This window comes from Erinaceus europaeus, chromosome 4 (genome assembly GCF_950295315.1).
Source record: "Erinaceus europaeus chromosome 4, mEriEur2.1, whole genome shotgun sequence".
In the NCBI taxonomy this organism is placed as follows: domain Eukaryota; kingdom Metazoa; phylum Chordata; class Mammalia; order Eulipotyphla; family Erinaceidae; genus Erinaceus; species Erinaceus europaeus.
The window spans coordinates 36243359-36384394 of record NC_080165.1 but is presented as its reverse complement, the minus strand read 5'-3'; the positions used below and the strand labels follow the sequence as shown (position 1 = coordinate 36384394).

Genomic DNA, 141036 nt, shown 5'->3' with positions numbered 1-141036 from the left:
CTCCTTTCTTTCTTTGTCTCTTTGTTTTCCTTTCTTTCTTTTTTTCTTTTCTTTTCTTTTTTTTTCTCGTCTTCCCTGTCCAGGTACTGATGGAATTGGCATTCAGAGTCCTCTGGTCATCTACCCTTAACATTTACCACTCTGAGAGTATGGATAAAATCATTATTATTATCATTACTGGATCAACACTCTTTATAGAGTGCAGAAGGTGGATGATTTGGCTCCTGTTATTGCTTCTCCACTGGACATGGACCTTGGCAGTTCGATCCATACCTCCGGCCTGTTTCTATCTTTTCTTAGTGGGATAGGGCTCTGGAGGGGTGAGCTTCCAGGACACACTTGTGAGGTCATTTGCCCATGGGGTTCAGAATGAAATCAGGGTGCCACTTGGTGTCTGAAAGGCGGTAAGATATAAAGGAGGCCAAAAATGTTTAGTAAACAGGAACCAAAGAGTAGAAATGGGATGGAAATATGGATTTTAAGGTGAAAAGAAGCTAGTAAGGGTGGGGGGTGAATAACACAATGCTTATGTAAAGAGACTCCCATACCTAAGGATCCAAGGTCCCATGTTCAGTCCTCTGCACCACCATATGCCAGAGCTAAGCAGTGCTCTGATAAAAAGAAACAAAGATGGGGTAGCCTGGCAGTGACCCAAGAAGTCATCATTAAATTAGCCAGTCTCCCTTTTTATGTTTTTGTAGTTCCTTCTTTACCTGACAAGTTATGCTTTGTGTCAGTTGTTAAACCATTGATCATTATTTGTTGTATTCAAACCAGTATTAGGTTTATGGGGTCTGTCCTCAAGTTAATGAGGAAATACACCTAGGATTTTAGTGGGGTCTAAATTAATGTTGAGTTTTAACTGCATTTACTTCTTTAGTGATTCTAATAAAGGTTTGTCATAGAGGCAATAATAGTTCTTTAGTTGACAAATATTTTTTAAATATTTATTTATTCCATTTTGTTGCCCTTGTTTTATTGTTGTTGTTATTATTGTTCTTTTTAATGTTGTTGTTGAATAGGACAGAGAGAAATGGAGAAAGGAGGGGAAGACAGAAATGGGGAGAGAAGACCTGCAGACCTGCTTCACTGCTTGTGAAGTGACTCCCCTACAGGTGGGGAGCCGGGGGCTCGAACTGAGATCTTTACACCCGGTCCTTGAGCTTTGTGCCACCTGAGCTTAACCCAACTGCACTACTGTCCTACTCCGGATAATTGTTTTTTTGCCAGTATATCTCTCTGCTAATTGTACATACTGTTTCTCTAAAGATTATTAAGGGATGACAATAATGCTCGTGTTGTCAGAGAGATTAAGAGATGTATCTTACTTTATTTTTTAATTAGTTGAGTAGCTAGAATGATTGAGGGAAGTAAAGTAGGGGGTAGAAGAGGAGGGTGCCTAAGTAATAAATGTTTGATTAGAAAATTTATAGTGCCTTCTTTTGGTCTTTCTACTAGATTGTTGAGCTCAATAGTTCTAAATCTAACACAGAGGATTATTAAGCACTTTTACTTTGAGGTATGTAGTTTCCCCTATCTTATGGATAGGTGCATACAGATACCCAGTCTCCTAGTCCCTGGCCTATAGCTAGGATCTATAACTTTGTTAGAGAAAGCTCCATCTGAAGTGGAACTAGGTAGTTCCATGTGTTAGGAAGGTCACACCAGATTATTGGGGTTGGAAGGTTGACATCTCTGGCTTGGCATCTCTGGATACAATCCAAAGCAAAAAGGCACTGGCGGCATTTTATGGCACGGTAGCACTGGCTGCACTGATTTAGCTAAGGTCAGCAGAAGCAACCTGATGCTGTTGACTGGCTACGGAAGAAGGGCAAACGTTAGAAGAAGAAGAAGAAGAAGCAATATAATAGGGTAAGAGATTGAGAGGAGAAGCATCAAGAAATACAAGCAGAGTCCCAGAGGTTCCAGGACTGGGAGAAGTACAGATTTTAAAGAGAATGAGGAAAGTTCCTTGTAGTCTTAGGGTTTGATAAGGCAATAGATAATTGTTATTATAACCAAGTTAGTTGGAAGCTTGTTTTTCTTCAGAGTCCCATGGTTGGGGTTTACCTTATTGTACTTGACCTCACCATGCTTCATGTCATTTAATGATATCTACTTATAACAATATCTTAGATATTGAAAGGACCAATGCTCCTAATTTATCTAGTCTAAGGTTGTAGGTAACTTAATATTAAGACAACAAGAATAACAATAATAAAAGAACTTCTATTTAGAATTGCTTAAACAATTTAAGCCTAAAGTCAGAATTCAGTTTACAAATCTTATACATTAAACAACACTAAGACTAAATAAATAATAAATTCTCAGACTAAAATGTAGTTATGGAACTTGAAATATTTAATATATTTTCCTTGTCATATTGAATTAATAGTGATTTATAAGATTATAAATTAATAGGAATATGGTTTCACACCACTCCCATCATCAAAGGACTGTTTCCCAACCCTGACCCCCATACAATAAATAGATCTGAAAGTCTCTCTTCCCCCAGAGTCCTTTACTTTGGTGCAATACACCTAGTGACTTAATATTGATTTACGTGAGGCGGTACCGTCTGACTCCCAACAATGCACTTTTTAATAACAGCTGGGTCTGGGTGCCAGATGGTTGCGCAGCTTAAGCGCACATGGAGCAAAGCGCAAGGATCCGGTTAGACCTCCCTGATCCCCACCTGCAGGGGGTCGCTTCACAAGTGGTGAATCAGGTCTGCAGGTATCTATCTTTCTCTTCCCCTCTCTGTCTTCCCCTCCTCTCTCCATTTCTCTCTGTCCTATCCATCAACAATGACTTCCATAACAACAATAATAACTACAACAATAAAACAACAAAAGCAACAAAAGGGAATAAATAAATAAACATTAAAAATATTGATTTACAAAATTATTAAATAATAGGGATATAATTCCACACCATTCCCACCATGAGAATTCTGTATTCCCATCCCCTCCACTGGAAACTACAGTAGTTCTCTCAAGGGTACTGATATTGGCTGATTTTATAACTGTCTATCTCTATCTCTCCCCCCCCCATTATTTTTCTATGGTACTATCTGCCTTCAGTTCCTTTCTAAGTCATTCCTACACTTAATACTACTTCCAAATGTCCTTCCTGTTTTCCTTTTCTCTCTCAGATTGCCTGACTTCCTCTGTTGTTTTCCTGATTTGCTTCTCTTTGGTGATAAAATAAAAATAAGATTTCTGGTGGTCCGGGAGGTGGTGCAGTGGATAAAGCATCGGACTCTCAAGCATGAGGTCCTGAGCTCAATCCCTGGCCGCACATGTGCCAGGGTGATGCCTGGTTCTTTCTCTCCTCCTATGTTTCTCATTAATAAATAAAATATTAAAAAAAAATTTCTGGTGACAAACACTTTGGGTCCTGGTAGAATTGGGGTTCAGTGCTCTCTGGTCATCTTTCCTTATTATTTATCCCTTGAAGAATATGGACTAAAGTTCTTTTGAGGGTACAGAATGTGGGAGTTTTGGCTTCTGTAGTTGCTTCTCTGCAGAACATGGACATTGGCAGACCAGTCATATTCTCAAATAAATGATAAATTTGATTAAATGATTAAAGCTTTTTAAAAGTAATATATAAATCATAGGAAGACTACTGAAGATTGAGGGAACAGTGGTCTGGGAGATTGTATAGTGGATAAAGTACTGGACTCTCAAGCATGAGGTCCTGAGTTCAATCCCTGGTAGTACATGGACCTTTTTCTCCTCCTTTCTCATTAATAAATACAATAAAAAAAAAAAAGTTGAGGAAGTAGTGTGGAAGAGATATGGATTTCTTTTTCTTTCTTTCTTTTTTTTTTTTTTAGTGTTGAGTACATTTATTTAAACTTAGGATTTATTTCAAAACTGATGTTCTTTACGAAAGGAAAAGTTAAGAGTTACAAATTACACTTACTTATTAGAAAAATTTCAGGAGACAATACTATTTCGGAGCTTTTTTATTATTAATTTATTTATTCCCTTTTGTTGCCCTTGTTGTTTTATTGTTGTAGTTGTTATTGATGTCATCGTTGTTGGATAGGACAGAGAGAAATGGAGAGAGGAGGGGAAGACAGAGGAGAGAAAGAAACCGCCTGTGAAGCGACAACCCCTGCAGGTGGGGAGCAAGAGGCTGGAACCGGGATCCTTACTCTGGTCCTTGCGCTTTGCACCACCTACACTTAACCCGCTGCGCTACTGCCCGACTCCCTATTTCGCTGCTTTTACCGAGTTTCAATTAAGAAAAATAGACTGAGAGCTCCGAGTGACTTGGATAGTTAAAACATAGTACAAAGAACAAGACAACCTCTTTAGCACCATCATATTCCAAATTTCTGTGTCTGTATTCCTGTCCTAAAGAAAATGTCTACTTCATGTCGAGTTGTCACTTTACTGTCACCTAAAGCCATTCCCTTTAAGATGTAAAAAGGTGCACACAATGCTGTAGTAAAATGACCATGTCTTTCTAGTGTGTTCACAGCTAGACAGACTCCCCTATAGTACACTCTATCTGGGACAGTATACCTGGGCAACTTTAGTTAATCTGAGACATCAAGCGAGAATGCAATTGGAAATTCTCCTACATGTCAGTGATCTTTGAGTAGAGGAGTCCTCCCCATTCCTCCTAATTTGACAGTGATTGCTCCCCACCCTCAGGCCTGTTCATTCTGCCTCTATCTAGAGTGCCGAGAGCTCCCATGACTTCTATACCTCCAATTCTTGCTTTAAATATCATTATTTTCATTTTTTAAATATTTATTTTAATTTTTAAAGTATTTATTTATTTATGTTTAAATATTTATTTATTTATTTATTCCCTTTTGTTGCCCTTGTTGATTTTTATTGTTGTAGTTATTATTGATGTCATCGTTGCTGGATAGGACAGAGAGAAATGGAGAGAGGAGGGGAAGACAGAAAAGGGGAGAGAAAGACACCTGCAGACCTGCTTCACTGCCTGTGAGGCAACGCCCCTGCAGGTGGGGGAGCCGGGGCTCGAACCGGGATCCTTTTTCTGGTCCTTGAGTATTTATTTTAATGAAGAGAGAGAGGAAAGCACTGTTCAGAGCTATGGTAGCAGGGCGGGGTTGAATGAATAGCCTCAGGCATGAAAGTCCTTTGCATAACCAACTATGTTGTATCACCAGCCCTCAGTATGCATTTTAATGAATGTTAATAGACAAAGAAATATAGAAATTAGGAAATTGGGAGAGTTTGGCGGTAGCGCAGGGGGTTAAGCGCACGTTGTGCAAAAGCGCAAGGACCCGCGTAAGAATCCCGGTTTGATTCCCCAGCTCCCCACCTGCAGGGGTATCACTTCACAAGCGGTGAAGCAGGTCTGCAGGTGTCTTTCTCTCCCCTTCTCTGTCTTCCTTTCCCTCCTCTCTCCATTTCTTCTCTGTCCTATCCGACAACAATAATAACTACAACAATAAAACAACAAGGGCAACAAAAGGGAATAAATTTAAAAAAGAAATTAGGAAATCACTTACTAACAAATATATAATTAAAATTTATCTTACCTGTTCAAAGGAGGTAAGACAATTGAACGTGTAAATGTGCTTGTAAGAGTCGTTTCCAAAGATAATAAAACATTTAAAAAAGAAAAAGAAAAACATCCCAATAAAAAAAAAATCAGGAAAAAAAAAAAAGAAAAAGAAAAACAGGTACTTCAAAGGGCAGGGTGGAAAAAAAAGAGTAATTTTCTCCGATAAAACACTTTGTATGGCCTTGAAAAGGCAAAGCTTTTTTCCTGTACCTCAGTTTTCTTGTTGGTATAAAGCTCTCAAAGAGTAAATGTGGTAAAGATGATGGAATAGTACTCAAAATTTTAATTTCACTAGTCTTTAGAGGCTAAAGATTACTACTTTTAAAACAACCTGATGATTCTGTATAGTCAGAGTGAGGAAATTGTTTCCATAATGTTCTTCTTTTCTGCTATGATCAAACATCAGATTTTAAATTTCACCTAAAGTTGGCACAATTTCTGAGTACACTCTAAATCTGGACTTTATTTCTTGTAAACAATGTTAACTCTGGGAGGGTTAACAGACTTTCAAACAATGAAAAGAGAATGACAGAATTTAAAACTGGTAGTAGTTGGCAATCTCCCTCTGTGTATTATTTCCTGGGCAACATGGAGTTAATTTTATGTTTGAGAAATCTTATATTTGAAGTCAAGCATAGAAAAACTCAGAAAACGCTGTGAGCAGGATTTGAACCTGCGCGGGGAGACCCCATTGGATTTCGAGTCCAACGCCTTAACCACTCGGCCATCACAGCCTTAGGTGAACCTAGCTGCTCGTTAGACTAAAGAAAAATAACTTATTTACCATCTGTTGTGAATGAAAGGATGAAAGCATTGATTACTGGGGTTTCTTAAAAAACCGTCAACCTCTAACTTGCATTTAGATATAAAAGTAATAAGAATAATAAAAACAATTTTCACTTATCAGTTACTTCAACGACTAAAACAAGAACCCATGTATTTGACTATAATTTTTCATATGCCCACACTGTAAGGAAAACAATATATTAAATCTGTTTTAGGAAACACTGCTTCGATCCAGGCACCTATTATTCTTAACTTTTCCCGTAAAGGAGAAAACATTCGATTCTCCTTTTGTCTTAAAGTATGCAAATCCCCATTTTCTTCAGGGCTGCATGAGAGGGGGTGGTCCTAGGAACAGGATTAATGTTTTGAGTAATTTCTCATTACCCTCCAAGTCCTTGGGATTTCTTCACATCAGGTTTTTCCCTTTCTCTTCCTACAGTAGTGAAATCATCTTCACTTTCTATATTTAGTTTTTCCCTTTAATGTCTTTTCAAGGTCCTATTTTTCTTTTAGAAAACTGCAGCAATTAAAAACATTTTATCCGCAGACATTCACAGATAAATACTAGCTCCGGAGTTGGGTGAGACAGTGAAACTTTTAAAAATGAAGTCTCGAGTTTAATATCTGGCATCACATGTGCCACAGTCATGCTGTGGTTCTTTCTTTCATTAATAAAGAAATCTAAAAAGCAAAGCAAGTATTGTTTCCGCCCGGTATCGAACCGGGGACCTTTCGCGTGTTAGGCGAACGTGATAACCACTACACTACGGAAACAACAGTGGTAGAAGAGACATGAAAGCTTCATGATATTTTAGGTTTTGACTAATCTTGTTGAAATTAGTATTTTCATTTATTTGCAGAAATATCCCCAAAATTCATTTACTAGAATATTCATAAGTTTATTTAGAAAATAAAATCTGGGAGTCAGGTGATAGCATAGTAGGTTAAGGGCACGTGGTGCGAAGCGCAGGGACCGGCCTAAGGATCCTGGTTCCAGCCCCCTCCCTTCCCCACCTGCAGGGGCTGGCTTCACTGGCTGAGAAGCAGGTCTGCAGGTGTCTATCTTTCTCTCCCCCTCTCTGTCTTCCCCTCCTCTCTCCATTTCTCTCTGTCCTACCTAACAACGACGACATCAATAACAACAACAACAACAATAATAACTACAATAATAAACAATAAGGGCAACAAAAGGGAAAATAAATATATTTATAAAAAAAGAATATAAAAATCTGATGATTCTCTAGAGAAAATGATACCGGATCTGAAATTCAACAGATAAAGAGAACTATGGTTATATAGAGATTATAAATGATACATTCTCATTGGTAATTGAATGGAATGGTAATGGTCTTTTCTTTTTTTGGGGGGGAGGGTGAGCAAGGATTGAAGCTGGGCATGAAATAAGTGGAAATACAGTTGTTGTTTGTTTTGTTTTTTTACCAGAGCATTGATCAGCTCTAGAGCTGGCTTATGGTAGTGCAGGGGATTAAATCTGTGACTCTGGAGTCTCAAGCATGACAGTCCTTTTGCATAATCATTATGCTATCTACCCCCGCTCCCCCTTTAAAATTTTTTTTGTTTATAAAATGGAAATATTGAAAAGACCATAGGTTAAGATTGGTACAACTCCACACAATTCCCACCACCAGAACTCCATATCCAACCCCCTCCCTTGAAAGCTTTCCTATTCTTTATCCCTCTGGGAGTATTTCTTTTTTTTTTTTTTTTTTTTTACCAGAGCACTGCTCAGCTCTGGTTTATGACAGTGTGGGGGGACTGAACCTGGGACTTTGGAGCCTCAGGCATGAGAGTCTGTTTGCATAACCATTATACTATCTACCTTCCACCTCGGAGTGTTTCTTTAATGATGAATAAATTGGAGCACTTCTGCATATGTCTGTGGGCCATGTGTCTCTCTTCTTAGAGATCTGTCTATTCATATCTCTGTCCAATTTTTTGGGGCTGTTCTTTGTCTTTTTGTTCAGCTGTCTGAGTTCCTTACAGATGTTTGATATCAACCACTTATCTGAAGTGTAGTGTGCAATATCTTTTCCCATTTGGTGGGTTTACCATTTATCCATATGAAATTTTATTTTGATATGTGTGTGTGTGTGTATCTGTTTTTCAATTTGATATAGTCCTATTTGTTCATTATCCCTTGCCTGTGGGGTGGAGTCTCCAAATACATCTTTACTGTTAAGGTCCTGAAACATTTCACCAATGTATTATTCTATGTAGTTTATAGATTCAGGTCTAATATCCAGCTCTTTGGTCCATTTTGAGTTAGTTAATTTTGGTGCATGATTTTAGGTAATGGCCTAATTTTCTTTTTCTTTTTTTTAATATTTTACTTATTTATTAATGAGAGGGGTAGGAGAGAGAGAAAGAACCAGACATCACTCTGGTACATGTGCTGCCTGGGATTGAACTCAGAACTTCATGCTTGAGAGACCGTTTTATCCACTGCACCACCTCCGGGACCACTAGTTTTATTTTTCTACATGTGGTTGTCCAATTCCCCCAACACCATCTGTTGAAGAGGCTTTTTTTCCCCTCATTGGGCAGTGTGGCCCTTTTATCCTGTATAATTTGTCTATACATATGTGGGTTTAGTTTTGGGCTCTCTATACTGTTCCATTGGTCCATATGTCCATTTTTGTTCCAATACCACACTGTTTTAACTACTATTACTTTGTAATACAAACTCAAGCCAGGAATTATGACAGCGTCTCCATTTTTCTTCTTTTTTCTTCAGGAGTGCTCCTGATGTTTATGCTTTTTAATAGTTCCACACAAATCTGTGAAAAAGTTGTTTAGTTTTCTTGAAATATGTCGTTGGTACTTTAATCAGGCTTGCATTGATTGCTTTTGGCAGGATTGCCATTTTAATGATATTTATTCTTCTAGTCCTTCCATTTCTTTGTGTCATCTTCTATTTCTTTCAACAATATCTTACAGTTTTCCTTGAAAAGGTCCTTCACCTTCTTTTTAAGTTTTATTCCTAGGTATTTTATCTTTTTGGACTCAGTTGTAAATGGGTTTGCTTCCTTGAATCCCCTTTCCTATAGTCTATCTTCTGTATAAAGAAATGCCACTTGGATGGAACTTGAAGGAATGATGTCAAGTGAGACAAGTCAAAAACAGAAGGATGAATATGGGATGATTTTATTCATAGACAGAAGCTGAAAAACAAGAACAGAAGGGAAAACACAAAGCAGAACTTGACTGGCATTGGTGTATTGCATCAAAGTAAAAAACTCCAGGGTATTGGGGAGGGCTCAGGTCTTGGAACATGATGGCAGAGGAGGACCTATTTGGGGGTTGAATTGTTCTATGGAAAACTGAAAAGTGTATGCATGTACAAACTATTGTATTTTACTGTTGACTGTAAAACCACTAATTCCCCAATAAAGAAATTAAAAAAAAAAAAAAAACAACAGAGAGAAGTGCCACAGATCTATGAATATTGATTTTGTAACCTGCTACTTTACTGAATTTATTGATTATGTCCAGTAGTTTTTTTGGCAGTTTTGGGGATCCTTTAAGTATAACAGCATATCATCTGTAAATAATGATAATTTAACTTCCTCCTTTCCAATTTGAATTCCTTTTTATATCTCTTTCTTGCCCAATTGTAATGATGAGGGCTTCTATTGAATAGAAGTGATGAGAGTGGCTATCCTTGCCTAGTTCTTAATTTTAGGGGGAAAGGTTTCAATGTTTCCCTACTGAGTATGGTGGTAGTTGTGAGTTTGTCTTATATTGCCTTTATTATGTTAAGGACTTTCCCTTCCACTCCCAATTTCTTGAGGGCTTTTGTGATAAATGGGTGTTGGACCTTATCAAATGCTTCTCTGCATCAATTGATAAGATCATGTGATTATTATCTTTTTAATTGTTGACATAGTGGGTTACATTGATTGACTTGCAGATATTGAACTATCAATGTTTCTAAGGGGTGAATCCCACTTGATCTTGATGGATTTATGTTTTTGGATTTGATTAGCCAAGGTTTTGTTGAGGATTTTTGCATCAATGTTTATCAGAAATATAGACCTAGATAGTTTTCTATTTTGGTTGAGTCCTTTCTTAATTTGGGGATCAGAGTGATATTAGCCTCATAAAATGAGTTTGGGAATGTTCCTTCTTCTATTCTGGAAGAGTCTGAGGAGAATTGGTGTCAGTTTTCTTTGAATGTCTTATAAAATTCAATAGTATAGCCATCTGGACCTGGGCTTTTGTTCATGGGAAGGCTTTTGATTAGTTTCAATTTCTTTTCTTTTTCTGATTTTAAATCTTTATTTATTTGATAGAGAAAGCCAGAAATAGAGACAGAAGGGGGAGAGAGACAGAGAAAGAGAGAGACAGAGAGACACTTACAGTACTGCTTCACCACTTTCAAAGCTTTCTTTCTGTAGGTGGGACTGGGGGCTCAAAGCTAGGTCCTTGTGCATTGTAATATGTGCACTTAAGCAGGTGTGCCACCACCTGGACCCAGTTTCAATTTCTTTAGTAGTGATTGGCCTGTTAAATTTCTCTACTTCGCTTGTGGCTAGGTTGGCAGTTGGTAGGGCTCTCAGAATGTGTCCATCTCTTCTAAATTGTGAAATTTATTTCCATGTAGATGCTCATAATTGTCTGTCATGACCCTTTTTATGTTTTTTTTTAAAGATTTTATTTATTTATTCATGAGAAATGACAGGAGAGAGAGAAAGAACCAGACATCACTCTGGTACATGTGCTCCCGGAAACTGAACTCGGGACCTCATGCTTGAAAGTCCAAAGCCTTATCCACTGTGCCGTCTCCTGGACCACTGTCATGACCCTTTTTATCTTTACCACATCTATTGTAATATTTCCTCTCTCATCTGAATGAGTTCTCTTTGTTGCTCTGTTTCTAGTTGGTTAAGTTGGGTCATTAGATAGTTTACTAGTGATTTCTCTGAAATGAAAAATCCATAGGCAAAAGAATGAAAGAGAAAACCCACTATAAGTGCTGTACATGTGTAACATTTCTCAGTTTTCCTACTAGCAGTCTAAGTTCCCCCCCACACACACACTTTGTTCCTCCTCTACCATGTTCCAGGACCTGAATACTTCCCCCATCCCAGACTCTTTTATATAAAGATCAGCTCAAGGTAGGTAACCAAGATCCTTAGATGGAGATGCAGGAAGGATCAACCTTAGAGTTTCAGCAATGAGTTGATAAATAAATATCATACCTGGGGTATACCAAGATGTTAGAATTTTTTCCATGTGCAAAGGTCAGAAAATTGAAAAGTTAATTATATCTTTCTTTTATAAAAAAAAAAGTATTTGTTAACAAGAGAGAGAAAGAGAATTGAAGACTTATTCTGGTACATGTGCTATTCTGGACCTCATGCTTGAGAGTCCAGTGCTTTTATTCACTGTACCACTTCACAGACCACAAGTTAAAAATATCATATGTGTGTGTGTGTGTGTGTGTGTGTGTATTTGGATAGCGACAGATAAATTGAGAGGGAAGGGGTAGATAGTGAAGGGGAGAGACATAGAGATACCTGCAGCCCTGCTTCACCACTCTTGATAATTTCCTCCTGCAGGTGAGAATCAGGGATTTGAACCTGGTCCTTTTGCACTATAGTGTGTGCATGTTTAACTTGGTACATCACTGCCTGGCCCCACAAGTGAATTATCTCTTAAACTTATTTTGCATAACCATCATATCCTATTTCCAGCCTAAAATAAATAATATTTAATTAAGAGATAAATTCCTTTAGAAAAGACATATTGTAATTGTTTAGGATTACTTAAAAGAAAACTTTTAGTGCCTGGAGAGATGGCACTATGGATAAAGCATTGGACTCTCAAGCATTAGGTCCTGAGTTCAATCCCAAGCAGCACATGTACCAAAGTGATGTCTGGTTCTCTCTTTCTCCACATTTCTTTCTCATTAATAAAATAAAAAAAAATCTGGGAGTCTGGCAGTGGCGCAGGTGGGTTAAGCGCACGTGGCACAAAGTGCAAGGACTGGCATAAGAATCCTGGTTCGAAGGGGCCTAAGGAGAGATTAAGTGACTGCTAACAGTTCAACAGTTTATCAGTGGAGACACCACCTTCAGTCTGCTCCACCAACAAGGGGACAGCTGAAGGGAGGAAAGGACTCCCCAGAGACTCACCAAGTGCAACTCTGAGTCTCCATAAAAAAAAAAAAAAAAAAAAAAAGAATCCTGGTTCGAGCCCCTGGCTCCCCATCTGCAGGGGAGTCACTTTACAGGTGGTAAAGTAGGTCTGCAGGTGTCTATCTTTCTCTCCCCCTCTCTGTCTTCCTGTCCTTTCTCCATTTCTCTCTGTCTTATCCAACAACAACGACATCAATAACCACAACAAGGGCAACAAAAGGGAAAATAAATAAAAAATTAAAAAAAAATCTATGTGGACCGGGAGGTGGCACAGTGATAAAGCTTTGGACTCTCAAGCATGAGGTCCTGAGTTCGATCCCCAGCAGCACATGTGCCAGAGTGATGTCTGGTTCTTTTTCTCTCTCTCCTCCTGTCTTTCTATTAATAAATAAATAAAATCTTAAAAAAATATAAATAAAAACATCTTTAAAAAATGCAATAAAAATAACTCTGAGAAGATATGTGTTATTTAAGGTTTACTTACTTATGAGAGAAAAAGAGAACGTTTTCTCCTTCCTTCTTTTTAAATTGTCTTTATTTATTTGATAGAGACAACCAGAAATTGAGGGGAAAGAGGAAACAGAAAATGACAGACACCTGCTTTTCCCACTGCAAGTGGGGAGAGACAGGGGGCTCAAGCCTGGGTCTTCATGCATTGTAACACAGGTGCTCAGTCAGGCGAACCAGCACCCAACTCCTCTTCTTTTCCTTCTTGTGTAGCCTATTTTTCCTGCAGCAGACTTCTATTGATCTTAAAATACAAGAGGCTCTGCTGGGATTTGAACCCAGGATCTCCTGTTTACTAGACAGGCACTTTAACCAACTAAGCCACAGAGCCAGATCTGAAAGCAATGCACATTGTTTGTCACTTGGATAAAATCTCACAATTTTCCAATTGTGATCCTAGTTAGTTCTTTAAATTATTTGAGAAGCAAAAACCTTTTAGTTTCGGTAAAATGTAGAACAAACAAATAAAACCAAAACCAAAAAAACCAGGTGGTGGCGCATCTGATTGCATACACATGCTCAAAGACCTAGGTTCGAGCTCCTGGCTCCCACCTGCAGGGGGAAAGCTTCAGGAATGTTGTAGCAGTTCTCCAAATGTCTTTTTTTTCTCTCCATCTGTTTATTTCCTTTGTATTTCTCCCTGTGTATGTCAAGTAAATAAGTTTTAAAATGTCCTTTTGGAATGATGAATACAGGAACTGCTCATTGTTTCAATCTGGGCACCAATAGTCTACAAATTTAAAATAGGGGAGGGAAATCTTTGCTGTAGCCAAAGGGGAAAAGGTGAATGGGCTTTCTATGATCTGTTTTTTTCTAAAATTTATTTTATTTGATAGGATAGAAAGTAGCGGAGGGGGGTTGGGCGGTAGCCCAGCGGGTTAAGTCAAGTGGTGCGAAGCGCAAGGGCCCACGCAAGGATCCGGGTTAGAGTCCCAGGCTCCCCACCTACAGGGGAGTCGCTTCACAGGCGGTGAAGCAGGTCTGCAGGTGTCTTTCTCTCCCCTTCTCTGTTTTCCCCTCTCTCCATTTCTCTTTGTCCTATCCAACAACGACGACATCAATAGCAACAACAATAACTACAGCAACAATAAAACAAAAGGGAAAAAAATAATGAAAAGAAAAGAAAAGAAAAGAAAAGAAAAGAAAAGAAAAGAAAAGAAAAGAAAAGAAAAGAAAACAAGCAGTCGGACTGTAGCGCAGCGGGTTAAGCGCAGGTGGCGCAAAGCCCAGGTACCTACGTAAGGATCCTGGTTCGAGCCCTGGCTCCCCACCTGTGGAGGCGTTGCTTCACAAGTTGTGAAGCAGGTCTGCAGGTGTCTATCTTTCTCTCCCACTCTCTGTCTTCCTTCCCCTCCTCTCTCCATTTCTCTCAATCCTATCCAACAACAATAATTACAACAATAAAACAACAAGGGCAACAAAAGGGAATAAATAATATTAAAAAAAAAGTAACTGAGGTGCAGATGGTGTCACCAGGGTCTTAAGCAGCTGCACAATACCAATGATAATGGCTAAGAACCACTTTGAGGACAGAAGCCTAGGAATGCATTTCACATAGACAATGGAAAATAATCCCAAAAAATAATAATAAAAGGCTAAAAACAAAGCAAAACCAGATACCACTAATCTTAAAAAGATAAACATGACAGAATAATTAAAGCCTTTCTTTTTTTTTTTTGTCTTTTTGCCTCCAGGGTTGTCGCTGGGACTCGGTGCCTGTACTATGAATCCACTGCTCCTGGAGGACATTTTTCTCATTTTGTTGCCTTTGTTATTGTTATCATTGCTGTTGTTGGATAGGATAGAGAGAGGTCGAGAGAGAAGGGGAAGACAGAGGGGGAGAATGATAGACACCTGTGGAGTTGCTTCAGACCCTTGCTGGTAGAGGCTTGAACCAGCGTGTGCATTTGACCCACTGTGCTACTACCTGGACCCCATTAAAGCTTTTCTAGCTATACAAAAGGAACTTGCACATTTCTCAGAAGAGCTTTCTTTTGAACTTTTGCAGAGATATCTGGCTTTTCAGAAGTGTCATGAAAAAATAATAATAATAATAAAAAAGAAGTGTCATGAAAATGAAACAGCTAATGTTGATGAAGCTACAAGATTAATGGCTCTGTTGTGGTACACCGGTGATAAATCAAATCCTCCCAAAAGACCTACAAATTAAATGTCTAATACAGGGAGAGGGAGAGAGAAACTGAGAGGAGGGGGAGAGTGTGAGGAAGAGAGAAAGTGAGATATCTGTAGCACTGCCTCCTACCTTGTGAAGCTTGGAGAAATGAAAATAACACTAAAATTGCTATTTGGTTCTCACCTAAGTTTAGAATGACATTTTTCAAGTTCTGGTCAGCTCAGTTGGTTAGAGTTTGGTACTAATGACAGCAAGATCTTGGGTTTGGTCCCTGTATGGGTTAAGGTTTTTGTCAAGTCTTTCATGTCCTTAAATTATATTCAACTGTTGGAATTGAGTCTTTAGGCTGGCAATTTCTTTCTCTCTTTCTTCCTTCCTACCTTCCTACCTTCCTTCATTCCTTCCTTCCTTCCTTTCTTTCTTTCAAGTTTATTATTATTATATTATTTAACCAGAGCACTATTCATAAACCCTGGCTTATGGTGGTGCAGTGGATTGAACCAGGGACCTTGGAGCTTCAGGCACAAGAGTGTCTTTGCATAACCATTATGCTATCTACTCTGCTACTTGGAAATTTCTTTCTCCTTTTTTTTTCAAAAAAAAACTTCATGGGAGTCGGGCGGTAGTGCAGTGGGTTAAGTGCACGTGGCGCAAAGTGCAAGGACCGGCCTAAGGATTCCAGTTCAAGCCACCGGCTCCTCACCTGCAGAGGGGAGTCGCTTCACAGGTGGTGAAGCAGGTCTGCAGGTGTCTATCTTTCTCTCTCCCTCTCTGTCTTCCCCTCCTCTCTCCATTTCTCTCTGTCCTATCCAACAATGACAACAATAAAACAATAAGGGGAATAAATATTTTTTTAAAAACTTTACTTACAGACATAAATTTTTAAAATTCATTTATTTATAAAATAGAAACACTGACAAGACCAATGGATAAGAGGGGTACAATTCTAACCACCAGAGCTCTGTATCCTATCCCCTCCCCTAATAGCTTTCCTATTTTTTAACCCCATGGGAGTATGGACCCAGGGTTATTGTGGGATGCAGAAGGTGGAAGGTCTGGCTCCTGTAGTTGTTTCCCCACTGAACATGGGCATTGACAGGTTGATCCATACTTCCAGCCTGTCTCTCTCTTTCCCTAGTGGGGCAGGGCTCTGAGGAGGCAGAGCTCCAGGACACATTGGTGGGTTCATCTGTCCAGGGAAGTCTTTTTGGCATCATGGTAGTATGTGGAATCTGGTGGCTAAAAAACAGTTAACATATAAAGCCATACAAATTGTTGATTAATCATGAACCTAAAGGCTGGAATATTGCAGGTAAAGATTTGGGGTCTCTGTTTTGGAAATAGGCCTATTTTAGGTATATTCCAAATGGCCCATGACTTTATTAGTTTTTGCCTGAACTTGACCTCTGATATGCAGGTAGACCCAAGTCATTGTCTGGGGAGATGATGTCATGTCTGGAAAAAAGGCTAAAAAGCTGGAGAGTAGCTCCCGAATATGGGAAAAGTGTATAAATATTGTTGACTGTAAACCCAATTGATCTGATCTAGGGCCCATATTCAGCATAGGAGTCTATGTAACTTCTATATCTCTGTACATGCTACAGTGCTCCAAACAATGGTCCGAACTTGCATCCTGTGGTTATCTGTAGGAACATTCTGAGCTTCCCCAATTTCAGGACCTATCTTCCATAGGTGGTAGATAGAGTATGTTATCTAACATATGTTATTTGTAGGATGAAACATTCTCTACCATTATTGATCCACATTGAGGGCCAGACATAAAATTTTATATACTAAGCAAATGCTAATTGTTCTTTTTTTCTTATTTCTTTTCTTTTTCTTTATCTTTTTTAAATGTATACCTTACTAGGGAATGAGAGAGACAGGCTGGGGTTATGGATTGACCTGTCAACGCCCACATTCAGCAGGGAAGCAGTTAAGAAGCCAGACCTCCCACCTTCTACACCCCGTAATGGTTGTGGGTTCATACTCCCAGAAGGATAAAGTGTTGTGACTATGTGTAAGCTTGATAGAGTTTAGGGAGAACTACCCCCATCCTTGGATGGAGGTCTGAGAAGATACCCTCTTGGTGAGTCTCTCTCAACCGAGGTGAGAAAAAGGGGGGAAACTCAGACTTATTTCTTTCCGTCTTGACTCTCAGGCCCACAGAAACCCCAATACTTCTCCCCATTAACTGCAGGCTACATGGCCACCTACTTTAAGATTCACTTACTTAAAGTCACTTTACATTCTGATCACAGAAGAACACACCTTATCACACACTCCATCATACACCTCAGACCCCAGACAAGAGAAATTCTATATGGCCTTTTGATATGCATCTTCTCTCAGTCTCACCCTACTGGTTTAGCCCCTATGCTTCTCTCAAATACCTCTGGATAATTAAGTTGCTTGCATCATGGAGAATAACTGTCTTGCATCTCATCAATTCCTGTCACACAAGCCCCTACCATAAGGAAAAGCCAACCTTTAAGAAACCTGTAATTTCTGACATATTTCAATAATAATTCCCTTTGTTTTGTTTTCTATTTAACTCATGTCCACCTCCTAATAAATGAGATCTGAGCATGCTGCAGGTTTCCCCCGGTGTCTTTACTCTAGAAAGAACCAGTCCGTTACCTTTCCCTTGGAGATCACCCCGCCAGAGACCACGAAAATAAAGAATGGGAAAGCTATCAAGGGAGGGGATTGGATACTGAGTTCTTGTGGTGAGAATTGTGTGGAGTTGTGCCCCTCCTGGTCTTGTCAACATTTCCATTTTATAAGTAAAATTTAAAAAAATAAATAAGTAAAGATAATAAAAAACTGAAAAAATGTTTTGTTGATTTAATATTGATGTACAAAATTGCATGTCAACAGGTATATAATTTAACACCATTCCCACCACCAGAATTCAGAATCCCCAATCTCTCCAGGGCAAGCCATGCAGTTCTCATGCAGACATGAGTTAGCAATCTTTACAACTATCTGCCTAGATTTGAACAAAATTGTCCTTTTTTTCTTCCAGGTCTAGTCATCTCTTCTCTTCTCCTCCAAGCCACACTTAACCCTATTACTACACCTAAATGTTCCTCCCTTTTTCTTCCTCTCTCTCTGGATCCTGGTGGAGTTGGGGTTCACAGAGTCCTCTTATCCTCTTCCGCCTACCAGTTCTCCTCCACTGGGAGTATGGATCAGAATTGTTTTGGGGATGCAGAAAGTAGGAGTTCTGGCTTTTGTAATTGCTTCTCTGATGGACATGGGAGTTGGCAGGTTGATCCATACCTCTGCAGGCTGGAAATTTCTAGAACTTGTACTTAACCTGAACTAATTCTCTGTCAAGCAACTTTGAAAAGCCGTATGGTTGCAGATACCTGATAATTACAAAGCAAAACAGAGAGATCCATTTTTCTTTTATATAAGGACATTTTCTTGGGGTAGGATGGGTTTATTTTATTATTTACTTATTTTATTTAGTATTGGGTAGAGACAGAGAAATTGAGAGGGGAAGGAGAGAGAGGGGGAGAGACAGAGAGAAATTGAGATGGGAGGGGGAGATAGAGAGGGAGAGAGGCAGAAAGATACCTGCAGTGCTACTATTTTATTGGTTTATCTGAAAACAAATTATAAAACCACCCTAGCTTCACATTACTCATTTTGTGACATTCTATCTTACTCACTTTTGTCCAAAAAAATAAGATTTGTCCCTGTTTTGAGCTTTAAGTCCCCACATGCAGGGGGAAAACTTTGTTAGTGTTAAGTGGTGGTAAAGCAGTGTTGCAGGTATCTCTCTGTCTACCTCTCCATCACCTTCTTCTGTGGGGCTAGTGTGGGGGGTGCCTCTTCTCGGGAGTGTATTCTCTGGGTTGGAGAGATGCGACTGGAGCCAACCTGGGCTGCTACTCACTCAGCAACGCTAGAGAGATGACCCAGGAACAGAGCTCGTAGTGGCAAGGCGATTTGATTCTTTATTGATCAGAGAGCCAAGGCTTTTAAGAGCTGGACCCAGAAGTGGCAAGTCAGAAACAGACATGGTTAGGAAAGGGGGAGAGAAAGGCAAAAGGGACTGGGAAAGGTAGGAACTTCCTTAGCAACTGTTGTGAGGGTTTTAACTGGTAGGATTAATAATACCCTGCAGGCAGGGAAGGCCTTGAGGGTAGAAAGAAGATAAGGAATGGAATTCTTCTTCTAGCGTTTGCCCTTCTTCCGTAGTCAGTCAACAGCGTCAGGTTGAGCCTGATGTAAAGTTTTGAGACCTCCTTTGAATCTGGAGAGGTGGCAGTCGTTGACTATGTGGGTCATAGTCTGTCTGTAGCCGCAGGGGCAGTTCAGGTCATCTCTGGCTCCCCAGCGATGGAACATAGCGGTGCACTGGCCATGGCCTGTTTGATAGCAATTGAGGAGGGCCCAATCATAATGTGCTAGGTCAAAGCCAGGTTGATGCTTGCAGGGGTCTGTGATGAGGTCCCTGTTCTTTACCTCAGCTGACTGCCAATTCTGCTTCCAAGAGTCTGGAACAGAGAAGATCAGTGTAGGCGCAGGAGACCAGATTGGATGACAAGACGTCAAGCGTTGAACAGGGTGGACTCGAAGAGCAGGACCAACAGCTTGAAAGCTGTCAGGAGCTTGTTGCTGGTTTTGAAAGTGACTGGGATCCATGTGGATTCAGTCGGCTAGGAAGGATCGTCAGTTTCCCCAATGAATGGGTACTCACGGGATGCACCACGGGAAGGTTGATCCAATGCATCCCAAAATGTAGGAATGGAATGGGGGTGGATCTTTCAGGCAAAATACTGATTATGTAGATAATAAGGGAGCAGGCCATAGTATCAGGAATGCAGGGTGCTTTGTGAAGCAGGGAGTCTGATAAGACAAGACAAACCTTGGGGGGTTGTGTCCCTCCTTGCTCAACCTCTCAGTAGAGACAGAGAGACTGACAGGATGGATATTCCCTCAAGTCAAGCCCTGCCAAGCTCAACCACATCCTCACAATTTCCTGACATTCTTCCTTCTCAATTTCTGGCTGTCTCTATTCAATAAATAATAATAATAATGAAAATAAGATTTGAAAATTAAAAGAAGGCATATTGAAACTTTTTCCTTCCATCTTTTTCCATAAGTAAACTCCCATAAGTAAACTCTGTCATTAGATTTTTATTTCTTCTTTCTGTTTTTTTCTCCTTTGTTTATGCATATACACATAGATACTTCTATTTTGTTTTTCTTCTTTTTCATTCAAAGGAAGTATAAGTATTTCTTTATTGCTTTGCATTTTCTTTTTAATGTGTTGAATATTCCAGCTTTCACTTTCAACTTTGTACAAAGTTGAAATCAGAGTTTATTTTGAAATAAATTTATTCTGTCAATCAGGATCTTAATCATTTTACAAAATGTAGAGTTTTCCAGTCCAGGGGAAAAGGAACACCCTTAATTTTCTCTTATAAAGTGAATAAAGCACTTTCTAACTTTTAAAAAATTTATTTTATTTAATTAATTACTTTATTTATTCATTTATTTTTGCCTCCAGGGTTATTGCTGGGACTCAGTGCCAGCATTGCAAATTCACTGCTCCTGAAGGCCATTTTTTTCTCATTTTTAAAAAAATATTTACTTATTCCCTTTTGTTGCCCTTGTTGTTTTATTGTTGTAGCTATTATTGTTGATGTTGTCATTGTTGGATAGGACAGAGAGAAATGGAGAGAAGAGGGGAAGACAGAGAGGGGGAGAGAAAGATACCTGCAGACCTGCTTCACTGATTGTGAAGCTCCCCTGCAGGTGAGGAGCTGGGGGCTGAACCGGGATCCTTATGCTGGTCCTTGCACTTGGTGCCACGTGTGCTTAACCCGCTGTGCTACCGCCTGACTCCCCCATTTTTTTCCATTTTTTATTGCCCTTATTGTTATTGCTGTTGGATGGGACAGAGAGAAATTAAGAGAGAGAGGAAGACAGAGAGGGGGAGAGAAAGACACCTGCAGACCTGCTTCACCACTTGTGAAGTGACCCCCCTCCCTTGCAGGTAGGGATTCTGGGCTCCAACCTAGATCCTTATGCCTGTTCTTGTGCTTCGTGCCATGAGAGCTTAACCCGCTATGCCACTGCCCGGCTCCCATTTATTTATTTTATTATTGGATAGAGACAGAGAGACATTGAAAGTGAAGGGGGAGACAGAGAGGGAGAGAGACAGAGAAATACCTGCAGCACTGCTTCACCACTCGTGAAACTTTCCCCCCTGCAGGTGGGGACCAGGGGCTTGAAGCTGGGTCCTTGCACACTGTAATGTGAGCACTTAATCAGGTGAGCCACTGCCTGGACCCTCAAAGATTTACTTATTATTTATTTATTTATTATTATTACTATCATCATTATTACCAGAGCTTATGGTGGTGCAGGGGATTGAACCTAGGACATCAGAGCCTCAGGCATAAGGGTCTCTTTGCAGAAGCATTATGCTATCTACCTCACCCAGCATTTTCTTTCTTCCTTTTTTTAAAATTTATTTTATTTTTGAGAGAGATGCAGACAGAGACACAGAGAGAAACACCAGCACACTGCTCAGCTCTGGCTTATGGTGGTGTGGGGGGATTGAACCTGGGACTTTGGAGCCTCAGGCATGAGAGTCTGTTTGCATAAATATTATGCTATCTCCCCACCCAGCATTTTCTTTCTTAAGTCACATGAACTTCAAAGAGGTTGCACTCCCCAAACTGCTCAATAGTCAATTAATATTGTCAGTAATTTCAGCAAATATTTATTGGTATTTTACTCTTTAGTACAGCAATCTATTGTGTTTCATAGAAAGATGTGAAAGAAATATTGCTAAGGTGATGGCACACCTGTTTGAGGCACATGCTACAGTGCACAATGATCTGGGTTCAAGCGCCCAGCCCACATCTGTAGGGTGAAAGCTTCACAAGTGGTGGAATAGTGTTGTAGGTATCTTTCTGCCTCTCTCTGTATCTCCCCACTTTCTTCTTGATTTTTCTCTATCTCTATATAAGTAAACAAATAAGCTATTTAAAAAGTACTTTTGCATATATTTGAATTATAAAAAACCAAGAAGGGGCCAGGTGGTGCACACCTGGTTAAGTGCTCACATTATAGTGTGCAAGAACCCAGGTTCAAGTCTCTGGTCCCCACCTGCAGGGGGAAAGCTTCACAAGTGGTGAAGCACGGCTGCATCTCTCTCTCTCTTTCCTTCTCTACCTCCTCTTCTCAAATTTTCTCTGTCTCTATCCAGTAATATATAAATAAAAATATAATTTAAAAAAAGGCAAAGAAGAAAGGTGTCTGCAAATAACTTTGAAATAATTCAGGAAAGAAATCAGTTCTTTATGCAAACAGACTCTCATGCCTGAAGCTCCTAATGTTCCAGGTTCAATCCCTAAGCCAAAGTTGAGCAGTGATGTTTCTCTCTCTCTTTCTCTCTCCATGTCTCTAAAAAATAAAATAAATAAAATATTTAAAAAATCAGTCCATATGAAAATAGAAGGTGAGAGCAAACAAAAGACATTAAAACAAAAATAAAATATTCTTTTTTATGTTTAATTTTTTTTTTTTTTTTACTATCTATCTATTCCCTTTTGTTTTCCTTGTTGTTTTATTGTTGTTGTCGGTGTTGGATAGGACAGAGAGAAATGGAGAGAGGAGGGGAAGACGGGGAGAGAAAGACACCTGCAGACCTGTTTCACAGCCTGTGACGCGACTCCCCTGCAGGTGCGGAGCCGGGGGCTCGAACCGGCATCCTTACGCCCGTCCTTGCACTTTGCGCCACCTGCGCTTAACCCGCTGTGCTACCGCCCGACTCCCAAAAAATAAAATATTCTTATGGTATCTCGTAGAAAAGATCTCTTAACACTAAAAAGGTTGGTCCAGGGTGTCGGGCGGTAGCGCAGCGGGTGAAGCACACAAGGACCGGCATAGGGATCCTGGTTGGAGACCCCGGCTTCCCAACTTCATGGGGGTTGTTGCTTCATGAGCGGTGAGGCAGGTCTTCAGGTGTCTATCTTTCTCTCCCCTCTGTCTTCCCCTCCTCTTTCCATTTCTCTCTGTCCTATCCAACAACGACGACATCAATGACAATAATAATAACCACAACAATGATAAAACAAGAGCAACAGAAGGGGCAAAGATGGCCTCCAGGAGCAGTGGATTGTGGAGCAGGCACCGAGCCCCAGCAATAACCCTGGAGGCAAAATCAATCAATCAATCAATCAATCAATAAAAAAGGGTTGGTTCAGATAGAAATTTTTCTTGCAATTTTTTGGCTTGAATATCTATCTGGCTGACCAGCTATCTCAAAGGCATTTAATTAATATATTCATCATTTCTTTACTAGTTTGAAATAATAGCTTTACTGCAAACTAACTTCTGAGAGAACCAGTAAACTGATGTGGAAAAGAACACAGACATTGGAAACCACCAATCATCTATTCAAATTCTCGCTTTCCCTTTAACTTCTTCCTTCCTTCCTTTTCTTTTCTTTTTTTTTTTCTTTTTGATTTAATAGTATGTTACAAGATTGTAAGACTACACCCACCACCAAAATTCTGTATCATCTGCTGAAGGGAACTTTTTTGTCTGATTGATTGTTTCTACCCCTATGTCATGTATTAGATGGTTGTATATCTTTATACTCATTGCTGGACTTTGAATTCTGCTTCTTCTTTCTTTCTTTCTTTCTTTCTTTCTTTCTTTCAAGAGAGCACTGGTCAGTTCTGGCTTATGGTGGTGCAGGGTATTGAACCTGGGACTTCAGAGCCTCAGGCATGGCAATTTTTTTGCTTAACCATTATGGTATCTACCCCTGCCCTCTGCTCCATTTTTATTTATTTTATTTTTTAATATTTTATTTATTTATTTTCCCTTTTGTTGCCCTTTTTATTGTTGTTTTAATTAATTATTATTATTGTTACTGATGTTGTTGTTGTTAGGACAGGGAGAAATGGAGAGAGGAAGGGAAGACAGAGAGGGCAAGAGAAAGATAGACACCTGCAAACCTGCTTCACAGCCTGTGAAGCAACTCTCCTGCAGGTGGGGAGCCGGGGGCTGCAACTGTGATCCTTATGCAGAACCTTGTGCTTTAAGAGTGCCACCTGTGCTTAACTTGCTGGGCTACTGCTTGACTCCCTCTGCTCCATTTTTATCCTTATTTATTTTTTTAAATTATTTGGTAGAAATTTAGAAGAGAGGGGAGGTAGAGAGGGAGAGAGACAGACACCTGCATCACTGCTTCACCACTTGTGAAACTTGCCCCCTGCAGGTGGGGATCAGGGGCTTGAACCTGGGTCCTTGTGCACTATAATGTGAGCACTTAACCAGGTGGGACAAGACTGGCCTGCTGTAAGTGTTCATTTTTATTACTGTACCCTATGCTGTTTTGATTATAACTGAAGTTGGGGAGTATGATACTTCCATATTTTTCCTTTATTTCTCAGCATTGCTTTGGCATTTTGTGGCTTTTTGTGGTTTCACACAAATTTTTGTTGTTCAATTTGCTTGAAAAATGCACTGGGTTCTTGATGGAGATTGTACTGAAACTGTAGATTGCTTTTGGTGGAATGGCCATTTTAATGATGTTTATTCTTCAAATCCAGGAGCAAGAATTATTCCACTTTTGTGTGTCCTTCTTTATTTCTTTTAACAATGTCCTATAATTATTGCTGTAACGTTCCTTCACCTTTTTTTCTGAGATGTATCCCAAGGTATTTTATCTTTTTGGGTTCAGTTGTAAATGCGACTGAGTCTTTTATTTTTCCTTTCAACTGGTTCCTTGTTTGTATACAGAAATGCCATAGAACTATGAGCTGACTTTATGTCCTGCTACTTTGATGAATTTATTAATTATTTCTAGTGGTTTTTTTGTTGGAGTTTTTGGAGTTCTCTAGATATATTATCATGTCATTGGCAAATAGGAATAGTTTGATTTCTCCTTTCCAATATGTGTACCTTTGATAGCTCTTTTCTGTCTGAATGAAGTGGCAAGGACTTTAAAGGCTATTTGGAATAATAGTGGAGATAGTAGGCTCGAGGATCCCAGTTTGAGCCCCCAGCTCCCTACTTGCAGGGAAGTAGTTTCACAGGCGGTGAAGCAGATCTGCAGGTGTCTGTCTTTCTCTCACCCTCTCTGTCTTCCCCTCCTCTCTCCATTTCTCTCTGTCCTACCTAACAATGACATAAAAAACAAAAACTACAACAACAACAATAAAAAACAACATGGGCAACAAAAGGTAAAATAAATAAATATTAAAAATAAAAAAAATAGTGGAGATAGTGAACATCATTGTCTGGTTCCGAGTTTTAGAGGGAAAGCTTTCAGCTCTTCTCCATTTAGAATGATGCTAGCTGTGGGTTTGTCATAAATGCTCTTTACTATATTGAGGAATTGTCCTCTGTTCCTAATTTCTGGAAGGTCTTTATCATCAATGTGTCTTGTATCTTGTCAAATGCCTTTTCAGTGTCATCTGATATGACTAGATGATTTTTCTTTTTCTTTTTTGTTAATATGATGAAATAAATTGATTGACTGACTTGCAGATATTGAACCATCCCAGTTTCCCATGGATGAATCCCACTTGATATAGTGTTGGATTCAACTTGCCAAGATATTGACCAGGATATTTGCATTAATGTTCATCAGACATAGGTCTATAGTTTTTTTTAAAGTTTTTTTAAAACCTTTATTTATTTATTCCCTTTTGTTGCTCTTGTTGTATTATTGTTGTAGTTATTGTTGTTGTTGTTATTATTGATGTCCTTGTTAGATAGGACAGAGAGAAATGGAGAGAGGAGGGGAAGACTGAGAGGGGGAGAGAAAGATAGACACCTGCAGACCTACACCGCCTGTGAAGCAACTCCCCTGCAGGTGGGGAGCCAGGGGCTTGAATGGTATCCTTACATCAGTCCTTGCGCTTTTGTGCCACCTGAGCTTAACTTTGCGCTACTGCCTGACTCCCAGGTCTATAGTTTTCTTTTCCCATATGATTTCTTGTATCTCCCCATCTTCAGTTGTTATTTCATCTTTCTTGTTCCTGATTGTTTTCATCATAGCTTTCTCTCTTCTTGTATGTGAGTCTAGCCAGTGGTTTATTCTATTTAACCTTTCAAAAAGCCAGCTCTTGGCTTAATTCATCTTTTGGATTATCTTTTGGGATGAGATTTTAATAATTTCTGCTCTGATTTTGACTACTTCCTTCCTCCTGCTGACTTTTGGGTCTCTTTGTTGCTACTTTTCAAGTTGACTCAGTTGTGATGTTAGGTAGCTCAGTTGAAAACTTTTCTCTTAGGATACATTATGCTGTATTCCACAGGGTCTGGTAGTTGATCTCTTAATTTAGTTATTCATTTAGTTATTATCCAAGTAATTTTTAAGTTCTCTTTTGATTTATTTAGTGACCCAGCTGTTTTATTTATTTATTTATTTCCTCCAGGGTTATTGCTGAGGCTTGGTGCCTGCACCACTAATCCACTGCTCCTAGAGGCTATTTTTTTCCCTTTTGTTGCCCTTATTGTTTATCATTGTTGCTGTTGTTATTATTGTTATTGCTGTTATTGTTGTTGTTGGATAGGACAGAGAGTAATGAAGAGAAAAGGGGAAGACAGAGAGGCTGAGAGAAAGATAGACACTTGTAGACCTGCTTCATTGCCTGTGAAGCGATTCCCTGCAGGTGGGGAGCCAGGGGTTCGAACCAGGATCCTTAAGCTGATCCTTGTGCTTTGCGCCACGTGCGCTTAACCTATCCAGAAATCAAGAGGGAAGGGGTTGATAGGGAGAGAGACAGAGAGACAACACTGCTTCACAGTCACTCACAAGGCTTTACCTCTGCAGGTGGGAACTGAGGGCTTGAACCTGGGTCCTTGTGCATTGCATCATGTGCACTCAACCAGGTGTGCCACCACCTGGCCCCGTCATTGGTCTTTCATATCATCTGAAAGATGCAGTTCTTAGGCCTCCTGAATGTACTGATTTATTTAATTTAGTATCAGCTATGGCTTATGGTGGTGCTGGAGATAGAACCTGAGACCTTGGTGCCTACGGCATAAAAATCTTTTTGCATAACCACTATACTATCTTCCTATCCTCCTTGCTGATTTTTTTCTTATTTCTTTGATAGAAAAGAAACACAGAAAAGAAGAAAGACACCACAGTGCTGAAACATTTCCCAGTTTGTTGGGGACCAGGTTTAAACTTAGGCCATAGGTATGGAAAACAGGCATCTTCAGAGGTGAACTCATGTCAGCACAGTTCTCAAAATTTTGGAAAAAACATTATTTAGTTTGATAGCATTTTGACCAAATGCAACTGTAAGTCTCTATTGCTACTGCCCTCAGAGGCTGAAGCAGCAGTGGGAGGCCTTGTGCTGACATTGAGAGGCACAGAACTGGCTGGGAAATTCAGGATAAGATCTACACCCTGGTGGTCTAGTGGTGGGGCTGTATAGTGGAGCCTTTCCACATTGTTCTCCTGATGAAAACATGGTGAATAATTGCCTCAGAATCTACAGTCTATAAACAGGACTTATTTAGAAACTCACAGGGCCCAGCAGTGCTGCTTGACTTTGTTCTGGCTGCCAGCAGAGAAGCTGAATTGAGCCAAGAGCTTTGGATTCTTGGGGTGTGGGAATCTCTTTGTGTAACCACTGTGATATCTCTCCCCACCCTGCTTTATCTCTAGGTCAGGAGTGAGTGATTAAGCTAAAAAAACCTACTTGTAGGTAAAAAGGCCTCAGGCTACCATAGCCTACAGGGAAAAAAGAACAAAAGAGGCTTTAACAGCCACTGTGCTTCAACTGAGGGATTGAGATAGCATTGAAACAACTGTTAATTTCCACAACTGTGAACTCTTTAAGTACCTTACTTAGACACAAATCAATCCAGTCAAGAGTGACCAGTGGACTGAAAAGTACTGAGAGAAGGACCTCATAACGCACTATAATAACAGTTAAACCAAGGAGAAACATTGGAGAAATGAACCAGGACAAAATTCTAGCTAAAAGCCCCCCCAAAGGTTGAAGTACAGAAGAATGAGATCAACATCTAAGTGACAGTTGAGGAATTAGTCACAGGAATGAGGAAAGAGTTTGAAAGAATTGTCATCAGAAATGCAGAAACATGTTCAACAATTTGTTTGGCTTTGTATGTTAACTCTCTTTTCAGCCACCAGGTTCTGGATGCCAGCATGATGCCGACCAGACTTCCCTGGACTGACGACCCCACCAATGTGTCCTGGAGCCCCGCTTCCTCAGAGACCCACTCTACTAGGGAAAGAGAGAGGCAGACTGGGAGTATGGATTGACCAGTCAATGCCCATGTTTCAACGAAGACTACTGTATCCTGCTAGATTGTCATTCAGACTAGATGGAGGCATAAAAACCTTCTCAGACAAGCAACAGTTGAAGGAATCAACTACCACCAAGCCTGCCTTGAAAGAAGTTCTGAAAGGTTTCCTATAAATAGTCAGATCACCATAAACATGCCATATATCAGAACACTCTAAAAATATATAATAATGGCATTAAAATATCTTCAATCTTTGATATCAATAAATGTCAGTGGCCTGAATTCAAAAGGCACAGAGTAGGAAGATGGAATAGAAAACACAACCCAACCATATGTTATCTGCAGGAATCCCACCTAACTCAACAAGACAAACACAGACTCTAAGTGAAAGGATGAAAAACTGTACCAAAGCTTTCTTCAGTGTGTGTAGGGAAAGCTTGAACCTGGTAGTGAGCACAACAAAGCAGCACTTATTCAAGAGAGATATTTCCCTATCACCCTATTTAGATCTCACCATCCCAATTTTTCCTTCAAAGATTCCTAGGCCTACATTAATTCAAGCCTCTACTCTACACAAGCAATAAAGCCTGCAGGGTTAGTCCTCAGGGGACATTACATTAAAATGTGCTGTTCATAGGAGTAAGTTAGGAAATCCCTAGAGGTTAATGATATTAATTCTTCCAACCCATAAGCATGGGATATCTTTCCGTTTCCTGTGTCTTTGCTTATTTCTTTTCACAGTGATTCACAGTTTTGAGGTACAAGTCCTTTGTGTTCTTTGTTAAATTTACACCTAGATGTCTAATTCTTTTTGATGCTATTGTAAATTGGAGGTCAAGGGCTTGAACATGGTAGTGTGTGTGCTCTGCCAAGTGCACCACTGCTATTCTCCTGACCCATCACAATTCCTGACTTCAGTTTATATTACAAAGTAATAGTAGTTAAAACAGTGTGGTATTAGAACAAAAATGGACATATGGACCAATGAAATAGGACAGAGAGCCCAAAACTGGACCCACATATGTACAGACAAATTATATAAGATAAAAGGGCCACAACTGCCCAATGGGGAAAAGAAAGTCTCTTTAACAGATGGTACTGGGGGAATTGGACAACCACATGCAGAAAAATGAAACTAGACCATTACCTAAAACCGTGCACCAAAATTAACTACCTCAAAATGGACCAAAGAGCTGGATATTAGACCTAAATCTATAAAATACATAGAATAATACATTGGTGAAATGTTTCAGAACCTTAATAAGTAAAGATGTATTTGGAGACTCCACCCCACAGGCAAGGGATATAAAATCAAGAATGAACAAATAGGACTATATCAGATTGAAAAGCAGATATATATATATCTCAAAAGAAAATTTCATATGGATAAATGGGAAACCCACCAAATGGGAAAAGATATTGCACACTACACTTCAGATAAGTGGTTGATATCAAACATCTGTAAGGAATTCAGACAGCTGAACAAATAGAGATAGAACAGCCCAATAAAATTGGACAGAGATATGAATAGACAGTTCTCTAAGAGAGACACATGGCCCACAGACATATGCAGAAATGCTCCAATTCAGGGTGGGAGTAGATAGCATAATGGTTATGCAAACAGACTCTCATGCCTGAGGCTCTAAAGTCCCCGGTTCAATCCCCAGCTCCACCATAAGCCAGAGCTGAGAAATGCTCTGGTTAAAAACAAAGCAAATAAACAGACAAAAAGAAATGACCCAAATCATTCATCATTAAAAAGTTGCAGTCTTCTCCCATCTGTGAGAATGGGCTCCATCAATAAAACAAGAGAATCTAAGTGTTGGAGAGGATGTGGAGACAAGGAACTTTATTACACTACTGGTGGGAGTGAAAAATCAGTGCAGCCATCCCTTAAACAAATACAAATGGACACACCTTATGATTCAGCAATTCCACTCCTAGGCATTTACCCAAAAAACATTATAATATGCACCCCCTCATGTTTATAGCAGCTTTATTCACAATAGCAAAAACTTGGAAACAACCAAAATGCCCTTTGAAATTGATCACATAACAATGTTATGAGAGGGGCCAGGTGGTGGTGCACCTGGTTAAGCGAACACATTACAGTGTGTAAGGATGGGGTTCAAGCCCCTCACCCTCACCTGTAGGGGGAAAGCTTCGTGAGTGATGAAGCAGGGCCAGGTGTCTCTCTGTCTCTTTCCTTCCTTATCCCCACCTATCAATTTCTCTCCATCACTATTTAATAATAAATAAAATAAAAAGATTAAAAAAAACTTTAAAAAAGTTATGAGACATATATTCCATAAAGCATTACTCAGCAGTAAAAAAATATATCATTTCCTTTGGGATATAGTGGATGGAACTGGAGAAGATTATGCTTAGTGACATAAGCAAGGAGATAAAGGACAACTACAGAATAGCTTCACTCATATGCAGAGTATAGAGAATTGAACATATGAATGAATAAAAAGTCAACCTATACCTAAGACTGTGGGAGAATTGTAGTGGTTATTTGCCACACTCCACTCAACTCCAGAACAACGGGTCTGACAGGGTCAGCACCCCGGAAAACTCTCTTCAAGGAAGAAGAATTCTGGGAGTGGGTCTTGGCATCCTGAGCAGATCTAAATTGGAAACTCTGATTATTGTTTTCATTATGTACATGGTAATGATGCCGTGTAATTGGGACGAACAGCCCCTGTTCCCAGATTAGATACAGATGAACAGGAAATGTACACAAAGCAATGAGGTGGATGAAGTAGATACAGATGAACAGGAAATGTACACAAAGCAATGAGGTGGATGAAGTTATGGGTCATCAAATACATAAAGTTTTAGGAAAAATTCTTAATACTTACTCACCTCCTCTTATGAAATATGTTAAAACTCTACATAAAATACTATCTGCTAAGCCTATTACTCAGAAATGCATCACCCCATAAAGTACGACATTTCTGTGTAAAACCGCAAGGCCATCTAATCAAGAAATGAGCTTTACTTTCTGTTCCAGATATTGTTTATGTAAGACTGAAAGATATATAAACTCTCACTTGCTGAATAAAAATTGAGTTCAGATTCACCCTCCTAAATGAGTGTGTTGTAATTCTGTTCTCCCTTGCACCTACTCCTGGTCCACCCACTGGTCTCTTCGGGGACTCTGTTCCTTCCTGCTGCTCCTCCGCTCCAGCGGTGTGTCGCAGTTATTTAAAAAAAATTATTTATTATTAGATAGAGACAGAGAGAGATTGAGAGGGGAGAGGGAGAGAGACAGAGGCACCTGCAGTCCTGCTTCACCACCAGGTGCTTGAACCTGGGTCCTTGTACATTGTTGTGTGTGCGCTAAGCCAGGTGCACCACCAACCAACCTCCTATAGTGTTTATGGGGGTGGGTAAGGGGACATAGAACTTTGGTGATGGGAAGGATGAGGAAAAAAAAAAAAAGACAAAATACTATGCTGTAAACCATTAATCTCTCAAGTAAAAAGAACAAGTAAAATAAATGAATAAATAAATAAATAAATAAATAAATGACATAATTGGGATTAGAACTTGCAGCTTCTGAATTTAGTCAGCTCTCCTCACTCCATGGAATATTGCATTATGAAAAGTGGCTGAGAAAGAGTGGAGTGGGTACCTCCAGGGAGCTTGGTAAAATAGAGAGTCTGCATTTCAGCAACACCCCCAAGTGAATGCACAAAAGAAAACAAACAACAAAATTCTTGGAATGGAAGCCAGATTCTTTAAAAGGAAGTAAAGAAGGTCCCACCGAGATTTGAACTCGGATCGCTGGATTCAGAGTCCAGAGTGCTAACCATTACACCATGGGGCCAACAATGTTGTTCTTCCTCCTTGATATTTAAAGACAAGTTTCTGTCTTGCTAAGCACCCTCTTACATGAAATGTAGAAGTGCGTTCTTCTGGTTCTCTAGGAAGTTTAGGGCACTAATTTGTTACAAGCCTGCACTACTGCCAGACTCGGAAAGCAAAATACTTTCAAAAGTCAGGAATTCTCCCAGTGTCCTTCCTCCCCAATCTCCTCCACCCACTTTTTGCAATCCCCCCGCCTTTCCTCCCAAGTGGTTTCAGAATTTAGTACCTCCAGATCTCTGTTTTACATTGATAAAAAATGAGGCTGTTACTCAAGACTGAATACTTACTGGGTGCCAAGCGATTTTTTTTTTTTTACAATCGTTTGTATTAAAACCTCATCTTTTTCATAATCAAGGACCGAAAACATTTTGGTGGCTTCCTGCAGTCCTCTTCCACTACCAGAAAACACAGGGTGGTGGCGGTGGTGGTGGGGATGGGGGTGGTGGTGGTGGTGGTGGTGGGGTGGTGAGGAGGGATGTTCCCAGATGGACACAGAGACCCTTGATTCTGCCTGGCTTATCTATTTTCCTCATATATAGGGGCCTCCCACAATGGAAACTTAGAAAACTTCGGTTTCTGCGATGGGTCTGAGTGATTATTCTAAACGTCTTAACCTTGTATCTCTATCCATTCCTCGTGCAGGCTTGCTTTTAGGTGATTTGCCGAGCTGAGATGTTTAGCAACCTTTTAGGAGAAAGCGCTTGAGCAGTTTCCTTAGCCACGTCGGGGAATCTAGTTCTGCTCAAATTGTTTACCTGTATTCAATGTTTGAGAAGGAGTAACTGGTCTGGTGGAAAATGAATGTCACTGCAGATTGGAGATGCTTTGCGGATTCCACCCTTTAGAGAGTAGAAATGCTGGAGGCGGATTTGGAGGATGATGCGCCCTCTTGTGGACAGAAACGATAAAGCGCAAACCAAGCACCAAACCTTGTAAACTTTTCCTGTAAACACCAGGTATCTCGTGGGACTCGCTTGCTACAAGATTTTTGCAAGGTGGCTCTTAATAGGTGAAGTCTTTACATTTACTCTCTTCTGGAAAGCTGAGCTCGGAGTTTATTTCAATTTAGTAAGGACTATGATGGTCAAGGAGGATTTTTTATTTGCTCAGAGGGTGTAGGAAACTGGAGTGAAGGCCAAAGATATTCTAAACTGTCAAAACCTACCTGAAACAAGAAAAATATTCTTACAAAGGAGATGCTTTCAACTCTGTACAGGATGTCCTGTAGATTCCTTGTCCCTTCACCTAACCAGCCAGAGTTTGTTAATTCAATCACATTTTTCCAACACCAAATGGAAAAGTAGTCCCAAGACTTAGATCTTGAGCAATTTCTGATAAGTTAGTGAAAGTATACTGCACAGTAACTGTGTGATTTGAGCTGCCAATGCTTGGTACCTGGGTCCAGCAGGAAGAAAACATTTGAGTTTTTCCAGGGTCACATCCTATAGGCCTTCTAGAGTCCTGTCTTTAGGTGAGCTGTGCAGAGCAAGAGAGGCTCTTCTAAGAGTAGTAAAGGATAATGCGGCTTTCAGAGGTCTAATAACTACTCCATACACTCTCTCGGAAAAAAGTGAGAATATCCTCAGTCTAAATCCTTTCGTAACAAACATACAGTGCTAAGTTTTTAATTTCTTTCTTTTGTGAAATTTTCTTTAACTACATCAACAAAGATTCTTCATACCTTTCTATTGTTATCATAACACATCGGTCTATTAGTGGGCCAAAAGGGTATTTTTGCCTTTAACAGCAAATAGTAAAACAAACTGTTCATAAAGTATAAAATATCCTGTCTTATTAAATGAAAGATGATGTCCTGAAAACACAATTTATATTAATTTACACAAACATTATAAATCTAGTACCTACTTAGATTTTGTCTACATACTATATTTGCATTGCTTTTAATCTGTTTAAATTTAGGTGTATACATAAGTTCTATCTAATAAAGAAGGGCATCTCATACTTAAGATGGCAATAATGGTTATGTAAAATGTTCTCATGCCTGAAGTTCTAGGTTCAATTCCCAGCACAATATAAGCCAAAATTGAGCAGTGCTCTTGTGTCTCTCTCTTGTTAAAACATTTTTTTTAAATAGACATAACCAACTGTATGATATTTCTTCAATTTAATGGCAGTTGTATAGTTAGTGCTTTTCAGAGGTTAACCCCCGACCCTATAATCAATAGTATTGATATATCAGTATACTTGGCCAAAAATATAGTGAAAGGAAGCTTTTTTTCTTGAAGTGAATATTATTCATCCAAAACACATGGTGGTCCAATCCCCCTCTTCCTCTGATTATTATTATTATTTTTCTTCTAGGGTTATTGCTGTGTTTGGTGCCTGCACCATGAACCCACTGCTCCTGGAGGCTATTTTTTTCCCTTTTGTTGCCCCCCCTTTTTTTTTATTGTTGTTGTGGTTATTATTATTATTGTTATTGTTGTAATTGATGTCATTGTTGTTGGATAGGACAGAGAGAAATGGAGAGAGGAGGGAAAGACAGAGAGGGGGAGAGAAAGATAGACACCTGCAGACCTGCTTCACTGCTCGTCACCATGTATAAGTCACAGTCTTCACTTTGGGCCTTCCTTATCTCACTTTGCCAATAGCAATTCTCTCCATGATCTTCATTTTGAGTTTTCCTGTGCTATTTTTACTTAATTACTGCTTCTAGGAAGGAATCATTTTAAGAGTGTCTTATAAGTCAGGGGGCAGATGAAAAGTAAAGAGCAATGGTCTGGGAAGTGCTGTAGAGGATAAAGCATTGTACTCTCAAGCATGTAGTCCTGAATTCAATACCTGGCTATACATGTACCACAAGAGTGATGTCTGGTTCTTTCTCTCTTTTCATCTTTCTCATTAATATATACATAAAATCTAAAAAAAAAAGGAAAGATCCAGGAGAGTAATGTTCTTGAGAGAGGTCTTTGATGTCTAACAGGAAGACCTCTTAGTGGAAGCCTTGAACAATAATATTTTGTAAATAACCTAGCAAGTCAGTTTGAAATCACCCAACACAGGCACCAGCTAGACCACATGACAACTGGATCTTTTCCCCCTCACCAGCATATTACCTCATTCTCCGTGCTTTCCCTCCTTATTCTATAAAAACTCTCCTGGGGTGAAAGGGAAGGGACTTCAACCCCAAAGCTGCTGACCTTTGTCCTTTGTGCTTAATCAGAATGAATAAGTCTTGTTTGAGCCAATCTTCCTTAGAAGAACTGTCTTTTCCTCAATTTCTTCCAAAAGAGGAAGACAATGGACCAATATAGGAATAGGTTATAGTACCACCACATCAATTTAATTCAAGTACAGGAGTGAATCTAAGAAAGGACCTAAGAAATGTTCAAGTCTGATGAGATGAGGTAGACTGAAAGTAAATTAGGATGAGGTAGCCTCAAAGTAATTAAGGGCAAGCCCTGTGAAAGCACTGTATTCTACTTAACTGCCATCCTCTGAGAACGGTCAAGAAAAGTAAAGTCCAATCTTCACTTTTTGGAGGGCAGAGAACCCTTAAATTTATCTTCCTTAAATCGAGATACCACTTTTCTTGTTAGACATCCTTTACCAGTCTCAGAATACAGAGATCATACTTTTAAAAACAGAACTTCTCTCTCTCTCTCTCTCTCTCTCTCTCCCTTTAGTAGGAGATCAATCAAGCCAAGAGGAGAGATTGGCTGTGAGCAGAGGTCGCAACTGGCTGCTGTTTTTTTTTTTTCAGAGTTGGTTTCTATTGCTTTTGTATGAGTGGATGTACTCAGGCTCAGACTCATTAGGATTAAAACGTCTGGTGGGCTGAATTATAACAGGGAAAATTCATTTTTTAAAAGAACATATTAAGAAAGGTTAGAAAAAAAAAATTAAAAAAAAGGTCCCACCGAGATTTGAACTCGGATCGCTGGATTCAAAGTCCAGAGTGCTAACCATTACACCATGGGGCCAACAAGCATAAGTTCTTGTCCATTCCTCTTGTGACAAGTATTCATCCCTGAAGCACTGGGTTTCTAAACGTTAAGACAAACTTTCAACAAAATTATATTGCTCCCTAGAGGGACAAGTTGAATATTTGTGAGTGAGTTCATCATATTCATCATTGAGGCCTCAACTGGCTATTCTATGTGTCTGAACTAGAAATAGATGTCCTGTATTCTCACGACAGGTCTCCACAGATAATTTTCCTTAAGAGTAGGGTTTTTTGTAAAATGAACTGTATCTTTGATCAATGACTGATAGACTAGTTTTAATGAATAATTTGAGTTTGCTTCACCTAAATAACCAAAGTTAAAACTCACGTGTAGAACTGTATTTCAGAACTTTACTGAAAAAAATTCTCATTCATACCTCATTCTATTATCCCAAAGTTTGTCCTGAGTTTGAGAAGCCCTTAGTGCAACGTTTAGTGAGATTACTAGTTTGACCCCCTTCAGTGACTCTGAAACCCCTGGAGACACTGGTCTTGCCACTTGTAATTCTTTGAATGCAATAACCACTTTTCTTTTAAAAACTTCATCTGCTTAGAATGTTGTTTTGTACTCCTCACCTTCGCTGGAGATATTTAATTTCAGCAGAGTGCTGCTCAGTTCTGGCTTGTGGTGGTATGAGGCATTGACGAGTCTCAGGCATGAGAGTCTTTGAATCAACTTTATATGCTGTCTCCCTCAAGCCGCACTGTTGACGCTATTACTAAACTACGTATTTTAATTAAATTCGTAAGTTTCCTGGACATCTCTACTGAAGAATTTATGTGGGTTTTAACAATACTTGAGTGAAAAGATTGAAGTTCTTTTTAAAAAAACCATTTTATTGGGGCTGGGTGGTGGCACACTTGATTGAGTCTGCCTATTACAATGCACAAGGACCCAGGTTCAAGCCCATGGTCCCTGCTTGCAGAAGGAAAGCTTCACAAGTGGTGAATTGGTGCTGCAGCTGTCTCTCTTATCTCCCCCCTCCCTCTCAATTTCTGACTTTCTCTATCAATTAAATAAAGAGAATTAAAACATTTAAAATTTATTTTCTTAAGGAAATATATATATTTTATATATATTTTAAATATATATATATTTGCTTCCAGGGTTATTGCTAGGGCTCGGTGTCTGTACCACAAATCCACTGCTCCTGGAGGCTTTCCCCCCCCCCTTTGTTGCCCTTGTTTTATCGTTGTTGTGGTTATTATTATTGTTGTTATTGATGTCGTTGTTATTGGATAGGACAGAGAGAAATGGAGGGGGGGGGAAGACAGAGAGGGAGAGAAAGACACCTGTAGACCTGCTTCACCGCATGTGAAGCGACCTCCCTTCAGGTGGGGAGCCGGGGGCTTGAACTGGTATCCTCACTCCAGTCCCTGTGCTTCTCACCACATGCGCTTAACCCGCTGCGCTACCGCTCCACCCCCTGGTGTATACTTTTAAGAACGGTAAATTTTTAAGGTGAGGCTCTTGGATGTGAAGGTATAATCGTATTTTATTTTGGCAAAATCATCAGTTTCTCTCTGTGAAAGTCCTACCAGTTTTCAAGGTTATTAGAAATGATGACAAATTAAGGTCAAGAAGTATTTTTCGGGATTGTCCATTCATTTCTGTCCCAGCTTACAACTGGTTATGGTACATAGCAGATACTGTTAACTAGATAGAGAAATGGCTTAGGATATATAGTGAGGTTTATTTGGCAACAAGAAAAACACTTAAAAATCCATTGAGTGGTAGGAGGTGGGGGGCTGAGGGACTGAGGTGATGGGAGCTCGCTGGGGTATTGAGGAAGTGGTTCAGTATATGCTTTCCATGTGTCCTAGGTGCAGATGAAGATTTGGGGTCTCCATTTTGGAAAAAGCTAGTAGGACTATTTTAGGTATACCCAAGGGGCCCATGACTTTACAGTTTTTTTTTTTTTTTTTTTGCCAGAATCGGACAGCTAACATGCAGGTGGATCCGGACCCAAGATATTGCCTGGGGAGATGGTTTCACAGATTGAAGGAACATATACTCAGAGCATCAAAAATTTTGAGACAGTCAATCCATTTTTTCTCTCTCATATTAATTAGTTATTTTGTGAGACTGTAAGTTAATAGGAGTGTATGTTAACACCATTCCCATCACCAAAGGTCTGTATCCTTCCCCCCAACCCCCCCCTCCAGTGAAGCTGAACATCTACCCTCACCTAGAGATTTTTACTTTGGTGCCCTACTCTAACCTCAGTCAGATTCTGCTTTGAGTTTCCCTTTCTGTTCTTCTTTCTTAACTTCTGTTTATGAGTGGGATCATCCCATACTCATCTTTGTCTTTCTGACTTATTTCACTTAACATAATTCCTTCTAGCTCCATCCAAGATGGGTTAGAAAGGGTGGATTCATTGTTCTTAATAGCTGCGTAGTATTCCATTGTGTAAATATACCACAGCTTTCTCAGCCATTCATCTGTTGTTGGGCACCTGGGTTGCTTCCATGCTTTAGCTATTATGAGGGTTGCATTGGATCGACCTTCTTGTGGTGCATCCCATGAGTACCCATTCATTGGGAAAACTGACGATCCTTCCTAGCTGACTGAATCCACATGGATCCCAGTCACTTTCAAAGCCAGCAACAAGCAGCTCCTGACAGCTTTCAACCTGACGCTGTTGACTGGCTACGGAAGAAGGGCAAACGCTAGAAGAAGAAGAAGAAGCTATTATGAATTGTGCTGCTATGAACATAGGTATACATATATTTTTTGGTTGAGTGTTATGGAGTCCTTAGGCTGTATCCCTAGGAGAGAAATTACTGGGTCATATGGGAGGTCCACTTCCAGCCTTCTGAGGGTTCTCCATACTGCTTTCCGTAGGGATTGGTCCAATTTACACTCCCATCAGCAGTGTAGGAGGGTTCCTATGTCCCCACAACCTCTCCAGCATTTGTTGCTGCTGTTATTTTTGATGTATGACATTCTCACAGGGGTGAGGTGGTATCTCAATGTTGTCGTTATTTGCATTTTTCTGACAGATCTAGAGCAATTTTTCATGTTTATTAGCTTTTAGGATCTCTTCTGTAGTGAATACTCTGTTCATATCCTCTGCCCATTTTTGTATTTACTTTTTTTTTTTGCTAAGTTTGGTGAGCTTTTTATATATTTTGGTTATTAGCCTCTTGGCTGATGTGTGGCATGTGAACATCTTCTCCCATTCTGAGGGGTCTCTTTGTTTGGGTGATGGTTTCTTTTGCTGTGCAGAAGCTCTTTAATTTGATGTAGTCCTGTTCATTTGCTTTTGTTTTAGTCTTCCTTGCTATTGGGTTTGTATCATCAAAGATATCCTTTTGAGATTTAGGTGGGAAAGTGTTCCACCAATGTTTTCCTCTAAGTATTTGATAGCAACTAGACATTTATTTTGGAACATGGAAAAGGTTGACTAACAGTACATACTGGTTTTGTTACTACTGTAATGCAACAGTTGCAGATGATCAGAAATTTAAAACATTTGTAATAGTGTTTTTACATTTAATACCTCATGTAATTCTGATATATATTCAAATCTTCAAGATAAAAAAAGGACAAAATATTGAACAGTTAAAAGCTGCTAAGCTCACTTTATATTTATCATTGTAATCTTTATTTCAGAGGAAAAACAACATGGAGATTCCTGTTATGAAATTTTTTGCAAGATATTGAAATGAAAAATCTGTAGGCTCCTGGTGGATGCCCATTTCTACATTCCAGCATCCAGTGTGGAGGGCTTTGATCATAGCCAACCTGCTCTCACCTTTGTCAGCACCTTGATCGACATTGTTTCTAACCAATCAGCCTGTGCCACGCCCAGTTTGAAACTTGTTGGTATGCTTCCAGTTCTGTTTCTGGGATCTAGTTCTGCTTCTGTTACATTGCTTAACATTGTGGTCTATTTACATGGTCTTTTCTGTTACATTGGTTTGGTCTTACTCCACCCGCCTCCAGGAGATTTGGTTTAGCTCTTGCTATTTTTGGGCTTCTCCCTTCTCCCCGCCCCCTATCCTACATACTTCCTGAGTGCAACACTGCTGCAGGAGGAGAAAGATGGAGGAGCATATGGTGTGGTGATTAGGTGTTGGACTGTTTGCCCGCTGGTGAATAAAGATTAAACTGCGTTTTTAGCTCAGCCGTGTGTTTCTGGTCGTCTGTTACCTGCCGGTGAAGCCAGCCTGGCGAAAACAACAGAAACTGATAAAAGGTGGGTGCTGCGGGAAAAGCATGTGCAAGTCTGGTAGGAATCGGCCTGTAACCTCTTAGCGTAAAATAAACGTAACTCCCCTCCTCACCTATTTCCTATTATACTTCCCTCACTCACTCCCAAGCTATCCTTATCAAAGCAAGGACTTCAAAAGTTGAATAAAGGCAAGAGACTGGAATATTTTAACTATGACTTTTAGTCACTATCAGGCCACCCCATCAGCTGGGGCCCTATTTGGGGAGTCCTGAAGTTCCCCAAACAGACATGATGGGCTTAGACCTCGAATCAATCCCTCTCTCCATTGTTACTGGTCATCTCTATCAGAAACAGCACAATAGACCCCTCTGTGGGCCCCCCATAGGACCTTGCCCTCAACTTATATCAACAACAGTAGAGAATGTTATATCTTCTGAATCCTGGGAGGCTGGACAACATACTCTATGCTACACCTGAGGAAGATGGGTCCTGATATTGGGGCAGCTTGGAACGATCCTACTCATGATCACAGAATTTGAGCTCAGATCTACAGGGATGCAGAGGTCACATAGGTTTCTAAGCTGAATATGGGCCCCAGATCACGTCAAATCGATGGGGTTTACAGTCAACAATATTTACACACCTTTCCCATATTTGGGAGCTACTCTTTTCCCAGATCCAGCTTTCTGGTCCTTTTTACAGCCATGACATCATCTCCCCAGACAAATAATAACTTGGATCCACCTGCATATCAGATTTCAGGCTCAGGGAAAAAAACAAAAACTAGTATAGCCACAGGCCCTTTGGAATATAACTAAAATATGCCTCCTAGCTATCTACAAAACGGAGACCACCCCAACTCTTCATCTGCACTACTCCAGCCTTTAAGTTCATTATTAGTCAACAATTTGTTTGGCTTTGTATGTTAACTCTCTTTTCACCCACCAGGTTCCAGATGCTAGCATGATGCCAACCAGAGTTCCCTGGACAAACAACCCCACCAATGTGTCCTGGAGCTCTGATTCCCCCTAACCCCACTTCACTTCTTCTAGTGTTTGCCCTTCTTCCGTAGCCAGTCAACAGCGTCAGGTTGAGCCTGATGTAAAGTTTCGAGACCTCCTTTGAATCTGGAGAGGTGGCAGTCGTTGACTATGTGGATCATAGTCTGTCTGGAGCCACAGGGGCATTTCGGGTCGTCTCTGGCTCCCCAGCGATGGAACATAGCGGCGCACCAGCCATGGCCTGTTGATAGCGATTGAGGAGGGCCCAATCATAACGTGCTAGGTCAAAGCCGGGTTGACGCTTGCAGGGGTCTGTGATGAGGTGTTTGTTCTTTACCTCAGCTGACTGCCAACTCTGCCTCCAAGAGTCTGGAACAGAGAAGTTCAGTGTAGGCGTAGGAGACCAGATTGGATGACAAGATGTCAAGCGTTGAACAGGGTGGGCGAAGATATCTGCATATATTGGCAGGTCCCGTCGAGCGTAGACGTGGGAAATGAACTTAGATGATGCCGCATCCCGACGAATATCTGGTGGGGCGATGTTGCTAAGAACTGGCAGCTATGGAACTGGGGTGGAATGGATGGTTCCAGAAATGATCCTCATGCAGGAATATAATTTGGAATCAACCAAGTGGATATGGGGGCTACAGAACCATACTGGGGCACAGTATTCTGCAGTGGAATAGCATAATGCCAGAGATGATGATCCTAGTGTGGAAGCGCTCGCGCCCCGTGAGGAGCTGGCCAGTCTTGCAATGATGTTATTCCTCGCGCCCACCTTTGCTGCAGTTTTTATGAGATGTTTGTGAAATGACAGGGTGCGATCGAGAATAATGCCAAGATAGACTGGCTGGGCTTCATGCCGGATTCTTGTATCATCAAGCTGCACATTAAGCTCACGTGAGGCCGAGGCATGGTGTAGATGGAAAACAGATGATACCGTTTTTGCAGTGCTAGGGATTAGTCGCCATTTTTTACAGTAATCAGATATCAGAGACATGTCTTTCGTGAGTGTTTCCTCGAGGAAGTCAAACTTGGATGCCTGAGTTGCACAGCAGATGTCATCGGCGTAGATGAACTTCCTTGAAGAAGTTTCTGGAAGGTCATTGATGTAAATATTAAATAGCGTAGGAGCCAGCATCTGCTAGACTAGGGAAAGAGAGAGACAGGCTGGGAGTATGGATAGGCCTGTCAACGCTCATGTTCAGCAGGGAAGCAGTAACAGAAGCCAGACCTTCCACCTTCTGCATCCCACAATGACCTTGGGCCCATACTCCCAGAGGGTTAAAGAATAGGAAAGCTGGGAGTCGGGCGGTAGTGCAGCGGGTTCAGTGCAGGTGGTGCAAAGCGCAAGTACCAGTGGAACGATCCCAGTTGGAGCCCCCGGGTCCCTACCTGCAGGGGAGTTGTTTCACAGGCGGTGAAGCAGGTCTGTAGGTGTCTTTCCCTCCTCTCTCCATTTCTCTCTGTCCTATCTAACAATGACATCATCAACAACAACAATAAAAAAACAAGGGCAACAAAAAGGAAAATAAATATAAAATAAAAAAATTAAAGAATAAGAAAGCTATCAAAAGGGGATGGGATACGGAATTCTGGTGATGGAAATTGTGTGGAGTTGTACCTGTCTTATCCTATGGTTTTGTCAGTGTTTCCTTTTTATAAATAAAATAAAATAAAATAATAAAAAAGTAACTCTGTGCCTTCCTTGTGGCCTCAGGTCTCTTTTTTCATTACTTTGAGCTATATTATTGAATTTTTATTACAATATAGTGAAAACAAGTGGTATCACTGGGTCAAGAACTTAGCAAATTATTAAAAACTCACTTAATGCCTATCAAATTGGAAAAAATGAAATGTTACCATGTAACAGTGGCTGATAAGGTTTGTCTCAGCGCTTCACTTCAGCTGTACAGACATGGAGAATATTACCTAGATTCTTGCTGCCACTAAGAGCATGCATGTTAAATTTGACTGTTTAAGTCCTATATATTCCTATAATTGTTTGTGCCCTTTCTTTCCTATATTTCTTTCTTTATTTTAAAGAATTTATTTATTAGAAAAATATGAGGAGAGAGAGTAAGAAACAGACATTTCTCTGGTATATATATTGCCAGGGATTGAACTCTGGACCTCATGGTTGAGAATCCAATGTTTTATCCATTGGACCATCTCCCGGACAACCTATATTTCTTTCTGTGTGACCTTGATTACATTTTTGTTCCTTCACATTTGGGAAGCATATGACACTATCTGCTTCAGAGCTATTCTAACAAATTAATAAAACTGAGCATCTTAACATCATACATGTTATATCTTGTACTTACACTTGCAGCTTGACAAGTAGCAATTGGGGACCCACATTCACTTTAAAATACATCTGTGTATGAGTTTTCCAGCAACCTTTTTCCTCTTAAAGGGATACTACTTTCTTTATCTCCAAAACGACATCAACGACTCAAGAAAAGCCCAGGCCTCCGATTTTGCCTATACCAAGGAAGCAGGATGAGATGAGGCTTTTCATAGTAACTTCTAGTTCAGTTTGGTCCATTCTTGTCCGCCACTTCTGTACTTAAAGCGTTTTGCAGTTACTCAGAAAGGACTAAGTAAGGCAGTTGCTAAGCGACACCAAAAGGTTTAGAACATTCTATAACGCTTTCCATCCAGCGTTTGTCCGTGTCAAATGTCTGACATTATCTATTGAGAAGACCCGCGGGGAGAACGTGACCCAGGAAGGGCAAACTCAAGACGGTCTCACCCTTCATTCACAATCCCCATGTACATTTATAGAACTCTTCAGAGACCTCATTGTTAAGCTCCTCAGGTATGAGGCGTGTCACATCTAGCAACAGAAAAAAAGTGTATTAAGAGCTCTAAGCAGTACAAGATAATTTCAGGTAATCTGAATGCAATTAACGTTAAATAATTTATCTTTCTCTCAGGAAAAGGGCTCTAAAGCAAGTTTGCCTAGCTTGATTGACCATAAACTAATGTTGAATCACTTTTAACTAGGTAGTGGTAGGAAGGAAAAAATTCATACTAATATACCTACGTAACTATAGGCATATTTCAGTTAAAACGTGTACAAGCTCCATTTTGATAGATGTGAGTGGCTCTGAAAAGAGCCGTTGGGTGGATACGAAAAGAAAGGATGGCAAAACAAGCTCACTTAGAGCTGGTGTACTTGGTGACGGCCTTGGTGCCCTCCGACACGGCGTGCTTGGCCAGCTCTCCAGGCAGCAGCAGGCGCACGGCAGTCTGGATCTCCCTGGAGGTGATGGTCGAGCGCTTGTTGTAGTGCGCCAGGCGGGAAGCCTCGCCGGCGATGCGCTCGAAGATGTCGTTCACGAAGGAGTTCATGATGCCCATCGCCTTGGACGAGATGCCGGTGTCGGGGTGGACCTGCTTCAGCACCTTGTAGACGTAGACGGAGTAGCTCTCCTTGCGGCTGCGCTTGCGCTTCTTGCCATCCTTCTTCTGCGCCTTGGTAACGGCTTTCTTGGAGCCCTTCTTCGGGGCAGGAGCGGACTTCGCTGGTTCAGGCATGACGAACAGCAGACCGAGATAAACACGGAAAGAGCCCGAGACACCTTCTTAAATATCACGGCCTATGCAAATCAAGAAGTGTAACGCTCTTCTATAATTGGTGACTTACTTTTGTAGACGTCACATTCCAGTTCCACCCAATCAAGACAAGCGTCCTTATGCCATTGCGCTCCCATTGGTTTAAACAAAAACCGAGTAGGAACCAATCATATAGCTTCCTTTTCGCGCCGGCAGGGTCCTATAAACTGTTTGCTTTTAGTCACTAAGCTCATCTGTTTCTTTTCCGCCCGTGTCTTTTTGCATCTAGACATGTCCGGACGAGGCAAGCAAGGAGGCAAGGCTCGCGCCAAAGCCAAGACCCGCTCCTCCCGGGCCGGCCTGCAGTTCCCGGTGGGCCGAGTGCACCGCCTGCTCCGCAAGGGCAACTACTCGGAGCGCGTCGGAGCCGGCGCCCCTGTGTACCTGGCGGCGGTGCTGGAGTACCTGACGGCCGAGATCCTGGAGCTGGCGGGCAACGCGGCCCGCGACAACAAGAAGACCCGCATCATCCCGCGCCACTTGCAGCTGGCCATCCGCAACGACGAGGAGCTCAACAAGCTGCTGGGGAAAGTCACCATCGCTCAGGGTGGTGTCTTGCCCAACATCCAGGCCGTGTTGCTGCCTAAGAAAACTGAGAGCCACAAGGCTAAATAAGGAACCAGCTTTGTCAAGTATGACAAAAGGCTCTTTTTAGAGCCACATTACTTGGTCACAAAAGGCAAACTGGCTTTAACTACGAGAGCAAAGGGAGTTTAGGTTGAGTCATTATATTTTGACGTTTTGAAACCTAGATAGTTTAGGGAGAAGCAAATTGCTATGTAAGATGTAGAAATCCCGTTAACTAGTTTCAGGTGTTCTGTTTTCAAGGTATAAAAAGCACTAGCCGTTTCTAAGAAATTTTTCTTAACGCTTGTTTTCTACACAGCATACCGTGAGCTTATAATTGCAACGTTCATACTTTATCTGCCGTCAGAAGAGTAATTGTTACAAAGTACTGGCTGCTGATGTACCTGTTTCAGCCAAAAGTGAGCAAGGCCTCCATTCAAGTCCCTAGTCCCCAGTTTCCTGTTGACTGGGAGTTTTTTTTATGGGTAGTAAACTTGCAGTTTTAACTTACCCTGCCCATCTCAGCTTGTTACTTATGTAAAGTAAGATACTGAAACAAAACGAAATCAGTTGCGAAGACATTTCTTCCCATCCCCCCCTTTTAAGTAGAGCTTAAAATATTTAAAAGTAATGAATTCAAAGCAGTTTGCTATTGGCAATGGAAAGGAATAGTTTTACCAAATGCTTTGGGATGCATTGGATCGACCTTCTCGTGGTGCATCCCGTGAGTACCCATTCATTGGGGAAACCGACGGTCCTTCCTAGCCGACTGAATCCACATGGATCCCAGTCACTTTCAAAGCCAGCAACAAGCAGCTCCTGATAGCTTTCAACCTGACGCTGTTGACTGGCTACGGAAGAAGGGCAAACGCTAGAAGAAGAAGAACCAAATGCTTTGAATTATTTAATTTAGGGGCGGGGGAGATAGCATTATGGTTATGCAAAGAGACTCATGCCTGGGGCTCCAAAGTCTCATGTTCAATCTCACACTGCAAGCCAGAGGTAAACAGTCCTCTGATGTTTCTCTAAAACAAAATAAACAAAAAATTAAAAAATAACTTGTTTGTTCAACAATTTGTTTGGTTTTGTATGTTAACTCTCTTTTCAGTCACCAGGTTCCAGATGTCAGGATGCCGGCAGGCTTCCCTGGACTGAAGACCCCACCAATGTGGCCTGGAGCTCCGCTTCCCCAGAGACCCACCCTACTAGGGAAAGAGAGAGGCAGACTGGGAGTATGGACCCACCAGTTACGCCCATGTTCAGCGGGGAAGCAATTACAGAAGCCAGACCTTCCACCTTCTACAACCCACAATGACCCTGGGTCCATGCTCCCAGAGGGATAGAGAATGGGAAAGCTATCAGGGGAGGGGATGGGATATGGAGATTGGGTGGTGGGAATTGTGTGGAGTTGTACCCCTTTTACCCTATGGTTTTGTTAATTTATCCTTTCTTAAATTAAAAAAAAATTTGTAAGAAAGTCACTAAAAATTAACTTTTGGATTTACACTTGACCAGTATTCTACTTACAGTGACTGCAAATTGCTTTAAACTCACCTCAAGTAAAAGTTGCAATGCTTACTGCATTTGATAATCAACTTAAAAACTTTTAAAATTTAGTTAATACTCTAGTGATACACAGAGGTGTGTCAGCTGCTAATGTGATGAATTCCAACTCCATCAATGCTTTTGTAAGTCAAGAACAAGTTCCATAAAACCTTACTTCATTCCAAATTAATACGTATTTCAAAATAAAAAGATTAGTTCTAAACCAATATACAGCATGGAATGAGCATAACCAGATTAATTACCTGTAATCTGAACTGCAAGTTATACACTGGTAACAAGCATTATGAAAAAATTTCGGTGATATTGCTGTGTTACAGCTCAAAAGTAATCAAAGAACAAGACGGGTCGCATGGAGTTAACTTATATTTTACATTAATGGGTTACAGGCCGATTCCTACCATATCTGAACAGTCTTTTTAGTTTCTTTTTAAAAAAAATTTATATTTTTTATTTATTTTCCCTTTTGTTGCCCTTTTTTTTTTTTTTACTGTTGTAGTTGTTGATGTTGTCCTTGTTAGGACAGAGAGAAATGGAGAGAGGAGGGAAAGACAGAGAGGGGGAGAGAAAGATAGACACCTGTAGACCTGCTTCACTACCTGTGAAGCAACTCCCTTGGAGGTGGGGAGTCGGGCTCGAACTGGGATCCTTAAGCTGGTTCTTGCGCTACCTACCTCCCGACTCCCCCAGACCTGAACAATCTTGTACTGCAGCATCCAGCTTTTAACTGTCTCAAGCTGGGCGCGACACAAGCTGACTGATTAAGAACAAGTGTCTATCTCAAGCACCATGGTCATACCAGTGCTCAAGTAGAAATAAATAAAAAGGATGGGCAGATATAGAAAAAGATACAAAACAAAACAGTTCATCCAGGTACTGACAATAAAGACGATAGCAGGGTGGCTGTAATCAGGGCCCACCACTCAGGATACTAGAATGTGAAAAAAACAGTCCACCAGCCACGGTTTCTCTTTCTCTTTCCTATGGATTTTTCATTTCAATAGAACTGACCACAGATGGATATAGATAATTTATATAATTTTTTTTGTACCAAATGATAGTTCTATTCATGTTCCTTTGAAGAGAAGACCTAGCCATCTCTTACATCCTTATTTGCTGGATAGAGCCAGAAATCTAGAGGAAAGGGGATGATACAGAGCATCAGACATCTGCAACACTGCTCTACCACTTGCACAGTTCTCTGCCTCGAACCCATGTCAAGCATGTAATGTGTGCTCAGCCTACCTTTTTTTTTTTTTTTAAACAGAACTCAGCTCCAGCTAATGGTGATTGGGGATTGAATCTGGGACTCTGGGACCTCAGGCATGAGTTTTGTTTTTGTTTGTTTTTGTCTTGGCAAAGACCAACCAAAAACACCGGTTTCAGTGCACTGTCCCTGAACAAAATCCTCAAATCAGGACTGAAACGTTAGTTGGGAGATACATTTCTTTCCTTAAAAAAAAAAAAAAGGAAAAACCAATGTAAATAGAATATTTTATTATAGGGCCTTCCTAAATAGCCTGTTTTCCCCCAAGTTTAGCAAAATAACCTAACTGGTGTAACAAAGCCACTTTTTACCCGTCCCTTTAAACTATTCTTTAAAATGGGTCAATTTAGCAACATTTTAAGTATGAGAATACCCTTAAGACTTGACAGGACTTTTACTTGCCTTAAACAAGTTTCACTTGGAAAACCTTAAACTCTATTTCCCTCTATAAAGCAGACGAGTTACTCCTGGGACTAGATTCACAATTAACCTGAGCCTGTACTTTTAGGCCACTGCCTAAAAATTAAACAAGCTGTGGCCTTAAGCTTTACTGTTCAGCAGACAAATAACCTGGGAAAATTAGATCTGGGAGCGAAGACAGATTTAGATCAAAACTTGGTACTGCAGCAAGACTCAAGCACTGGTTAATATTACAGTGAAACAGTTCTTTTCAAAGTTTGAATTGGAGGCTCTGAAAAGAGCCTTTAGGGACAATGGGGTTAAGTTTAGGCCCTTTCTCCACGGATGCGGCGAGCGAGCTGGATGTCTTTGGGCATGATGGTCACACGTTTGGCATGGATGGCACACAGGTTGGTGTCCTCAAACAGACCCACCAGATAAGCCTCACAAGCCTCCTGCAGAGCCATCACAGCAGAGCTCTGGAAGCGTAGGTCGGTCTTGAAGTCCTGGGCGATTTCCCGCACCAGCCGCTGGAACGGCAGCTTACGGATTAGCAGCTCGGTGGACTTCTGGTAGCGGCGGATCTCGCGCAGGGCCACGGTGCCGGGGCGGTACCGATGGGGCTTCTTCACGCCGCCGGTGGCAGGAGCACTTTTTCGGGCCGCTTTGGTAGCCAATTGTTTGCGCGGTGCCTTACCGCCAGTAGACTTACGAGCGGTCTGTTTGGTACGAGCCATTGTGTAAAAGTCTCACACTGTTTAAAGCTTCAAGTCTATTTATAGCTAGCCTCGGAATCTGATTGGACAAAGGACACTAACACTGCTCAACTGGTAACTGGATTGGTTAAAAACTAGAAGTTTTCATTTGTTGCGCTCCAAATCCTCTGGAGATTTTATATCCATGTCATCGCTACATTTTATTACTATCTTTTTAAGTTTTCTGTAAAGTTTTCTCTAGACTAGCAGCTTCCACTATGAACAGGTGAGAGCTGTATGATAAACGATTTTCTAGGAGCAGAAAGAACAGTTTTTATTACATTTGCAAGAAATAAAGCCAGAAGATTGTAATTCTAGTATTTTGTTTAGCCCGGTATATTCAAATTTAATTTCATGTAGTCCATATAACTTAAATATATATTTTTTACATTGCATTTACTTCCAAGTCCAGTGCATATTTTGCATGTACAGTATTATTCAGACTAGTTACATACCCAGCTACTGCTAGTCATAGCTGATTAGTTTGGTAGCTACCAATATGCTCCCTTTTAAAGTTTTTTTTATTTACCAGAGCACTGTTCAGTTCTGGTTTATGGTAGTTCGGGGGACTGAACCTGGAACCTCAAGAGACTGCATAACCATTACGCTATCTACCCTTGGATTTTCTATATTTGGAACAATGAATTTTAAAAAAATTTTTCAGTAAGAGAATCTCTAATGCCATTCACATTTTAAACACATACTTAAACTTTTTCAGATAAGAGTAATCACTTTTGTTCCATAACTTTTCTTACAGTTCTAGAAATACTGTTGCTAAGAACTCCAATTTCAGCACGTATGTTTCAAAATAACTGATACTGGACTTCTACATCTACAAAGCTCTGAATAAAGTAATAAGGGTGTTTAAGAAACGGAGCTTATCGTTTTTATGTTCACATCTTAGAAGGGGGTTTGGAAAAACATGAGAAACAAGACAATGCGTATATAGTGTTCCAATTCTTTCAAGGACTGGTTAAGTGGCTCTGAAAAGAGCCTTTGGTTCAGCGAAATGTAGGCTAGTGCAGTTTACTTTCCTTTGGCCTTGTGGTGGCTCTCAGTTTTCTTAGGCAGCAACACGGCCTGGATGTTGGGCAAGACACCTCCCTGTGCGATGGTGACTTTCCCCAGCAGCTTGTTGAGCTCCTCGTCGTTGCGGATGGCCAGCTGCAGGTGGCGCGGGATGATGCGGGTCTTCTTGTTGTCGCGGGCCGCGTTGCCCGCCAGCTCCAGGATCTCGGCCGTCAGGTACTCCAGCACCGCCGCCAGGTACACAGGGGCGCCGGCTCCGACGCGCTCCGAGTAGTTGCCCTTGCGGAGCAGGCGGTGCACTCGGCCCACCGGGAACTGCAGGCCGGCCCGGGAGGAGCGGGTCTTGGCTTTGGCGCGAGCCTTGCCTCCTTGCTTGCCTCGTCCGGACATGTCTAGATGCAAAAAGACACGGGCGGAAAAGAAACAGATGAGCTTAGTGACTAAAAGCAAACAGTTTATAGGACCCTGCCGGCGCGAAAAGGAAGCTATATGATTGGTTCCTACTCGGTTTTTGTTTAAACCAATGGGAGCGCAATGGCATAAGGACGCTTGTCTTGATTGGGTGGAACTGGAATGTGACGTCTACAAAAGTAAGTCACCAATTATAGAAGAGCGTTACACTTCTTGATTTGCATAGGCCGTGATATTTAAGAAGGTGTCTCGGGCTCTTTCCGTGTTTATCTCGGTCTGCTGTTCGTCATGCCTGAACCAGCGAAGTCCGCTCCTGCCCCGAAGAAGGGCTCCAAGAAAGCCGTTACCAAGGCGCAGAAGAAGGATGGCAAGAAGCGCAAGCGCAGCCGCAAGGAGAGCTACTCCGTCTACGTCTACAAGGTGCTGAAGCAGGTCCACCCCGACACCGGCATCTCGTCCAAGGCGATGGGCATCATGAACTCCTTCGTGAACGACATCTTCGAGCGCATCGCCGGCGAGGCTTCCCGCCTGGCGCACTACAACAAGCGCTCGACCATCACCTCCAGGGAGATCCAGACTGCCGTGCGCCTGCTGCTGCCTGGAGAGCTGGCCAAGCACGCCGTGTCGGAGGGCACCAAGGCCGTCACCAAGTACACCAGCTCTAAGTGAGCTTGTTTTGCCATCCTTTCTTTTCGTATCCACCCAACGGCTCTTTTCAGAGCCAACATTTTTTCGAAAGAAGGGCATTAACATGGAGTTTAACCGTTTTACCAATTTACACATTCCAACTGTATATTTTGATTTTCGTGTAATACTATATGTTTCCTTAAAATCCAAACGAATTCTAAGTAGTAACAATGAATCCCCCTTCTCTGACCCATCTTGGACAGAGCTAGAAGGAGTTATGTTAAGTGAGCTAAGTCAGAAAGATAAAGATGAGTATGTGATGATCCCAGTCATCAACAGAAGTTGACTAAGAATATCTGAAAAGCAGGACCTGATCAAATTGTAGGGCACCAAAGTAAAAACCCTGTGGTGAGGTACCGGTACACATGCAGCTTCCTGGGCCAGTGGGGGGTGGGAGTGGGCGGGAGGGATGGGATAAAACGCCGTGTCCCGTAAAGCCTCAGGAGGCAAGGGTGCATACCCATTGCTAAGTACCCCTGTCCTCCCAATTGACACATGAACATTCCCACCACCAAATGTCTGTGCTCCCCCCCCCCAAATTGAAGCTGAACATCTTCCCCTGTCTCTCGCCCCAGAGATTTTTACTTGGTGCAATATTCCAGTTAGATTCTGCTAAATTTTCATTTAGTAAGGAGAGATTAGAGCTTCTGATCCTCAATTCATTTGGGAATAACAAGCAGGCTTGTTTTTTAAAGGGTGATCTGTAGGGTACTCAGCAGATTTTTATTTATGCGAACAGGGACGTTAGTTTTTCCCTATAACGTCCCCCCCCCCACAGTTTTCTTTGATATTACGCAGGAATTGTCTAGGCCATCATTTTGTTGTGTACCAATACTTTATTAAAAATTAAAATTAACCCTTGAAAATTTACTTTCATTACTAGATAAAGATAAGGTAAACTAATATTTTTATCCTGCTGCGGGGAGATTGAACGTGAGATTTTGGAGACTCAACGCATGAGAGTCGGCATAACCATTATGGTATCTAATCCTGCTCTAATTAGAATATAAGCTAACAAAAAAGTATGAGACTGGTGTAAAGTCAAATCACATGTACCTGAAGTATGTTTTCCGGGAAAAAACCCTCAATATTATACGCAACCTATAAGGGAGACAAAAAAAAAAATCTAAACTTTATTAAAAAGGAACCAGGACAGGGAATATAAAATAATGGTCATGCAAAGAGACTAATGTCTGAAGCTTCAAAGTCCCAGGTTCAAAACCCTGCCCCACCATAAACCAGAAATGATCAGTGCCATGGTAAAAAATAAAAATAAAAATAAAAAAGAACCATTGGCCAAATGGGTGAAAAAGATGTAATTATGGGAGTGGGGTATGGGAAAAGATGAGTTATACATCTTTTTCTATACCCCACTCCCATAATTGCATCTTCACCGGATACAGGTTTTCTTCTGTGTACGTATAAATTACACATTTTGTGTTAGTCATATTTAAACTCAATCCTATGAAGACACGCATTTCTTTTCATCGCAGGATATGCTGAGAAGATCTAGCTGGACTTCCTTTCTTAAAGAGGAATGTAGAATGGTTAGCCATTATTACCCTCCCAGGCCAGCACTAATTGATATGAACTGGACAGTAATAATAGATACAAAATAAGAGTTCATTTCCCAACAATTATAGATGTAAAGAATATTACTTTAGCCTGCTCTGTTTCAGCCTTTAGGTCCATAATTGTCCAACAGTTTTCTTTCGCTTTGTATATCAACTCTCTTTTCAGCCACCAGGTTCCCGATGCTAACAGGATGCGACCAGACTCCCCTGGACAACCACACCAATGTGCCTTGGAGCTCTGCTTCCCCAGAGCCCTTCCCCACTATGGAAAGAGAGAGACAGGATGGGAGTATGGATCGAACTGTCGACGCCCATGTTCAGCAGGGAAGCAATTACAAAAGACTTCAACTTTCTGCATCCCACAATGATCTTGGGTCCATACTCCCAGAGGGTTAGAGTAGGAAAGCTATCAGGAGGGGTTGGTATACGGAAGTCTGGTGGTGGGAACTGTGGGAAGCTGCACCCCTCTTATCCCATGGTTTTGACAATGTTTCCTTTCTATAAATACAAATTTTTAAAAAAGAATAATGCTTTAGCAATAAATTTAACTTGCTCAGCTACATACATTTGACTTTTTACCAGATTATGAATTTACTTATAAATATTGATGTGTGTGGTGGGACTGCGGGTTCCTTCACTGCACTTATTTTCCACGTTAATATTTTGTGTTTTTACTGAAAATCAATTTTTATCCCTTCAAATACAGAAACAAAATAATTGCTAAAGTAAAAAAAAGATGAGTATGAGGGTGGCTGGCTCAAATACGCTGTCTGGGTGTACAGATTTCCCTTCACCATTAGGGGCGTGACTTCCCGCCTCTTTTCTTCCGGCTCTCAATTCGGTCCGCAGCAGGCATATAAAGCTTGCGAGGCGCAAGCGCTAGCACATTTCTACTTCTTTCTCTCCCTTCCTTTCATCATGTCTGGCAGAGGCAAAGGCGGTAAAGGGCTTGGTAAAGGTGGGGCCAAGCGCCATCGTAAGGTCCTCCGCGACAATATCCAGGGTATCACCAAGCCCGCTATTCGTCGCCTGGCTCGTCGCGGCGGCGTGAAGCGCATCTCCGGCCTCATCTACGAGGAGACCCGCGGGGTGCTGAAGGTGTTTCTGGAGAACGTGATCCGGGACGCCGTCACCTACACCGAGCACGCCAAGCGCAAGACCGTCACCGCCATGGATGTGGTCTATGCCCTCAAGCGCCAGGGACGCACACTGTACGGATTTGGCGGCTAACGCCTTTTAAGCTTTTTCTTACAAATAGCCCTTTTCAGGGCTCCCAATTATCTCTTTGAAGAGCGGTAATGCTAACAATACTACTTTCCAATCCCGTCCATGTGTAGGCAAGTAATGTAAGGTAACTACGCATAGCTGAGTTTTTTTTTTTTTTTTTTTTAGACAACTGCTTGCTAATCCCTATTGTTTTGGGCTTTAATAACTGGCTTTTTAGAATAGTAACTATGTTGGCTTTTTTTTTTTTTAGCGAGAAGCTAATATTTCCTGACCCTTCACCTTAAAAGTAAAAAAGTTCGTAGTCGGGCGGTAGCGCGGCGGCTTACGTGCAAGTGGCGCAAAGTTTAAGGACAAGCATAAGGATCCCCAGTTCGAACCCCTGGCTCCTCACCTGCAGGGGAGTTGCTTCGCAAGCGGTTGCTTCACAAGTGGTGAAGCAGGGTTGCAGGTGTCTTTGTTTCCCGTCTCCCTCTTGGCAATTCTCTATTCCTATCCAAAGACATCAATAACAATAGCTATAACCATAAACAAGGGCAATAAAAGGGAATAAGTTAACTTGCAAATATGCATAGTTAACGATTAACCTAGGAGTGAGGCCTGAACAATTAAGGTTTCAGGTTTTCATTTACTCCAGACTTTAGAAAATTTACAAAACTGATTAATCTGTCTGCCACCCGGTCGTTGTGCAGGTGTTTCTGGGGAACCATAGTTGTGGTTTAATTGCTTGTTAGTGCCACGAGAAGTTAAAAGTTTACGGCTGTGTCGTTAACCACACACAGGTGCACGTCTGGTATTAGCCTGTAAGCAGTTAACACAAAAACTCCAGCCAGCTCTCTGGGCTCGTATCTCATTCTAACTTTTTAAGAGGTACATGAAACTTTACAGAATTCGTAAAATTCGTAGAGTATGAGAATGAAGACTATCCTAGTTAACAGACTATTAAATCATAATGACTGCAAGTATCACGGCTCTTGAAAAGAAAATGTGGTGGCCCTAAAAAGGGCCTTTTTGAAAATGAGTTAACTTAGCCGCCAAACCCGTAGAGTGTTCGTCCCTGGCGCTTGAGGGCATAGACCACATCCATGGCGGTGACGGTCTTGCGCTTGGCGTGCTCGGTGTAGGTGACGGCGTCCCGGATCACGTTCTCCAGAAACACCTTCAGCACCCCGCGGGTCTCCTCGTAGATGAGGCCGGAGATGCGCTTCACGCCGCCGCGACGAGCCAGGCGACGAATAGCGGGCTTGGTGATACCCTGGATATTATCGCGGAGGACCTTGCGATGGCGCTTGGCCCCACCTTTACCAAGCCCTTTACCGCCTTTGCCTCTGCCAGACATGATGAAAAGAAGAGAGAGAAAGAAGTAGAAATGTGCTAGCGCTTGCGCCTCGCAAGCTTTATATGCCTGCTGCGGACCGAATTGAGAGCCGGAAGAAAAGAGGCGGGAAGTCATGTCAACTGGTCCCTCCCCCAAAGCGTCTTGCTAATTTAGTTTCATGTAGGTTGCTTTGTAAAGATGTATGGGAGATAGGAAGAGAAGCAAGTCATCCAGCTGCTATATGCCTTTCCAAAGAGATCTGTATCACCTTTTCTAGCCCAACGCTCTATTTTTGTCCTCCGAATTGCATCTTTTATGTGGTTTGAAGCCAATTCGCGTGGCAATATTGTGCTGAGATTTCTAGAAAAAAGGAGCAGAATGTGCCACCAGAAATGTCTCAGACAGGTTTTCGAGAAATCAGACATGAGATACACTTAAAACAGTAAAAATTTACCTTGTTTAAAGTTGCAGCCGTGTAAATTTATTTTCTTATCCATCAGGAAGAGTATCCACATCAGTGTAAACTGGGAAGTGGTGCTCTAACTCAAGTTAGAGCTAACTGGGAAGTGGTCTTTCGGGTAGCCTATATATTCTTCTTGCCCCATTCCTCACAGCATCATAATATAGAAGGTAGAGGGAAAATTTGTACTTTTTTTTTTTTTTTTTTTTTTATAAACCAAAGCATCGCTCACCTCCGGTTGATGGTGATGCAGTGGGTTGTATCTAGTAGCTCTGAGGATCAGGTGTGAAAATCGTTTTGCAGAACTATTACCTGTTTCACCAGGCAATGACACTTGCAAATTTTTCATTCAATTCATTTCAGTTCTGTCCTGCCAGCCTTGTGAATGGAACTCCCCAGTTGGACTAGTTCATTGAAGTAGATAGAGAAGATCTCTTAGAAACTAGATAAGATGAAATTACACTAATGCACTAATTGCTTTAGCTCGGCACCTGGCAGATACAAATGTTTGCCTTGAAACTCTATACCCTGTAACCCCTGCTCTCTCAGCTATTTGTTAACTTGTCCATTTGGCTTCTGTAAGCACTGTTTGCTTCCTTCCCGGAAGAATGGAATGTTCTCCTTGAAACTTTAAGCCCAAAAATAAATTAGCAAGGACATGTTAGTCACTAATTCATGTATTACCCCCACCCCCCAAAACCTTTAAAGGACGAATTTCAAGCCTCAATATCTGAGCAACGGGACCAAATTTGGTATACCTGGGATCTCTCAGCTGAGATTTGTCTTTGTCTTGGTGTTGTCTGTGTACTCTTTCAAATTTAAGAATAAATTCCTTATACTTATATATGAGTCCTGTCAGTTTGTGTGGGTTCGGATCGGAAGTGCTCTTTCAATCTGACTTCATAATGTAAGAATTCCCTATTATAGCTCAAAACCAAAGAATGATACTTGAGGCTGCATAGAGGGCAAGAAATTATGTATTATTTTACGTTAACGCGCCACAAGACAATTCCTACCAGACCTGTAGAATGGTTTTCCTGCAGCAGCCAGCTTGTATCAGTCTCAAACTGGGTGCCGTGGAACCCATCAAGGTGCTGGCAAAAAGGTGAGAGCAGGTTGGCTGGAGCCAGAACCTGTCACTGCAGACTACTGGAATGCAGGTATACGAAAGGGGAGGGTACAGGCCCACAAGCAGCCTATACTTAATTTGACTTAAGTTTTTGAACTTTTAAGGTTTTATCCTTATGAAATTTAAATTTTCTCTTTAATGCCAGAAGCATTAAATTAATGGAGTAACATCTTGTAGTGCTATTTCTAGTTTCCCTTTAGCACCTATGGCAGCAACTTTTGATGATGAAATGGGTGGCTCTGAAAAGAGCCTTTGGGTCAGTCCCAGATTAGACTGGAATACATAAACTCTATTTGCCCTTGGCCTTGTGATGGCTCTCCGTCTTCTTGGGCAGCAGCACAGCTTGGATGTTGGGCAAGACACCACCCTGAGCGATGGTGACTTTCCCCAGCAGCTTGTTGAGCTCCTCGTCGTTGCGGATGGCCAGCTGCAGGTGGCGCGGGATGATGCGGGTCTTCTTGTTGTCGCGGGCCGCGTTGCCAGCCAGCTCCAGGATCTCGGCCGTCAGGTACTCCAGCACCGCCGCCAGGTACACAGGGGCGCCGGCTCCGACGCGCTCCGAGTAGTTGCCCTTGCGGAGCAGGCGGTGCACTCGGCCCACCGGGAACTGCAGGCCGGCCCGGGAGGAGCGGGTCTTGGCTTTGGCGCGAGCCTTGCCTCCTTGCTTGCCTCTTCCAGACATGACCACAATAGGTTTCAGCAACCAAGTAGCTTTTGTTTTGGTATTGCGAGAGCTACAGTAATTATAGCCTTTACTGAGCTCAAAAATAAAGCTCTCCCACTGGTTAAAACCACAGCTTTACTTAAACCAATAGACTCGAAGTTTTGAAATACACACATTTTCATTGGGCCAAAAATAAGACGTTTCAACATTTCCTCACCAATCAGACACAGGGCTTGCTCTGTAACCTTTGTTTAATAGACTTTGAACAAAGAGAACGTTCATATGCACAGACTATTTTGTTATTTTTAATCTCTGGCAAATTATCCCCCAGATATGCCCCATCCAACTAAATCCACCCCTGCCCCGAAGAAAGGCTCCAAGAAGATCGTGACCAAGGCACAAAAGAAGGACGGCAGGAAGCGCAAGCGCAGCCGCAAGGAGAGCTACTCCGTCTACGTCTACAAGGTGCTGAAGCAGGTCCACCCCGACACCGGCATCTCGTCCAAGGCGATGGGCATCATGAACTCCTTCGTGAACGACATCTTCGAGCGCATCGCCGGCGAGGCTTCCCGCCTGGCGCACTACAACAAGCGCTCGACCATCACCTCCAGGGAGATCCAGACTGCCGTGCGCCTGCTGCTGCCTGGAGAGCTGGCCAAGCACGCCGTGTCGGAGGGCACCAAGGCCGTCACCAAGTACACCAGCTCTAAATGAGGTCACTGGTAGCTGAATCTAATCGATATGATTAGATTCAATTGCTAAAGGTTCTTTTTAGAGCCATTCATTTTCCAAACAGAACTGACACTCACTTTTAAAAAAAATCTATTTTATGACGGGTAAATGTTTATTTGTTGCAAGGAAGCAACATGCTTCACAATTTTAGCCTTGAGGAACATTTTCACCACAACTAGTGCGTGTGTTAAGTTTGGGGATCTTTTGGCTATCAAAGACCAGATCCACTGTTAGAAAGATTCTAGTAGGAAAAGAAAAAAAATGTTATAAAAAACATTTCATTTGTCTTAGACAACGTTAAAGGCTTTACAAAAAATGCTCTGAGCAGTCTTAATTTTCAGTGTACCTTGACAATAAAAGCATTTTTTACACACTAAGTAAAGTACAGGTCTTTTAATTAATTTATTTTTTTTTGATGTCAGTGCTAACTGTAGCTTCCCTGCCCCTGAGATTAAATTTCTTTTAACATTAAATTCAAAGAAGAAAAATAAATTCAATCCTGTTCACATTATAATACAGGTGTATCAAGTGCCTAGTTGGTGTAGGGAACCCATCCAGACTGCTCTGGTAATTTGAAATTAGTTTGTTCAGAGTATAACCACTGAAGGTTTGTGCGACTAACTCATTTAATTCTTCTCTCTTGCTTTCCTCTTTAAAGGAGATATTAGGTTGCACTTGCTGCCTTTCCAGACTTATCCTCACCATTTTAAAATTTCTGTTATATGCATTAACTATTTCACTATTCACTAGAAGACAGTTAATTAGAAAGTATATCCTGGGGAACATTTTAGCACATTAATTTGAGGCTCTAGTTTAATCCAGGGCATATCAGGGTTGATTGGTGCACTGGTCTTTCTCATAACTTTATATATATTATGTATACATATATATATAAAAGTATACATATGTATATATGAAAGTAGAGCAGAAGTAGGACTGTTCCTTCATTGATACCCCCAATTAAATAAATAAAAAGATGAACTCCTTTTTAACCCCGTACAGATAGCATATTTAAGACTATTTTGGTCTATGTCAGGAATCATCTTGGAAATACTACCACATTGGATTGTACTCAGAAGTTACTTATTTATTTAGTAATCAGAACACTGCTGGCTCTGACTTTTGTTGGTGCTAGGTAATGAACTTGGGACCACAGCAGGAAAATTGTTTGCATAACCACTATGCTGTCTCCCAGGTCCTGCTGAAGATTTTTGATGGGATACCTTTATCCAACTATACTTCAGTTACTCATTTTCATTGCTAGGTATTTATATCGTAGTTATACATATATGGAATAGGAAATATAAGGGAGCATGTACTTAGTAACAATACTTTCATGATCAAATATATTAGTACCCTGAGGTCGGGTCACCTAGTAGAGTGCACACCCCCATGTGCAATGACCTGAGTTCAAGCTCCATGTCCCCATCCACAAAGAGATGTGGAGCAGTACTGGAGGTGTCTCGCTTCTCTTTCTCTACCACCTTTTCTCTGTCTCATCCTTCATTAAAAAAAAAAAAGCAAGCACATTCATTCAGAGACGTTACACTATAGATACATGTCGCAGAGGTGATGACTGGAATACAAAGTACTTGGTTAAGTATCAGAAGCTAGTTACAGAAGGTTTAAATGTAATTATTTTGTAAAGTTCAAAATTAGTCAAATTACTTAAGCATATCTAGAAGCAGATTAGAAGTACTTCTAAAAATGTTTTAAAGGATAGCTTTGTGAACAATTAAAAATATATAGTTCAGTAACAGAGGTACAGAAATTGGCGATAGGGCTGGGGAGATAGCATCATGACTATGTAAAGCATTTTCACGCCATGATAATTTGAACAAATAATATAATGAGGTGAATAAGGAGTTTATACTGTCTATTTCACAATTGTTTTCCCAAGGCCATATTGCCCTACATCACTGAGATCATTAGTTATATCCCCCCAGGAAATCTCCAACCTTCATTCTTAAGGGTCGTTTGCCCTCATTTCAGGTGAAGCACTACCTCTTGCAATTGGAAATATCAAACCCCACAAAGTGCAAAGGACATATGTCTTCCTATGTCTGTGCCTGCTTTATTCAAAATTGCCAAGCAGTGGATGCAGTCTAAATGCTCACTGACAGATGACTAGATGAACAGGTATTCAATGGAATACTACTCTGCAATTAAGAGATGCTATTGTTTCTTTCCAGACAAAATGGATGAAATTAGAGATCATTACACTTAGTAAGATTAGAGATCATTACGCTTAGTGAAGTAAGGAATTGAAAAACTACCAGATGGTTTTGCTCATATGTGAAATGTAGGACAATGAAATACATGAACTTGCTAAAATAAACAAACACAAAAGTAAGCACAAAAGAGTGATGAAAGTGAGAACTATGGTTATTGCTATGGAGTTAAACAAGAAGTCATAGAATCTTGGTGGTGGGTGTAGTATGGAATTCTTGGGTTATTGGAAAACTCATGGAAAACCATAGCAAAAAAAAAAAATGCACCATGACTTTCTGACAAACTGATAGAATTTTATAATCATGTAAACCATTATTTACTCACTAATAGAAAACTTAAATGTTCATTTAAGGAGAATGCATTTCATTTTTATTGCCACTCTTGAGAATCAAAACTCTAATTCCAGAGACATTCTCAGTTTATGTTCTAAACTAGTTTTTACCACTGTCTTCCTAACAGTACCGGCAATTATTTGGTCACTAAATAAACAGACAAAATTTTTGCTCTCATCTTTATGGGTAGCTATTCTCAAAGTGTTGTCTGTGGAATGTTGGATTTCTCTGGGACCCTTTTGGTACCTCTTTGAGACTAAGTTTCTTTTAAAAAATATTTTATTTATTTGTATTTATTTTTTGAGGGGGATACTCAAGTTCTCATCAACCAAGCTATTTACAAAAAAGTTCATTTGTACAGACTTTTGATAGCTTGCTGTCAACCTTAGCATTTCTTCTCCATCTTTATTGAAATTTAAATATTTTTATTATTTATAATTTTATTTATTTGTATTTCATTGGATAGAGACAGATATATCAAGGGTAAAGGGAGATAAAGATGGAGGGAGGCAGAGACAGAGAGACCTGCAGCAGTACTACATTGCTTGTAAAGCTTTCATCCTGCAGGTGGGGACCTGAGGCCTGAATCCAGGCCCTTGTGCACGGTAATGTATATGTTCTACCAGGTGCACCTCCACCCCCTCCACTTTAATTTCTATTAATAAAATATTTGCCCCCCCCTCCAAGTTTCACTTGACAGTTGAAACAAATACAAGAATGAAGCTGTCTTCTATAAGCCAGATCTTAATGATCTTAGCAAAATGTAAAGATAATATTGATAATATTACACATTGAATTTTATCATTTTGAAATATATTGCTGTTTAGAAAATATTAATAGGAAGTGAGATTATTACTATATAACACCATTTTTCCAGGTTTAATTTCTACTAAGGTGTTGTAAATATTAATACTTATAACCTATGGAATCCCATGCATTATTGGACCATGAGTACTTTTTAAGAGTGTACATGGGTCATGACACTAAAAAGCTAGAAATCAAGAGAACAGCTTCTTTAGATTAGGTCACTCTAAGGATGTTCAAATTGTGCCCCTTTCCTCACCCCCCCAGCATTAAAAATATTCCTTCCTATATGCTTATGCTATGCATTTATACATTTAGATTCCTAGGTCTATTTCTTTCATTTTGCTAGTTATACTTAACAGTTGAGCTTTAAAAAATTTGTATGATCATTATATTGAATATTTTTAAAAATTTATTTTTATTTCAAAGATTTGCTTATTTATTTAAAACTTTTATTTATTTATTTACTTATTTATTTATTGGATAGAGACAGAATGAAACTGAGCTAGGAGAGAGAGAGAGATGGAGAGACACCTACAGCACTACTTCTCCAGTCATGAAGCTTCCCCCCTACAGGTGGGGACCAGGCTTAAACTAAGGTCCTTGCCCATAGAGACACATGTGCTCAACTGAGTGTGCCACCACTCTCCCATCATAGCACATTTTTAAAGATGTATTTATTTATTTTTTTTATAGACTGGCAAAATAGCTCATCTACTTTGTTATATGTGTGACCCAAGTTTGTGCCTGGACTCCACTACCCTGGAAGATCCTGTGGTGTGATGTTTTCTTTCACTCTCTCCCTCAGTATCGATTGATTGCCATTGATCCATCATCATCAGCCGCCTATCATCTGACAAAATAAACTCAGAGTGAAGTCCTGGTAACACCATTTATTTATTTAGAGATGCTGGAATACCTCACTTGGATAGTGCACAGCTTTGCAATGTCCATGGTTTAAGCTTAAGCTTGATCCCTACTACCTGGGAGGAACCTTTGGTGCTTGTGGTCTCTCTCTCTCTCTGACTTTATCTAAAAAGAAAAGTGATTTGTTTTTAATTAAAGAGCACCCCTGTGGCATATTCAATGTGAAGGACTGAACTCAGGGCCTCATGCTGCAAGTGAGGTACTCTACCCACTGTACTATTTCCCAAGTGACAAAGTATTTTTTACACGCTCCTCAGTAGCTCTTTTCACCTTACAGGTGACCATTTTCAATGAATGATGTATCCCTGCATAGTTTGCAATTATAATCATATATGTAAGTATTTTATTAGATAGGCAGTACCGCACTACATGTATTTTCACTTATCCTGAAGATCATTCTGTAACAGCATGTGGAGATTTTCTTCCTTTTTAATTTTTTTGTTGCATAATACTATGGCCTTTTTTTTTTTTAATCCCTATGTCTGGTTCTTGTTTATATTTCTGAAGTCTTGATAACTACTTAATTTTTTTAGTTTTTTAAAAATTTTATGTATCTATATTTTATTTATTTTTAGTACCAGCATTTTTGCTAGGTGCTTGGTGCCTGCAAGATGACTCCACTGCTCTAGGCAGTCCATTTTTCATTTTTTGGCAGGATAAGAGAGAAACAGAAAGAGAGATAGAGAGGGAAAGAAACTTGCAGCATTGCCCATGGCTCATGAAGCTTCCCTCACTGCAGCTTGGAGTTGGCTCAAAATCTAGGCTGTTGAGCATGGCAACATCTGTCCTTTACCAGGTGTGCTACTACTGCTTGCCTCCCACTGCTAAATTTCTTTTATTTATTATTTAATGAAAGTGGTACAAATAGACAATGAGTGAAAGAGACCATAGTACTGCTCAGGTCTGGCTTATGGTAGTGCTATGAATTGAACCTGGGACCTCAGAGCCTCAGACAGGGCAAGGTATTTGTAAACCACTATGTAATCTCCCCATCTCTGCTGAATTTCTTTCAGATGTTTTTTTTTTTTTTTCTTTCACTTTTTTTAGTTTCTCTTTTCTTTTTTTGGTGTCACTCTAGAATCAACATTCTAGGCCACCTTTTGCAGATACACACACACACACACACACACACACACACACACGCACACGCACACGCACACACGGAGAGAGAGAGAATGAGAGACAGAGTGAGATAGATACCACAGCACCTAAACTTCCTTGAGTGCCATGGGGATCAGGAATTGAACCAGGGATCAGCATGGCAAAGCAGGTATCTTTCCAGGTGAGTTAACTCACCAACCATTTTTCCAGTTGTTCTGAGCATCAGGAGTGAGGTTTTATTGTCTAGACTACCATTATTGAAAATATAATCAATAGCATAGTATTTGTTAAACTATTTTCAGTGTCAACACTTTCAGTCCTTAAAATCTTTGAAATGCAATTACATTAAATCAAGGTCAGTGATTGGGGAAGTGACAGTGGATAGAGCATTGAATTCTTAAGCATGATATAAGTTCAATTCCTGGCAGCACATGTTTCAGAGTGACACCCTTGTTCTCTTTCCTCCTCCTCTCTGCTATTAATAAATAAATGATGGAAACTCTCAGAAGGCAGGAGTTGGGTAGTAGCGCAGTGGGTTAAGCACACATGGCACAAAGCTCAAGGACCAGAGTAAGAATCCTGGTTTGAGCCCCCGGCTCCCCACCTGAGGGGAGTTGCTTCACAAGTGGTGAAGCAGGTCTACAGGTGTCTTTCTCTCCCCACTCTGTCTTCCTCATCTCTCTTCATTTCTCTATGTTTTAGCCAACAATGACGACAACAACAAGAGCAACAAAAGGAAATAAATAAATAAATAAATAAATAAATATTTAAAAACAAACTCTCAGAAGGCTAGAAGTGGATCTACTTATGACCCCCACAATTCCTCTCCTGGGGATATATTCCAACGAAACAAACACAACAATCTGAAAAGATTTGTGTATACATATGTTCATAGCAACACAATTTCTAATAGTCAAAACCTTGAAGCAACCCAGGTGTCCAACAACAGATGGACAACAGATGAGTGGTTGAGTAAGCTGTGGTACATATACACAATGGACTACTACTCAGCTATTAAAAATGATGACTTCACCTTCACCTCATCTTCAGTGGAGCTTGAACAAATTATGTTAACGGAGATCAGGCAGAAAGAAGAATATGAGATGATTTTACTCATAGACAGAAGTTTAAAAACAAGAACAGAAGGGGAAACACTAAGCAGAACTTGGAGGTGGTGTATTGCATCAAAGTAAAAGACACTGCGGTGGGGGGAGGGTTCAGGTCCAGGAATATGATGGTGGAGAAGGACCAAGCGGAGGTTTAATTGTTATGCGTGAAATTGAGAAATGATGCACATGTACAAACTATTGTATCTTACTGTTACCTGTAAACCATTAATTCTCCAATAAGCAAAGTAAAAATAAGTAAATAAAATGTTCAAAAATTAATAAAATTTAGTGCCTTTATACTTTCTGGTTAAGAAATGAATTTTCATGTAAAAAATCAAGTTATCTATCACTAATAATGCTGAAGTTTGCAAGTTATTTAATAGTTGCTATAGTGAGTTATAGTTGCTCATAGCCTAAAAATTTAGATGACAAATATTAAAATAATGCTTATTCATACTAGAGGCAAAGACAAGTAAGACAAAACCAAAAAACACTGTATTGTTTGATTAAAAAATGTTTATAGGAGCTGCTGTATATGCTGGAGTCTTCTAAGTCTCTCTACTTTAAGGTGGCTGAAGCTGTGGGAGTTCTTTAGGCCCATTATGCCAAGAAAGAAGCTTCCAGAACGTGGGCACTGTAGCTGCCACTACTTCTTAGACAAGGAGAAAAAAAAAAAGCCAAATTACACTTCATTAAATTCAACCCAAAGTTGAAGACTTTCAGCTTATCCTATGAACTTCAACACCAAAAACCATAGTTACAAATTTAATATATCATTTTGTATCAAAAGGCTAATTATGAAGTGCCTATATATTTTTTTCCATTAAGAAGTTTGCTCTTCACGTTGTCTGTAACCATAGATTATGTTAACTTTTTCCTGTTGTGGATTTTAATCACCCTCCCAGTCATGAAATTGACTTTATTTGATGTAACCAAGACTCAAGTTTCTAAAAATAAATAATCTCCACATTAATTAAAAAAAAAGAAATCAAGAAATATTTATAGTGGTTGGGAGTTGGTGCAGTGGATAAAGTACTGGACTCTAATGCATGAGGTCCCAAGTTCAACCCCAGCATCCCATGTGCCATAGTGATACTCTTTTTTGTGTTCTCTCTTCATCTCACATCCTTTTCTCATAAGCAAATAAATCACTAAACATATTTATAAATGTAAAGAAATCTGATTAAAAAATTAAAAAAAATTATTAGATAGAACTTGAGAAGGGAGGGAGAGAGAGAGAGACAGACAGACCTACAGTTCTGCTTCAATACTTATGAACTTTATTCCTGCACTTGGGGACTGGGGCCTTGAACCTGGGTCCTTGTGCACTGTAATGTGTGCACTTAAACAGCTGTACCTTTACCTAGTCCTAAGAATCAGTGATTTTTGCAACTAAAGTATAATTGAATCACTTTATTAGCAAAGGAAATATGATGCATTTAAAACGGAATTGAAATGAAAAATCCATAAGCAAAAAAATGTGAAAACTGCTGCTGGTGGACTCTAACTTCTGCCTTCCAGTACCTGAGTGGCAGACTCTAGCCAACCTACTTTCATCTTTATTGTCAGCACCTTGATGGACTCTATTTGTAACCAATTAGCTTGTGCTGCGCCCAGTTTAAAACTAATAAAAGCTGGGTACTAGGTACAAGTTTGTGCAGGTCTGGTAGGAATCTGCCTGTAATCCGTTAATGTAAAATGAACCATCAAGGTGCTAACAATAAACGTGAGAGCAGGTTGGTTACAGAGCCCAGCACTTGGGAATGCTGGAATGCGGAAGTGGGGTCCACCAGCAGTCCATGGATTTTTCATTTCACTTTCAGTAAGAACATTCTTCTCAAACCATTAGGATGGCTAAGTTATTCACTAGGAATAAGTCAAGATAGTTTTAGTATGTTGTCCTGATGATCCTCTGACCTAGTTTTGTTGGATTTAAAATGGAAATGGCAGGATATTACCCTGAAAGAATATTCATCTCTTTAACAACTTGCTCGTTATGCCTACTTTCCATCTTTTAAAACATCTTTTCCATGTTTTAAATTTTGTCAGGGGTTAAGTAAGTCTACACATAGACTTCTACAGGTCTAAAGGGATGATGTTAAAGAGCTTTTCTTTCTTTTTTTTTTAAATATTTTATTTTTATTTATTTATTCCCTTTTGTTGCCCTTGTTGTTTTATTGTTGTTGTCGTCATTGTTGGATAGGACAGAGAGAAATGGAGAGGAGGGGAAGACAGAGAGGAGGAGAGAAAGACAGACACCTGCAGACCTGCTGCACCGCCTGTGAAGCGATTCCCCTACAGGTGGGGAGCCGGGGTTCGAACCGGGATCCTTATGCCGGTCCTTGTACTTTGCGCCACCTGCGCTTAACCCGCAGCGCTACAGCCCGACTCCCCTAAAGAGCTTTTCAATTGTAACTTGATAGGAAATATAGAATTATAGTTATGTTGTATAAACTATAAAACTTCTAAGGGGGCTGGGTGGTAGCGCACCGGGTTAAGCGCACATAGTACGAAGCTTAAGGATTCAGCTTAAGAACCCTGATTCAAGCTCCAGATCCCCAACTGCAGAGAGGTTGCTTCAGAAGCAGTGAAACAGGTCTGCAGGTGTCTTTCTCTCTCTTTTTCTCCCTATCTTCCCCGCCCTCTCAATTTCTCTCTGTCCTATAAAATAACAAACAATAAAAAAAGAAAATGGCCACAGGCCCCCAACTGCAGGGAGGCCGCTTCACAAGTGAAGCAGGTCTGCAGGTGTCTTTCTCTTTTCCCTCCCCTCTCACTTTTTCTGTCCTATCCAGCAACAGCAATGGAAAAGGCCTCCAGGAGCAGTGGATTTGTAGTGAATGTGCAGGTATGAGTCCCAGCAATAACCCTGGAGGCAAATAAATAAATAAATAAATAATCTACTTGAAAACTAATCACAGTGTGGAACATAGGACACTTTATTCATCAGCAAATTTGCTCTGAGCATTTCAAATACAAGTGAACATGTATAACTATACTGCACAACTCACCGAGATCATCATTCACTGATCCTCAGAGTAATGAGGATGAGACTAATGAGGATGGAGAGTATGACTTGCTACACCCACACTAGAGTAGTTAATTGGTAGTTTTAAAAGACAAGAGATGGAGGGCGACCTAAGTTTGAACAGAGACAGGGTGAACAGGAAGGACAAACAGAAGGCACATAAAACTCTGGGTGTTGGCTGAACGTTAATAAGTTAACTCAGCATTAAGTTGGTGCAGTTAACGAGCAAGGTAAAAATGGCTTATTTTGACCAAAATTTATTTAAATATGTAAAATATGTAAAATACTAAAAATGTTTTTGCACTAAAACAATGTCAAAAAGCTTAGATATAATGCCCTTTTACCTCAAATGGAGGTAAGTGTCTTGTTTTAGCATGACTCAAGTGACCCTAGGAAGGAATGATTGGAGCCTGGCTAATTGCTTAGGTGAACTTCACTTGGAGATGGTGTACTTGGTGACAACCTTGTCCTCCGACACGGCGTGCTTGGCCAGCTCTCCAGGCAGCAGCAGGCACAGGGAAGTCTGGATCTCCCTGGAAGTGATGGTCGATAGCTTGTTGTAGTGCACCAGGAAGTCAGCCTCATCAGTAATGTACTCGAAAGAATTTATGAAGTCCATGACTTTGAACGAGATGCCAGTTTCCCGGTGGACCTGCTTCAGCATAGACACAGACGGGAGTATCTCTCCTTGAGACTCCGCTTTCGCTTCTTGCCGTCCTTCTGAGCCTTGGCCACGGCCTTCTTAGTGCCTATCTTCGGGGCATGAGCAGACTTCGCTTACTCTGGCAAGGTGAATCGCAAATGTTTGTAAGGATTCAAAAGAACTTGGAAATGTAGCCTTGCTTGCACTTTAGCTAGATTTATGTAAATTTGGTGAGGAAAACTCGTGTCTGATTGGTGGTGACTGCTAATTGATATGCAACTGCAAATGTTTGTCCAATCAGAGTAAGTGTATTTCAAACTCACATTCTACTGGTTTAAGTTAAACTTATTTTAGCGAATAGTACTGTTCCATTTTCGCGCCACATGAAAGACTAAAAAAGATGTAGTGAGTCAGTAAAGTCTCTTAAGGCCAGCTCTTCTCGGGTGGGTGTGTACGTCCGGCGAGCTTCTAGCACCAATTGCTCGGCTAGAAGAAACTAGCCTTGGCTGGCGCCTTTAGTTTAGCTAAGGTGCAGTACTGGAGCTGGTGGGTTATGCAACCCACAATATGCATTATGTCCACCCTCTCAAAAATGCTGGGGGTTAGTTAAGTCACTAAAAGCTTAAAGGCTCTTTCCAAAAAGATTGAGCTGCCACAAAGTAAACTAGGGATGTCTTATAGAGCTATCAAGTGATAAAACTGCAAGACCCTAGGCTGAGACAGCACTCAAAAAACTTAAAAGTTGAATTCCCTGCCGCCAGGCTTTAAGTTACAAAGTGCTCTGGTTATAAAAAGCACTTTTACCCCCAGCTAGAATTTACGTGTACAGCTGTTTTTAGAGATCTTTTGGGTGGCTCTGAAAAGAGCCGTTGGGGTTTTACTGCTTTCTGTAAATAAGCAAACTTACTTCTTCTTGGCAGCAGTTTTCTTTGCCTTTGCAGCTTTGGGTTTTGCAGCCTTAGGCTTTGCAGCCTTCGGTTTGGCTGCCTTTGGCTTCACCGCTTTAGGCTTAGCAGGGCTCTTTGCTGCTTTCTTGGGCTTAGCAGCCTTAGCCTTTTTGGGGCTCTTGGTCACTTTCTTCACTCCAGCAGCAGAAGGCTTCTTCGCCTTCTTAGGAGTCTTCTTTACTGCTTTTTTGGCTCCTGTAGTCTTCTTAGATTTCTTAGGAGTGGCCCCGGAAGCTTTCTTTGCTTTAGTAGCGCTAGTCTTCTTAGCCTTAGGCTTAGCGTCCCCAGACGCTGCCTTCTTGTTGAGCTTGAAGGAGCCAGAAGCACCAGTGCCTTTAGTCTGCACTAGGGTGCCCTTGCTCACCAGGCTCTTGAGTCCCAGCTTGATACGGCTGTTGTTCTTTTCCACGTCGTAGCCACCTGCAGCCAGTGCCTTCTTGAGGGCAGCCAGGGATAAGCCATTGCGCTCCTTGGAGGCGGCAACAGCTTTAGTGATCAGCTCGGAGACTGGTGGGCCGGTAGCTTTCCGCTTAGCCGCACCACTTCCCGCAGCCTTCTTAGTTGCCTTTTTCTTGGCAGGAGACTTCTCCACCGGAGCTGGAGCAGCCGTCTCAGCTGGAGCAGTTTCCGACATAATGAAGGAAAAGCTAAGTGGTGGAGGAGAAGGAGGAACTAAGTTACCCAGAGAGCAAGTTTTGCAATGCTGTCCTGCTCAGGTCTGTGGCTTATATAACACTATGCTGCTCTGTGATTGGTGGAACGGCCAATCCACCCTCAGGCATCCACCTCTCACGGTACCACTTCTAACTTGTGTTTGTTAGTCTCCCAAATTTGATTAAATACTAAAAAACAATGGCACGGAATTGGAGGCTTTGAGTCTCTAAAAAAGGAAAACAGTGTCCAGATTTGTGTTTTTGTGAACCACACATTATTTATCGAAAATAGTTTTAAAAAGTCTATCAGCTTTTCGAACGAATCATGGGGATTCAGTGCATCATGCTATTTAATTGCATATTGTAATAAATTTTCACTTAGTAACAAGTGAGTAGTTAAAAAATAGACTTGTTCTTAGGTTCAGCCCTTGAGCTTTTCTAAAAGAAAGGTACTACTTTCCTTGGATTTTGCAAAAACTTTGTTTCTAAATGTACCAAGTAACACAGTCTCAGAGTTGTCTATAGCCCTAAATTACCTGCGTAGACCTTGCTTTAAAAGCCGATTCGACCTCCTAGGATTTTCTATGTTCCCATATCGATGTCTTTTAAAAATGGTATTTTCAGCTTGGAAAAATAGTCACCAGAGTGACTTCTTACTGGAAAATATAAATTGTTTTGACTTCAGGATCTAATGATACGGATTTAAGTGTATATTCTTATTAATATACATGACTGAAGTTCTCTATAATTCCTAGGCAAATCAATTTTTAAAAAAGGATAAAGTGCTTGATGCAGATAATGTATTTTAGAGTAAAGCCCTGAAATTTGTTAAGAAAAGTATTACACAGTAGCCTTGAAAAGCAAAATTTGCGTGACATTGTCAGAGTTTTGAGTTGATCTATTTCAAAATGGTTACTTACACCTTCAGAATACCCCTTTCTGTAAACCATGAAATCTTAAATTGAGTGCTTCTGTGTTTTAAGAGTTATATTTTAGGAAAAAAGAGTTGACTTTGGGCTGGAGAGACAGGATAATGGTTATGCAAAGATTTCCCTGCCTGAAGCTCTAAGGTCCCAGGTTCAACTCCCAGGGCCACCATCAGCCAGACCTGAGCAATGTTCTGTTCTTTCATTCTACGCATCTCTTTCATTAAAAATAAAATATTTAAAAAAATGGGAAATTGACTCCTAACTTTGAGAAACATGAGTTAGCCGCTGAGGGACAGAAAGTTCAGGAGAACTGAGAGAATTATCAATGAAACTGAGGCAGTGATGGTGAGGGTGGAATGGAGATGCATTTGTTATTTACTTGGGGGTGGAGGTGGGTTGTACGTTGTGTTTTGTGCCTGAATAATAAAGGCCAAGTGCTGATTTGGATCCCTCAGTTACTCTCTATAAAGGGTAGATAAATTCATCTTTTTTTCTAGGAACTCCCAACAGTTCAAACAGTAGCCAAACCTAAACAGATTGTGTCTCTCTCCCCCCACCACCCCCCCAGGAAAAAAAAAAAAAAAGACAGGGTGGGGGTAGAGGTAGGTAGTACAATGATTATGCAAAGAAAATCATGCTTAAATCTCCTAAATCCCAGGTTCAGCACCCAATCCTTAAGAGAAAACAATGCATTGAGAAACTGTTCTCAGAAAGTATTTCACTCTTTCAATGTTAAAGACAAAACCAAAGGATCATAGAAGGACTAAGCTTAAGGGATCAGGGGGGAACATTAAGGGATATGAACATTTATTAAGTGTCAGGAACAATCTGTGGCTAATTTAAAACTTATTTTTCCAGTTTACTGACCAAGACCTAGAAAATAACCTGTCAAGTGTTACAGCTCTTTTAGAATTTGTCTAGCAGGTCTTCCGGTTCCTACCGGAAGGCCCCCCCCAGTAAAAAAAAAAAATAACCTGTCGAAGAAGCCTAATAATCTGTAAGGGGCTTCTACACCCTTCCCTTAGAATTGCCTTTATTTAAAACAAATCCATACAAAGACTATGGTGGTTGAGCTACTAAATCTCTTGAAATGGAAGTTGTATGGAACTGAGAAATATACCAACTACTGTACTTCCTGTCGTTATTACTCACGTCTCCGTTTGTTAATAAGTGTACAACTTTTTCGTGAAGAGGGAGGGGGCTCTGAAAAGAGCCTTTGGGGCAGGAGGTAACTACAGCGTTGAAATTTAAGCCCTTTCACCACGGATACGACGAGCGAGCTGGATGTCCTTGGGCATGATGGTCACACGTTTGGCATGGATGGCACACAGGTTGGTATCCTCGAACAGACCAACCAGATAAGCTTCACAAGCCTCCTGCAGAGCCATCACAGCAGAGCTCTGGAAGCGCAGGTCGGTCTTGAAATCCTGGGCGATCTCTCGCACCAGCCGCTGGAACGGCAGCTTGCGGATAAGCAGCTCGGTGGACTTCTGGTAGCGGCGGATCTCGCGCAGGGCCACGGTCCCAGGCCGGTAGCGATGGGGCTTCTTCACGCCTCCGGTAGCCGGAGCGCTTTTGCGGGCTGCCTTGGTAGCCAGCTGCTTGCGGGGCGCCTTGCCGCCGGTGGATTTACGAGCAGTCTGCTTAGTTCGAGCCATAGTGGAACCTACCAATGGGTTGGTGTATGCTGCATCCCCAGTATTTATAAGGGTCCTCTGACTCTGATTGGATCGTCTAGTCTGCTCCGCCCATCGCCACACACAATTGGTTCTTGGTTAATCCTCTAAGAAAGTGAGCATCTTCACGCCATTGATCGGTTCTGTGGAACAAAGGAAATGTGCTTAGGAGGTACAATGTAGACAAGTATATAAACATAAAAAGTTTTTTTCTTGCGGCTCCGGGCCTTATACATGCACGATTCACTGATTCCAGGCTTTACTTATTCTTTAAGAAAATTTACAGGTTTGAAGAAGAAAAAAAAAAAGCCTTAAGATAGACTCCATCAGAACTTCCTTTGACGTACCGTTCTCATGTAGTATAGGGGTCTAGTTAGGTTGTGAATATGAGCGCTTTATCAGGGGAAATTTGTTCCTAGTATCTAATGAAATGTCTAGAGAAGCTTTTAATGCCTACAGTTTAAAAATGGAGGTGAAACAGTCCGAAAAATAATTTAAAAATCAAAATCCACTGACACATTGATAAGGAAAAGAAAACTTTATTTAAAACAAACATTGGCTCAAATCAGCCACCTTCCATTGGGGATGGGGCGGAGTGGGGGGAGTAAAAACACAAATCCTCTTCTTTCCAGTGTTCTTTTTAATAAAGTATTCTTTTCGCGTGCTGGACTCCAGTCTCCACTCAGTCATATGCTAAAAGGTCTATTTGCAAAGTCAGGCCTTCTCAGTGCAGGATATTTAAAAAGTTTTTTTTTTTTTTTTTCCATCAGAGCAGTGCTCAGTTCTGGTTTATAGTGTGTGGGTTAGTTTCAGGCCATGGGTGTTTTGCGTTTAACCATTATGTTATCTATCTCATCCAGAGTTCCTGTTTCGAGTTTCTTTTCAATAGGTGCTTTAATAGCTAACTATTGTTCTTTTTTTTTTTTCAACTTTTAATACTTTTATTGAGTAGAGACAAACCAAGAAAAGAGCAGCATGTAAAGGAATGACACCTGCAGCCCTGCTTCACCACTTGTGAAGCTTCCCTGCTGCCGCTGCCCCCCTCCCCGTCCCCACCGCCACATCATCATCCACAGCTGTAGGCTTGTTTCAGCGACACCGCCTCAGAGCTCCTTCAGCTTGTCAGCCAGGTGGTCAGCAGCTCCTTTAGTGTTACAGCCAGCTCCGCGCAGCTCCACGAAGCTAGAGGCTCTGTAGCAGTGGGGAAACTGCTCCCCCGACCCCAAAGGCACCATCTCGCCACAGGGTCAGAGCTGCACAGCGCTCCAGCAGCCTCCTGTTCCTGCCATGAACAGCTCAGCCAGCAACAGCTCCAAGAGTCTGGCGGGCTCCTGCTCCTGCTCCTGCTCCTGCTCCTGCTCCTGCTCCTGCTCCTGCTCCGGCTGCTGCTTCTGCTCCTGCTCCTCCTCCTGCTGCTCTGGCTCTGGTTGGGCTCCTGACCTGGCTGCTGCCCCTGCTGTGAACTCGACCGGCGGGCTCCTGCTCCTGTGACACAGCCTATGTAGACCACCGCAGGCTCCGGCTCCGGCTCCGTTCTTTTACTTAGGAAGTTGTTAAACTAGTTTTATTGAAATATTAGTCCCAACTCACTTTACCCCACTACGTTCAAGTCGATTTCCCAGTGCTAGAGAAACGAGTGTATACCAAGAGTTTAGTTAGGATGAGTGCATCAACTGTTGTAGCGGGCAAGGTTTAAATTAGTTCACTTGGACACTGCGCTTAATCTAACTAGATATTGTGACCATGTTTAGCAGGCAGGTATGCTTCCTACATTAGTTTTTCTACATTTAGAACACAATTACAAATGCCTTGACCACTACGATAAATGGAAAAATTATGGACAAGTTCGTACCTCCACTAGTGAAAATCATTGCTCCATAATGTTTATAAACTTGGAATCAGCGTCTACAACTCTTCTCAAGATCTTGTGGGTGGCCCTGAAAAGGGCCTTTTTAAATGAGGTTGATACGGCTTTTGATTTAACCGCCGAAGCCATAAAGAGTGCGTCCCTGGCGTTTGAGGGCATAGACCACATCCATGGCGGTGACGGTCTTGCGCTTGGCGTGCTCGGTGTAGGTGACGGCGTCCCGGATCACGTTCTCCAGAAACACCTTCAGCACCCCGCGGGTCTCCTCGTAGATGAGGCCGGAGATGCGCTTCACGCCACCGCGACGAGCCAAGCGGCGAATAGCGGGCTTGGTGATGCCTTGGATGTTGTCGCGCAGTACTTTGCGGTGCCGCTTTGCGCCGCCTTTACCAAGCCCCTTCCCGCCTTTGCCTCGGCCAGACATTATAGCGAAGAGTATAACGTTGTGGTTTGATTGCTGGTGGTTGTATCTTATATAGAGATATATCGGACCTGTTTGGGAACATGGTGGTGTTTGCTTAGTAACTGCCCATTTCTCAAAGCTCCGCCCACATCGTCAGGAAGTCTGAAATGCCTGTTCTTAAACTCCGTCTAAAATGGCGCCAATTTAGAATTCCTCTCTCGCATAGCTGCAATAATTTGATCTTTACAGCCGTAGGAAGACCGTTCTTGTCTGGCCCAATCCTTGCTATACAATCAAGCAGAAAGTCTGGTTTTTTTGTCTGGGTCAATACTTCAAATAAAACCAAACGTCCGCCCCCCCCCCCATTTGCATTCATTTTTACCTGCTGGATTTGAAAATTTAAAAATCTGGATAGAATGTTCCAGATATGAGCGGTGATGCAACCATTTAAGGTATTTGTGAATCTTTTAGAATTATATTTATGGGAATCTGTGCACTCAACCTGAGCCACCACTCTGCTCCATATATATTTTTTGAGACTAGTAGAGAGGCACACATAGTGAAAGTACAGTCAATATTTCTTCAGGGTGGAGGTAGCTTAATAGGTGTGCAGAGAGACACTCATTCCTGAGGCTTTGAAGTCCCAGGTTCAGTCTCCTGCACTACCATAACCTACAGCTGATCTTAGCTGTGGTCAAAATATATAAATAAGTTCAATTTTTTAGTGTGGTGGGGGGCCAGTCTCGAACATGGGTCGCATACATGACAAAGCAGTGTAGAATCGAAATGAACTGTTTCACTGGCATATTTGTGATTCTAAGCAAAAATAGTTTGAAGAAACTTTGCTTGAGAGGTAATTGACTGCAATTAAAACCACCTGATTATAGATATCTTCAAGGTGGGGTCCCTCACCTTTCTCAAATTTTGCTTTCCTTTTGATTATCATTTCAATACTATTTCATTCATCTTTGTAAGACTGTACTTAGGTTTGCTCAAATAGACTTGAAGATTGAGTAGTGAGGGTGGGGGGAAGACAGCATAATGATTATGCAAAGATACTTTCACGCCTGAGGCTTCAGTCCCAAATTCAATCCCCACACACAACCATAGGCCAGAGCTGAGCAGTGCTCCAGTTAAAAAAATAATATTGAGTGGTGATACATCTGGTATAGCGCAGAAGTTACTATACACAAGGACATTTTCACTTTCGTACATGAATTATTTTCAATTTAAAGGAAACCAAGGTCTTCTAGCATCCACAGGAAATTTTACTTTTTTTTTTTTTTGAGATGCACAGAGATGCACTGCTCAGCTCTGGTTTATGGTGGTTTGGGGGATTGAACCTAGAACTTTAGAGCGTCAGGCATGAGTGTTTGCATAACCATGATGCTATCTCCTCCACCAATTTTACCATTCTTAACAAGTTTTGTGGAAATTAGTCAGTTGGGGCGGTCAACATTTAGGAACTTAAGGTTAACTGGCCACAAAAATAAGTCGTACTCTTATAAATTCTAGACTCTGAAGATATGGAAATTCATATATATATATGCAGGGCTGAATGCCTATAGCCTAACAAAAGCAGGGGGGGGGGTGGGACTTACATCATTGCTCAGACTGTTTTACTGTTTCCTGTAATGCTGTGTCTGTGGGCTGGGTATAAAGACTTAGTATGACTTTTATCAGGTCTGATATACTCTTTCAGGGTGAGTCTTGAAAAAAGTCTCATGCTACCTTTGGCCTGGCTAGATATTCCCTTCCATTTCAAAAACACTAGGCTAGTTTCATAACTTGAAAATCCAACTGAAGTGTCCCAGATATCTTTTTTTCAGCGAACCTAGTGTTAACAGCAACAGTCAATGACAATTTAAGTGGCTCTGAAAAGAGCCTTTAGAGATAAAGATATAACTGGCTAAGTTTACGCCCTCTCTCCGCGAATGCGGCGAGCCAGCTGGATGTCCTTGGGCATGATGGTCACACGTTTGGCATGGATGGCACACAGGTTGGTATCCTCGAACAGACCCACCAGATAGGCCTCACAAGCCTCCTGCAGAGCCATCACAGCAGAGCTCTGGAAGCGCAGGTCGGTCTTGAAATCCTGGGCGATCTCCCGCACCAGCCGCTGGAACGGCAGCTTGCGGATAAGCAGCTCGGTGGACTTCTGGTAGCGGCGGATCTCGCGCAGGGCCACGGTCCCAGGCCGGTAGCGGTGAGGCTTTTTCACGCCGCCGGTAGCCGGAGCACTTTTGCGGGCTGCCTTGGTAGCCAGCTGCTTGCGAGGAGCCTTACCACCGGTAGATTTGCGAGCCGTTTGCTTAGTTCGAGCCATGACCAAAGCACTTGCTTTTCAGAAGCAAATTACTGCAGGAACATCGTGGAGTCACCAGGCTTTATACTGATGAGACAATCCCTGATTGGCTGAGTGTTGCACGAGTAATCTGATTGGTTTTTAGTTTAATCTTAATTTGGTTACCGCCATCTCAGAAGCGGTTTTCAGAACTTTTTTTTTCTCCCTTCAAAACAATTCTGTATTATGTATCTCTTTCAACCTAAACTTTTCACCAATGGAAGGGGAATCTGAGCTGGAATTTATAAATGTCTATGCACATGGAATTTTACCAGTATATTATTTACTGTGGAAAAAAAAAAGCACAAAACAGTATGTCCATTAATCTCAGTTGTTTTGCCTCATTACTACCAAGATATTTTAATGCCTGTATCAAAACAGCAGAGGATATTTAAAACTAAGTGGTGTATTTTAACTCTAGGATTTAGCCATCTTTACTTTCTGCTGGGAAATTTGTGTTTATACTGGTTTTCTAATGTTGATTTTGATGCAACAAAAAGGTTAACCGAGCCACTTAATTAAATTCTGTCCTTGGACGGGCTGTTTACAAGTGGGATGGCTTATATCACTGATTTGAGCTTTTTGTAAACATGGGCTTCCAAAAACCACTGTGGATTTCAGTGACTTAATGTAATATTTTAGAAAATCAGAGAACATGGTTACTATCTGGCAAACTGCAAAATGGCGCCTGGCGGGCAGCAAAATAAAAAGCCGTAATTCCACTAACGATAAACCGAGAATTGAGAAATTTCAGGCACATGAACCTGGCTTTGTCTTAAACTTCCAAGTGCTCAGTTCTTTTGTAAGTTGTGGGTGGCTCTGAAAAGAGCCTTTGTTAGGGTTTCCTGTTAAGGTTTTATTTGCCTTTGGCCTTGTGGTGGCTCTCCGTCTTCTTGGGCAGCAGCACAGCTTGGATGTTGGGTAAGACACCACCCTGAGCGATGGTGACTTTCCCCAGCAGCTTGTTGAGTTCCTCGTCGTTGCGGATGGCCAGCTGCAGGTGGCGCGGGATGATGCGGGTCTTCTTGTTGTCGCGGGCCGCGTTGCCCGCCAGCTCCAGGATCTCGGCCGTCAGGTACTCCAGCACCGCCGCCAGGTACACAGGGGCGCCGGCTCCGACGCGCTCCGAGTAGTTGCCCTTGCGGAGCAGGCGGTGCACTCGGCCCACCGGGAACTGCAGGCCGGCCCGGGAGGAGCGGGTCTTGGCTTTGGCGCGAGCCTTGCCTCCTTGCTTGCCTCGTCCGGACATGTCTAGATTCAAAAAGACACGGGCGGAAAAGAAACAGATGAGCTTAGTGACTAAAAGCAAACAGTTTATAGGACCCTGCCGGCGCGAAAAGGAAGCTGTATGATTGGTTCCTACTCGGTTTTCGTTTAAACCAATGGGAGCGCAATGGCGTAAGGACGCTTGTCTTGATTGGGTGGAACTGGAATGTGACGTCTGCAAAAGTAAGTCACCAATTATAGAAGAGCGTTACACTTCCTGATTTGCATAGGCCGTGATATTTAAGAAGGTGTCTCGGGCTCTTTCCTTGTTTATCTCGGTCTGCTGTTCGTCATGCCTGAACCTGCGAAGTCCGCTCCTGCCCCGAAGAAGGGCTCCAAGAAAGCCGTTACCAAGGCGCAGAAGAAGGATGGCAAGAAGCGCAAGCGCAGCCGCAAGGAGAGCTACTCCGTCTACGTCTACAAGGTGCTGAAGCAGGTCCACCCCGACACCGGCATCTCGTCCAAGGCGATGGGCATCATGAACTCCTTCGTGAACGACATCTTCGAGCGCATCGCCGGCGAGGCTTCCCGCCTGGCGCACTACAACAAGCGCTCGACCATCACCTCCAGGGAGATCCAGACTGCCGTGCGCCTGCTGCTGCCTGGAGAGCTGGCCAAGCACGCCGTGTCGGAGGGCACCAAGGCCGTCACCAAGTACACCAGCTCTAAGTGAGCATACCTTCAGATGACTAAATATTTTCACACCCCAAAGGCTCTTCTTAGAGCCATCCATCTTGTCAGAAAATTAGCTGTATTGTATTGTTTAGGTTCTATTGTGAGGTCTGCTAAGAGCTCTCAAAGTAAGCGAAACCAATGTTTAATCAAGATTTGCTGCGAGGAATATCCTCAAGGACTCTGGTGCTGAATACTTAATTTTCAAGCTGGGATTCGAGTCCATGACTAGAAATTCTGCGACTGAAGTATCAAAGAAAGAGAAACAGACCACAAGTGGTATCAAGTGGAGTAAAGGCGTGGACTGCCTAGAAGCATCAAAAGATTGAGATGTTCATGTTACTATTGAAACTTTACCAGTTTTCTTTCCCTCCTGTATAAGTTAGAACCTAACAGTATGTTCAATCAAGCGAGGTAACTGTCAGTTGCTTTATCTAATAAAATTACAGTTAATTTGTATGTATTTTTCCTTTGTAAGCAAAACAAAGCCCCTTGGCTCACACCCCCTTCAGGCTTCAAAACTACATTATTTCCCTCCTTTGTGTGAATTTTTGTCTTGTTCCTGTGACAAGCAATTTTAACATCCCCACCAACCCCCGCGGAGTCATTCATACAACTCAAAAGCATTGTAAAATAAGGTTTGTCTGGCAGGGTTAGATAGCACAATGGTTATGCAAACAGACTCTTGTGCCTGAGGCCCTCTCAAATCCTAGGTTCAATCCCTTGCACCACCATAAGCCAGAGCTGAGCAGTGCTCTGGTTAAAAAGGAAAAAACAATAGGGTTTATCATCCACTTGTCTAAAATGGAGTTACTTCCTGTTCCCCTGTTAAACTTTGGGGATTGGGCCAATCCCACGAAGAAAAGGTACTGAGACGGTTTTTTATCCTGCTCCTGAATTCGTTGGAGCTCTATTAGTTCCCTCCTTTTATTCTTTGTTGTCTTTGAGATTGCCTTTTTTTTTTCCTCCCTCCCCAACCTTAAGCGATATTTGACACAATAATATACAAAGCAGATGTGATAGTACTATTGATTACTCTCTTCTGCCATCTTGTGGTGAGAAATAGACACAAAGATACAACGCGTGTGTTTTCTAGATTATGCCTAAATGCTTCTGATTACTTCATTTTTCTATTTACATCCAGTAAACTGAGGATCCTAGCCTATCTCCCTTTTAATCGTTCAATTTTAGTTTCTCCAAGAACCACTCAGATAGTTTTTTTTTTTTCTTTCCATGTCTTACATTTTTATGGGTGCTATTTCAATATTGTATGACTAAATTGCAATTTCTCCATCACTAGCAGACCAATGTAAAGTTGATAACCTTTCATCAGTCATATTATAAGCCCTGGACTTCCTCTTTCAAAATGGATGACCTCCTTACCACCTGCTACTGTGGGTTGTTGGCTTTTGCCTAGAGATTGAGAAATCAAAAACAGGTGGGGTGATAACTCAGCAGATAGTGCACATACTGTACTACCATAAACAGGGAACTGAGTTGCAGCAAGGGAACCAACTATGAGTACTAAGCACTGAGGAATCTTCACTAACACTTCAGCAGTGCTTCTTCTCTCTGTGTGTTTCCACCCAGGACTGAAAGGGAAAAATCAGTACATATGGGGCAACATATGGATTTACTTCAAGGAAAAGTAAAATATACTTGGAAATGTGTGAGCAGTCCCAATCTAAAAGTGTGTGCCTGCCTTTAAGGAACTTGCTTCTGGGAAAATATATAGGCCCATTTTTCTTTGATTGAAATGAGAGGCTGAGTGAGTGAAGGAGACCACAGTACCAAAGCTTCCTGGATCTCAAATATGGCAAAGTGGCACACTATCCAAATGAGCTATTCCACTAGCTCTAGCTAGCTACATTCTTGAGGGAAACAAAGGAACTGGTTTTGATTGCTCTGTGAGGGCACATGCCAGCAATCTCTATGCAGGCTGGTTCATGGGCTAAGTAAACATGCCCAGAAAAACTTAAGGGACAACAAATTTGTGCTAAGATACAAGAAAAGAGAACTAATTTCCACTAAGTATTTAATGAGAAAAATCAATGCCAGGTACTTGTTTACTAAACTTCTGAGAAGATAGTTTCCCACATGTCTTTGTGTCGTAAAGATGGCACCACTATTTCTTAACGTGTTATGCTGTATTAAAAATTCAGTATTTGGAACTCAACTTGGGTAGTGCGCTGCTTTGCCATGTGAATGACCCACGTTCATCCCAGCCCCCACTGCTTTGAAGGAAGCTTTGGTTCTTGTGGTTTCTTTCATTCTTTCCCTCTCCCTGCCTCTATTTTAGAACAAACAAACAAAAACTTCTATTAAAAGAAAAGGGAAAGGAAATTTTATTAGTTTTTGCAGAGCTGGGGGCCTCATACATCTCACCACTGCGCAGGATCGCTTTTTGTTCAGATAAACACAGAAAGGCTGAGATACCACAACACTTGGGCTTCTTGTGGTGCTATAAACCGATTTCCTTTTGACTGCTCCTGGTGAATTTTTCATTTCTTGATAACTGGGATATATCTTTTGCTTTCCTTACCTAAGGGAACAAAGTCTGACAGAATTTATCCTAGTCAATCCGTCTTTGAACATTATTCTCCATGACACTGTGTACAAATACAACAGTATTTATTCACAGATTCCAACTATTTTCAGGTTGTACACTTAGCTCAAATTGGCCAAAAATTCATTTTGTGTCTATGTTTGTAAACTATAACTTTTCTCACCGAAGTTCTTCATTTTGTTGGGCCCGTGGGATAAGCCCATCACTACTAAGGATTCTTCTCAGGCTGGGTAAATAAAGAGCACATTTAATAACATAGATATGGAGAACTTACAGAGCCCTACATTTTTAAGTAAGTGGAACCCAAAAAAGTGTGATAGGGGCCTGCTACATTAAGGAGAGAGGAGGAGATTTCACATAGGTTGGTGGTATCATATACCAAAACCTTGCATCTAGATCGCTATGCTGCTTTAATTTTTTTCTCACAAAAAGATCATTTCTGAGACTGGAAAAGTAGCTCGCCTGCATAGTATGCCTTCTCTGCAACATGCTTGATCCAGGTTTGAGACTGGCCTCCATTTGTATTGGAGGGAGCATGACTAGTGTCATTCCCTGTCTGTCTATGTCTACTTGAAAAAGTCAATATGAAGCAGTGAAGCCTAAACCAAGACCAAAAAAAAAAAAAAGTAATTTCTGGAGACATCTTTAAATCTAGACATTAAATTCAAAAGATGTAAACTAAATAAAAATGTTTTCAAATTTCATCAATGTTTAGTGTCTTTATTGTTGGAGATTTGTGAAGATTTTAGTGTCCACAACAAATTATTCAGGGTACTCTTTCTGCCATCAGGTTAAACAAAGAGATTTTCCCCCGCCTCCACCACTCAACTTCCTAAATCTTCTGTTGAAAATGATTGTTTCTCATTTGGTAGTAATGGGCAGAGTACAGATCATGCATTCAACTATTGAACAGACATTTAAGACTTTTTTTAATTTAATTTTTTTTTGTCAGTTAAGTACACTGGATAAAGTAGACTAGTTAGAAATGTAATTTAATAGTGGAGTGCATACCTTGCAGTAAGAAAGTCTAGGCTTTATCCCTGGTGCATACATACACACAAGTGCAGAAAAAGAAAAGAAAATCAAATTATTTAATCTCCCTACCAGCAACAAAGTTATGAAAGGTCTTTATTGTGTATTAAATAGTTATATCAGTAGGTTAACCTGTTCTTTTCTAGTCATGCTACCTGTATTATTTTCCTTTACCTATGTTTTTTTGGTTTACTCTCAACCAAGAGGGTCAGTCTCTCCCTCCCTCTGTCACATTTTTTCTTGTTTTTTTAATTTATTTTTCCCTTTTGTTGCCCTTGTTTTATTGTTGTAGCTATTATTGTTGTTGATGTCATCGTTGTTGGATAGGGCAGGGAGAAATGGAGAGAGGAGGGAGAGAGGAAGAGAGAAAGAGAGACCCCTGCAGATCTGCTTCACCGCCTGTGAAGCAACTCCCCTACAGGTGGGGAGCCAGGGCTCAAACTAGGATCCTTACGCCGTCCTTGTGCTTTGTACGCTTAACCGGCTGCACTACCGTCAGACCCCCTCTTGTTTGGTTTTTACTTCTCATTGTCTATTTAAGTCTGAGGAACAGATTCTCAAAATCATCTATCTAGTGGATCAGTGATTTTGTTTAAATTTTATCTCCAAGTATATGGGAGAAACAAGAAAAAAACTAATCATTTTCTTGTTATTTAACAAATAAATATCACAAAGGTAAATATCTTCTTTTAATATTGGTTGGAGGTGAAATTAGGGCCTAGACAATGCACAACACTAATATGACCAAAGAGAGCTCTCCAACCTAATTGCTTATTCATTATTTTTTTTAGAAAGAGGGAAAGACAGACACAGGCAAAGGAGATATACCATAGCAGTCCTTCCATATAGCATGCAGCTCCTTTTGTGTCCACAATGGGATGCTAAGGCTCAAATTTAGGGCCTAGTGCATAGCAAGGCATGTGCTGTCCCTGGTGAGCTTATCTTCTGACCCTCGGAGGTAAATATAAAAGAGAAAATGACAGCACATTATTACTAAGGTAACATATTTTTAAAGAGAACGGAAGCCATTTCAACACTTTAAGAATTTAACTGTTTTTTTGTTTGTTTTTTTTTTCTTTAATCAGAGCACTTGGCTTTGGCTTATGGTGGTATTAGAATTGAGATTAGAATTGGGACCTTTAGTATCTTGGGCATGAAAGTCTTCCTGCATAACCATCGTACTATAGCCCCAGTCCATAAGCGTATCTTTCATAGGTGATAATGACATAACTGCAGTTACTGTTCTAGAAATGCATTTGGTGAAAATTATCAGTGGTCAGGACCATTGTATGGAGATAAGCACCATCTGTTCCTTTGCTGCCGCAGAAAAGACTTATTTCTCCAGCACTAAGAATGAAGTGCTAGAATTTCCATAATTGGAAACTGCCAGAAATACAAAGCAGGCCTGAGACTGTAAAATTAACATGGAGAGGTAAAAGGAGAAAAGAAATTTATCTTTTAAATGAATATACATTTTCACAGTAAGTGGCCAAAAACTTGAAAGTGAATAAAGGGGATTCCAAGTAGTGTTATATGACAGAACCTCCAGGATTTTCTGATGTATGGAGTTTGCATCTTAAATTGCTTTTGGATGACCAGGCTACTTGAAAATGAAGTCAGGTTAGAATTTTTAAGTTAAAAAACTTAAATTGTAAAGATTAAATACCTAGAGTGTGAGTGTGGATTTTAATGGGGGAAGAAGTGTAGGAGGGTAGTAGGTAGGTCTCAGTCCCCTTTTCCTCCTTTACCTCAGCAGGCCTCTATAGGAAATTCAGAAGTTTGGGATGTGTGAATTTATTACTTTTTAAAATATTTAATTAATTTGTTATTTATTGCCTAGAGACAGATAACAAGAAATTGATAGGGAAGAGGAAGACAGAGCGGGTAAGACAGCTGCAGCAATGCTGCACTACTCATGAAGTTTCCCCCAGGTATTTGAGGAAGAGTTTGGAAATTTCTATAGTTGGCAATCAGACTTATAAAGAACAGAAATTGGGGGTCTACTAGGGAAAGAGACAGGCTGGGAGTACGGATCGACTTACCAACACCCATGTCCAGTGGGGAAGCAATTACAGAAGGCAGACCTTCTACCTTCTGCACCCCATAATGATCCTGGTCCATATTCCCAAAGGGATAAAGAATAGAAATGCTTCCAATGGAGGGGATGGGATGCAGAACTCTGGTGGTGGGAATTGTGTATAATTGTACCCCTCTTGTCCTACATTCTTGTCAATCATTATTAATTCAATTTAAAAAAATTGGGGGTGTCTTACCCAGAATTGCAGTTATCATAAGAAATAGCCTTTGTATAGGCAAAACCCGTGTAGTAGTGTTACAAAAACTGTTATGGCAGAAACATTTACCTTCAACAGAGATTCAAGAGACATTCCAGGAATGTGTGGAAAATGCAGTGTATTAATGTTAACAGGCCATAGAAAGAGCTCATGCTCTTAAAGAATTCTGGGCCCCAAAGGAAAGGTAGAGTTTTATATAGGGGCCTGCAGGACTGAGAGCAGAAAGAGTCCTCACAGAAGTGGATGTGGCAAGGTTAGTGGGGTGGGAATCTTCAACCCATTGCTCAGGGTCTGGTTGTCTTAGTTACTGTTATCTTGTCCTGCATAGATGTGCCTGGGAGGTTAGTCTCAAGATTTACTGGAACATCACTTTAAGGGAGCTGGGGGTATTGTGGCATTCAGTAGCTGCCTTGTGTGTTGGGCTGAGCTTCACTGACGGGAGACAGACGACCAGGGACTCATGGTAGAGCTGTACGCAGTATCTCTTTATTCATGCAGGACGCAGAGCAATCTATACCAAGCTAGACTAAACTAACAACTAACTAAAATGAATAATGTTGTCTTTATATATACTTCCCAAATAGGGTGTGAACAGGATGTGATGCAGAGAGGGTGGAGAGAAAAGTGACTGGTGAAAATCAGGGTGTGACAAGAAGAGGATCAGGGTGTGACAAGGAGAGGGGGTGGAGCAGGTGAGAATTCTACCACTAAACCACCAATGCCCTGGAGGGAAGGTGGTGCTTGTTAACAGCGGTTATGTAAATAGAATGAAGTGGTTATGTAAATAGAATAGTGTTAAGCAGGGGGGATTTAAACCAAATGAAACAGAAGGGGTTTTTAAAAGCATACCAACACTTGTGGATGGGAAATATTTAGAAGTTATGATCTATAAGGATAAGATATACCATACTGATGGAGGAAACCTTCCTCAATGCCTTGTGTTATCTGCTCAGATGAATCTGGAATTCCTCTTCTGTACAATAGGGCTTCCTATAGGAGTTTGGTTAATTGACTCTTTCGTTGCCTTGTCATTCTCTCCTTTTTCTTTTTCTTTTTTTAAAATTTATTTCTTTATTGGGGAATTAATGTTTTACATTCAACAGTAAATACAATAGTTTGTACATGCATAACATTCCCCAGTTTACCATTTAACAATACAACCCCCACTATGTCATCTATCATCCTTCATGGACCTGTATTCTCCCCACCCACCCACCCCAGAGTCTTTTACTTTGGTGAGATATGCCAAATTACATTTCAGGTTCTACTTGTTCCTTTTTCTTTTCTATGACAGTAGAGCAAATATTTAAGAGCATCAGGTCTTCATGGTGTGAATCCCCCACTCATTGTGTGAGCCCTCTCTTTGATACCCAACACCTCTTTCTCATTTATATACATTTATTTATTTTTATTGATTTAATAATGATCAACAAGACCATATGACGAGAGGTATAATTACACACAATTCCCACCAGCAGAATTCTGCATCCCATCCCATCCCATCCCCTGGAAGCTATCCTGGGAGTATGGACCCAGGATCATTATGGGGTACAGAAGGTGGTTTCTGTAATTGCTTCCCTGCTGGATATGGGTGTTGGCAGGTCGATCCATACTCTCAGCCTGTTTCTATCTTTCCATAGTGGGCCAGAGCTCTGAAGAGTTAGAGTTCCAGGGTACATTAGTGAGGTCATCTGCACAGGGAAGTCAGCTTGGTGTTATGGTATCATTTGTGACTTGGTGGCTGAAAAGCATTAAGATATAAAGCAGAACAAATTGTTGATAATCACGAACCTAGAAGTAAGAATATAGCAGATGAGATTTGGGGTATTTTGGCAAAAGCTAGGAAGACTATCTTAGTTATATTCCAAAGGGCCCGTGACTTTACTAATTTTTGCCTGTGCTCAACAACTAACCTGCAGGTAGGTTAAAGGTATTATCCAGGGAGATGGTGTCAGAGTTGGAAATAGAACTGGAAAGCTGGATCAGGGAAGAGAGTAGCTCCCAAATATGGGCAAAGTATATAAACACCATTAACTGTACTGTAAACCCCATCGATCTGATCTGGGGCCCATACTCAGCATAGGAGCCTGTGTAGCCTTTACATCCTTGTATGTCTGAACTCACATTTCGTGGTGATAGAAATATTTTAGGCTGCATTCCTTTTAGGAGCCATCTTCCTCAAACAACCTCCCTTTGGAGAGTGGGGCAGTACCTACTATTATTGTTTCACTTTGAAAGCAAGGTCCTGTAGAGGCAAGCTCTTTGTATATATAAGGGAGGAACAAAAATTCCCCCTTTGAGATCACACTCTCTTTGATTTTAAAAATAACTCTATTGAAAGGTTGGGGAGATAGCACAATAGCTATGCAAAAAGATTTTCATGCCCAAGGCACCAAAAGTTCTAGATTAAAAACCAGAGCTGAACACTTCTTCTAGCATTTTGAGGGAAAAATTGGATATTTAGTAACAAAAAAGAAAACACTTTAATGATGAAATTTCCAAACTTTTTGCAAGGTTGATAAAGATGTTGTCTCCATTTTGGAATCACTGAAAACCAAATATTTACAGTCCTTAGGCTTTCCATTATAGACATCTGTGTAAGCATTAAGTATGCTTATAGATATGGTTATAGGTTAATATACAGAAACACCAGTAATGTCAACATTGTTTTGTAAAGGAAAATTTTTCATGTTTTGACAAAGCAAACTGATATTTATGAGTGAATATTAACACTTTAAAAAAAAATAATTATGTCATTTTTCAATATGAGGTATTCCCAAACATTTAACAAGTTATTAAAAAAATGAAATGGGAGAAATGTGTATCACATTCATGATAGAAGTGGCCTCAATTACTTGTCCTTAAATGAGACTATTGAAATTGTTTTATTTTCTTCAAATTCACAAGTAGAAGTGAATACACCACAATTCAGTTTTATGTAGTAACTTTTGCACTCTTCTACATATATATTTTTTAAGTGAAAAAAAGATGAGGCATAATGCTGGTGTCAAATACAGATGTTTAATGTACTAGAAACTGCAGGCTTTTTTTCTTTTTTTTTTTTTACTTTATTTATTTGCTAGAACAGAGGAAAATTTAGAGGGTACGGGTGGAGAGGAAGAGAGATTGCTTGCAAGTGGGGACCAGGGCCTTAAGCACTGTAATATGTGCACTTAACCAGGTGCACCACTGCCCACCCCTGCTTTTTTTTTTTTTTTTTTTTTTTAACCAGAGCACTGTTCAGCTCTGGTTTATGGAGGTGTGAGGGATATAACCTGGGACTTTGGAGCCTCAGGCATGAGAATCTGTTTGCATAACCATTATGCTATCTGCGCTCCGCCCCACCCCTGCTTTTTTATTTTTTTAATGTATTTAATAACTTGCAAAAGAGAGGAGAAAACCAGAGCATCACTCTGGCATATGCCATGCCAGGGATCTAACTCAGGACCTCATACTTTTGTGTCCATCATCTTATCTACTGCCTAGAGACCATAGGATTCTCTGAAATGTTAATTTCTACATTCTTCCAGCTTGACTTATTGACCATGTAGCAAGAAGTCGTGGTTTTCCATACAAACCACCCGTAAAACGTGCCAAGTCTTGTTCTAAATACCACAGCAAATACATAGCTGGACAGACAAAAATCTGTTTTTTTGTGGATGTACTCACTTGTGGCTAAAAGGGAAAGATAATATTAAAGAAATAAGCAAGAAACACTATAAACTCTGTGATAAACGCTAAGGAGGAAAATAGGGCAACCGAGAGATACTACCTGGAGAGTTGTTATTTTAGGTAATCCTAATATCTTTTAATTGAAGTTCACAAACTGAAAATATTAATTCTATATTAGATGGTTCTTTCATATCTTCATTCTCATTTACAGTCAAGTAGTAAAGAGAAAACTTTCAGTTGATAGGTTTAACATTCTTTGCCTGAAATGGAATAGACATTTAACTAGAAAATTTCGATTCTTGAATTATTTCCACTAAAAAACAAAAAAACCTTGGTGTGAGACATTCCCGCTTTCATTAGTTATAGGAGGAAGAAAAAAAAAAAAAAAACAAAACAAAACTTCCAGTTTCTAAAAAACAACTAGCAGAGGATGGTTTCGATCCATCGACCTCTGGGTTATGGGCCCAGCACGCTTCCGCTGCGCCACTCTGCTGTTCACGAACCACGGGCTTGAAAAGACACTTTTTAGTATGACTTTCATTTCTTATTTCCCTTTAAAGGCGACTGTATGTTTAAACTGTAAAAGTACTTTTTGAAAAGTTTTAACAGGTTTCATTTATGCTTCAAAGGGAAGAATACATTCGATCATACCAGAGTATAGTAACTTCAAATATCTAGACTCAACGTAGCCCACATGTCACCATGGTAACCGAAACAACAAAGTGGCTGGCTTTTCTTTGCGGTGACCAGCGGAGAACAACGACGGACTGGGTTCTCGTTTATCCTTTCCTTTCCCTCTCTTTCTGCTTTTATTATTTCTTAATTCTTGTTCTCGTCCTTCCTCTTCTCGCAATATTCGTCTCCTCCCTTTTTGCTTTCTTCCCGACTCCGTCCCTTTTTTCCTCACTCCTTCCCTCCTAGCTCTCCTCTCCCCGGGGTGTATCTAAACACAAAGGCTCTCAAGCTAATCTCCTCTCAAAACACTTCTTACGAGTCTAGAAACTCTGGGCGCTTTAAAAAGTCCGGCAGGAGCGGCAGGAACGCAACCGAGGCTGGATCCGCGTCCTGGGCTGGAGTTTCAAGTATCATCCGGATAAACCTTCCGCCCTGGGACCGGACCAGCTTCCTGTGTCGTTCCGGATCTCTCTGATCTTGAAGACTGAGGATACTGAGAAAAAAAAAAAAGGAGGAAGAAAGAAAGTCAGGAGACTGTAATAAAAACGAAAAGCTAGGATATCTTGAAAAAGAAAGATGGAGTTAAAACGGACGAGAATAGTTATTTCTGGCATTAGAAACACTAGGCTAGCACTGCGGCATTGGTGGTTCAGTGGTAGAATTCTCGCCTGCCACGCGGGAGGCCCGGGTTCGATTCCCGGCCAATGCAGAAGTGAGCTTTCCTTTAACTTTCACAGTATAAACGCAAATATTCCCTTTTATGCATAGAATATCTTTTACATTTGGCTTGTGATCTACTACGAAAATCAGTTAACTGTGAGTGTGAAAAAGAGGTGTCACTGCCTATATATATTTGATATAAACAAGTACCCTGTTTATATTTGTGAGGGGGAAGAAATAGACTCCATGACCAAGTGTCTTAATAGGGTACTCGTAACTTGACAAGGAAAAACAATCTAAAGTTGAGTGTGGGGAGCAAAGTGACAGCCAGTCAGAATGTCTGGAAAAAAGTGGCGTGGGATGTACTCCTCTTGCTTGTTTGAGGTTCTGGGTTTGATACCCCACATACATTCCTTCTTAAGAAGGCTAGGAGATAGTACCAACACCAAATGGGCTGGATAAAACCTGGGTCAGAAATGGTGCTAATTCAGTGCATCAAGGCAAGAAGAATTTTTTTCCAGCTCAAGTTTAGAACAAGCTCCTATGCTCCACTCCATCCACCTTCCCTTGATCCATCATATCCTGGCTTGCCCCAGAAGTTGAATCTCCTGCCCTGACAGTTGTGACAACGACTATCTGGACCGTTAAGTTTTCTAGAATGATCGTTGGACCTTAGAACCTCCATTCTTCTGAAGTTGGATTTGGATGGAGAGGAGCTGTTACAGAGTCAAACAAAATTGCATGTGAGTCCTCTGGAGTGAACCTGAAAGACATTGACCCTGGGGTCTCATCTGAATTTTGGGTTCCCAATTCTTGGGAGCAAGTGACTGAACTAATCTTAGGACTGTCAGAGAAAAGAAGGAAGCAAAGTAGGATTTAAGGTCTAATCACATTTATCTAGCAACTTCTTGGGAAGAAGGCTTCCAGGGGTGAATGAGCCCTCATTTCTGTTTAACAGGTAATGAATGGATATTGAAAGGCTGAGGAAGAATGTTAATTGATAAAACTAGATTATCTGAGAATTTCATTCCCAGTAGTTATTTCTCAAAGTATCTCTAAAGACTTTCCAATGTAAGAATCACTGTCCAAACTTTCAGTTGAGGAAGATGAGCATTCAAGTCAGCTAACTCAAGTGACAATGAAGTCAGGACTTGGTTATGGAATTATCTATACCTTGTAAGTAGAAAATATATGTAATTACAGTCCAACTCCAAGATATCCAAAGCCCAATATGACACACATGAATGATGAGGATAAAATAGTTACCAAAAATTTTTATTAGTGATTTAATATTGATTAAAAAATTATAACAGGGATCTAATTCCCACTTACCAGAGTTCTGTGCCCCATTCCCTCCACTGGAAAGTAGTTTTCCCAAGGTCATAGCTAATAGTTGCAGTTTTTTAAGTAAGTTAAAATAACAAGGGGGGAAAGACTGCTGGTGCGTGGTGGTTAAGGTGTCAATGCAGCATTTGTTTTTTTCACATTTAAATTTATTTTGTGTAATGCAACATTTTAATAGGTTGGGATACTCACAGATAAGTGAATTGGGAGGATGAAGTCATTACAAAGAAGGTAAAATTAATCTGTGGGACATTTGAAAATTTGCAGGAAAATGTGTTTGTAGTGGTTTTATTTGTATTTAGTGTTAATAGGATCTGAGTGTGCATTCCATTTTAAACCAAAGGATATGTCACTACAGTTCAAACAGCACTTTTTTTTTGTAATTATAGAACTTCTTTTGCAGTAGGTTTCACAGTGAATATATTGGCTAGATAAAAACTTTATAAAGTAAATGCTATTGCTTATACGGTTTTTATTATTTAGAACATTTAATAATGTGAGAACCTTTGTTTATATACTTTATACTTTTCCACTTTTTGTTTTATTTATTATGTAACGCATGGCTACTATATAAAATTGTCTCTTAAAAAGGTGATAGTCACTGGAAATTCATCATCCAGGTAAAACTGTTACTAAATTAACTTAGGCATTATCTTTCTAGACCTTTCTGTGCATCCTTATATGCAAAGTTCATTGGTAATCTCTTTGAAATGTGATCCTCCTGACATAACCTCCTCCCATTTTCCAGATGACATTAATTAATTAGCTAATTAATTACTAATGTTAGTTCACTTAATTTAGGTCCTAGGTTTCTACAATGGTTATTCAAAGGACACTACTATGAGAAGATATAATTGTAGGCAAAGAAATAAGTGCTGGAGAGGTTGAGTAATTTCCACAAGTCAGTTTAGTAGAGTCAGTACTGGGATTGGAATGAATGTCTCTGTTTCTACAAAATCTTAAACAATCTACTTACTTTCAAGTTATTTTGATTTTAGAAATTATGGAAAATACAGAGGTATACAAGCAAATAAAGTACAAATCTAATGTAATCTTACTACAGAGACAGTCACTGATTTTTTTTTTTTTAGTTATAGCTTTCTTTTCATTGTACATGCTAATGTAAAAGTGTTTATTTTTTTTTTTACAACTTCCCCCAACTATACACACTTAAAAAGAAAAAAATATATATTTATTTAGGATGGAGATGGAGAAATTGAGAGGGAAGGGGGAGATAAGGAGGGAGACACCAGCACTGCTTCACTGCTTTCCCCTGGCAGGTGAAGACTGGAACTTAAATGCCAGTCCTGGTACACTGTAATATGCATACTCCAATGGGTGTGCCAACCCAGCCAAAAGGAAAATATTATATTGGCACACTATGAGAAAATAATTAGAAAATATACATAAGTTGGCAGTTTTTTCTTAAAGTTAAAATTTTAAATTCATTGTAAAAGTCAGGTTGGACTGAACAGAAATTGGTGTATTGCACCAAAGTAAAAGACTCTGGGGTGGGTTGGGGTGGAGAATACAGCTCCTTCAGAGGATCTAGTGGGGGTTGTATTGTTATATGGAAAACTGAGAAATGTTATGCATGTACAAAATATTATATTTATATTATATTATATTTATATTTTAAACTATTTATATGTTTTACATACTGTCGAATGTAAAACATTAATTCCCCAATAAAGAAATTAAAAAAAAAAAAGTCGGGTTGGATATGTTATTTTTGAAAACAAAGTATTACACATTGGGTCATAGAAACTCTTAGAATTTGAATGAAAAGAAAGAACTTTAAAAATTAAAGAAGTTGACATAGTATTATTATTAAATAAATATTTATTTTATTCCCTTTTGTTGCCCTTGTTGTTTTATTGTTGTAGTTATTATTGTTGTTGTCATTGTTGGATAGGACAGAGAGAAATGGAGAGAGGAGGGGAAGACAGAGAGGAGGAGAGAAAGATAGACACCTGCAGACCTGCTTCACCGCCTGTGAAGCAACTCCCCTGCAGGTGGGGAGCCGGTGAGCTGGGGTTCGAACCGGGATCCTTATGCCGGTCCTTGTGCTTTGCGCCACCTGCGCTTAAACTGCTGCGCTACAGCCCGACTCCCGACATAGTATTATTCTAAAGCCAGGAATAAAAGTTAAATATTCCTTTCTGATTATTACATTTGTTCTGCTTATTATTGCCCTATTTATTTTAAACTATAAGCATTTTTTTTTTTTTTTACTAAATTAGTCCTTTCAAGTCCTAATTGATAATTTTATGGCCTACAAGTAGATAATATATTTTTAAATTATCTACTTATTTTCCCTTTTGTTGCCCTTATTTTTTATTGTTGTTGTAGTTATTGATATAATCGTTGTTGGATAGAACAGAGAGAAATGGAGAGAGGAGGGAAAGACAGAGAGGGGGAGAGAAAGACAGACACCTGCAGACCTCCGCTTCACTGTCTGTGAGGTGACTCCCCTGCAGGTGCCAGGGGTTCGAACCAGTAGATAATATTTTATAACTCTCTAGGTCACTTTGGGCCTATTCACTATTTAGTAGCCAATACTGTGCTATACTAATTCTTGGGCCACAGAATGGTGTGACCTAGTATTTGTAGTTTTTTAAGTATATTACATACATAATTAGTTATTTAATTATTGATATAATTTATATGTAATATACATTATATAATTCATTCTTTAATATATAAAAACACCTTTACCTTTCCAAATAATCTTTTTTTTTTTTCAGATTTAAATCTAGATGTCAAACTTAATCTCCAAACTACAATTTATATTCTGAGTTTAAAGCTTAATGTCTTGGATCCTCTATAAATAGTACAGAAAGGACAGGACCACCAACTCCACAAGAACCTGCCCATAGAATCAACAGCATGCATCATTAGAATTGCTCAAGCAAATTCAAGAGAGGATTTATGGACAGCCTGCTGAGTTAAAACAAGCCTACAGTTCTGCTAAGATGGATCTTGTGTTGCATCAAGATTTTAGTTTCCCGTAACAGGACCTCAAATAGTGGATTTGAATTTTTCTTACACTGAATCTTTTCAACAAACCACGGTACTAATGATTACCAGCAGACAGAATATACACACTGTACACTGAATATATCTGCCAAATCAGGTATGGTGTTATGTGACTCTCGAGTTTAGAAAGAAAACTTATACCTAAATAAGAAGAAATATTCACAGTGGACCGTGCACTGGATTGGAAGTTTTATTATCTTTGGATTTTACTTTAACCTTGTTACTTTTTATACAAATGTCTTAACTCCTCTGTGACTCAACTTTATGTAACAGTTTCTTCCAGCTTGTGTTCTGTGAGTCTTTCAGATTACTCAAAGCATTCTGAATCATGCTGGACACTTGTCAGGCTTTTAAAAAAAATGTCTGTAGGCTGAAAGTTGTGAAAGTTTTGAAATATTATTTGATGAGACAGACTGATCTTTAAATTTAACTGTAATGATATCTCGATATATTTAATTTAGATGGACTTAATGACCCTAGGAACTAGATTATTTTACTCTAATAGAGAAAAAGTGGAGCTATAACTAACTTTTTCCAGATATAAATTATCTCAATATTTTATGAGATATTGATTATCTGTGAATATTGTCATTGTGTGACAAATAATATGATGATGAAAATTATAATTTATCTCTTTTTAAAGTAGTAATTCCTAATCTACTAAAGAAATTACATTATCTTGTTTGATCTTCACAACAATCCTGTGAAGTAGGTACTATTTTTATCTTTTCCTTCCTAAAAAAGAAGCGGAGGCATCTGAGGCCTGGAGTTGATAGGTTCAACCCCCACCATCAGTATAAGCCTGAGTTGAGCAGGATTCTGGTAAACAAACAATAAAGCAAAGAAACAGAAAATAAAGAAAAAAAAAAAAAAGAAGAAACAGAGGCACCAAGGGGTAAATGAGTTGCTTAATAACACAAAAATGGGTCTAGATTCAAACCTAAAGCCTGGATTATAAAAATATTTCCACTTCCACTGTGGGTTGTTGAGATGTATTAATTTATATCTCTTATTGCAGATGTTCTAAATGTATTTTCAGGTCTTATAGGCTATCTTTATTTTTTCCTAAAAGGTGATAGAAATGGTTATATTTGCTCTCTATTTGAGCAAATCCTTCTAATGAATGAAATATTTTAATTAATTACTCCACTGGAATGAAAATAATTACTACCTCATATTTTCTGCAAACTTTGTCAGTATTCTTTTGAAATATTTATTTCTATAATTTTTAAATGATTCTCTTGAATCACTACTACTTGTTTTATTATTTTTACTTAATAGACAGAAATTGAAAGGGGAATGGGAGATCGAGAGGGAGAGACACTTGCAGCACTGTTTCACTGAGTGTGAAGTTTCCTCACTGTAGGGGGGGGATGGGGTTACCAAGTTCTTTCACATGGTGACATGTGTGCTCAACCAGATGTGCCACCACCTGCCCCCAGCCACTGCTACTTGGTCATTTCATCCTGTCAGGTCACAAAGGAGATTATCCCACACCTTTGGGTTCTTCAGAGGCTAGGCAGTGATGAAACAACATAGGGCAGAATGGTAATAGGAAATGTATGCATAAAACGTGTATACCTCCTGTGTATCTGACAATGACAGTAAAAATGATTAACAGGGCTTCATAGGACATATTCAGTTTTGCTAAGGCAGGGAGCGCAAAGAAAGAGAAGCGAAGTTCAGTTAAGAAGGTTATCAGGGAAGGCACAGTAAACAAAGATAAGTTCTGCATTCTCGGAAAAGAAAAAGAGAAATCCAGAAAGATAACTTTCAAGAGAGGTTCACATGTAGATAGCACTTACAGAAGAAAATCTCCACTTAGTCCTCAAGAATTCCTCCCAGGAAAAATCTGCTATCCATTTGGCCAGAGATATTTTATCACTTTTTTTGTTTTTAAAAATTCTGATTGAATTCCAGTGTTTTTGTAGGAACTCTACTCATTTTGCATAAAATAATACAAGGAATGCCTTTGAAGACTGGAGTCAGAATTTGGCTATACTTTGAAGATTAGAGACAGAATTTGACTATCACTGTTAATAATAAAAGGCTATTCTTAATAGCTTAGCAGTATTCCACTGTGTGTGCATACCACAACTTTCTTAGCCACTCATCTGTTGTTGGACACCTAGATTGCTTCCAAGTTTGGACTACTACAAATTGTGCTGCTCTGATCATAGGTGTACATAGATCTTTTTGGATGGGCATATTTGTTTCCATAGGGTACAACATCAGAAGAGGAATTGGCAAATGGAGAAGGACCTACGTTGGGAGTGAGTGTGAAAGACACCTATCATGGTGAGATGAGAAATTGTACCCATGTGTTTACAACCTAGGTCCTACTCCATTTGCCAATTCCTCTTCTGATGTTGTATCCTATAGTTATGGTATAAAAAATCCTCACCAGGAGGTCCAAAATTTGTGGCGTGAGCCAGTCTGGGCCTAGTGTGTTAGAAACGTGAGACACACGAGACAAGTAGAATCAGGTGAGCAGATGAAGCAAAACCTTTATTATAGTAGCCGGAGAGTGAGAGCTAGCCGGTCGGTGGGAGCTTAAGAACCCATCCCTGGGACAGGCTGGTGGGCCTTAGAAGGGTCTTAAATCAGGGCTATTTTTGATGGCGAGGCAAGAGTTGGATTCAGGGATAATTCATAGTTCTTGGGAAGACTGGACCTCAGAGAAAGTCCTTCAGATGTGTGCCGTGCAGGCAGGAGCAAGATAAGTTTTTCCTGTGTGGGTGAGGGAATCTGTTCTGTCACCCTCAGTCTGTTTGAGCGAGTTAAGTTCTTTTCCGTGTGGGTATGGTGACAGGCCTCAACAATGTTTCCTTCATTGTATGCCAATAAAACTTGTTTTTCTGAATCCCAGTTTTCACAGCTTTTGTCTACTGATTTCTGATTTCCCTGCTCATACCACAATGTTAGGGAATAAATCATGTTTCCTGTTTTCCTGTTTTGTGAAAAAATCTTGGGCATAACTTCATTTGAAGTATAATGTTTGTTACCATTAATCTTACCATTACCATTAATTGACTTAAAAATTATAATTAGTTGGGAGTCAGCGGGTTAAGCACAGGCAACACAAAGCGCAAAGCTGCAGCTTAAGAATCCGGGTTCCAGCACCCCCCCCCCACCTGCAGGGGAGTCACTTCAAGTGGTGAAGCAGGTCTGCAGGTGTCTGTCTTTCTCTCACCCTCTCTGTCTTCCCCTCCTCTCTCCATTTCTCTCTGCCCTATCCAACAACGACGACATTAATAACAATAATAACTACAGCAATAAAAAACCAAGGGCAACAAAAGGGAAATAAATATTTAAAAATTATAATTAGTTAATGTTACCACTAATTAAGGTAAGGTGAGAGAGGACTGCAGCTAGGGAGAAATATCTGTTATATGTAGAGTCTCCCAACTTTTTCTTGTCCCTATTATTACTCTCTCTTGATCATAGGGATAGTCATTGAGGAGAGTTGTCTATGGGTCTGTGACTGTTTAAACTAAGAGTACTACAAAAGTGAAATAGTAAAGCTCAAGGCAAGGTATTAAAAGGACAGACAAATTCCACATTGCTTGTTAGAACGAACCTGGAATTCTGGACACTCTGTTAATAAGTCTTGACTACCTCAACATCATTCTGTGAAGAAGCCCAGCCACATGAGTAGGTCACTAGCAGTCCCCTGACTAAACTGTCCAGCAGAATATAACTTTCAGGTTACCTAGTTCAGATATCAGACAAACAAGTGAATAATCTATTCCCCAGCATCCGAGTCTTCCCCAAATCCATGAGTATTATAAAATGGTTGAAATTCAATACAGCTATAGGTACCTAAACATTCGCTGATGTTTACATCCAGTCTTTTTTTTTTTTTTTTTTACTTTTTTATATTTTTTTATTGGGGAATTAATGTTTTACATTCAACAGTAAGTACAATAGTTTGTACATATATAATATTCCCCAGTTTCCCATATAACAATACAACCCCCACTAGGTCCTCTGAATCCTTCTTGGACCTGTATTCTCCCCACCCACCCACCCCAGAGTCTTTTACTTTGGTGTGATATGCCAATTCCAGTTCAGGTTCTACTTGTGTTTTCTTTCTGATCTTGTTTTTCAACTTCGACCTGAGAGTGAGATCATCCCATATTCATCCTTCTGTTTCTGACTTATTTCACTCAACATGATTTTTTCAAGGTCCATCCAAGATTGGCTGAAAACGATGAAGTCACCATTTTTTATAGCTGAGTAGTATTCCATTGTGTATATATACCACAACTTGCTCAGCCACTCATCTGTTGTTGGACACCTGGGTTGCTTCCAGGTTTTGGCTATTACAAATTGTGCTGCCAAGAATATATGTGTACACAGATCTTTTTGGATGGATATGTTGGATTCTTTAGGATATATCCCCAGGAGAGGAATTGCAGGATTATAGGGTAGGTCGATTTCTAGCCTTCTGAGAGTTCTCCAGACTGTTCTCCACAGAGGCTGGACCAATTTACATTCCCACCAGCAGTGTAGGAGGGTTCCTTTGACCCCACACCCTCTCCAGCATTTGCTGCTGTTACCTTTTCTGATGTATGACATTCTCATAGGAGTGAAGTGGTATCTCGTTGTTGTCTTTATTTGCATTTCTCTGACAATCAGAGAATTGGAGCATTTTTCATGTGTTTCTCAGCCTTTTGGATCTCTTCTGTGGTGAATATTCTGTTCAAGTCCTCCCCCCATTTTTGGATGGGGTTATTTGTTGTCTTGTTGAGTTTGGCAAGCTCTTTATATATGTTGGTTATTAAACTCTTGTCTGATGTATGGCATGTAAAGATCTTCTCCCATTCTGTGAGGGGTCTCTTGATTTGGGTAGTGGTTTCTTTTGCTGTGCAGAAGCTTTTTAATTTGATGTAGTCCCATAGGTTTATACTTGCCCTAGTCTTCTTTGTAATTGGATTCATTTCATTGAAGATGTCTTTAAAGTTTATGCAGAAAAGAGTTCTGCCAATATTTTCTTCTAAGTATCTGATAGTTTGTGGTCTAACATCCAAGTCCTTGATCCACTTGGAATTTACTTTTGTATTTGGTGAAATACAGTGGTTCAGTTTCATTCTTCTGCATGTTTCAACCCATCTTTTCCAACACCATTTGTTGAAGAGACTCTGCTTTCCCCATGTAATAGTCTGAGCCCCTTTGTCAAAGATTAGATGTCCATAGGTGTGGGGGCTCACTTCTGGGCTCTCAATTCTATTCCACTGGTCAGTGTGTCTATTCATGTTCCAGTACCAAGCAGTTTTGATGACAACGGCCCTATAATACAATTTGAGATCTGGGAGTGTGATGCCTCCGGTTCTGTTCTTTTTTTCTCAAGATTGTTTTGGCAATTCTAGGTCTTTTCTGGTTCCAGATAAACATTTGTAGAATTTGTTCTATTCTCCTAAAAAATGTGCTTGGAATCTTGATGGGGATAGCATTAGATTTGTAGATGGCTCTGGGTAGTATATTCATTTTGATGATGTTAATTCTTCCTACCCATGAACATGGAATATCTTTCCACTTCTTTGGTCTTTTTCAATTTCCTTGAGTAGTGACTCATAATTTTCAGTATACAAGTCTTTCACTTCTTTGGTTAGGTTTACTCCTAGATATTTTATTGTTTTTGTTGCTATAGTAAAAGGAATTGATTTCTGGATTTCAATTTCTTCTAGCTTAGTGTTTGCATAGAGGAATGCCACTGACTTTTGAATGTTAATTTTATAGCCTGACACCTTACTGTATTGCCTGATGATTTCCAAAAGCTTCTTGCTGGATTCCTTAGGTTTTTCTGTGTATACTATCATATCATCTGCAAATAAGGAGAGTTTGACTTCTTCTCTTCCAATCTGTATCCCTTTAATTCCTTGCTCCTGCCTGATTGCTATGGCAAGAACTTCCAACACTATGTTGAATAGTAATGGTGATAGTGTGCAGTCCTGTCTAGTACCTGATCTGAGTGGAAATGCTTCCAGTTTTTCACCATTGAGTATGATGTTGGCTGTAGGTTTGCTATATAAAGACTCCACTATCTTCAGGAATTTTCCATCTATTCCCATTTTTTGTAGTGTTTTGATCATAAAGTGATGTTGGATTTTGTCAAAGGCTTTTTCTGCATCTATTGATATGATCATGTGGTTTTTGGTCTTGCTTTTGTTGATGTGGTGGATCACATTGATTGATTTACATATATTAAACCAACCTTGCATGCCTGGGATAAACCCCACTTGGTCATGATGAACAATCTTTTTAATATACTGCTGTATCCGGTTGGCTAGAATTTTGTTCAGTATTTTAGCATCTATATTCATCAGAGATATTGGTCTGTAGTTTTCTTTTTTGGTTGTGTCCCTGTCTGCTTTTGGTATCAGAGTGATGTTGGCTTCATAGAAGCTGGCAGGGAGTATTCCAGTGTCTTCAATCTTCTGGAAAACTTTTAAAAGTAGAGGTATTAGTTCTTCTTTGAAGGTTTTCTAGAATTCATTTGTAAAACCATCTGGTCCAGGACTTTTATTTTTGGGAAGATTTTTGATAACTGTTTCAATTTCATTGGCTGTGATGGGCCTGTTCATGTTATCCACTTCCTCTTTACTTACTTAGTTTTGGAAGTTGGTAGGTATCTAGGAAATCATCCATTTCTTCCAGGTTTTCTAGCTTGGTTGCATATAGTTGTTCATAGTAGCCTTGCATGATATGTTGAATTTCTGCAGTGTCTGTTGTGATATCTCCTCTTTCATTTACTATCCGATTTATTTGGGTCTTTTTTGTTTTGTGAGTCTGGCTAAAGGTTTGTCAATTTTGTTTACTCTTTCGAAGAACCAACATTTACTTTCATTGATCTTTTGTATGGTTTTCTTATTCTCAGTGTTATTTATTTCTGCCCTAACTTTAGTGATTTCTGTCCTTCTGGTTGCTTTAGGGTTCCTTTGTTGTTCTTCTAGGTCTTTAAGATGTGCGATCAGGCTGTTTATTTGTGCTTTTTCTTGTTTCCTAATGTGTGCTTGTATAGCTATGAACTTCCCTCTCAGTACTGCCTTAGCTGTGTCCCAAATATTTTGATAGCCTGTGTCTTCATTTTCATTGAAGTCTCGAAACATTATGATTTCTTCCTTGATTTCCTCTTTGACCCAGAGGTTGTTAAGAAGTGTACTGTTGAGCTTCCACATTTTGGGACTATTACTAATCTTTTGTTGATTGTTAAGAGTTAGTTTAATTCCACTGTGGTCTGAGAAGGTGCTTGGGATGATTTCAATGCTCTTGAATTGGCTGATGCTGTCTTTGTGGCCTAACATATAGTCTATCCTTGAGAATGACCCATGTGGATTTGAGTAAAATGTGTATTCCAGTTTCTTGGGATGAATGACTCTGAAAATGTCCAATAGTTCTAGTTTATCGATCTCTTCATTTAGCTCCTTTATGTCTTTATTGATTTTCTGCCTTGATGATGTCAAGTTGAGAGATTGGGGTGTTGAAGTCTCCTACTATGATTGTGTTGCTGTTAATATATTGCTGTAGCTCTTTCAGTAGAAGTTTGATGTATTTAGATGGCTTCTCATTGGGTACATAGATGTTAATAATTGTTAAGTCCTCTTGATTGACTGATCCTCTGAGCATTAAGTAGTGTCCATTCCTATCTTTTTAAATCTTATCTATTTTAAAGTCTATCATGTCAGATATGAGAATAGCTGTTCCTGTCCTTTTGTGTGGGCCATTGGCTTGTATGATAGTTTTCCATCCTTTCACTTTAAGTCTGTGTTTGTCTTGTTGAGTTAGGTGGGTTTCCTGTAGACAACATATTGTTGGGTTGTATTTTCTGATCCATCTTCCTACTCTGTGTCTTTTAATCGGTGAATTCAGGTCATTGACATTTATTGATATCAAAGATTGAAGATATTTTAACGCCATTCTTGTAGAGTTTTAGAGTGTTCTGATATATTTCCTATTTATGATGGTCTGACTGTTTATAGAAGACTTTTCAGAACGTCTTTCAGGGTAAGCTTGGTGATAGTTGATTCCTTCAACTGTTGCTTGTCTGAGAAGGTTCTGATGCCTCCATCTAGTCTGAATGACAGTCTTGCAGGATATAGTATTCTTAGTATAAGCCTTTCTCATTGAGCACTCGATAGATATCTTTCCATTCTCTTCTGGCCTGTAGTGTTTGTGTGGAGAAGTCTGCTGCTAATCTTATGGGTTTTCCTTTGTAGGTGACTCTTTGTTTTTCTCTTGCAGCCTTCAGGAGCCTTTCTTTATCCTTATTCCTTTCCATTCTAAATATGATGTGTCTTGGTGTCTTTAAGTCTGGGTCAATTCTGTTTGGGACCCTCTGGGCTTCTTGAATCTTTATGTCTTTGATGCTGTCTAGACTAGAGAAGTTTTCAGCTATTATGGCCTGAAGAATGCTTTCTTCTTCTCCCTCTCTTTCTTCCTCTGGTAAGCCAATAATGCATATATTATCTCTTTTGAAGTCATCCCATAGGTCTCTGTTGTTGTTTTCAGCATCTCTTAATCTCTTTTTGAGATCTCTTACTTCTTTTTTAGTTGTCTCTAATTCGTCCTCGATCTTGCTAATTCTGTCTTCAGCCTCATTGATTCTATTCTCTGTCCCCTCTACTGTTTTCTGGAGTTCATCTATTTTGTTTCCCTGTTCTGATACTGTTTTAGCTTGTTCAACTAGTTGTGTTCTTAGCTCAGCTATTTCAGCTTTCAGCTCTCTAATAACCTTGAGATAGTTAGTGTTTTCTTCCAGAGTCTCATTTGTTGTTCCTGTATTTCTGATTACAATTCTTTCAAACTCTTTACTAACTCCTGTGATTATTTCCTTAGCTAATGTTTGGATGTTGACCTAGTTATTTTGTGCTTCACCCTTTGGGGAGCTTTTAGCTGGACTCTTGTCCTGGTTAGTTTCTCCAATATTTCTTCTTGTTGGTTTACCCATTTTATATATTATGTTATGAGTTCCCTCTCTTAGTAATTTTCAAATTACTGATCACTATTTCCTGGATTGACTTGTGTCAATCCACTAAGGTAATTAAAGGGTTCACAGTGGTGGAAGTTGACAGTTGTTTCAATAGTATTTTAATCCATGAGTTGGAGCTCAGTGATTTAAAAGCCTCTTTTTTTTTTTTTTCTTCTCTGTAGGCTATGGGAGCCTCAGGGCTTCTAACTTAATCACTGACTCCAAACTAAGAGATAAGGCAGGGTGTGGCAGAGATAGTCTGGTGGTTATGCAAAGAGACTTTCACAGCCCCACAGCTATGCCTCAGAGGTATAGGTCTTCTCCTGAATTTGCTGGTTAGATCTCTGTCCCCCGGTTCCCCTCTCTGCCGCTGCTCCAGATTCTGAGGGCAGTAGCAATGGAGACTCAGAGTTGCACTTGGTGAGTCTCCGGGGAGTCCTCTCCTCCCTTCAGCTGTCCCCTTGTTGGTGGGACAGACTGGAGGTGGTATCTCAACTGATAGAGTGTTGGACTACTACCAGCCACTTAGTCTCTCCCTAGGCTCCTCTCTGTCACCACCAGTCTTTGCACTCACCGGTGATTTGGTGGGTTCCTGTAGTTGTTCTAGTCCTGTCTTGTTTCAGTCCCAGGTGGTCTCCTTTGGTATTCCTAGTTGATCCAGGAGAGGAGAGAAACAGCCAGTCATTTTTTTTGTAGCTTCTGGATTATGAGTTTCTTGGGGGGGGGAAAGCTATTCTCATTTTTTTTGTATTGTAGAACTGTTGCTGGCAAGTGACAACTCTCATTTTGATGAAGAAATAAGATTTTAGTTGACTAGATGGAAAGAAAAAATAGTTAACTTCTTGATTTTTAAAAAGTTTTCTAGAATGTTTTACTTTTTTAGTGTGAATTATCTGAATTATGATGATCTGATTTAAAGTATTTTTAATTTATGGTAGGATTATTAGCACATAATTTCTTAGTAAATCAAGGGAGACTTGCTTCTCAGCTTGTCTGGAATAACATTTTTGCTTACTGTTAAGGACTTCTGGTCAATCACTTTATCACTTGATATTAAAGGCTTAGTTGATAAAGGAGAATCCTAATCTGTTCATTCTAATCTGTTCATGCTTATATGGCTTCTTCTTCTTCTAGTGTTTGCCCTTCTTCCGTAGCCAGTCAACAGCGTCAGGTTGAGCCTGATGTAAAATTTCAAGACCTCCTTTGAATCTGGAGAGGTGGCAGTCGTTGACTATGTGGGTCATAGTCTTTCTGTAGCCGCAGGGGCAGTTCGGGTCATCTCTGGCTCCCCAGCGATGGAACATAGCGGCGCACCGGCCATGGCCTGTTCGATACCGACTGAGGAGGGCCCAATCATAATGTGCTAGGTCAAAGCCGGGTTGACGCTTGCAGGGGTCTGTGATGAGGTGTTTGTTCTTTACCTCAGCTGACTGCCAACTCTGTTTCCAAGAGTCTGGAACAGAGAAGTTCAGTGTAGGAGTAGGAGACCAGATTGGGTGATGAGACGTCAAGCGTTGGACAGGGTGGGCGAAGATATCCGCGTATATTGGCAGGTCCGGTCGAGCGTAGATGTGGGAAATGAACTTAGATGATGCCGCATCCTGATGAATATCTGGCGGGGCGATGTTGCTAAGAACTGGCAGCCATGGAACCGGGGTGGAACGGATGGTTCCAGAAATGATCCTCATGGAGGAATGTAATTTGGAATCAACCAAGTGGACATGGGGGCTACGGAACCATACTGGGGCACAGTATTCTGCAGTGGAATAGCATAATGCCAGAGATGATGATCGTAGTGTGGAAGTGCTCGCGCCCCATGAGGAGCTGGCCAGTCTTGCAATGATGTTATTCCTCGCGCCCACCTTTGCTGCATTTTTTATAGGATGTTCATGAAATGACAGAGTGCGATCGAGAGTAACGCCAAGATAGACTGGCTGGGCATCATGCCGGATTCTCATATCGCCAAGCTGCACATTAAGCTCATGTGAGCCCGAGGCATGGTGTAGATAGAAAACAGATGATACCGTTTTTGCAGTGCTAGGGATTAGTCGCCATTTTTTACAGTAATCAGATATCAGAGACATGTATACTGAAAATTCTGAGTCACTACTCAAAGAAACAGAAAAAGACACAAAGAAGTGGAAAGATATTCCATGTTCATGGGTTGGAAGAATTAAGAATCATCAAAATGAATATACTACCCAGAGCCATATACAAATTTAATGTTCAAGAACCCAACCACATTTTTTAGGAGAATAGAACAAGTGCTACAAATGTTTATTTGGAACCAGAAAAGACCTAGTATTGCCAAAACAATCTTGAGAAGAAAGAACAGAGCAGGAGGCATCATACTCCCAGATCTCAAATGTATAGGGCCATTGTCATCAAAACTGCTTGGTACTGGAACGTGAATAGACACACTGACCAGTGGAATAGAATAGAGAGCCCAGAAGTAAGCCCCACATCTATGGACATCTAATCTTTGACAAAGGTGCCCAGACTATTAAGTGGGGAAAGGTAAGTCTCTTCAACAAATGGTGTTGGAAACAATGGGTTGAAACATGCAGAAGAATGAAACTTAACCACTGTATTTCACCAAACACAAAAGTAAATTCCAAGTGGCTCAAGGACTTGGATGTTAGACCAGAAACTATCAGATACTTAGAGGAAAATATTGGCAGAACTCTTTTCCACATAAATTTTAAAGACATCTTCAATGAAATGAATCCAATTACAAAGAAGACTAAGGCAAGCATAAACCTGTAGGACTACATCAAATTAAAAAGCTTCTGCTCAGCAAAAGAAACCACTACCCAAACCAAGAGACCCCTCACAGAATGGGAGAAGATCTTTACATGCCATACATCAGACAAGAGTTTAATAACCAAAATATATAAAGAGCTTGCCAAACTCATCCACAAGAAAACAAATAACCCTATCCAAAAATGGGGAGAGGACATGGACAGAATATTCACCACAGAAGAGATCCAAAAGGCCGTGAAACACATGAAAAATGCTCCAAGTGTTTGATTGTTAGAGAAATGCAAATAAGGACAACAACGAGATACCACTTCACTCCTGTGAGAATGTCATACATCAGAAAAGGTAACAGCAGCAAATGCTGGAGAGGTTGTGGGATCAAAGATACCCTCCTGCACTCCTGGTAGAAATGTAAATTGGTTCAACCTCTGTGGAGAACAGTCTGGAGAACTCTCAGAAGGCTAGAAATCGACCTACCCTATGATTCTGCAATTCCTCTCCTGGGGATGTATCCTAAAGAACCCAACACACCCGTCCAAAAAGATCTGTGTACACATATATTCTTGGCAGCACAATTTGTAATAGCCAAAACCTGGAAGCAGCCCAAGTGTCCAACAACAAATAAGTGGCTGAGCAGGCTGTGGTCTATACACACAATGGAATACTACTCAGCTGTTAAAAATAGTGACTTCATTGTTTTCAGCTGATCTTGGATAGAGATTGAGAAAATCATATAAAGTGAAATAGGTCAGAAACAGAAGGTTGAATATGGGATGCTCTCATTCACAGGCAGAAGTTGAAAAACAAGATCAGAAGTGAAAATACAAGTAGAACCTGAACTGGAATTGGCGTATTTCACCAAAGTAAAAGACTCTAGGATGGGGGATGGGGTATGTAGGAGAATACCTGTCTAATAAGGATGACAGAGGTCCTAGTGGGGGTTGTATTGTTATACGGAAAACTAGGAAATGTTATGTATGTACAAACTATTGTATTTACTGTTGAATGTAAAACATTAATTCCCCAGTAAAGAAATTAAAGGAAAAGAAATAAAGCAGAAAAAGAAAAAACAAGAAATGTCAATAGAAAAATAAGACCTTTGTGATATTTTGGAAGTAATACCTCAGAAAGACCTAATTTTATCTCAACTGTCAAAATTTCATACTGTAAAACAAAGTCTTCTTGTATTCTACTATTTCTATATTAAAACCAAACTTAGGTTGAGTCAGGCAGGTGACTGCAGTATACAGCCTGCATGAGGACCGGGATTAGATCCCTAGCACTATGTGAGAGAACAATAAAGACAAAACAAGTGGAACTCTAATGGATGCTTTGGTCTCAATTCTCATTTTTTCCATTCTTACTTTCTTTCCTAAAAACAAGAGTTAGGGACATAACAGCTTGTGACAACATGTAACTTACATGCCTGACATCACAGAGACCACAGGCTCGATACCTACTGCCACACTATCTAGAGCTGACCAGTGATTTGGTCTCTGTATCTCTGCACTCTCATAAAAATAAACAAATCTTTAAACATAAATAAATAAATGATAAAACTAGTAGCAGGAATAGTAGTGACTATGTCCTCTACCTTATTGATAACAGAATCATAATCTTGTCAGTGTAATAAAAAAATCCACAATATAGTTCAAAAGTAACCAAAGAATGAGACCTGAGACCACATGGAAGGCAGGGAGTCACATTTATTTTTTACATTAATGTGTTACAGGCCAATTCTTACCAGATCTGTACACACTTGTACCAAAGTACCCAGCTTTTATCAGTTTCAAACTGGGAACGTCACAAACTGACTGGTTACAAACAATGTCCATCAAGGTGCTGACAATAAAGGTGAGAGCAGGTTGGCTGCAATCAGAGCCTGGCACTCGGGATACTGGAATGTGGAAGCGGGGGGTCTACCAGCAGCCTATGGATTTTCCACTACAATTTAATTCAAGGAAGGCCACAGTAGCTGTAAGAGTAATAAAAATAAAGAAATGTGGAGATAATTAAACTATTGAAGTTACTAACAAGACTCACCTATTTCTTGATTAAAAAGATCCTTGTAATAAGCCTCTTAAATGCTCCCTTTACATCTTTGTTTCTGAGTGTGTATATAAGGGGGTTCAACATGGGTGTGATAATTCCATAGAAAAGGGACACCATTTTTCCTCGGTCCTTGGAGGCAGGGGATGGTGGTTGCAGATACATATAGATAGCAGTGCCATAAAAAAGTGACACCACAATTAGATGGGACCCACATGTTCCAAATGCCTTGCGCCGACCTTCAGCTGACCTTATTCTCAAAACTGCCTGGGCAATAAAAGCATATGATATAAGAATGAGAGTCAAGGGTATTAGAAGAAACAACACACTGATAAAAAATAGTTCTGCCTCATTTGCTGTTGTATCTGCACAGGATAACTTGAGCAGAGCAGGAACTTCACAGAAGAAGTGATCTACTTCTTTGTGTCCACATAGTGGCATCTGAAGGGTCAGGGTAGACTGTAATACTGAGTTACTGAACCCACTGATCCAGGATGCAGCTGCCAACTGGAGACAAAGCCTTTGGTGCATGATGACAGAGTAATGGAGAGGTCGACAAATAGCTACAAATCTATCAAAGGACATGACTGCAAGGAGAAGACATTCAGTGGAGCCTAATGCCAGGAAGATGAAAAGTTGGGCCACACAGCCACCATAGCTTATTACCTTCTTGGTGCTACATATGTTTATCAACATTTGTGGAACTGTACTTGTGGTGTAGCAAAGATCCAGGAGTGAGAGATTAGTAAGAAAGAAATACATGGGGGTGTGGAGTTTGGAGTCCAGACGCGACACAAGAATTATTGCTAAATTGCCAAAGATGGTCAATATATAGGAAACCAGGAACACCACAAACAATGGAAGCTCCAGCCATGGTCGATCTGAAAAACCTAACAGGATGAATTCCTGTGGTACACTATCATTTGCCCAACCCATGTTAAATAGTTCAGCTTTTGTTTCCCTGAAATAGAAAAAGTCACAAGTTAATAAGTATATTTATGTGATGTCAATTATAAACATTCTGTAAACAAATTACATAGGTTTATAGATTAATAGTAGTAGTAATGTGGAAAACGTATTGATGAAAATAAAGTCCAGGTATTTCAAAATATACTTATAACTACCAGTGTATTAGCAAAACAAATGTCAAAGACATTAAAAACACTTTCAATTTTTATATTCATAGAATCCTTTGATATCTAAAAAATTTAAACATTTTTTTGTTCCCATTTCTTTCTAGCTAGTGACCTACACAATTTCTGCCATTTGGCATTTCCAATACCTGTGAGACTACTTTGTGTAAACTAGTTAAAATGATTTCAGCTGCTCTCCATTCCTCTCTGAAAAACCATTAACAATGTAGACAGTATCTAGTAAGCTATCAGAAAAATTTAGAGATGTTATCTTTTTCTAGAAGCTCAGAATTCATATAGGATTATTTAATAATAGAATTTGAAATCTGACAGACCTGGGCTTCTATTTCTATCTCTATCTTCCCTAATTAGTCTTATATTGCCCTGGGAATGTCTCCTATCCTCTGATCTTTGGAAGCTTTACTTGTAAAATAAAGATAGAAATATGTATATGTAATGAACTTGGGAAAAAATAAAAAACAGAAGCAAACTTTAAAAATAAAAAATTTATTTATTTATTCCCTTTTGTTGCCCTTGTTGTTTTATTGTTGTAGTTATTACTCTTCTTGTTATTGATGGCGTTGCTGTTTGATAGGACAGAGATAAATGGACAGAGGAGGGGAAGACAGAGAGGGGGAGAGAAAGATAGACACCTGCAGACCTGCTTTACTGCTTGTGAAGCGACTCCCCTGCAGGTGGGGAGCCGGGGGTTGGAACCGGTATCCTTAAGCTGGTCCTTGCACTTTGCGTCACCTGCCCTTAACCCACTGCCCGACGCTCAGAAACAAACTTTTTCTAAGACTCGTGAAAACTATTTTTCGGGAGGTGGGAGGGTAGGATACAGACCTTTGGTAGTAGGTGTGGTGTGGAACTATACATGGTAAATTTCCAATCTTGTAAACTTTTAATCATAAAGAAAAAAATAAAAAAGAAGTATGTGTATTTCAGAGCACTGCTCAGCTCTGGTTTATAGTGGTGTGAGGGATTGAACCTGAGATCTTGGATCTTCACACATGAGAGTCTCTTTGCATAATCATTATCCTATCTCCCCCACAAACTTTAAATTTCTTAAACCTACCAATGAAAAATGTTTCTGTTAGGCAAAACTTTTCATTTTTTCCTTAACTCCAAACTACTAACTCCAACATTAAAGATCCAAGCAACCATTTGCTCTGAGGTATAGATGTGAACTTTAGTGGAGACCACTTGGCAGAGGTGCCAGTGAGCTAACTCACCTGTGATGGTATCTACTTTGCCATCTCATGACTGAATTTTAAACCTTTAACACACCATGTGGGAGGAATGTGATATGGGATCAACTGTAGTGTCTGTGTGTGTGTGTGTGTGTATCTGTCTTTCTATGTCTATATGAAAAAGTCACCGTGGAGTAGTGAGTACATTTGTGAGGTCCTGTATCTACACAGGTATCTAGCTAGAAAGAAATGGGAACAACAAATGTTTAAAGTGCCTCATACTAGTGAAAAACCAATAGTGAGGTAGGAAGTCTGAGATACTTTGGGAAGAATTTGTTCAGAATATTGTTTTCTTTAGAAATATTAATATGTCTGCTCCCCTAGTAAAGAACATTTTAAATGATTTTTTAATTTTATCAATATCAGGATATAAAATTTTCACTCTTAATCTTCATCAAAGTGTTAAGACACGTGTACTTATTTTTTTCCTATAATTTAATTTATTCTAGGATTGTTAGTCCCTGAAAAAATTCTCTTACTCTCAATTTGATAAAAAAAATTTGAGATACAGTCACAGGTAAAGACATGAAATGGAGTTCAAATGTATCTTTAAATTAGAGAACATTTGTGTAGCATAATTCCATTAATTTAAACACGGTCAGATTGGAGTAGTGGCTCTGTCTGTGGACTCTGAGACAGACAAACAATCCTTATTCTACACAGTTCATGAGTCATCTCATGCCGAGTACCAAGCATGTTTTGTTTTCTAACATGGGTCAATGGCCTTTCCTGACAGATTAAATAGCTCTAATATTTCTAGAACTCAACCAAAGATTGCCTTTGAAGTTTTAACTACTGTAGACTACAAGAAAACAGTTCATTTTTTCCCAATCATTCGGATTGAGCACCTATAAAAGTAAACCACTCCTGTTATCAATATATTAGTTGTGTATCTTGTCCTATGTAACCTTCTCACATGCTCTATAGTCAGTGAGGGTACAAGAAAGGAGTAATTTTTTAAAACTCATTCCAATAGGAATCTTTGGAGTGGAAAAATGAATGAAAATGAGAGGTGGAGTAAAAAAGTAGTGAGGTGTGGAAACTTGGGACACCTCAGAGCACCAACTTATTATCTTTCACTTTATTCATTAAAAACTTTTAATTTTCAAACTTTTTACATTTTAGATAAAGACTGAGGGGTGGGGGAGAGGAGCAAGAGGAGGAGGAGGAGGAGAGAGAGAATGAATAACACCAAAGCAGCCTTCAGTGTCGTGAGCAGGGGCTGAGCTCAAACCTGGGTAGAGTGCTACATTTTTTTAAAATGTAAGCTTTTTAAAATTTATTTATTTTGTTTTTTAAATATTTATTACTGGGTAGAGACAAAGAGAAATTGACAGGGAGAGGGAAGAGATAGGGAGGGAGAGAGACACAGAGACATCTGCAGCCCTGTTTCACCACTCATTAAGCTTTCTCTCTGCGGATGGGGACCAGAGGCTTGAACTTGAGTCTTTGTGCACTGTAATGTGTGTACTTAACCAGGTGTGCCACCACCTGGCCCCAAAATGTAAACTTCAATAGTCTTAAAAACACCTTTTAAATCTGCACTTTGGAAAGTGTATCAAGGCAGTTTTAGTCCTAGATCTACCAGTTAGTCATCGTGTGTTTGCGTAAGTTAATTAATAGCTTTATATGTCAGGAACCCAGTGGTGGTTCATGTTAAAGAGCTCAGGTTATGTGCTATCATTGGATTCCAATCCCTGGTCCCTACATAGCATATCTCCTGCAGGAGTGAAGCTTCACAAGTAGGGAAACAATGCTACAGTGCTGTAGATGATTCTCCTTGTGTTTCTCTTCTTTCTCTCTGTGTCTCTCACCTTTTATCAAAAAAGAAAAAAATGGCTGCAGGGAGCAGTGGAGTTGTACAGGTACTGAATCCCAATGATAGTGCTGGTGGCAAAAACAAAACAAGCAAAATCAAGATGTCAGATTGATCTGTAGAATATAGGGCTATATTTTTCTTTTAGCATAAAAGTTGTTCACCTTTTAGGTTTTCTTAAATTATCTCACATGTCTATGCAATAAGTTTCTAAATACCACATAGAAACCATCTTGCTAGAGCATACAGATGAGTAATTGTAATTTTGTACATAACTGAATTGCAAATTTACTTATCGGTAGAATAAATTTTATCAAAATATTTTATTCAGTTTATGAAAGATCAATTTTTCAGTGTGAAATTGAATTTATATGCTTAGAGTAGTTATCATCTTAGGATCCTAGATCTAGTAAGTCTGAGACTAAGATTAGAATATTTTTATATTAATTTTTATAAAATTAGATTAGAATGTGAGAGTCTCTTGTTCTAAAGTTACATCCCAGAGATTCAAATGCATTTTGAATAGACTTTATATTGCATATAACTTGTCCATATAAATAGTACATATTTATTATAATGTGTAAAAGTCAAATAAAATATTTACTACATATAAAAGTTTATAGAAGATGAAACTAAATTAATCATATTTTTTCTATCAGATAATTTGATCTTTGTTGAGATATGAAATGTAAATAGTCCATGATATAGGTGCTGAGAACATTCAAAAGTTGGTATGAATTACTTAATAATTTTTTAAAATGTATTTTACTTACCTCCATCTTAACCTTTGGAGATAGGTGAATTTTATGTTCAACACGTTTTGAATTCAAATAGAACTAATTTAAAATATGTAGATATAGCCCTTTAAATATCATTTAGGCATAAAAATGTTTAATGAAATTCATTTAACTTCTTCAGTATGTAGCAAGTCAGGATGTTTCCATTAAGAGTTAACTGGAAGATAAGAATGAAATATTACGGATGACCAGAATGTGGTTTACAAGCATCATATCATATGGAATAATGGCATCAACCGACTTAGTTTTAATGAACAGTGAAGATCTTTATTACATGAGCTAAGAGAAGATAATTTATTTGCCTTTTTGAGCCTTGATTTTCCTTAGATAAACTTCCATCTCCTTGCTCTCTAGCACTTAGCCATTTCAAGTGCTATTTTCAGAGGCTTTTTCCCCCAACCAGTTTTGTAAAAAGGATAAAAGTGTGGTGTACTTTTCTCTATTAGCACTGGTGATTGTTTTGGTTTCTGGCAGAAACCTCAAATACTGAATTAAAAAACTATTTTCACATAATTTATAGCAATTACCATACCCAGTGGGAAGAGAATAGGAGGAGATCTCTGTGAAATGACACTCTGATCAAAGGTTTTTTTTCTGCAAACACATTCTCAAGGGACTAAATTTCTTAAGTTTTCCAAAACAGTAACAAAGGTGAGTAAAGTCAGGGGACAAAATACCTTACTGAAGTTGAATTTTAAGTTAGGATAACTTTTCTTTTGTAAACTGTTCGTTGTTTTCTCTACAATCGCTTAATAATTTTTATCAGGAAGATATATTTTTTTAGTGATTCTGTTTACCACAACAGAACTGAAGAACTTTTTCTTATTGACTTGGTTGAAGATGTATTTTATTCATGTTACTAATTTAAAAAAAATTAAAAACTCAATACACCTATCTTTACTTTCATGGACTTTTAGCCTTTCATGATTTGTTACTAAGTTGCCAAACAATTCTAGGTTATAGATTGATCTGCAAAATGAAAAAAAAAATTATAGTATTTAATCCAGTACAATTTTTTCCCCTTAGGCAAGACGTATTATAAGGAAAATAGCAACAATCTCCAATATGTGATAAAATTAAACTAGAAAAAATGCTGCAAAGTTGATGAAATATTATAGATCACATGGCAAAATGAATTTTAACTCAGATAAGAAACACGGAAAATTAAAATGTGTATAACTAAAAGGAAGAGATAGGCAGATATCTGGAGGTGGTTGTTAGTCAAAAGGGAGTGGTAATCAAAAACTGGTACAGGTAGAACTCTGTAAAGTACAAAAAGACAACATAATTTCAGAAATAAACCCAAATTAAAGAAATCCATGTTATTATATATGAAAAGGATAAAAAAACAAGTATGACTGATGGTGATTAATGGTGTACTTAGTTAAGTGCACATGTTACCATGAAGAAGGACCCAGATTCAAACCAGTGTGTATGGGGAGGACTTCACAAGCAGTGAAACAGTGCTGAAAATGCCTTTCTCTGTCTTTCTCTCACTACCTTCCCTTCCCCTTTCCCCTCTCAATTTCTGTCTTATCAAATAAAAAAAAAGGGGGGGGAAATAAAAAGTAAAGATGCAGGAAAGATTACAAAGTACTAGAGAGAAAATGACACCATTTAAAAAGACAGGACTATGTATGTAAATATGCAATATGCAAAGTGCTATATGTAATTTATATAAAAATTTATTATATACAGATAGCTCCAAGAGAGTCTTTTAAGAGAGTCTTTTAAGAACTGTTCTTACTATTCTCTGCTTGAACAGCATCTATTCATTTATTTTCTTCCTTTTCATACTTTTAAAAGTATATCATACTTCTATGGTTTTTGTTTCTGGATCTGTCTTAACTGTGAACCACTATGTCGAGAGTTAAATATTCTTTGTTTTTCTTTCTGTGGCACTCATTTCAGTAACTCTTTCAAGACAGGTCTGTTAATGGTATATCTGGTACTGTTTTTGTTGCTCCTTCATATATGAGATCAGACGAGATCAGGTGTGTTCAGGGTGGTATGGCTGTAAGACATATTTGAATGATGGCTTTATAAGGCAAAGTATGTGTGGCTGGTGTTTTTATCTTTTTTAAATATACTTTTTATTTATCAAATGGAAATATTGACAAGACTATAGGAGAAGAGGGGTACAATTTCACATAATTCCCACCACCAGAATTCCGTATCCAATCCCCTTCCTTGAAAGCCTTTCTATTCTTTATCTTTATCCTTTTGGGAGTATGGACCCAGGATCATTATTGAGTGCAGAAGGTGGAAGGTCTGGATTTTGTAGTTGCTTCTCCACTGAACATGGGCATTGGCAGCTCGATCCATACTCCCAGCCTCTCTCTCTCTTTTCCTAGTGGGGCAGGGCTCCGGGGAGGCAGGGCTCCAGAACACATTGGTGTGGTCATCTGCCCAGGGGAGTCAGGTTTGGTGGTCATGGTATCATCTGGAACCTGGTGGCTGAAAAAGAATTAAGATATAAAGCAAAACAAGCTATTTAATAATCATGAACCTGAAGGCAAGAATATAGCAGATGAGATTTGGGGTTTCCATTTTGGAAATAGCTAGTAGGTCTATTTTAGGTATATTCCAATGGGCTCATGACTTTACTAGTTTTTCCCTGAGCATGACAGCTAACATGTAGGTGGACCAAAGGTATTGGTGTCATAGTTGGAGAAAGGACCAGAAAGCTGGATTAGGGAAGAGAGTAGCTCCAAAATATGGGAAAAGTATACAAATATTGTTAACTGTAAACCCCATTGATTTCATCTGGGGCCCATATTCAGCACAGGAGTCTGTGTAACCTCTGCATCCCTGTAGGTCTGAGGTCACATTCTGTAACTAGGAACATTCCTAGCTGCCTTCATTTCAGGACCCATTTTCGTTGAGTGGTAGAATTTGTTGCCTCACCTCCCTTCAGAGAATGGAACCTACCACTGTTGAACCACATTGAGGGCAACGTCCTATAGGGGCCCACAAAGGGGTCCATTATGTTGTTCCTGATGGAGATGACCAGTGACAGTGATGAGAAGAATCTGTTAAAAGACTAGGCCTATCATGTGGGAATCGCAGGACTCCCTGACTAGGGTCCCCGGTGATGAGGTGACCTGGTAGTGACTAAAGAACCATCATTAAAATATGCCAGTCTCTTGCCCTTATTCAGCTTTTGTAGTCCTTACTTTGTCTGACAAAGATAGCATTGGAGTAGGTGAGGAAGGTATCTAGGTCTAACCAGAAACTATTTGATTGGGTACTTTATAGTGTCTTTTTTAAGTCTTTCTACTTGCTTGCTGCATTTATTGGCTCACTGCAAACTACTGTGCACTTTTGCTTTAAGGTCTATATTTTCTCCTAACTTATGGATACACATACATATGCCCTATCTCATGGGCCCTGGTCTATATCTAGGTTTTGAGGCTTTGTTAAGTGAACCACCCAAAATGGAGTTAAGGAGTCCTATGAACTAGGAAAGTTCTTACCAGAGTAACGGAGCTGGAGGGCTGACATTCCATCCCTGACATCTCTAGACACAGTCTGAAGTGAAACATGTCGAGGTGGTACAGTCGCATTTTATTAGGTTGAGATCAGCAGATGCAGTATCAATTGATATGAACTGAGAGAAGCATGCAGGAAAAAGAGCCTCACCCCAGAGGTTCCAGGACTGGGGAAATATGGGTTTTATAGATAATGGGGAAGTTTCCTGCAGTCTTAGGGTTTAAGAAGGTAATAGATAGTTATTGCTATAACAAAATTATTTGGCAATTGGGTCAACTTTGAAAATCCCATTGTTAGGATTTGTTGTATCATACAAGACTTCACCATAATTTATGTCCTTTAATGCTATTTACATATAGATGTATCTTATACAGTGATGCCACCAGTTGCTTCTGTTACCCCTGGTCTAAGCTTATAGGTGAATTAATATACCAAAGAAAAAATCATTATTAGAGATGTATTAACAAATTAAGGCCCAAACAAAAAGATATGTGTACACCTATATCCATATCAGCATAATTCATAATAGCCAAAACCTGGAAGCAACCCAGGTGCCCAACAACTGATGAATGGCTGAGAAAGTTGTGGTATCTATATATACAATGGAATACTATACAGATAATAAGAATAATGAATCCACCTTTTCTGACCCATCTTGGATGGAGCGAGAAGGAATTATGTTAATTAAATGAGATAAGTCAGAAAGACAAAGATGAATATGGGATGACCCCACTCAAACAGAAGTTGAAAAAGAACAGAAAGGGAACCTCAAAGCAGAATATGACTGAGTTTGGAGTATTGCACCAAAGTAAAAATCTCTGGGGGTGGTGGTGAGGGCAGATGTTCAGCTTCACTGTGGAGGGAAGAGGGGAGGGACACAGACATTTGGTACTGGGAATGGTGTTAATATACACTCCTATTAACTTATAGTCTTAAAAATCACTATTTTTTTTGATATGAGAGTAGAAAAATGGATTGAATGTCTCAAACTTTTTAAATGCAGACCATTGCTCTGAATATATATATTCCTTCAATCTAAGTACTTAAGACTTCAAATTGGTAATCAGAGTGAATTTTAACAGTTATCCTTTAACACCTTCAATATGTCATTTCCCACTTTCCCTTGGTCGCTGTGATTCCTGCTGAAAAGTCCTATGTGAGAGATTATTCAAAGGCAGGATTAGTGGTGGCAAATTCCTTCAGCGTCTATATACTTGAGATTTTTTGCTTCTCCATCATATTTAAAGGATAATTTGGCAGGATAGAGTATTCTTGGCTGGTTTAAATATATCATTCATTTCCCTCCTTGTCTCAAGGGTTTGTGATGAAAAAATCTGATGAAACCCTTATTGTCCCACCTTTGCATGTCACTTTCTTCCTTTTTCTAGCAGCCTGAACTTTTTCCTTGTCCTTGATTTAAGATAATTTTACTATACTGTGTCTTTGTGTGGGCCATTTGGAGTTTAGGAACTTGGGTGCTTGTTCAGTTTCCTGGATGTCTATATTTTGAATATTGTCCAGATGTGGAAGATTTTTCTGCTATAGTTTCTACTTTCCTCCAATATGTATCCATGTAATTCTTTTGTTTTTCTAATGAAATATGAACTTTTACAGAGAATTCTTTCATTTTTTCCTATCCGACTTCTTTGAATTCAGAAATTGTTGTGGTTATATCTTATAGCACTGATTCTCTCCTCAACATGATTTAGTCTACTTTCTAGGCCTGCTACCTGAGCCTAACCTGTTTTTAAAGTGTCCTTCCAGACTTGTAACTCTGAAGTTGTTCTTTCATCATTTATTTTATTTTGTTTTATTATTATTTTTTTTTACTAAAGCACTTACAGCTCTGTCTTATGGTGGTGTGGGGGATTGGACCTAAGACTTCAGAGCCTCAAGCATGAGAGTCTCTTAGCATAACCATTATGCTATCTATCCCCACCCCATTACTTCTAACTTTTCAAAAAATTATTTTTGTAGTTTTTTCTTTTTATGTTTTATAACTTTTCATTTGTCTATGAATTCTTGAGTTTGGATTTGAATGTTTGGATTCTGGGATTATTTTTGGGAGAAGTTTTCTGAATTCTTCCTCTAGCATTTTTTTCCAGGTCTATGTTCATCTGATCTTTTTCAGTCATAGCTGTCATTTGACTAGCTCTAGATTTAAACATTTAAGTGTGGTTTCTATAGTTGAGCCAGGAGGTGGTGCTGTTGCTATGTCACTGGATTTTCTTGATCATTATATATGGTTTGTGGGTAGGAGATTTCCAAATGAGTAGATACGGGGAAGTGTACTGATAATTCTAAAAAAGATCAGACTACATTTTTTCAAAAGTCTTTACCATATCTTAAGTTAAAAAAAAAACCCACAGTCTAATAAGGAAAATGACACATTATAGGAACAATTTAGAAAACTGAAAATCTAAATGACCAATAGGAATCAAAAGCAGCTAAAATTATCACAAGTATGTTACATAGATTCAAATATGAATTCTGCCTCCTCCTTTCTTTTCCCCTCTTGTACCTTCTCCAGGATATAAATTGTGATCCTCCACTTAATCGTCCTGCTCTCCTTTATGACCTTTGCCAGCAGTTATCCTGCAGACGTTCTCCATGGTGTTTTCTAGTTCAGTCACTGCACTCTTTGTTACTCTTTATGAACTTTCCTTATCATTTCTCTGAATTTATTGTAGTTGTCCTCTATGGATCATCTCAATTTGGTGAGTATCATTAGGATCATAGCTTTGAGGTCTTCATCAGGAAGTTTACATTGTTCTGTTGAATTTAAATTTTTCTTTAAGCTGTTGTCTTGGTCTGTCATTGGAACTGTTTTCCTCTGTTTTACCATTATGTTTGATTCTCTGTGAAGATCAGAACCAGAAGTTTGTGTTTAGGCAGATATGAATATAGATATAAGTGCCTAGCTAAGGTTATATTGGGAAGGTTCTGTCAAAACAAAAGTCTGAGGTTGCAAATATATCACCACCTGGTGGGAGGACTTTGGCAGTTGGCACCTACTGAGTTGGCACCTACTGAGTTTCTGTTGTGGCTCTATCTCTAGGGCCTTGTTGCTATGGGAACTGAGTTCCATGTAGGCTGTTTTCAACTGCCAGAAATAAAATTATAGCTTTATTTTGTAGTTCTCAGTAATTTTTATGTATAAGTTAGTGATTATTAGACCTTCTGCTACAAGAGTGGCTTCTAGGAATAATCTAATCGCTGACTCTGTTAATAAACCAGCATTATGATATAATGTGCAAGGTCAAAAGTGAAGATGTCTGATGCTATGAAGACAGTTCTCTATCCCATCCGGGTTCTTTTCTGAGGCTGAACAAACAAGTTAACATCGGATATATTGGTAGAGAAAAATATACATTGGCAGTCAAGGACTGCCACCTCTCCAGATTCAAAGGAGGTCTCGAAACTTTACATCAGGCTCAACCTGACGCTATTAACTGGCTACGGAAGAAGGGCAAACGCTAGAAGAAGAAGAAAAATTCAGAATTTAATAACACATGTATAGAAAAATTATTTATTTATGGGGAATTTTGTTTTGTTTTGTTTTTGCCTCCAAGTTTGTCACTGGGGCTCAGTGTCTGCGCTATGAATCCACTACTCCTAGAGGCCATTTTATTCCCCATTTTTGTTGCCCGTGTTGTTATTGCTATTGCTCTTGTTGAATAGGACAGAGAGAAATTGAGAGAGAAGGGGAAGAGAGAGAGAGAGGGAGAGAAAGACACCTGCAGACCTGCTTTACCACTTGTGAAGTGATCCCCCATGCAGGTTGGGAGCCGGGGCTCAAAGCGGGACCCTTACACTGGTCCTTGTGCTTCGCGCCATGTGCGCTTAATCCATTGTGCTACCGCCTGCCCCCCCTAGGAAATTTATATGACTGAAAATTCTTAATTCAAATGGGGCAAACAAGTGATATATATCTGTGTCAAGGAACTTGCGGCATCAAAAAAAGGAGGGAGAGACTTCACATGACATGGAGGGTATGACTTCATATTTTACCAGTTAATGTGGGATAGCTTCACCAATAAATCTACACCCGGACAATATCTTCCCAAACTACATTCTTCTAGGCAGTTGAAAGGGGAGTGATTGCTTCTTTGATTAGGAAAAAAGGCAAAGAACAGAGATAAGAACAGGAGCTTCTTCTTAGTCTCGAAGAAATTCATTGTTCTTAACTTAAAGTAATCTTCATCTTTAAGTGATGGTAATATTACTTCAGTTGACCTTACTTCTCCACAGCAAGGTAACACTTTTGAAAGAGGTTTGTTTACTCAGGACATATTGATATAAGATTATCAGATCATTTGGTAGTATATATTGGTAGTGTATAGCCACTATATATCTGCTCGTCTTTTTTTAAAATTTTGTCATTAATAGTTTGTTATAAAATTCTAATTTATAATTCCACACCACACCCACCACCAAAGTTCTGTATCCCCACCCTGCCACATTACAAAGATAACCAGAGTTTTCATAAATTGTACAGTTTGCTTGATTCTGTTTGGTTTGGATTTTTTTTTTTGGCAAGTTCATGTAAATAAAATCCCTATTTTCTACATGTGAGTGAAACTATCTGGTAGTTGTCTTTCATTTCTTTACTTATTTCACTAAATATAATCACCTTCAGTTCCATCTATTTTGTCCCAAAGGACACAATATAATTTTTCTGATTGCATAGTAGTATTCTATAAAATATATATCCCATAAATTCTTTAGCTAGTCATCTGATAATGGGCATTTAGGATGCTTCCACACATTGGCTACTGTAAATAATGCAGCTATGAAGATAGGGGTGCATATGCCCTTTCCAATTAATGCTTGAATGTCTACTGGATAAGTGCCTGATAGTTGTATTGCTGGGTCATAAGGAAATTCCATTTTTGTTTAAGGACTCTTCATACAGTCTGCCAAAGTGGCTGTACAACTTTGCATTCCCACCAGCAGTGAAGCAGAATTCCCTTTTCTTCACAACCTCTCCAACACCTGTCATTTCCTGGTTTGTTGATATAAGCCATTCTCTCAGGTGTGAGATGGTATCTCAATGTAGTTTTAATTTGTATTTCTCTAATGATAAGTGGAGCATTAATCATTTGTCTATGGACCATATGTATCTTTTCTTTAGAAAACTGTTTAGTTCCACTTTTTATTGGGTTATTTTTGTTGCTTTTGTAGATCTTTACCAATTCTGTATACATACTTGATATTTATTGCTTATCAGATGTGTGATGATCAAGTATCTTCTCCCATTTACTGTGCTGCCTGGTTATCCTTGTGTAGTTTGCTTTTGATGTGTAGAAACTCTTTAGTTTCATATAATCCCACTTATTTACTCTTTTTTTCATTCCCCATGCCCAGGGGGTTGAGTGTCCAAATACTTCATTGATGTGAAGGTCCTGCAAAGATTTTATCTGGGTTTAATTGTAAATGGGATTGAGTCTTTTATTTCTCTTTCCTCTGACTCCTTGTTTGTATACAGAAACACTGAACAACTTGTCCAAAAATTTATATATTGATTTTGTATTCTACTACTGTACTGAATTTATTATTTCTGGTAGTTTGTTGGTGGAGTCTTTGGGGCTCTCTAGGAATAATATCACGTCATCAGCTATGAGTGATAGTTTGATTTCTTATTTTCTAATCTGTATGCTTTTCATATCTCTTTCTTGTCTGATTGTAGTGGTCGGGACCCCAAGAACTATAGTGAATAACAGTGGAGATAGTGGACATCTTGCCTGGTTCCTGATTGATGTTTGTCATAAATGGTCTTTATTGTGTTGAGGAATGGTCCTTCTATTCCCAATTTCTAGAGGGTCTTTATTATAAATGGGTATTGGATCTTGTTGAATACCCCTTCAGCATCCATTGATATGGCCCTGTGATTTTTATCTTTTTTGTTGATATGATGAAATACATTGATTGATTTGCAGATTTTGAACTATCCCTGTTTTCCAGGGATGAATCTCACTTGGTCTTGGTGAATTATTCTCCTGATATGTTGTTGGATTTGATTTGCCAAGATCTTGTTCAGAATCTTTGCATCAATATTCATCAGGGATATAGGTGAATGGTTTTCTAGTAGAATCCCTTTCTGTTTTGAGGATCAAAGTGATGTCCACCTCATAGAATGTGTTTGCCCTTCTTCAATTTTCTGGAATAGCATGAGGAGAATAGTTGAGAGGGAAGGTAGAGAGGGAAAGAGACAGAGAGACACCAGCAACACTGTTTCACCACTTGCAAAATTTTCTCCTTTCAGGTGGAGATGAGGGGCTTGAACTTGGGTCCTTACACATTGTAACATGTGTGCTCAACCAGGTATACCACTGCCTGACCCCAATTACCATATTTCCTTTTGTAACTGATCATTAATTTGTGAGGAAACACTTTGAGATTATACAGATTTTTGTTTCTCATCAAACTTTTGCTTTTTATCTTGCACTTTTTAGTGATTCTTGCTTATGATAAAGGGATCATGACTTGTGATAGAAATCAACCCCAAATCACACTTCTCTTAGACATATATGTGAGCCAAAAGTCAGAACTCAGCTGGCCTGATACACTGTGAAGAGGCTGTATCCCAAATATACTGATTCTGTGAAGTAGAGTCATAATGAAATGAAACATGATATCCATCAATTACAAAGGTTACACAAAGAATAGTTGATCCATAATGCCCAATTCCCAGTTCTCAGAAAAACAGGTTAACAGCCTAAAAAAAGAAAAAAGGGGAAAAAAAAAGAAAGAAAAAAAGAAAGAAAGAAAAAGAAAGGAAGGAAGAAAGGCTCTACCTGATTGCTTTAATGCTTAAATAGTACTAAGCTATGAAAAATTATGTTACTGTGTTATAGTGTTCTTTAGGTATTAATGTAATCTCCCCTCACATACACACAATGTATATCTCTGTATCAGAGGCCAACTTTTGGACTGGTTCAGAGAAATATGAAAACTATTCCTGAGGTAAGTCCTTCCTTGGCCATAGTCCTCAAGTTTGAGTATTTAATAAACTCACCTAAAATCAAGTTTTGTTTGCTTTGAAGTTGACACTTGCAACAAATATCCTTATGGCATCTGTTTTCTATTTCCACCATTAATTCTACATTGATTGAATTCCACAAAGAAGAGTTCTTACTTTTTCATTAAAAGTCCACGTAGATTTATGGATATTTATCTCATCTATCAGTTACAGACCAATACTATCACTTATTTTGCTGCTGAAATTATCCTACACTTGACCTTTATTATTATTTTAAAAATACATTTTATTTATTTTAGAGACAAGAGAGAGAATGAGATCAGAGCACTGCTCAACTCTGGCTTATGGTGGTCCTGGGATTGAACCTAGAACCTCAGAGCCTGAGGAGCAAATCTTTTGCATAACAATTTTGCTGTCATCCCAACCCCATACTTGACCATTGATCTTTATAAGCTCCTTCAAGTTGATTCTTTCTTTCTTTCCCTTTCTTTCTTTCTTTCTTTCTTCCTCTCTTTCTTTCTTTTTCTTTTTTTTAATGTAAATCATCTTTTTATTTTTATATTATCTTTGACAGAGATAGTCAGAAATTGAAAGGAAGAGAAAGGGGGAAAGACAGAGAGACAAAGGGGACCGGAGGTAGCACAGCGGTGTAAGCACACGTGGTGCAAAGCGTAAGTACCTGCTTAAAGATCCCTGTTGGAACTCTGGGTTGGAGCCAGGCTCCCCACCTGTGGTGGGGGAGGGAGGTCGCTTCACAAGCAGTGAAGCAGGTCTGCAGGTGTCTGTCTTTCTCTCCCCCTCTCTGTCTTCCCCTCCTCTCTCAATTTCTCTGTCTTATCCAACAACAACAACAACAACAATAATGATAACCACAACAACGATTAAAAAAACAACAAGGGCAACAAAAAGGTGAAAAAAATATCTCCAGGAGCAGTGGATTTGAGGTGCAGGCACTGAGCCTTAGTTATAACACTGGAGGAAAAAAAAAAGACAGACATGTGAAGCTTTCCCTTTGCAGGTGGGGACTGGAGGCTTGAACCTGGGTCCTTGCTCATTGTAACATACGCTCAACCAGGTGTGCCACCAGCCAGCCCCTCCTCCTTTTCTTCTTCTCCTTCTCCTTCTCCTTCTCCTTCTCCTCCTTCTTCTTCTTCTTCTTCTTCTTCTTCTTCTTCTTCTTCTTCTTCTTCTTCTTCTTCTTCTTCTTCTTCTTCTTCTTCTTCTTCTTCTTTTTTTAAAGAGTACTGCTCTTTTCTGGTTTATGGTGGTGCAGGGATTGAACCTGGGACTCTGGAGATTCAGGTATGTCAGTCTCTTTGTATAACCAGTATACTATGTCCTTGTTAGGTCTTGTTTTTTCAAAAAGTCCTGTGACTGTGTGTAATTCTTTGGGGTGTTCCATGTTTACCCAAGTCCATTTTTTAACTTTTATTCTGTGGGCTAAGATTATTTTGGGTGTTGTTCAAATTACCCCAGTTTTGGCCTTTGGGAATCCCTTCAATTTGACTCCTATGTTCTTTTAACGTGTCCCTATCACTTTATATGTAAAAATATAGTTATAGAAATAATAGCCAACCCATATCTGTGACCTTGAGAGAACAACCAATTTCCAACGGAGGGGATGGTGACACAGAACTCTGTTGGTGGTAATGGTGTGAAATTATACTCCTTCTATCTCATAACTTTGTAAATAAACATTAAATTGCTAATTTAAAAAATATGTTAGAAAAAAGTATCTTTTTCCAAGGCAAATATTTTCAATTTTGAAGTACATTTTATTGATTTTTTTCAAGAATAATAACTTTTAAGAATAATGCTTCTAGTATTACATATAAACATTAACTGTTATGGTGCTTTATTTTTAGTTCAGTTTTGTTAGAGTTTACTGAAATTCTTGAATCTGTTGGTTGATGCTTCTCATTATTTTGGGAAAAATTTGAACACATTGTCCTTTTGTAGTCTGCTTTTACTCCATTCTTCTTCACTTTTTCTAAGACCCTGATTACCAAGAACCATTTGTATATGACTAATGGTTTTATGTTTATGAATTTATTCCATTTTCTTCTTTCTTGGTGTTACTTTTGTTTCTCTTACTTTTCTTCCAATCACTATTCTATGTTATGATAACATTGACACAGATCTATAGATTTCACTTCTATTTCTAATAAGTCAGATGGTAACATATTGAGTAGTTCTTGTAGCTACCTATAATCCTTGGGTTATATTGGTTCTACTTTGTAGAAAATTGTTTTCCATAGTTTTACTACTTCTATCAGTTACAATTTTAATTATAGTGGATTGGGATGGTGATGAGACTGATATAAATAAAACAGGTAGAAAAGAAGTGACAATTTTTCTTTAAAGTTTGTTTCTAAATTTTCTTCTTTGGCTAAACTTCCACATTCTTTGTTAACTTAATGACCCCACAGGACCTAATTTCCTTCATTTCTCAGAGGGATTCATTACTTCAGATAAGAAATAATGAAGTGTATTGAATCCTCTAGGTATTTCTATTGCGTTTCCAGGAGAAAATACTAGTCTACAATGGTAGAATGAGTTAACTTAATCTAAGTACAAAAAACAAATCTTAGGGGAATATCTCATCTGACTATGCCAAGAAGTTGCCTGGAATACATAATTAATTAGTTTTGACTGCTTAAATATTTCCTTGAAATATGTCATTGGAATTTAAAAATATTTCTTAATTGGGGGATTAATGGTTTATAGTGAACAGAAAAATACAATAGTTTGTACATGTAAAACATTTCCACATAACAATACTACCTTCACTAGGTCCTCCTCTGCCATCATGTTCCAGGACATGAACCCTCCCACTCCCCTACCCTAGAATCCTTTACTTTGGAGCAATACACCAACTTCAGTCCAAGTTCTGTTTAGAGTTTTCCCTTCTTATCTTGTTTTTCAACTTCTGTCTATGAGTGAGATCATCTCATATTCATCCTTTTGTTTCTGACTTATCTCACTTAACATGATATCTTCGAGCTCCATCCAAGATGGGGTAAACAAGGTAAATTCACCATGAACCTGAGACTTTGGAGCCTCAGGAATAAGAGTCTCTTTGCATAACCATTACGCTATCTACCCTTGTTCACATTTCTTGACTTTCCACATAATGATTCAACCCCCCCTCTAGTGTCTCCTCTGCCATCATGTTCCAGGACCCGAACCCTCCCTTCCTACCCCAGAATCCTTTACTTTGCTGCAATACACAAGGCACTGTCCAAGTTCTGCTTTGTGTTTATTATTCAACAGTTTTTTTTTAATAATTGGATTCATATCTTTGAAGATGCCTTTAAAATTTAGATGAAAAAGAGTTCTGCCAATATTTTCCTCTAAGTATTTGATAGTTTCTGGTCTAACATCCAAGGGGTGTTGAAACTCCCTACTATTACTGTGTCGCTGCTAATATATTGCTGTAGTCCTTTCAGTAGATGTTTGATGTATTTAGTTGGCCTCTCATTGGGTGCAGAGATGTTAGAGTAATTGTTAAGACCTCTTGATTGACTGATCCTCTGAGCATTAAGTAATGTCCATCTTTTAAAATTTTACTTATTTTAAGGTCTCCCATGTCAGATTGAGAATAGCTGTTCCTGCCCTTTTTTGTGGTCCATTGGCTTGTATGGTAGTTTTACATCCTTACACTTGTTGAGTTAGGTGGGTTCCCTTAGACAATGCATGGTTGGGTTGTGTTTTCTGATCCAACATCTGATCCTACTCTGTGACTTAATAGGTGAATTCAGGCCATTGACATTTATTGACATCATAGATTGAAGATATTTTAATGCCATTATTCTAAAATTTTAGAGTATTCTGAAATATGCCATGTTTATGATGATGTGATTGTTTATAAGAGATTTTTCAGAACTTCTTGCGGGGCAGGCTTGGTGATAGTTGATTCCGTCAACTGTTGCTTGTCTTAGAAGGTTTTGTGCCTCCATCTAGTTTGAATGACAGTCTAGCAGGATACAGTAGTCTTGGTTGAAAGCCTTTCTCATTGAGCACTCGAGAGATATCTTGCCATTCTCTTCTGGCTTTTATTGTTTGTGTAGAGAAACCTGATTCTAATCTTATGGGTTTTCCTTTGTAAGTGACACTTTTTCTCTTGCAGCCTTCAGGATCATTTCTTTATCCTTATTCCTTTTCATTCTAAATATGATGTGTCTTGGTGTCTTTAAGTCTGGGTTAATTCTGCTTGGGACCCTCTGAGCCTCTTGAACCTTTATGTTTTTAATGCTGTCTAGACTAAGGAAGTTCTCATCTATTGTGTCTTATAAAATGCTTTCTTCCCCTCCCTCTCTTTCTTCCTCTAGGGGGTCAGTGATGCATATATGTCCCATATGTCTCTGTTGTTTTTAGTATCTCTTTATCTCTTTTTGAGATCTCTTACTTCTTTCTTAGTTTCCTCCAATTCATCCTCAATCTTGCTAATTCTGTTTTCTCCCTCACTATTCTATTCTCTATACCCTCTATTGTTTTCTGTCTCTGACATTTTGTTACCCTGTTCCAATACTGTACTACCTTGTCCTTTGAGATAGCTAGTGTTTTCTTTTGGAGTCTCATATTGTGTTTCCCCATTTCTGATGCTATTACTTTCAAACTCTTTCCTCACTCCTGCGACCAATGTCTCAATTAATGTTTGGATCTTGTCCTCATTCTTATGTATTTCTACCTTTAGGGGGCTTTTAGATGGGCCTTTTCCTGGATAATTTCTTCTATGTTTCTTCTTGGTTTAACCATTGTATATGTTGTGTTATGAGGTCACTCAGCACTATTTAATCCACTAATCACATTTTGCCTGGATTGACTTGTGTCTAAGTAAGATACTTAAAGAGTTCACAGTTATGGAAATTACAGTTGTTTCAATATTATCTTGATCCTTGAGGTGAAGCATGGTGGCTATTAAACTGTCTTTTGCTCTTTATTTTCCCTGTAGACTATGGGGAGCCTGCAGGCACATTAATTATAAGTAGATTGTTTTTTAGCTTAATTACTCACTCCTAACCTAGAGATAACACAGGATGGGGGAGAGATAGCACAGTGGTTATGCAAAGAGACTCCAGTGCCTCAAGGATCCAAAGCCCTGGGTTCAATTCAGCTGCTCTCCCAACAGCCGGAACCAAGTCAGGCAGCATTCCTTGGCCCTGTGGGTTTCTAAACAAGTTCCATTTGTATTGTGTGGATTCTGAGGCAATTATTCAATGTGTCTCCAAATTCATTAGGAGAAAAATGTGGAAAGGTTGCCACTATACAGCCCCACTCCCAGATTACTGGGAGTATATGTCTTCTCCTGAGTTGCCCAATCAGGTCTCTGTCCTTGATGTCAGCATAGGGCCTTCCTGCTGCTGCTCTAGCCTTCAAGGGACAGTAGCAATGGAGATTCACAGTTGAATTTGGTGAGCCTTAGGGGGATCCTCTCCTCCTGTAAGAAGTTTATTTGTTGATAAAACACAGACTGGAAGTGGTGCCTCAACTGGCAAACTGCAGGACTGTTACCAGTGCTCCCGAGTAGATATGGGCTTTTCAGGAATCTCTCCGTAGGCTCCTCTCTGTCCATGAGCTACGCATGTTTGCACTCACCTGTGACTTGATGAGTTCCCAAAGTAAAAAGTTCCCAAAGTAAAAAGTTCCCAAAGTAAAAGTCTTCTTGTCTTGTGTTCTCAGGTGATCTTCTTTGTTATTCTTAGTTGACCTGTCATTAGGATTTTAATAGGCATTGAATCTGTAGTTTGCTTTTGGCAGGATTGCCATTTTAATGACATTTATTGTTTCAGTTCATGAACTGAAGATATCATTCTATTTCTTTGTCTCATCCTCTATTTCTTTTAATTTCTCTTATAGGTTTTGTTGAAAAGTTCCTTCACCTCTTTTGTTAAATATATTCCTAGGTATTTTATCTTTTTGGATTTAGCTGTAAATGAGATTGCTTCCTTGAGTTCCTTTTTCTCTGGCCCATCTTTTCTATAAAGAAATTCCACAGATTTATCAGTACTGATTTTGTAATGTGTTACTTTACTGAATTTATGGATGATTTCCTTTTTTTTTTTTGGCAGAGTTTTTGTGGTCATCTAAGTACAACAGCACATCATATGCAAATAATGATAATTTAGCTTCATCCTTTCCAACTTGATTCCTTTTATATATCTTTCTTGCCTAATTTCAATGATAAGGACTTCTTGGAGTATGTTGTATAGAAATGGAGGGAGTAGACATGGTTGCTTAGTTCCTGTTTTTTAGGGGAAAGGCTTTCAATGTTAGCCCATTGAGTGTAATATAGCTGTGAGTTCATCATATATTGCCTTTATTATGTTGAGAAATTTTTCTCCACTCGCAATTTGTGAGGGTATTTATTTATTTAAGAAAGGAGACATTAACAAAACCATAGGATAAGAGGGGTACAACTCCACACAATTCCCACCACCCAGTCTCCATATCCCCTCCCCTCCCTTGATAGCTTTCCCATTCTCTATCCCTTGGGGAGTATGGACCCAGGGTCATTGTGGGTTGCAGAAGGTGGAATAATCACAAATGGGTGTTGGATCTTATCAAATGCTTTTTCTGCCTCGATAAGATTATGTGATTTTTATCTTTTATTTTGTTGTTGATATTGTGAATTACATTGATTGACTTGTGAATGTTGAACCATTCCTGTTTCCTAGGGATGAATCCCACTTGATCTTGATTATTCTCTTAATATATTGTTACATTTGATTAGCCAAGATTCATACATCAAGGATATATAGATATGTAGTTATCTTTTTGGTTGAGTCCTTTCCTGCTTTGGGGATCAGTGATATTAGCTTCATAAAAATATGTCTGAGAGTCTTCCCTCTTCTTCTCTTTTCTGTTATTCAGAAGCATGATTTTTAGTCTCCAGACTTTGGAGCAGTTTCTCTTTTTTTACGGTTGATTTTTCCTGGAGTCCTTTTGTTTCATTTATGTCTTTTAGAGTTGTCATGTTCTAGAGCTTTTTTTTTTTTTTTTTTTTTTTTTTTTTGCTACTTCCCTCCTGTTTGCACATTTATTATGCTGATTATTACTGTGCCAACAGGTGGTATTTTTGTTGTAATTACTAGATTTCCCTTTGTTTATGTATTAGATATTGGTGGGTGGGGTTGGAATTATATTTCTTTTTATTCCCCTGAGCTGTTTTATACTCTATGTAGTGTTTATATATGGCTTCTCTATAGAATTTTAGTCTGAATTCATAGGGTTTGCTACTAGTTGGCAGTTGTATTCAAAGAAGCAGGGCTCAGTTTATCATTTGTCTATCAGCTGCTGCCTGTTACCTTTTTAACTTCTAGCTGACTCAAATTACCTTTATATATGTCTGCCTTAGTTTGGGGGCAGACCATACTGGTCAGGCAAATCTCCTGTTTCTGTAGTGTGACTCTGCCACTTCAGCAGACTCTCATCCCTGAGGCCATGGGGTGAAAGAAACCCCCCCCCCCGTTCTCTTTTTCATTCTCTCTTTCTCTGCCTCTTTGTCTATATCTAAAATAAGATAATAATAAATTAATAAAAATTCACAGTATTTGACATGGTAATAAGAAAACATTCCTTGTTTCTATTTAACACAAACATTTAGAAATAATCTCTGATGTTTGCTTGATCATATGATATCAACTATAATGATTATTAAAACTTAAATATTTTAAATGTACAAAGTACATCTTATGTAGTATCTCATGCATATCAATTAAAAACTCTAATAGTAGAGGTAAAGTGTTAAATCATCTACCTTTGAAATCTTTGACAAAAAGATAAAGAAAATATACTTTTGAGATGGAATTATTTCTACATATACATTATGGCTGCTACAGATAGTAAAGCAATATGAAATAACATATGCATACTATTGCTTTTGTCTTTTATTTAAAAGTCAAAATCTGCTAAGTTTTTCTAGTGATTGAACTGAAGTCACTTGTCAGTCAGATAGATATTAACTTTGTGGAGATAATCTAAATAGCTTGATACCAAATCAGACAAATTGATGTGAAATTATTTCACTATCTCTCATTTTGTATTAATTTTAAATGTGAAATTTAACTTCTTTTTAAATCTGCTCTCTCTCCATATATTTGCCTTAAGTGAAAAATATTCAAGCTAGTCCTTATTATTGTTAAAACTGCATAAAATTAATTTTAGTTAAATAAAATATTAGAGGACTATGGAAAATATTTCTTTGTAGAACCTGTACTCAGCAAGTGACAGAAAACATATAAGAGGAAATGAAGGAATGTACAGTTCTTGGCATATTTTATTGATCCTAAATTCTCTTCTGAACTGAGTATGAATTGGGCACTTTCTGTGCTCATTTTAATACCTAGTACTACTGGCCTTGATGAGACTGAGCGGGGCAGATTTAGTGTTTTCTCTGTCTTTCCTGGGTGAATTATGTGTGTGTATGTATCTTGAGAAGAATGTTGTTTCCTCTGAGACCATGTTTTCTCAGCCCTTGTTACGGATAATTAGTTAAGGGAATTTTTGAAAAGAAAGTTTTTCTCCATAGGGTGATGCCGAATAGGAAGTATCCAATCACTTATCATCTCTGCAACTTATAAAAAGTTCTGCTTTTTCAAATTTGAATCTTTTGATCTCTGAGTGTTCCCTGAGTGTGCCTCAGAGGTACTCCCAGTTTCCTTCAGTTTGTTCCTCACCTGGGATGGGAGGGGGTGTGTGGATATTTGAGACCCTTTGGTGATATAACACTTTTGTGCTTTACATTTTTCTCATCATCCATCCAGATTCACATGGAACCCTGTTGCCTCTTATATTTTTCCTTTTTCTCATAGGTTTCCTAAATACCATCTTTACCTTTTGTTTTCACTCTATTCATTCCAATTCCATTCAGACTTCCAACTCAAGTCCTAAGAGAAAGAAGAAATTGTGGATATGACATTCCTTAGGTACTCAAATTTGGTAAGTTAATGATCCTGTAAGGAAAAAAATATTGATCTTGGTCTCTATCCAATCACCTGAATTTTAAAGATGTGTGTTTTCAGCACTGAACTATATCATGGCCACATAGCTTTGCCATGACATTTTCTAGTTTAAATGCCGCTGTATTTTATCTATAAACTCAACCAAATTTTAGGTACTAATTTAATCAGAATCTCTTAAAAATACCTTATTTATTTATTGGATAGAGAAGAGAGAAGTCAAGAAGGAAAGGGAGATAGAGATAGAGAGAGACCTGCAACATTGCTTCAAAATTTATGAAACTTCCTCCCCTGCAGGTGGGAACCATTAGAGGCTTGAGCCCAGGACCTTGAGCATTGTAATGCATATATTAAACCAGGTGTGTCACCACCTGGCCCTGATCACAGTCTTTTTTTTTCTTTTTAATCTGGAAGCTAGAGGGAGGTTTAGAATTCAGTAATGGAGTTCTCAGCAAAAGAAAAAAAACGGAAAAAAATAAATTGATGGTATCTACTGAGTTAAAAAATCTTGAAAATGAAAGTACTAATATTAGTCCTATGTTACATGAAAATATACTGAATAATGAGCTCTCAGTAATTGCAAATATTGAGCATTAACACTGGGACTTGAATTTCAATATAGTCAATGAATGAAATATAAAATACTCTTTTGGATTTCTAATGGCTTTGCATTACTTCATGTTTCATTTGAGACAAAGTAGTTTATCCACACTCCTGTTAACCCTGATATTTGACTCATTTCCCCAAATAATCTAAGCAATAAATCTCCATTCTATTTGGGAATCAACTATTTAGTAACTAATGTGGGACGTTATTTGGTTCAAATTTTTAAAATCCTAAAATTTTGAAATTGCCTAGTCAAGGATCAGAAGTCACAGACAAACTAGATGCTTGTCATGTTTTTTCTTAATAATGGAAACTGGACTAGGGACACAGCATGATGGTTATGCAAACAGACTCTCATGCCTGAGGTTCCAAGGTCCCAGGTTTAATCCCCTGACCAACATAAACCAGAGTTAAGCAGGTCTGTGGTAAAAATAAGCAAGCAAACAAATAAACAAAAAAGAAACCTGAAATGAATTAATTAATAAATTGAATCACACAATAGTTAATAGTGAATAGTTCATGTGTTTGGCTCATGTCACTGTGTTTAGAAGCCATTCTTCTAGGTTTAAATATGGATAAGCACTTTTAAAAAATTATTTATAAAATGGAAATATTGACAAGACCATTGAATAAGAGGGGATACAATTTCCACCACCAGAACTCCAGATCCAATCCCCTTCCCTGATAGCTTCCCTATTCTTTATCCCTCTGGGAACATGGACCCAGGATCATTATGTGGTACAGAAGGTGGAAGGTTTGGCTTCTATAATTGTTTCCCCACTGAACATGGGCATTGGCAGGTCAACCCATACTCCTATCCTAGCTCTCTTTCCCTAGTGGGGTGGGGTTTGAGGAGGCTATGATTATATCTATATAATATTATATTACATATGTAAATATTTGTCACTAATAGTGTATATAAACACAAGTTATTTAATCATGTTGTTCTTGTTTCTCAAGTCAACCAAAGAACCCAAAAAGATGATATTATTCAACTACGACAATTTTCATAAATTTTTGTTCTGATTCGGTGTTTGTTCTGATGGTTAAACTATTCATTTGCCTTTCTCCTTATATTATCAGATCAATATTCAATTGTTATTCTTCTTTACTGAACTCCCCATTGTTATAACTACATTGTCACATTTCAGACCTTTTAAATAACTAATAGCTAATTCCAATTTGCCAAGAACATTATATAAATGACATGAAAATATGTCTAAGTAAGGACTACAAAAGCTGAATAAGGGCAAGAGACTGGCATACTTTAATGATGAGTCTTTAGTCACTACCAGGCCTCCTCATCACCTGGGACCCTAGTCAGGGAGTCCTGTGATTCCCACACTGACATGATGGACCTAGTCCTCTATCAGATCCCTCTCATCACTGTCATTGGTCATCTCAGTCAGTCATCACTGTCACTGGTCATCTCAATCAGGAGCAACATAATGAACCTTTTTGTGGGCCCCTATAGGACCTTGTCCTCAGTGTGGATCAACAATGGTAGGGAATGTTCCATTCTCTGAGGGGAGGTTGGATAACATACTCTACCTATCACCCAAGGAAGATGAGTCCTGAAATTGGCGCAGCCTGTAATGTTCCTAGCTGTGACCACAGAACTCAAGCTCAGAACTACAGGGATGCAGAGGATACATAGGCTCTTGTCCTGAATATGGGCCCCAGATCAAATCAATGGGGTTTACAGTTAACAATATTTAAAGGCTTTCCCCATATTTGGGAGCTATTCTCTTCCCTGATTCAGCTTTCTAGACCTTTTTCCAACTGTGACACCATTTCCCCAAACAATAATCTGGATCCACCTGCATATTAGATGTCAGGCACAGGCAAAAACTAGGAAAGTCATGGGCCCCTTGGACTATACCTAAAATAGACCTGCTAGCTATTTCCAAAATGTAGACCCCCAAATCTTCATCTGCAACATTCTTGCCTTTAGGTTCCTGATTATTAAACAATTTTTTCTACTTTATATCTCTTTTTTAGCCACCAGGTTCAGATGATACCATGATTCCAATCAGACTTCCCTGGGCAGATGACCCCACCATGTGTCCTGGAGCCCCACCTCCCCAGAGCCCTTCCCCATTAGGGAAAGAGAGAGAGAGAGAGGCTGGGAGTATGGATTGACTTGCCAATGCCTACGTTCAGAGGGGAAACAGCTACAGAAGCCACACCTTCCACCTTCTGCACCAGATGTCAGAATTAAGTCCCACATTTTAAATGATATAGAACATAATTTTTAAGAATATTTTTTTATTTGTTATTGGATAGAGACAGAGAGAAATTGAAAATGGAGGGGGAGATAGAGAGGAAGGGAGACAGAGAGACACCTGCAACCCTGCTTCACCACTCGTGTAGCTTTCCTCCTGTAGGTGGGGACCAGGGACTTGAACCTGGATCATTGCACACAGCAATGTGAGCGCTTAAGCAGATGTGCCACCACCTGGCCCCCAGAACATAATTTTATACAGAGGTCTGAGCTGGGTACAGAGGAAAGAGATATGTTAGTGTTATGCAGCAGACTGGAGGTGTGGTTAAAACAATAATGTGGTCATTTTTTTCCCAAGATTCATACATATTATTATAATGAATTATTATTGTTATTACTATCACCAGAGCACTGCTCAGCAATGGCTTCTAGTGGTGTAGGGAATCAGGAACGGGAGTCTCTTGCATACTAATTATGCTATCTCCCCCACCCTGTTGCTAAGATTTTGTGTGATGATTTGTACTCTGTTGAATTTGGATACAACTTAAAATTTCCCAATATCAATAAGACAATGTTTAGAATAAAGTTCTACCTAGTAACAAATGCGCTTCTCTGACGTGGACATTCAAAACACTGTTCCATGCCATGAGTTGCATATGTCTAGGAGAATGTGTGCTTCCCAGTTGTTTAAACAGTGGATAATCTTGAGTGCTCATTCTTTTATAAAATAACCAGTTTTTGAAAGTAATTTTTATGTACTGCCAAACTGAAATGAACAATGCAAAATATTGGTAAAATCCAGAGCTACAAGCCTCCCTAAAGCCCCCAAACTCTGTGCTCCTCAAATCAAATCATGATTTAATGTCTATTGAATCTCTGGAGGAGTAGGGCATTTTGATGATGAACAAGGGGAGGTAGCACATATTTTTGTGAAATTGTACCCCTGAGACAACAACAGTTATTTTATGTCATCACCAGGCCTTCACTGCTCTGGGCTAACTTTTTCAAAGAGAAAGAAACAAAGATACCACACCAAAGATTCCGGCAGTGCTGTCGAGGCTAAAGGTTGGAACCTGGGTTACACATGACAAAGCAAGTGCTTTCCCAAATGAGCTATCTCTTTTGCTCAATAATAGTCTTGTAGAACAATATATCCTTAATAAAAATAAATAAATAAAATAGGGCCGAGCAATGGTGCACAAGGTTGAGAACATGTTACCATTCTCAAACCCCTGGTCCTCACCTGCAGAAAGGAAGTTCTACAAGTGGTGAAGCATTGCTACAGGCCTCTTTCTTTCTTTATGCCTATCTCTCTCCCACTTCCCTTTCAGTTTCTCTCTATCCTATCAAACTAAAAAGAAAAAAAAAAAAGGAAAAAATGGCTGCTGGGAGCAGTAGATTCATTGTGCAGACACAGGGCCCCACAGATAAACCTGGTGAAAAAAAATAATGAGTACGTTAAATAAAGTAAAGTAAAAATAAATTCTTGGTTAAGTATGCAAGATTTACCATGAAACATCTATGTTACCAATCACTTCATTTTTGAGGGGTATATAGCTAAGCTCTTCACATATGCTCATTTTCTCTTAACAGGTAATATGTGGTCACAGATGATGGAAACTGACAATATAAGTTCCTTTGAAGGCTTCATCCTTGTGGGTTTCTCAGATCGTCCCCACCTAGAGCTGATTCTCTTTGTTGTTATCCTCACCTTTTATCTGCTGACTCTTTTTGGCAACATGACCATTGTTTTGCTTTCTGCTTTGGATTCCCGGCTGCATACACCGATGTACTTCTTTTTGGCCAACCTCTCATTCCTAGACATGTGTTTCACCACAAGCTCCATCCCTCAGATGCTCTACAACCTATGGGGCCCAGATAAGACCATCAGCTATCTGGGGTGTGCCATTCAGCTTTATTTTGTCCTTGCACTAGGAGGGGTGGAATGTGTCCTCTTGGCAGTCATGGCATATGACCGCTATGTTGCAGTCTGCAAGCCCCTACATTACACTGTCATTATGCACCCACGTCTCTGTGGGCAGTTGGCAACAGTGGCATGGTTAAGTGGCTTTGGAAATTCTCTTATAATGGCTCCTCAGACATTGTTGCTGCCACGTTGTGGGCACAGGAGAGTGGACCACTTTCTCTGTGAGATGCCGGCACTGATTGGCATGGCCTGTGTAGATACCATGGACCTTGAAGCACTGGCCTTTGCCTTGGCGATCTTTATCATCCTGGCACCGCTTATCCTCATCCTCGCCTCTTATGGTTACATTGCACGAGCTGTGTTTAGGATTAAGTCAGCTTCTGGGAGAAAAAAAGCCTTCAATACCTGCAGCTCCCATCTAATTGTTGTCTCCCTCTTTTATGGTACAATCATATATATGTACCTTCAACCTGCAAACACTTATTCCCAAGACCAGGGCAAATTTCTTACTATTTTTTATACAATTGTCACTCCCAGTGTTAATCCCCTTATCTATACATTGAGAAACAAAGATGTTAAAGAGGCTATGAGGAAGGTGCTAGGAAAGGGAAGTGCAGAAGTCTAGTCAAAATAGATCAAAATTTGGGATTGTCTGTTGACCAATTTTCTGTATATGTTGCCAGAGATAGAAAATAAAGGGGCACTCTGACGTTAAAAGACTCAAGAGGCATTTAATGAAACAAGGAATCTAATGCTAGATTGAGAAAACGTAATATTCCTCAGTGGATAATCACTGATACTCGAGTCCCTCTTAATTAAGTAGTCATTACTACAAAAGCTCTAAACCATGGCCAATCAGTGATCTCTGCTTATAAAATATCTATTATGAATATAGACCCTTGACATTTTGTACCTATGCTAGTGTTTATCCAATGATCTATACTTAGTGGAGTCTCAACATATGTAAAAAGAATGAATTGAGGAGACTAGAAAAGTAATTTTTATCTTAAAAAGTTCAAATGTACTTTCAAAAATCATCTTATTAGGAGACATGTTGTTTAAAGCAAGTTGTTAACACTCGTGATCCATGTCTGCAAAAACACTCTTATTCCTCAACTTCAGTCCTCTGCTGCCAGATGCACCAGGATGCCCAACCTCTCGGCTTCCCTTTCCTTTCCCCCTTCCCCCCACAGTCTTTTGCTTTGGTGAAATACATCATACTTTCTCCAAGTTTTATTTCATATTTTCTCTTTCTGTCCTTGTGTCTTAAGTTTCACCTATGAGTGAGATCATTTGATATATATATATATATATATATATATTTACTTATCTTACTTAACATGATTTCTTCAAGTTCCAGCCAAGGTGAGGCTAAGGAGAAGACTTCATAGTTTTTAATAGCTATATAATATTCCATTGTGCATTTATCCACAATTTTTTTTTTTTTTTTTTACCAGATCATTACTCAGCTCTGGCTTATGGTAGTGCAGAAGAGGATTGAACCTGGGATTTTGGAGGTTTAGGCATGAGAGTCTCTTTGCATAATTGTTATGCTCTCTACCTCTATCCTATCCACAACTTTTTAGGCCACTCATCTATTGATAGGCATCTGGGTTGCTGCCAAGTTTGGGCTACTACAAATTCTGCTGCTATGAACATAAATATCTATATCTATATCTATATCTATATCTATATCTATATCTATATCTATATCTATATCTATATCTATATCTATATCTATTCTAATCTGGATAGGTATCTTTGTTTCTTTTGAATATATCCTCAGGAGAAGAATTGCAAGGTGATAGGATAGGTCCATTTCTAGCATTCCGATGAGTTTCCAGACTGTTTTTCATAGGGACTGGATCACTTTACATTCCCAACAAGAGTTTATAGAACAGTTTAGTTTTTCCCCTCACAACCTCTCTAGTAGTTGATATTTCTGCTTTTTCTTTCCTTTTCCACTTTACTGAAGAGGAGGTTAATGGTTTATAGCGTAGTTATTGACACATAGATACAACCTCTCATCTCCCTATGATAGGTGTGTGCAAGACACTCCCCCAATCTTGATCCTTTTCCCAGAATCATTTGCTTTGGTGCAATACATGGCAGTGTCACAGGTATATGTGGTAAATTGTTGTCTTTTTTTGCATCTGATAATCAGTGACTTTGAAATTTTTTCATGTACTAAAGAGTCTTTGGATCTCTTCTTTGGTGAATATTCTATGTCCTCTCCCCCACTTATTTTTTTAAACCAGAGTACTACTCAGCTCTAGCTTATTATGGGGCTTTGGAGATTGAATCTGGGAGCTCAGAGCCTCAGGCATGAAAGGAGGTTTCCATAACCATTATTCTCTGTCTCTCTAGCCCTTCTCCTGATTTTTAATAGAGTTACTTGTTTATTTATTGCTGAGTTGTTTATGTATTTTGGTTATTAGACCCTTGCCTGATGTATGGCATGTAAAGATCTTTCCCCATTCTATAAGGGGTCTCTTTGTGTTGGTAATGGTTCCTTTTTGCTATTCAGACGGTTTACAGTTTGATGTAGACCCTTTGTCTTATTTTACTTTTTTTCTTTTTGTTTTCCTTGAGTCATAAAAAATGCTTTTAGTGCTTATATTGATAAAAGTTTTGTCAATGTTTTCCTCCAAATAGTCAATGTTTTCTGGCCTGGCATCCAAATATTTCATCCATTTGGAGCTTGTGGTGGTTAAGTTTATTCTTCTACATATTTCAACCCAATTTTCTCAAGAGCATTTGTTGAAAAGACTACCCTTCCTCCATTTAATGTTGTGGGTTCCCTTGCTAAAAATTAGATGTCCATAGGTGTGGGGGCCAAATGTGCCTTTATAGTGCCAAAGGTATGAATAGAAATAACATTAAGAAGATCCAGCACCATGTTTTACTTAATTTACAAAGCATTTTATGAAATTGACTTAGCTTACTTATTTTGTTATAAAGTTGGAGAATCAAACACACGCTAACTTTTCTGTCTCATGGG

The 141036-nt window shown here is 39.6% G+C and overlaps 13 protein-coding genes, 1 long non-coding RNA gene, 8 other non-coding genes and 1 pseudogene across 24 annotated transcripts; 9 read left to right on the top strand and 14 right to left on the bottom strand.

Moving 5' to 3' along the window:
- Window positions 1-6211: 6211 nt before the first annotated feature.
- TRNAS-CGA (transfer RNA serine (anticodon CGA)) lies at window positions 6212-6293 on the bottom strand. Its single transcript has one exon. It is a non-coding gene; the product is annotated as a tRNA-Ser (tRNA).
- Window positions 6294-7046: 753 nt separating this feature from the next.
- On the bottom strand, window positions 7047-7119 carry TRNAV-AAC (transfer RNA valine (anticodon AAC)). Its single transcript has one exon. It is a non-coding gene; the product is annotated as a tRNA-Val (tRNA).
- Window positions 7120-13270: 6151 nt separating this feature from the next.
- TRNAT-AGU (transfer RNA threonine (anticodon AGU)) lies at window positions 13271-13344 on the bottom strand. Its single transcript has one exon. It is a non-coding gene; the product is annotated as a tRNA-Thr (tRNA).
- Window positions 13345-32185: 18841 nt separating this feature from the next.
- On the bottom strand, window positions 32186-32257 carry TRNAQ-CUG (transfer RNA glutamine (anticodon CUG)). Its single transcript has one exon. It is a non-coding gene; the product is annotated as a tRNA-Gln (tRNA).
- Window positions 32258-36170: 3913 nt separating this feature from the next.
- Window positions 36171-36242, bottom strand: TRNAQ-UUG (transfer RNA glutamine (anticodon UUG)). The gene has a single exon. It is a non-coding gene; the product is annotated as a tRNA-Gln (tRNA).
- An 8117-nt stretch (window positions 36243-44359) lies between these two features.
- Window positions 44360-45023, bottom strand: LOC132538040 (histone H2B type 1-C/E/F/G/I). The gene has a single exon (XM_060189255.1). It carries the CDS (start codon window positions 44991-44993, stop codon window positions 44613-44615), a length of 381 nt encoding a protein of 126 aa, XP_060045238.1. The 5' UTR covers window positions 44994-45023; the 3' UTR covers window positions 44360-44612.
- A 213-nt stretch (window positions 45024-45236) lies between these two features.
- LOC132538039 (histone H2A type 2-C-like) lies at window positions 45237-45736 on the top strand. Its single transcript, XM_060189253.1, has one exon. The coding sequence runs from the start codon at window positions 45303-45305 to the stop codon at window positions 45684-45686; it is 384 nt and encodes a 127-aa protein (XP_060045236.1). The 5' UTR covers window positions 45237-45302; the 3' UTR covers window positions 45687-45736.
- A 4780-nt stretch (window positions 45737-50516) lies between these two features.
- Window positions 50517-51108, bottom strand: LOC132538037 (histone H2A type 1-H-like; annotated as a pseudogene).
- Window positions 51109-51320: 212 nt separating this feature from the next.
- LOC132538035 (histone H2B type 1-C/E/F/G/I-like) lies at window positions 51321-53755 on the top strand. Of its 2 annotated transcripts, none has more exons than XM_060189245.1 (2): window positions 51321-51727; window positions 53497-53755. In XM_060189245.1, the coding sequence occupies exons 1-2, from the start codon at window positions 51351-51353 to the stop codon at window positions 53717-53719; spliced, it is 600 nt and encodes a 199-aa protein (XP_060045228.1). In that variant the 5' UTR covers window positions 51321-51350; the 3' UTR covers window positions 53720-53755. The 2 variants fall into 2 exon arrangements, with proteins under 2 accessions (XP_060045228.1, XP_060045229.1); XM_060189246.1 differs by having other exon boundaries at window positions 51322-51727; window positions 53490-53755.
- A 481-nt stretch (window positions 53756-54236) lies between these two features.
- LOC107523167 (histone H4) lies at window positions 54237-54598 on the top strand. The gene has a single exon (XM_016193174.2). The coding sequence runs from the start codon at window positions 54242-54244 to the stop codon at window positions 54551-54553; it is 312 nt and encodes a 103-aa protein (XP_016048660.1). The 5' UTR covers window positions 54237-54241; the 3' UTR covers window positions 54554-54598.
- Window positions 54599-57684: 3086 nt separating this feature from the next.
- Window positions 57685-58377, bottom strand: LOC103123911 (histone H2A type 1-D). The gene has a single exon (XM_060189252.1). The coding sequence runs from the start codon at window positions 58134-58136 to the stop codon at window positions 57744-57746; it is 393 nt and encodes a 130-aa protein (XP_060045235.1). The 5' UTR covers window positions 58137-58377; the 3' UTR covers window positions 57685-57743.
- Window positions 58378-58431: 54 nt separating this feature from the next.
- LOC107523166 (histone H2B type 1-M-like) lies at window positions 58432-58858 on the top strand. The gene has a single exon (XM_016193173.2). The coding sequence runs from the start codon at window positions 58452-58454 to the stop codon at window positions 58830-58832; it is 381 nt and encodes a 126-aa protein (XP_016048659.2). The 5' UTR covers window positions 58432-58451; the 3' UTR covers window positions 58833-58858.
- A 10204-nt stretch (window positions 58859-69062) lies between these two features.
- Window positions 69063-70922, bottom strand: H1-5 (H1.5 linker histone, cluster member). Its single transcript, XM_007534586.2, has one exon. The coding sequence runs from the start codon at window positions 70605-70607 to the stop codon at window positions 69930-69932; it is 678 nt and encodes a 225-aa protein (XP_007534648.1). The 5' UTR covers window positions 70608-70922; the 3' UTR covers window positions 69063-69929.
- Window positions 70923-72445: 1523 nt separating this feature from the next.
- LOC132538474 (U7 small nuclear RNA) lies at window positions 72446-72507 on the top strand. Its single transcript, XR_009549830.1, has one exon. It is a non-coding gene; the product is annotated as a U7 small nuclear RNA (small nuclear RNA).
- Window positions 72508-75124: 2617 nt separating this feature from the next.
- Window positions 75125-75528, bottom strand: LOC132538041 (histone H4). Its single transcript, XM_060189257.1, has one exon. It carries the CDS (start codon window positions 75520-75522, stop codon window positions 75211-75213), a length of 312 nt encoding a protein of 103 aa, XP_060045240.1. The 5' UTR covers window positions 75523-75528; the 3' UTR covers window positions 75125-75210.
- A 1842-nt stretch (window positions 75529-77370) lies between these two features.
- LOC103123912 (histone H3.1) lies at window positions 77371-77842 on the bottom strand. Its single transcript, XM_007534588.2, has one exon. The coding sequence runs from the start codon at window positions 77825-77827 to the stop codon at window positions 77417-77419; it is 411 nt and encodes a 136-aa protein (XP_007534650.1). The 5' UTR covers window positions 77828-77842; the 3' UTR covers window positions 77371-77416.
- Window positions 77843-78655: 813 nt separating this feature from the next.
- Window positions 78656-79251, bottom strand: LOC103123914 (histone H2A type 1-D). The gene has a single exon (XM_007534589.2). It carries the CDS (start codon window positions 79092-79094, stop codon window positions 78702-78704), a length of 393 nt encoding a protein of 130 aa, XP_007534651.1. The 5' UTR covers window positions 79095-79251; the 3' UTR covers window positions 78656-78701.
- Window positions 79252-79388: 137 nt separating this feature from the next.
- Window positions 79389-80242, top strand: LOC103123915 (histone H2B type 1-C/E/F/G/I). The gene has a single exon (XM_007534590.3). It carries the CDS (start codon window positions 79404-79406, stop codon window positions 79782-79784), a length of 381 nt encoding a protein of 126 aa, XP_007534652.2. The 5' UTR covers window positions 79389-79403; the 3' UTR covers window positions 79785-80242.
- Window positions 80243-89768: 9526 nt separating this feature from the next.
- Window positions 89769-89840, bottom strand: TRNAM-CAU (transfer RNA methionine (anticodon CAU)). Its single transcript has one exon. It is a non-coding gene; the product is annotated as a tRNA-Met (tRNA).
- A 635-nt stretch (window positions 89841-90475) lies between these two features.
- Window positions 90476-96209, top strand: LOC132538267 (uncharacterized). The gene is made up of 2 exons (XR_009549667.1): window positions 90476-91858; window positions 94774-96209. It is a non-coding gene; the product is annotated as an uncharacterized LOC132538267 (long non-coding RNA).
- Window positions 90661-90731, top strand: TRNAG-GCC (transfer RNA glycine (anticodon GCC)). The gene has a single exon. It is a non-coding gene; the product is annotated as a tRNA-Gly (tRNA).
- An 8352-nt stretch (window positions 96210-104561) lies between the features above and the next one.
- On the bottom strand, window positions 104562-109781 carry LOC103123916 (olfactory receptor 2B2). 2 transcript variants are annotated; one of them, XM_060190884.1, is made up of 2 exons: window positions 108874-109781; window positions 104562-104598 (listed from the first exon to the last, which is right to left on the bottom strand). In XM_060190884.1, the coding sequence occupies exons 1-2, from the start codon at window positions 109779-109781 to the stop codon at window positions 104562-104564; spliced, it is 945 nt and encodes a 314-aa protein (XP_060046867.1). The 2 variants fall into 2 exon arrangements, with proteins under 2 accessions (XP_060046867.1, XP_007534653.1); XM_007534591.1 differs by lacking the exon at window positions 104562-104598 and having other exon boundaries at window positions 108840-109781.
- A 27280-nt stretch (window positions 109782-137061) lies between these two features.
- On the top strand, window positions 137062-138660 carry LOC103123917 (putative olfactory receptor 2W6). Its single transcript, XM_007534593.2, has one exon. The coding sequence runs from the start codon at window positions 137707-137709 to the stop codon at window positions 138658-138660; it is 954 nt and encodes a 317-aa protein (XP_007534655.1). The 5' UTR covers window positions 137062-137706.
- The last annotated feature ends 2376 nt before the right edge of the window (window positions 138661-141036 follow it).

What these genes read in the sequence shown, in the direction of transcription:
- LOC132538040 (XM_060189255.1), bottom strand. Translation starts at nt 44,993, where the DNA reads ATGCCTGAACCAGCGAAGTCCGCTCCTGCCCCGAAGAAGGGCTCCAAG.
- LOC132538039 (XM_060189253.1), top strand. Translation starts at nt 45,303, where the DNA reads ATGTCCGGACGAGGCAAGCAAGGAGGCAAGGCTCGCGCCAAAGCCAAG.
- LOC132538035 (XM_060189245.1), top strand. Translation starts at nt 51,351, where the DNA reads ATGCCTGAACCAGCGAAGTCCGCTCCTGCCCCGAAGAAGGGCTCCAAG. An exon ending in ACCAAGTACACCAGCTCTAA is followed by an intron (nt 51,728 to 53,496) that starts GTGAGCTTGTTT and finishes TTCAGCCACCAG; the next exon opens with GTTCCCGATGCTAACAGGAT.
- LOC107523167 (XM_016193174.2), top strand. Translation starts at nt 54,242, where the DNA reads ATGTCTGGCAGAGGCAAAGGCGGTAAAGGGCTTGGTAAAGGTGGGGCC.
- LOC103123911 (XM_060189252.1), bottom strand. Translation starts at nt 58,136, where the DNA reads ATGTCTGGAAGAGGCAAGCAAGGAGGCAAGGCTCGCGCCAAAGCCAAG.
- LOC107523166 (XM_016193173.2), top strand. Translation starts at nt 58,452, where the DNA reads ATGCCCCATCCAACTAAATCCACCCCTGCCCCGAAGAAAGGCTCCAAG.
- H1-5 (XM_007534586.2), bottom strand. Translation starts at nt 70,607, where the DNA reads ATGTCGGAAACTGCTCCAGCTGAGACGGCTGCTCCAGCTCCGGTGGAG.
- LOC132538041 (XM_060189257.1), bottom strand. Translation starts at nt 75,522, where the DNA reads ATGTCTGGCCGAGGCAAAGGCGGGAAGGGGCTTGGTAAAGGCGGCGCA.
- LOC103123912 (XM_007534588.2), bottom strand. Translation starts at nt 77,827, where the DNA reads ATGGCTCGAACTAAGCAAACGGCTCGCAAATCTACCGGTGGTAAGGCT.
- LOC103123914 (XM_007534589.2), bottom strand. Translation starts at nt 79,094, where the DNA reads ATGTCCGGACGAGGCAAGCAAGGAGGCAAGGCTCGCGCCAAAGCCAAG.
- LOC103123915 (XM_007534590.3), top strand. Translation starts at nt 79,404, where the DNA reads ATGCCTGAACCTGCGAAGTCCGCTCCTGCCCCGAAGAAGGGCTCCAAG.
- LOC103123916 (XM_060190884.1), bottom strand. Translation starts at nt 109,781, where the DNA reads ATGGGTTGGGCAAATGATAGTGTACCACAGGAATTCATCCTGTTAGGT. An exon ending in GTAAAGGGAGCATTTAAGAG is followed by an intron (nt 104,599 to 108,873) that starts GCTTATTACAAG and finishes GTGAGTGCAAAG; the next exon opens with ACTGGTGGTGACAGAGAGGA.
- LOC103123917 (XM_007534593.2), top strand. Translation starts at nt 137,707, where the DNA reads ATGTGGTCACAGATGATGGAAACTGACAATATAAGTTCCTTTGAAGGC.